Source organism: Cibotium barometz, chromosome 17, assembly GCF_041138505.1.
Source record: "Cibotium barometz isolate CiBa-2024 chromosome 17, ASM4113850v1, whole genome shotgun sequence".
Classification (NCBI taxonomy): Eukaryota; Viridiplantae; Streptophyta; class Polypodiopsida; order Cyatheales; family Cibotiaceae; genus Cibotium; species Cibotium barometz.
The window spans coordinates 42,624,947-42,769,125 of NC_141062.1; the positions used below are offsets into that span (position 1 = coordinate 42,624,947).

Genomic DNA, 144,179 nt, shown 5'->3' on the forward strand with positions numbered 1-144,179 from the left:
TGTCAGTAATTTTTAACCCTCTTATCTATCAAATTAGAATTAGCCATCAATAGTAAAGTTCTAGAGTTGATTGTGGGCTTTAAATTTCACTAAAAAGTTTTGAATTCTAAGTTTGGGATCTCAAGTTATGGGAAAAGCTCAGACCTATAATTTTCTACATAAGAGCTCGACATGGAGGGGCATGCCATAGAACAATTATATGAAGATTTAACCAATGCATGGGTAGGAGATTGGAAATTTGTATTGAATGGAGAGTTTCTTGGAGAAAAGCAGAGAGTGTGGAGAAGCTTAATATTCCATCAAATTGATGTAAATCAAGGGAGTATCTCTCAATTCATTGGTATAAAAATAAGCACTGGGCACTAATTACTAACCCAAACATGCTCTGATATGGTGATCAAAATTTGCAAGCTTGTGGGGGTGGGTCCCTCCCACATGCTTGTTGCAAAGTTTGGTCCCCATCTGAGCATGTTTGGGTACGATGGCATGGGGATTTTAAACAAACAATATGATAGCCAAAGTGTTAAAAAAAATAAAAAAACCATGAACAAACATCAACTAAAATGTAATGATACTCAATAATGGAAAAACTTATAATGATATAAACATCAAATAAGTACATCAGAATGTGAGCTAACCCAGCTACTCTGGGTTTAGCCTCGGTATCGATATCGTGAGAACTAGCGCACCACGTGTTGGATGCTCTCCGTGGTACTCCAAACGTCGATGCCAACCTAGGTGCCAAGAGCCTTGACCGTCGACATAGGCATAAACGCCGGATCTGTAGTAGGAGCTACACGAAGGGCTGGTGGAGGCCGCCTACCCTGGTCCTGGCCAGCACCGCCACCAGGCCGATGGCTTGTGTAATCCACCTCCTACCCTAAGACAAACTTCGCATATATTTGCTTTGCAAAGTATATGGGAATCTAGCGGTTGTTCGGCATCCTCCCATATGCGGCAACATATCAACTGTAGATACGTGCCACCATATGAGGATGCGAACACTGTGAAATAGTAAGGGGCTTGCCCCCCCAGGCCTCATCCCACAGCTATCGAGGAAAAGATATAAGTAGGCTCCATCCCTAATCGGGGACCAAGATCACAGACCTAACGATATGTCAGGCCATGTGACATAGGAGCAGTGCAATGCTAGGCTATCCACTCATCTACATAAACAATATCATGAAGGCTACAAAGGGATGATAGCATTGCGTCCAAGTCTGCCACGATATGTAATGTAGATGGTGTGTCTCTAGCAGTCCTACGGATAGCCGCTAACTTACGGTCTATCTCCGTCGCGACGATGAGGTCCACAATAGACAAGCGGCCCTCCTCGTGTGACTCCATGCTACTAGCCTAGCACAAACGAGCAGGTCAATGTGAAAGGCCAATGTGAAAGGTCCAATGCTTAGTGCTAAGTAGATGAAGCTATAAAACAATGCTAATGAGCCCACTAAAACTAATCCAAATCAAGAGAGCAAGTAGAGTGAAAATGAATTGTGACAATGAGGCGATTTTTTTTCCCCGATTTTATAACCTTGATCGAGGTTCGGTGGCATGCACTTTAGGGTTTGCAAGATGTACGCTCCGGATGTACACGCAATTTTAGGGTCAGTGAGACAAATGGCCAAGATACACATTTGATTTTAGGGTTGGTGAAGGATCGACGACGGCTGCGATTTGAATTAAGTATCTCATTTGAGGTACATGGACGGCTTAGATTTTGGGTCATTATCATGATCGAGCCCTTCTAATGGGGTATCATTTGAGTTAATCCTTAATCCAATCATGCCCAAATTAAGTAACCCTTAACTAGACATAATTTTTAAATCTTAAACATGAAATTAAACATGCATAATCATCCAAAGAAATTACCACAACAATCAGTCCTAAACTAGTCCACATAACCTAGCAATTATTAAAATTCTACTCATACCTAGGACGGGTAAATCCACTTAATTGCCCTAATATTTTACATGATTAATTACCAACAATTGAGGAAAAACCATGGGGTGATTAGCTTCCCATCCCCTTTATACAAATATTTCCAATTGATAGGAATTAAACTCCATGACGACAATAATAGAAAATCCCAAAAAAAACTTATAATCAAGGATTATCACCCTCTATAACCTAGTCAATTTAGGCTTGTTAAATCCTAATTACTATATCTCAATTTCCATCATGCAATTTTAATAATCATTAGAAAATTGTGGAAATAGAACAACTCTAATCAATCACTAAAGACAAAACTAGGAAGAAGCAATAGGGATAGCATTCTCATCTCTTGTGTTATGCAGCACAAGCTCTTTCACCTTCTCCCTAGGTCTTCTCACATTATTGGAAGAGGCCATGGTGGACTGGTAAGAAAAGAGAAGAAAGGAAAAGAAAAGCTTGTTTTACAATAGAGGAGTGGAGAGGAGAGAAAGTTCAGGGTTTTCAATGCAGCAATGGAAAGCTTAAAAGAGGGTTAGAGTTTGAGAATAGGCTTCCTGAACCTAGAGTAGACTAAAGAGGGATAGAGTTTCTGCAGCAATGGAGAGGGAGGGATCTTGAGAGAGAGAGAGAGGGAGATTGAGAGGGAGGGAGCTTGAGAACGAGGGAGAGCTTGAGAGGGATGGAGTTTCTACAGCAATGGAGAGCTTAGAAAAGGAAGAAAGAGGGAGAGGGAGCTTGAGACTGAGGGAGCTTGACAAGGAGGGAGAGCTTAAGAGGTATGGAGTTTCTGCAGCAATGGAGAGCTTAGAAGAGGAAGAAAGAGAGCTTAGAAGAGGAAGAAAGAGGTTCAAAATGAGCTTTCCAAACCTAGAGTATGTTGGGGGGAGGTTTAAGAGGGAAAACACACTTTTGGAAAAAAATTAAAAATTTTCAATTTTTAGGGTTTTTAATCTACGTGATTCTAGGTGGGGGGACCTCTACTAAGTTTGGGCCCAAGAGGTAGGGGGACAAGATTAGTAATTAGGCCCCATTAGCAAACCAAAGCCTAGGCCCCCTAGGGTCAAAGAAGTAAAAAATGTGCACCCAGCCCTCTTCCTATTGGTCCATTCTTAATCAAAAATTAATCTAAGAGGCCCTCTTTGGGTCCAAAAAAAATCTAATGTAAGGGTGCTTTAATTCTACTTCTAGGAATAAAGCGGCTTAGAAGTCTAAAAATTCGGCAAGAATTTCTAAAATTCTGGGGCGAATGATTAAAGAGTTGGACATAATGAACAACTCCTAGCCTTATCAAGATCATGGCTAGTGAGATATTCTACCTGAGTCTTTGAAGCTGATTGGTATTGACGTTAATACATCGCCCTCCAAGAAAACCACATGTGCTAACGTCGCTCTACTAGATCAGGGAAGTATAGATCCTCAAAGCGACGAGCGAGTCTTACTCTGCTTTCTCGGGTTGTAGCAGAGTTGATGAGATGTTCGAGGCAAAGGCGATCATATCCTGACTCTGGGAAAGTCCAGGAATGCTAGACAGATTTGGGGTATCCATCTAAAAATCCAATTCAATTTATGAGTTTTCAATTTATGAATTCGTTTCAAACATAATCTTAACAAGTGAAAACATTTTTTTGTAGATTTACCTTAAAATTTTAGGCAATCTCTGCTGCTGTTTCATATGTTTACAACAGCGCTTCGATGCCAGCTGTGAGATCCCACTGCCCCCTCCGCGCACCAGAGATTCTCGATTGATAGCAACGGAAGTAACTTTACAATATCTTCCATGACATACGCATGGGTGTCCTAGGCACCGCAAGCCCATGCATCGCCTTGTCAGAACCCTCCAAGATCCTCCTTAGGTGTCCTAGCACTTCACTCAGGGACCGCTTCATTGGCCCTCGTCCATCATACCGAAAGTGCACCATTTTAACCGTACCGAGGCTGGTTAAAATCAGTATCCCCAAAACTTCATAATCGTAATACTGAATTTCAAAATAGAATTCCTCGAATTTTGTAACCTTGATCCTCAGATCAATTCAAAGGGTCTTAACTTAGTTTCAGATTTGGTGGGAGATTTGAGTGTATTTTCCTGAACTGGTCACATCTTCTTTCCTTGAAAAAACTGACGAAAGAGTTTGGTCTTGGGCATAGTCTGATTCTGGGTTCGAGCCTTTGATAAGGTTTTTCCTGATTCTGGGTTCGAGCCTTTGATAAGGTTTTTCCTGAACTATCTTTCTCAAAAAGGGGGGGTGATATTTCAGTTACTATTTTACTGAATTTCATTCATTGAATATTTACTTAACTGAATTCTAAATTAATCACGAATTCAGATGAGAAATAAATTAATCATTTATCTAAAATTCTGACTTCGATAGATTTTCAAAATTTTCTCTTTACAATCCGAGTGAATATGAAACAATAGAAATTTCTCTAAGAGTATTTACTTATTCATTTATCAAATATTCATGGAAATTAAACATAGAATTAAAGATAATCTAATTTTGATATAAAAATTCTTTATGCATCTGTTTATGCATAAAATCTAACTTCAATGGAATTAACACTTTTATATAAGAGAAAATCCTTTTATGCATCTATTTATGCATAAAATTAATTTAATAAGAATAACACTTTTAAAATAAAAAGAATTTCTTTATGCATCTTTTTATGCATAGAAATTTAAATTCAATAAAAATAACACTTTTATAATTAAAAAAATTCTATTATGCATCTTTCCATACATAGAAATTAAATTCAATGAAAATAACACTTTTATAATAAAACAATTTCTATTATGCATTTTTCCATACATAGAAATTAAATTCAATGAAAATAACACTTTTATAATAAAAAATTTCTATTATGCATCTTTCCATGCATAGAAATTAAATTCAATGAAAATAACACTTTTATACTAAAAAAAATTCTATCATGCATCTTTCCATGCATAAAAATTAAATTGAATGAAAATAACACTTTTATAATTAAAAATTTCTATTATGCATCTTTCCATGTGTAGAAATTGAATTCAATGAAAATAACACTTTTATAATAAAAAATTTCTATTATGCATCTTTCCATGCATAGAAATTAAATTCAATGAAAATAACACTTTTATAATAAAAAAATTTCTATTATGCATCTTTCCATGCGTAGAAATTGAATTCAATGAAAATAACACTTTTATAATAAAAAAAATTCTATTATGCATCTTCCTATGCATAGAAATTGAATTCAATGAAAATAACACTTTTACAATAAAAAAATTTCTATTATGCATCTTTCTATGCATAGAATTTAAATCTAATGAAAATAACATTTTTATAATAAAAAAATTTCTATTATGCATCTTTCCATGCATAGAAATTACATTCAATGAAAATAACACTTTTATAATAAAAAAATTTCTACTATGCATCTTTCCATGCATAGAAATTGAATTCAATGAAAATAACACTTTTATAATAAAAAAATTTCTATTATGCATCTTTCCATGCATAGAAATTGAATTCAATGAAAATAACACTTTTATAATAAAAATTTTTCTATTATGCATCTTTCTATGCATAGAATTTAGATCTAATGAAAATAAAACTTTTATAATAAAAATTTTCAATATGCATCTTTCTATGCATAGAATTTAATTTCAATAATTAATATCAATGATATCCATGCATATTCATAGATGAATCTGTACATATGGAGTATATAAAAATATTTCTTTTAGAATGCACAAATGGTGGGATTACTCTTTTAGAATAACATAATGATAAACTTTATTTTTCACAAAATTCAAGAAAATTTTACCATAACCTCCTTTGTATGGCTGACCATTTCTCAATTTTTACATTCTAGTATCAATTTAAAATTAATCCCAATTTGAAGTAAAGTACTCTAATCTACTCAATTTTTACTTTCTAAAGAGTAAACAATAAGAAAAGCTTAAATCAATTGATTTGTTACTCATTTTAGGATAAAGAAGGCTGAATTCTTAATGAAGAGAAGGGGGTGGCCTTTTCATCAAGGCATAACATCAAGATTCACTTTAATCAACTAAAAAAGCAAAGAAATCAGAAAATCATAGATTAGAAATTAAAAAATAGATTTTTTTTAGCTTACATGGAGTTTTGTGAGCTTTCCTTTGGCTTGAGGGATTGAGGATTCTACTCTTGTTTGGATCAAGAGTGGCCACCAATTCTTTTGGAGAGGATTTAGTCAAAAACAATTGAATTATCAAGTGAATTCAATGTATTTGGCTCTGGGAAGGAGTAGAGTAATAGCGCATAAACACTATTAAGGTTTTACAAAGGGGAGAGGCTTCTATTTATAGGAAAAAGCGAGCCTCAAACCAAGCAAACTGATTCTTGAATTTTCCAGATCAGTTTGGTCAACTTTTGACCATTTTTGGGTCAGTTCAACTTACTTTTTGGAACTAGACTTGAAATAGGAGAGAGGAGAGATGAAATATCTCATTTTATTGATTTAAGAGTAGTGTAGCGCCCACTTGAGAGTACAATTCTCCAAGGATGTATGGTCAAAAATCTCATACGATGGACCACTTGAGGTTAAGAAGGTAGATATTGCCGACCTTGGGGAGGAACCAAAACTAGTGTACACTGCTACTAACCTAACTTCGAAGGAAGAGGAGGAATTGATAGAGCTGTCGTTTTGAAAGGGTATGAAGATTGCTTTGCTTACGAGGAAACGAAAGGTGTGTCATCAAAGGTGGTTCAACACATAATTCCAATCATTGAAGGATCAAGACCCATAAAGCAACGACCTTATCAAATGAACCTAAAATATTTAGCAATTGTAAAGGAGGAAATTGATAAACTCTTTATGGGCAGAGTTTGTTTATGAGATGAGAATACAAATTAGGTGTCACCAATCATCATAGTACCAAAAGATAATGGCAAGCTCTCAATGGTATGTATGGATTTAAAGAAGGTCAATGATGTGACAACATAAAGGGATCATTACCCTTTACCATACACTAAACATGTTTTGGAAAGAGTGGAAGGGGTGAAAGCTTACACCTTTTTGGATGGATTTTTGGGATACAATCTAGTGTCCATAGCCCCTAAGGATTAGCATAATACAACATTCAACATTCATAACTACATGGGGAATGTTTACCTATAAAGTTATGCCATTAGGCTTGACCACCAATGCTCTGACAACATTTCAAAGATTAATGTGTATTGCATTCAAAGATTAATGTGTATTGCATTCAAAGACTACTTTGCAAAAGTGGTTAGAAGTCTTTATACATGATCTCTTTGCATATTCTAGATGGAAGGAGCATTTGGATTGCCTAAGAAAGATATATTTCAAAGGTGCCAACTATATCGCATATCCTTGAACCGTTTGAAGTGTCAATTCTAGGTAAATCATGGTGTTTTTATTGGATTGCATAGTATAAAAAAATGGAATTTCCATGGATGATAATAAAGTGAAGCTAATTCTTAAACTACCACCATCACTAATTAGGAGTGCAATGATTCATGGGTCTCATAGTTTATTATCATATATTCATCATATTTTATGCAAAGATAGCATGTCTAGTATATAGATTAATCTTCAAATGGACTAAGGAGTGTCAACAATAGGCATAACATGAATTGAAAAAGGCATTCGCAAGTGCATCTATTTTTAGACCACCTAATTGGGACTTCATCTTAATGCACGAAAAGGAGGCCATGATCAAAAGTGACTAAGCAATAGGCAAAGCATTTAAATAGACAAATCATATAAATTCCAAGGCCAACATCTCAAGCCTAGAAGACACAGTCAAGTCTCTCACCAAAAATTGGATGGGTTGACAAACACAAACTGGTAACTAAGAGACTCCAAACAAAAGAGAGAGGATCAGATTACCTAGGCTTTGGAAGAAAAGGAAGCTCAGTGAATTCAACTCCGCCAAAGCATTTCAGAAGCAACTCAACCCATGACTTTGCCATAGAAACTAGTGACCTATCCAATAAGTTGAGGGAAATGGCAATAGTAACGGATCTTCTAGTAACTCCTTGGGTCCTCTCCAAACCTTTACTCTATTTTTTACTTCACTAATGCTCTCCCTATGTCACTTTAATCTTAATGTTAGTGAGGAACTAGCCTGGGGGGATTTAGCATGGATCTAAAAAAAATACTACAAGATATGATGACCCCACCATAATAATGGGACTACTATACAAGGATATAGAACTAAAAGATCTAGAGGCTATCTATCACTACTCCCATCCAATGGTGCTAAATTTCAAATCATGTTGTAGAGTCTTATCGCATTTTGCTAGGGGGACGACTTCTAGACTTAGTGAAACCCTCTGTAGTGCTCTTCTTGGGGTTCATTTACTCTTCCTGCATTCCGTGGTGTGAGACTTGTAGTAGACACACTATCTTCTATTCTGACTTTGACTATCAAATTGTTTATTTGAGTTTTGTTTTAAAATGAAAAAAATTCCCCTTCCTCTTGTGTTGGTGTTATAGCCATCCCTTGTCTCAGCACCCTTGTAGCTATGCTGAAGGAGCAATGTCTAAAATGCCTTGAAACTAAGAGGATAAGAGCTCCATCATGTTATCAGTGCGGTTCAACTTCGGTTAGTGGGGCCCGAAAATAGGAAAATTCCATTTACTTTCAATTCTACCCTTTCAATCTTATTTACTGCACTTTAATGCCGTTTTTGAAATTCCCACTGAATTCCACATCAATCTCAAAAACCGTTTTCATTCATTCTCCCAACTTTCCATGCCTGCAATACGATTCTCTCTCTTTCTCCCATTCTTGCAGTATCTGAGCCATCTGTTTGAGTCTCCCTTTCCATGTGAAGATATTTTCTCTCTCTCTCTCTCTCTAGAGCTACCATCTTAGAGTTACTATTTCATCCATACATATTCATAGACCCCCAATTCTTGTTGTAATGGCACTCAGAGAAGTAAAAAACGTCTCAGATAATCCATCATGAGTTAGGAAGATAGACTTGCATGTTCGCATATTGAATGAATATGCACCTATCAAAAAAGAACGTCTTAATGCATAGGACAAGCAAGAAAGAAGACAATAGGGTCGGAGTAATGTGGATCTTTGGATTGATGGATATTTATATCCATCAATCCAAAGATATTTATAGGGTCGAAGTAATGTGGATCTTTGGATTGATGGATATTTATATCCTAATGATCCTTCTTTGAGCTGCTCTCCACCTTTCACAGATTTACCCCATCATTCATTCAATTTGTTGGAGAAAGTGAGAATGGACTGCTTGGGTACTGTACTATTGACTTTCTTTTATTTTCCTACAACACATTCTGTATGCTCATGGTGCATACTTCATGGATGAGTATGGTTCTCTTGACATGTGGAGTACCCAAGGAATGGAGAAATCTCATTATCGAGCTAGAGGCGTAAATTTTAAAAACACCCGTCATGGAGGAGGGAAGACTCGTATAAATTACCTCAAGGAGATGTTTAACTAGTTTTTCAGATACATTTTTGGATGGAAAGTATCCATGGAAAGGGCTCGTGTGTAAGCAATTTAGCAAGGGCAGCAAGAAATCATGCCAAAATGAGGAGATCATCGAAGTGGAAAGCTGGCACAGGACCAGCACGTCATGCGGCATGCAGATCTTCATGAAGTTGAGTAGGAAAAATTTGGAAGGTTTCATAGTACTAAGAACTTGGATTGTAACAGACAACACCAACACAAAACATGGAATTTTGTTTATCTAGCCAAAACATGGTTTTCATTTCATAAAATTAAAAAAAGCTGATTACAAAATCCAATTGTGTACAAAATACAAGATCTACTTGCTTTCCAATCTGTTCTCTTCTTCTTCATCCCCTTTAGGCATTTCTCCTCGAAAACGCAGAAACTTCTTGGCGACTATAACCCTTGAGTGTTTTGACGTCTACTCCGGCACCTAGGGCATACCTAGCATAGCAAAGGAAGTATCCAGTTCTAGAAGGCCAAAATCCAGGACCATATCCAAAAATACGAATGGCAGCACATTTCTCTATGAGCATGACCTTATGTGAATTGTAAGAGACAATACATAACCTGTATATCTAGATAGTGCCTTGAATGCTAGTAAGGGAATTTAGACATCCTTCGAATACTTGCTGTGATAGACAATAAAAATTTCCTTTATCAATAGACGAGGTGTAGTGGGCAAGAGTGAAATCTTGCCCCACTCTTGCACAAGCAGCTCCACCACGTCCAAGGAAGCCGTCTGCATCATCAAGCTCTATCTGCATTGACATAAAAGGCTTGACAACATGAACTCTTGGAAACATAAAAAGATAACATAAAATCTCCTAAGTTATCATTAATCTCAATCTACATTTATATATGGGATTGATTACTTTTTGGTTCTCATCCTCTTCCAACTTGGCCGCATCCCAAAGGTTAATGGATCCTTCTTCATTTTCTTGATCAAGCTAAGGCAAAGGCCCTCAACCAAACTCTATAAGCCCCATCTCCTGAAGACTCTGAATCTCCTCTTAGGAATAGAAGCTTCTCTCTCTTTAGCTTTGTCAAAGCATAAAGACATGGCCTCAGGAGCTTCTATGAAGTTCTCGGTAACCTCTGTGTCCAAAGCCAACAAATCCTCTTTATATTCATTCTTTACATCAAGTAATCCTCTGGCAGCTTCACAACCATCTGCTATAACTGCCACCACATGCAGTAATCTTCCCTAAAATTACAGAGCTTTTGAATATGGGAAAGAAGCAAATAACTCTTCCCATTTATAAGGAAAGAGGGAAGCCCAGGAATGACAAAATTTGACTTTATGCGCTCTCCCTTCATAGAGCCCTCTCCTTGCATAGAACAACCCTCATCAATGAGACTGTAGATGCCTTCATCAGAGCCGCCATCAAACATTGTGCTTGGAATGCAGTTCATCATCAGATAAAATGTCCATGACCTCTTCGTCAGACTCACTTTTACAAACAAAAGGCTCTTGTGGAGCATTCTCACTCTGCAGTTTGTTCTCTGTCCGAATAAGCTTATCGCACCATGGAAGGGAAACACCATGAAGGAAAATTTTATCTCTACTCCACCCTTTTGAAAGTCACATTCCACGGTGTGATAAGGAAGTTTCTTCTCTGTCCGAACAAGCTTATCGCATCGTGAAGGAAAATTTATGTGATTTGTGATTTTTATCTCTACGGCACGTGCCATTTTGAAAGTCACCTTCCACGGTGCGATAAGGAAGTTTGTTCTCTATTCGAACTCGCTTATCACACTGTGGAAGGGAAAAGGGAAAATTAGTGTGATTTTTATCTCTACTGAAAGTCACCTTCCATGGTGCGATAAGAAAGTTTGTTCTTTGTCTGAACTCGCTTATCAGACTGTCGAAGGGAAAAGGGAAATTTTGTGTGATTTTTATCTCTACTACATGTTTCTAAAAGTCACCTCCCACGGTGCGATAAGGAAGTTTGTTCTCTGTCCAAACATGCTTATCGCACGATGGTGGATGGGAAATTTTTTTATGATTTCTATCTTTACTGCAATGCACCCTTTTGATCAATGTCCACTTATGACAATCCTCTTTTTTAATGATTCAAGTATTGTTGATGATGGATCGTACAAAACAGACAGTCAAAAAAGTTCCTTTAGTTCCCCCAATTGAACCCACAGGAAAGATCATTTGACAGTTGTCAGCAGGGCCAGATATAGGTTTGATAAAATTATTCCCTTGCCATTTAGAGATAGAAAGGTAGCTGAGATCCTAGCTATTCCTCCTTCTTTGAAACGGAAAAAGAAAGATGAGGTTAAAGTTGAAGAAGTCACGTCCGCAAGTCCATTACGGAGGACTCGGAGGTTGGTAAGATAGAAAGACTTGAAGGGTGAGGAAAGAGAACAAAATGTTGATGTAAGAGAATCTGAAGTGGATGAGAGTTTATCCAACCTTCTACAGTTACAGAAAGAGAATGATGAGAGGCTTGCAAAAGTACCTAGGCAACTCATTTGTAATGTATCCTTCACAATGGAAGATGATTACTAATGTGTGTATTTCTTTCATCCATATAAGGCTCTGTATTTTCTAAAGCTTTGTATGTATTATCCTTTTTTCTAAAGCTTTTCTTCAATTTTAGGGCACTTTTGAAATCCCTTTGCCAAACCAGGCAAAGGAGATATTCATTTGTGATCCCCTTGTATCATTAGTCCTTTCGGACCCCAGGAGGACCACCTCAGATATTATTCCATATTTCAAAGGACTGAATCCAAGGGCGTACTGCTTTGCGGTTCTGCCATATGTAGAGAAGTAAGCACCCACTTTATTTATTTTATGTTTTATCATTGTTGTTAATATAATATCATGTATTTATTTTATAGTTTTTAGCATTATTCAAATTTATTTATTTCAAATGGTAGAGGGCATTGGAGTGGCTGCATTATTAATTTGGTGAAGTGCCGAGTTCTATTCATGAATAGCATGGTTGGAATGCACAGAGAATGTAAATTGTAAGTACTACTTTGTATGATTTGTACCATACTACTTAAGTTCTTTTAATTTTGAACCTTGAAATTTTTTTATAGGACATCTAACAGAGCGGTTGCTACCATTGAAGCTCTATATCCTCAGTTAAAAAAGGAGATATAGTATAAGTTTTTAAATCAACCCGTTCCTCTTCAAAAGGATTCACACTCTTGTGAGTGGCATGTTATTACCAATGTATGGAAATTCATTCTTTCCAAGTACATTGAACTTAATAGCAGTGTAAGTTACGTTACTCATTCTCCCATTTTTGTTGCTTTCACCTCTTTTACAATATTCAATTTTGAGCCATTTTTATTTTGAATGCAGTCTCTTAGTACACAGTCTCTTGGTACGCTTGATTTTTAATGCAGTCTCTTGGTACGCTTGATTTTTAATGCAGTCTCTTGGTACGCTTTATTTTTAATGCAGTCTCTTGGTACGCTTTATTTTTAATGCAGTCTCTTGGTACGCTTGATTTTTGGTTGTGGAGCATGCGGGCGAAGGCAATTAATATTATACTTAACAATGCAATTACACCGAAAGATCTTGACTCGCCATGCCTAACACATGAAACAAGTGAAGCCTTTATATCAAAGAAGAAAAGAATGCCTATGCATTCGCCTTTTAAGCATTTTTCTCTTTAAGCAAGGAACCCCTGAGAAGGTTGGCAAAAAGGGTACTTCAAAGAAGAAGCTTCGATTCACAGGCAAGAAGGCTTCTACAAAAGACCCAGGCAAAGGATGTGGATATAGGGTCAGAGACACAGAATCCTGAGGGCATGGAGCCCTAGCCGCACTAGCCTGCAGATCTTTATTAGTACATTTCATTTTGTAAAGATTCTTCTCGATACAAGCTTTTTTCTCATATCTTTATTTTTTTAAATATCCAGAATTCTTATTGAACCCCTCATTATTTTAGTAATTTAAGACATCTTTAAAAATAATTTATGAGAAATTGAGAGAGAGAGAGAGAGAGAGAGAGAGAGAGAGAGAGAGAGAGAGAGAGAGAGAGCAAAGTATAATACGAGTACACAGATAAATTGAAATGTCGCAAGATATTTTCCATTAAAGTAACATTGAGATACAAATTGTTTTGAGCCCAAGTCCTCAATACAAAACATTCCTAAAATTCCTAATCATCTTGCTAAGTAGACTTTTCTGCAGTTGGCTTGTTTTGGGTCTTCTGAAGGATCATTTGATACACGGCTTTGGCTTCAGCTCTATTAGTTTTTCTGCATCTTCAAGGTCTTTCTATCCATTTTCAGAGTACACGACAGATTTATCATCTATATCCCGAATAGAGGAATACACTAAGTCATCTTATGAGACTGGAGGGGGCATAACAACCTTGCTAGGAGCATCCTTATCGCAAGAAGAATTCGCATCCATGGGAGGCTGGCTTTTGTTATGAGCTATGAGTAAGAAATACTGTCACAACTTTCATATGTAGGATGTCTTTATATACTGCTGAAAACCATGTTCTACAATCCTGTGTGCCATAAAACCACCCTAGTTTTGAACAACTGTAATCTCCAATCCTATGTGCCATAAAACCATTTTCCTAGCCTACAATGAATTGACCATTTATGTGTTATAAGATTTTGCATCCATGGGACAGCTTTCTACAATCCAAGAAAATATATTAAAATACACATTGCACTTTTGATTGGTAAATCATAAAAGATTTTACAAAAATGATTTGAAAAGGAAGCTTGGAAGGTATTGTTCTAGAGAAGTTCATTAACTCATCGACATACCCTCAGCCTCCCATTCGGTATCTACCAAGGCCATCGGCTCCATTCGCTTATGAATCTTCCTATTATTCACCTTGAATTGTGCCTTGCTAATATCCTCACCTCCTACGATTTAAGGTGCTCCCTAACATTTAGGAGGCTCCAATGTCTACTTGCACTTACAACTTCCACCACACCACTTGGCAACCGAACACACATGTCAACAGGTAAAACAACTTGTTCATCTACCTGCATTGGAACCCAATAACTGTTCTTTTTCATCCACCGCTCATAATAAAAGCGTATGTATAACGTGGAACGAGCTTTGAGATACCGAAATGAAACACTAGAGTCTACTATATTACACTTGAATGTGTCATTTTTATGCACCCCCTCTACAATACTCTAGTGCTCTCCAAGTAAGGCAACCATGTCATCACCTAGTACTTTCTTGCACACAAACATGGTAGATGTTTGTAAGACGGTAAATTGATTGAACATCTTAGCAAAAAGATGTATTGGGCATACCCAACTAAGACCCATAGATCGAGAGGGCTTTGCAAACTTTAAAGACCCTTGTATATCACAAAGCATCTTTGATTTCATGACCATTACAGTCCAAGCATCTGGGATTGGCCATTCAATAGAAGAGAGGGGGGGAGATGTTATCATCTGTAACTTACCAAAACCACCATCATGCCTTGGAACCACATAGGAGTGCCGCTAAAAGAAAACTTTTTCTTTGAGAAGTTCTGCACTGTTTCTACAAGAAAACATTGCTTCACTGATATCTGCATGTAATGCTTGAAATGTTCCACAACTTTGAGGGGAAAATGTCTATAAACAAGAAATAAGATGACTTAGAAAGAAACTTGTGGCAGTCATCATGAAATCATATGCTTCTTTCAAACTCATGATACTCACAGTTGCATGGAAACTTAGTTTGTTGGCAAAGATGGATATCTCGTGTTGTGTAAACGTGTTGTACCATGGCCACTAGTTCTCCACTGCTCGCCTTTTTGAAACCCTGTAAACAACCTTTCCAATGAAGCTCCATCACATCTCGTTGTCGAACAACTCGATGGGGACCAATTGCAGTAGGCTATAGATAAACCCAAGAACCCTTGCGAAATGCCTCTCCCACCCAAGCACCATCGTCGTCCTTCCTATTGTGCAGTGATATCTCCTCAATCTCATCTTTTGGTCTTCTTGGTGCGGCCATATCAACCTGAAGCTAAAGGTGAAGCTTGTTGTGCGAAAGGTTAGGATTGGGTGAATGTTCTAAAATGAGATCTGTAGATTAGGGTTTTGGAGGAGCCTTGGAGAATGAAGAGATGAAAGAAGGGAGGAGATTAACGAGAGTATAGTTTGGATGTTCAAGAAGCTAAGCAGACTTGAAAATGAGATTTTGGTCTATAATCAAGTTTGAGATGAGTTTTTTGGGGGGGAAAGTGACTGTTTTGGAATAATGAGCCACGAAAATTGTGGGACCACACCTACCTATTCTAACCCCCTACTTTTTGTAGGAGACAAATGTAATTATAAGCGTCGAAAGCCTAGTCCCCCTCCCTACTGCCTAGTCTCTCTCCCTATATACAAAGGAAACCAAATGTGCACACTTCTCTATTCTTATTGGTCCGTCACTAATTACTTTCATTAGTAAAAGACCCAAAATATGTTCAAATGCCCCCTAATGCTAAGGAGCTACTAGAAGAGATGCCAACAAGTATGACTTATCCTCCATAGCAACAAGGAGATCCTAATGAAGAACCAAGAACTGTCTCTAATAGTACAGATGTCATCCTAGATATGCCTACCAGTGAATTGATGATCAAAATCAGTATTCCGTTGGCTACCACCTAGGCTCATGATGAAAGCATTACAATAAATCACACCATTTGACCTGATCACACTAAGGGGAAGGAAACCTATGGGAAAATGTGGCTAGGCACAGTAAATCTAAACTTAGCAGATCTATTGGAAATTAGAGTTGTGGTCTACATGATTAATTACTACTACAAGAGATGGAGGATCAAGTATCCTACAAAACAAAGAGGAGGACATGAAGAGATAAAGCCAAATGCTGAACTTACACTGCACATCGTTACAACATCCATCTAGCATATAGATCACCCTTCTTGGAGGTACCAAAATTGGCAGCTATCTATAGAAGATTGCCACGAGTACTCAAGATGGACTCACTGTATATGCCAATAAGAAGAAGATTAACTGAAGAAGAATCCAAAGCTCATAAAGAAAGGGAATCCCAAGAAGATTAAGTGAAGTAGAATTCAGATCTCATAAAGAAAGGGACTCCCAGTATTGCTTCAATTTTTCTTTCTTGATAACTTTGCTACCTTAGACCAGAAATGCAAGAACATGCTGACCATCATAAAATCTTGGCAAAACATTTTGGATATAGCAGTTGTTGTAGACATAATCAAGTTTTTTAAGTTACTCATTATCTTGATTGACCCAATGTGATGATTATGTGCACACATTCAACAATTAAAGCTTGATCTTAACAAAGGCCTAGAATAAGACATCGTCATGTTCTACTACCACAAACTCCGATGCATACCCTCCTCCGATGCATACCCTCCTACATGCATACAACCTTTTGAGACATGATCAACACAAAATTTTGGTTACCCTTCTATTGTCTAAGGTATACCTTGCTCAAAGGTTTCTAAATGGCCATCTGTCCCATTGAAGTTGTGCATAGCCTTGGATACACTCCAAGGGAGATGTTTACACCATTTTGGGTTAACTAAACATCTCTTCTCTACACATGAGAGATGGATTATAATAAGTGTTATCAACCACACTATAGAATGTTGTATTATGAGATAATCTAGCCAACCACCAAGATCACTATAAGTTTTTGGGTTCCCAAGAGTGAATAAGAACCAAATGTATATAAATAACTTTATCTCATAATCAAAGAAGAATCCGCCTTTGTGCCAATTGAGTCTTGTTTATCTTGGCATAACTTTATCACCTATCATGCCAAATTTTTCAAGACTTTTGTATGATAAGCCCTTCAAAATTTAAATGTAAGATATTAAAATGAATGCATACAAAAAGAGTAAACCAACTTTAGCACAAAAAATATGTATTATATACATATTTTTCCTATACAACGAGTCAAAAAAGAGACCATAAAAACCACAAGCTCCATGAAGCAACCAACCTTAACACATAAAATTTTGCAATTGCCTGATGAAATCATAACACTTGAAGAGATAACATATACATTGAGGAGGATACATCATAGACCCTATAGCCCAAGGGCTAGAAGTAGCAGTCATTGAGGAAGATACATCATAGACCCTATAGACCAAGGGCTAGAAGTAGCAGCCATTGAGGAAGATGCATCATAGACCCTATAGACCAAGGGCTAGAAGTAGTTGCCAATCACTACATCGCAGTAAAATACATACATTGTAGACCATATACATAGTAGTAAAATACATACATTATAGACCCTATAGCCAATCACTACATAGCAGTAAAATACATACATTATAGACCCTATAGCCAATCACTACATAGCAGTAAAATACATACATTATAGCCAATCACTACATACATTATAGACCCTATAGCCAATCACTACATACATTATAGACCCTATAGCCAATCCTTACATAGTAGTAAAATATATACTTCTTAGTTCATTCCCTTACCAAAATTTACAATTAACATGGTGGCTCAAACACAAAAGGGAGCTCCAATCCTTGAAAAATTGGCTGCACCTTCCATCAATATACACCTCCAAGGGTTCTCACATCTCTCACTCTTGCTCACCCTCACACAATCAAGAGGCACATGCACCAAGAATCATGCACACTACTCTCAACTCTCTCTCTCTCTCTCTCTCTCTCTCTCTTATACAAGATTAGAGCACAAGAAAGCAAGTAGTAATACTTATGGTTTTGGCAAGTATGACTTGGCATGTAACAGGGGGTTCTTAAAACAAACCCTTATTAAAGATATACGAAGAACAAAGTTGACAATTAATACTTTAGATGGGCTAATGAAAGTGTTAGGTCTAGATGTAGTTGATGTGGAGTTGGAACGAATCTTTTAACTCTAGAAATATGCCAAGGAGAGAAGGATTTATTGTGTTTCGTGATACATAAATTATTAATTGTTAATGTCTCTTTTTGTTATTTGCATATGGTATTCAATTATTTCAAAATCCTATCTTGTGTTTCATTAATGAGAATAACTTAAATCAAGTTTATTAAGAAAATGTAATTTGACATTTAAGTGCTTTGATTATGTTGAAATGGTTATATTACATGATGTATAGTATACTAGTCAATATCAAAGTTCCATGTAGTTATATCATTTTTTGTCTATGTGAAAGTTTAGAATGATTATCAACACGGATTATATTTATGTTGTGATAGTTTTTGCTCCATGTATATATTGTATTATATGCTTGATAATAAAGCCACCAGTTAAGTTTTGTATATTCAAACAAATTTTGGCCTCAAATACAGGGTTTAGCAGTATGAAGGACAACTATGGGTTTGACCTGCCACATGAAGGATGGAAGGTGCCATCATGAAAAAATCTCTCAACATGCATACTCATAAAAAATCTAGCCTATTTGAAAGTGATACATACACAAAGACACTTATACTATGTGTGCCTTGGAAGTGAGTAGAGTTAAAATTAGAGCATAATGAGCAATATGTCTTAGAAGTGAGGTGATGCTTGCCGAATTTACCTCTTATTTTTTTCATCACCCTAATACACTAAAGAAACGAGACATTTGTATAGAGGATTGAAAGGAATGTTTTCCGAAGGAGAACTCAACAAGTAGAGTTGATACTGGAGCATAGTGCGCAATGAGGCTGGGATTCGTGTGATTCTTACTTTACAACTACTTGGTTGCACTAAAAGTGAGGAATGTGAAGAAACTTGGTAAAATCAACCTCACCTGTGGGCTCTAGGGAGATTTTATCTTTTTGTTTACGAGCTTTATTTTACTTATGACTTGTTTGAAAGTGAGGAATGAATGCTTCTAAGAAAGAAACATACTACATGAAAAGATGCAGGGGAGAAGAGAGCTTGAGCTCTTGCAAGCACACACACACTCACAAAACCCTAAAAGAGAACACACGAGGTGAGAGGTTGAAAATCTTATTCTTCTTCACACAACACTCAACACACCATATACAAAGATAAGAGTACACACAATATGAAAGGTACTCAACCAAATACATAATACTGGGTTCTCTATAGTGTGAACCCAACTAAATGAGCTGGCGCTATAACTATGCCAGTCTCTAGAATGGCTGTCACACAGCCTGTCATCCCACTGGCCGCATATCACCCATGATCTCACCAACCATGCCAGTGGTGTAAGTGTGGGGCCTATCCCCCAGGCGGGTCATCAGTGTCCACTGCCTCACTAGATGAGCTTGATATCTAAACACTCCCCCTCGAGCTCAACTCCATCTCATGTACACCAAGTGAAGCCCTGAATCTGTGGAGCTTCTCTATACCCAATGCTTTGGTGAAGATGTCAGCGACCTGATCCTGTGTGCTAACATAAATAAGGTCAATGTCTCCTGCTGCCAAAACCTTCTCTCTGACAAAATGGTAGTGGACCTCTATATGCTTCGTGCGAGCATGAAAAACTGGGTTCCTGGCCAACTGTATACTGCTAATGTTGTCACAGAAAATGACAACTTGTCTATCCACTGATAGACCCAAATATGCAAGTAGCTTTCTCAACCAAGCTATCTCACATGCTGCCATAGCAGCACCTCTATACTCGGCCTCTATACTGGTGGATAGAGCAACCGTAGGCTGCTTCTTGCTGCTCCAAGTCACAGCAGCACTCTCTAAAGAAAACATGAAGCCACTAGTAGATCTTCTATCTGAGATACTACCAGCCCAATCAGCATCTGTGTACCCATGTACACATATCTCTGTGTCCCAGTTTCATAAAATAGTCCACAATGCAAAGTAGACCTCACATATCTTAGTATGCATCTCAATGCATCCAAATGCGGCTTCCGAGGAACCTGCATAAGCTGTATACTGATAGAGAGCCAATACATAACTGTTCTGGCTCCTTGGTTCCAATCCTTGAACTCTTTCACATCTGCAGCAGTCAGATTGATCTCCGGTATCTCCGGTGCCTCTTCATGCTCACCTTCTATATAGTCCCAATAACCCTTTCCCATCAGGAAATTCGTCAACCTAAACCTCCAAGCATGAAAGTTGTTCTTATCAAGTTTCTCTGCAACAATCTAATTTATGCCATCATTTGACATCTTGCTAGACACACAAATTTACTAGAAACAACACTTTGGTTTGTCCTACACAAACTGCTGTATTTTCTGTAGCGGTACTGTACTACACTCAAATGTCACAACTAGTGACCTCAATGTGCATACATACACCCAATGGCAACTGTTGACCTCCTTGCAGCACACACAATGTCTGCACAACCAATATGTCTTCCTGCAGTTCTTAAAACAGAGTTCTGTAGAGAATCGATGACTTACCCGCTGTGCTCAAAATCGCCTGCTTTCTGAAAAATGGAGGTCGTAATGTGTTTTCAGGCAGAAAAATAAGTCCAATAGGACAGTATAGTTGCCCTATAGCTTTACTCCCGCGAAGAAAGCTCCTCAATCAGAGATCGTTTGCCGGTGCCTCTCGTAGAGCTCCCGACAAAGGTGTAGTCGCCAACACAAATAAAATAGAGTAGTTGAAGCTCTTACCCTCGTACTGCTTCCTGTGCTTCTCTTGCTTACAGCTCAGCCCTTAGCATGAACCAGGCTCTGATACCATGAAAAGATGCACGGGAGAAGAGAGCTTGAGCTCTTGCAAGCACACACACACTCACAAAACCCTAAAAGAGAACACACCAGGTGAGAGGCTGAAAATCTTCTTCTTCTTCACACAACACTCAACACACCATATACAAAGATAAGAGTACACACAATATGAAAGGTACTCAACCAAATACATACTGGGTTCTCTATAGTGTGAACCCAACTAAATGAGCTGGCGCTATAACTATGCCAGTCTCTAGAATGGCTGTCACACAGCCTATCATCCCACTGGCCGCATATCACCCATGATCTCACCAACCATGCCAGTGGTGTAAGTGTGGGGCCTATCCCCCAGGAGGGTCATCAGTGTCCACCGCCTCACTAGATGAGCTCGATATCTTAACACTACCTAAACTACTTTATCTAGTAATTGCCATGAGTTTTGAACTTTGACCTTACAACTATGTGCACATGGCACATAGATTTTAGCTTAGCAGCTAGAGCAACAAGTGTTGGGATGCTTGAGTGTGCCAAGTCTAAGTGGTAAGGTCATGTGAGCAATTAGGCATTACCTGTATTTTAAAAGAACAAAATTGTACATAATCCTCGCGTTTTCTACATTTGAAGTACTAAATCCCACGTACTTTCAAGCATTGTCTTTATTTGATGATTGGAAAAAATATTTTTTTAGAGAAGTGGGTGAGCCTTGAATGCATCAAGGCTAAGTAGTAAGGTCATGAGCAATATGCATAAAATAAAGGAAATTAGATGGCCTCATGAGTTATGACAGCTATTATGCGCATTATTGTCGGTAGGGGTACATCAAGAAATAGTTGGAAATTGGAATCAAATCTAAGTGGACAATGGGGTTTAGGAGTGAGCATTGATGTAATGCTTGCCACTTTTATAAAGGGAGTTGGTTATGGACATATAGGCTTTTATAAAGGGAGTTGGTTATGGACATATAGGCTTACAAGGTAGGATGGTTGGGAATTGAGAACTCGAGAAGGTTTGGAGTTTGGGAGTGAGCATTGATGTAATGTCTGCAGTCGCTTTTATAAAGGGATTTGGTTATAGACATATAGGCTTACAGGGTAGGATGGTTGGGAATTGAGAACTTGAAAACGTTCAAGGAAGGTTTGGAAATTGATGACAAATGTCTAATAGCAAAGAAAGGGAGAAGATCATGGAGGGATGTCCTTCCATACTGCAAAATTTATCCTAAGAGAGCCTTGTTTTTTGTCATCAAAGAGTTGGGTTAACTTTCGTGCACGTTAAACTTGTTTTGAAGGTTGGTTGGGATATCATTGCTGTCATCGTATTATGTTAGTTGGGTGTATTAAAATATAATACCAATAAAAAAGTCCTAGTCCTTGCAGTGTCAAAATAAACTTTTTTTGTAAACAGTGAAAAAAGAGGATAACCTTCAAGCTCAACTGGTTTATATTGAGAACATGCATAGGTTAGTCAGTTTTGCAACCATAATTTCCAAAATTTGAATCTTTACATTCAAGGCTAGGTAAAATTACATCTGATTTTCTCAATTTAAGTCGTGGTAGAACGGTTCCACGATGGGGACCCCAGGTTCGATGCCTAGGGACTACACATGATGGTGGTGAACCGATAGCATTTATCCACCTTCGCAACAAGAAAATAACAATGAAACATGGATTACATCCGATTTTCTCAATTTAAGCCATGAAAATTACAGTGAAAGATGGTTTTTTCTGACACTGCGTCCTTGAATGCCATCATTTAATGCATGTCTGCCTTGCCTGTAGATTTCAATCCTTCTCAATAGTCATTAGATTTTTCTTTATAAAAAATAAATCAATGATCCATCAGACTTCATAACTTTTCTGGCTCCTTGGTTCCAATCTTTGAACTCTTTCACATCTGCAGCAGTCGAATTGATCTCCGGTATCTCCAGTGCCTCTTCATGCTCACCTTCTATATAGTCCCAATAACCCTTTCCCATCAGGAAATTCGTCAACCTGAACCTCCAAGCATGGAAGTTGTTCTTATCAAGTTTCTCTACAACAATCTGATTTATGCCATCATTTGACATCTTGCCAGACACACAAATTTACCAGAAACAGCACTCTGGTTTGTCCAGCACAAACTGCTGTATTCTCTGCAGCGGTACTGTACTACACACTCCAATGTCACAACCAGTGACCTCAATGTGCATACATACACCCAATGGCAACTGTTGACCTCCTTGCAGCACACACAATGTCTGCACAACCAATCTGTCTTCCTGCAGTTCTTAAAACAGAGTTCTGTAGTAGAGAACCGATGACTTATTCGCAGTGCTCAAAATCGCCTGCTTTCTAAAAAATGAAGGTCGTAACGCGCCCGAAACGCGTTTTCGAGCAGAAACATCAGTCCAATAGAACAGTATAGTTGCCCTATAGCTTTACTCCCGCGAAGAAAGCTCCTCAATCAGAGATCATTTGTCGGTGCCTCCCGTAGAGCTCCCGACAAGGGTGTAGTCGCCAACACAAATAGAGAAGAGTAGTTGAAGCTCTTACCCTTGTACCGCTTCATGTACTTCTCTTGCTTGTAGCTCAGCCCTTAGCATGAACCAGGCTCTGATACCATGAAAAGATGTAGGGGAGAAGAGAGCTTGAGCTCTTGCAAGCACACACACACACACTCACAAAACCCTAAAAGAGAACACACCAGGTGAGAGGCTGAAAATCTTCTTCTTCTTCACACAACACTCAACACACCAGTGGTGTAAGTGTGCTATCCCCCAGGCGGGTCATCAGTGTCCACCGCCTCACTAGATGAGCTCGATATCTCAACACTACCTAAACTACTTTATCTAGTAATTGCTATGAGTTTTGAACTTTGACCTTACAACTATGTGCACATGGCACATAGATTTTAGCTAGCAGCTAGAGCAACAAGTGTTGGGATGCTTGAGTGTGCCAAGTCTAAGTGGTAAGGTCATGAGCAATTAGGCATTACCTTTATTTTAAAAGAACAAAATTGTACATAATCCTCGCGTTTTCTACATTTGAAGTACTAAATCCCAGGTACTTTCATGCATTGTCTTTATTTGATTGATTGAAAAAAATATTTTTTTAGAGAAGTGGGTGAGCCTTGAATGCATCAAGGCTAAGTAGTAAGGTCATGAGCAATATGCATAAAATAAAGGGCCTCATGACTTATGACAGCTATTATGTGCATTATTGTCGGTAGGGGTACATCAAGAAATAGTTGGAAATTGGAATCAAATCTAAGTGGACAATGGGGTTTGGGAGTGAGCATTGATGTAATTCTTGCCACTTTTATAAAGGGAGTTGGTTATGGACATATAGGCTTACAAGGTAGGATGGTTGGGAATTGAGAACTCGAGAAGGTTCAGAGTTTGGGAGTGAGCATTGATGTAATGTCTGCAGCAGTCGCTTTTATAAAGGGATTTGGTTATAGACATATAGGCTTATAAGGTAGGATGGTTGGGAATTGAGAACTTGAAAACGTTCAAGGAAGGTTTGGAAATTGATGACAAATGCCTAATAGCAAAGAAAGGGAGAACATCATGGAGGGATGTCCTTCCATATACTACATAATACTACATAATTTATCCTAAGAGAGCCTTGTTTTCTGTCCTCATCAGAGTTGGGTTAACTTTCGTGCACGTTAAACTTGTTTTGAAGGTTGGTTGGGATATCGTTGCTGTCATCGTATTATGTTAGTAGGGTGTTAAAATATAATACCAATAAAAAAGTCCTAGTCCTTGCAGTGTCAAAATAAACTTTTTTTGTAAACAGTGAAAAAAGAGGATAACCTTCAAGCTCAACTGGTTTATATTGGAAACATGCATAGGTTAGTCAGTTTTGCAACCATAATTTCCAAAATTTGAATCTTTACATTCAAGGCTAGGTAAAATTACATCCGTTTTTCTCAATTTAAGTCGTGGTTGGTAGAACGGTTCCACGATGGGGACCCCAGGTTCGATGCCGAGGGACTACACATGATGGTGGCAAACCGATGGCATATATCCACCTTCGCAACAAGAAAATAACAATGAAAGATGGATTACATCCGGTTTTCTCAATTTAAGCCATGAAAATTACAGTGAAAGACGGTTTTTTTTGACACTGCGTCCTTGAATGCCATCATTTAATGCATGTCTGCCTTGCCTTTAGATTTCAATCCTTCTCAATAGTCATTAGATTTTTCTTTATAAAAAATAAATCAATGATCCATCATACTTCAACTTTAGAGGCTTCCTTTAAACCCTAGTAGGGAGAGGCTCCTTAAAAAATTAAATTCTAGAGGGAGACTTGGCAATGGTTATAACTTATGGTCCATGTGGCGCACGTGACATGAGTGAAAACTTCATCTGTAAATCTCACTTTTCAATTTATTTATTTTTTTTCAAATTCAAGGAAATTTTTAGCTCAAAAAATCTACAAATTCTCTAGAAAAACCACCAAAATTTTGTGGTAGGACTTTCAAAAAATTCAGGCCTTTTTTTTGGGGGGTGAGAACAATGAATATGCGTGAATTATTTAATTCCTAAATTTTTGTTTGCTTTAAAAAAAATCAATTCTCGTCAGGGATCTTAAATTCCCCAGGATTAAAAAAAGAAAAAACTTACGTGGATAATAAAATCATGTATTTTTTAAAAGATCATGGTGTGTCGTAGCCTTGCAGAGCAGCAAAAACGGTAGATTTCTACATTAAAGATCATGGTGTGTCCTAGCCTTGCAGAGCAGCAAAAATGGTCGATTTCTACATTAAAGTCCGGCCCTGTAGGTATTCAAGTGTTCTGTAATTTTGTGTCGGCGAACCTTACCCTTCAAACGTTCCGACAGCTCCCTCCAGGATTCCGTCGTCGTCGTCTGGCTTCCTCCCGGCAATGAGAGGCGCCGCACCCCCTTAGACCAACGCTTCTACCTGTCCATTTGACCCGAGCTTCATCATTACTCCCCTAGAATGGGTTCTTGCCTGTCAATACATGAAAACCCTCAGGAGCAACATGGCTATGGCGGCCGTTTTCTGCTCAAGCGCCGGACGCAGAGGAAACGGCAGGAGACGGAGATTTTCTCTGCAGAGGCCAAGAGTAACGAGATGTTTTACTGCTTGCCGGACCGGATGTGTGCGAATGGATCCAATAGCCACGCCTGTATTTTCACGCAGCAGGGAAGGAAAGGAACAAATCAGGACGCCATGGTGGTCTGGGAGGTGAGTTGAGTTTCCGTCCAATATATCCGACAGTGCATTGATTTCCGGCATGCAATCTTAGATGATCGTCTGTGTTTCCGACAATTCTGGCATGAAATTTTAGAGATTTGGTTCGTTGGGTGTAGAATTTCGCGTCTCGAACGGATACAACCTTCTGCGGCGTTTTTGACGGACACGGTCCGTTTGGGCACCTTGTAGCAAGAAAAGTTAGAGACTCGCTGCCGTCGATGCTGCTGGAGCTTTGGCAATCACAGGGACCCGGCGAGAAGACGTCCGCCGAAGAAGCAAGAAATGCAAGATCAGCAAGAAGTGCCAAGTCGGAGCAGCATAAAATCTTGGTAGCAGCTTGGAAGGAATGCATCTCGAAGGCCTACAACGCCATGGACAAAGAGCTCAAAACGCATCCCACCATCGATTGCTTCAGCAGCGGCACCACTGCTGTGACGATGCTGCTGCAGGTATTGCCGGATTTGTCTGCCGCATTAGAAACCGTGGCCATTCTCCGTCGCTTTTAGTTTTACGGCAATTGTTGTGCTGTTAACATCAGGGTAACGAATTAGTGATTGGTAATGTCGGAGATTCGCGCGCCGTCTTGGGAACTGTGTCGGAGAAAACTACGGTAATCGAGGCCGTCCAACTGACCGTCGACTTGAAGCCAAATCTACCAGGTAAGTCGAGCTTTTAACCGTGTGCTTGACGGAACAAATTTTTGGTTTTCCGTCGGCTACTGCACGAGGCTCTCTGCCGAAGGTTTTCGTGAGCTCAAAGAGAGTTTTTCCTTGCAGTGGAAGCGGAGAGGATTAAGCGTTGCAAAGGGCGCATCTTCGCTCTAGACGATGAGCCGGAGGTGGCGCGGGTCTGGCTGCCGCACGACAATTCGCCGGGGCTCGCCATGGCCAGGGCCTTTGGCGACTTCTGCCTTAAAGACTTCGGCCTGATAGCGGTGCCAGAGATAACCTGCCGGCACCTGACGGACAAAGACCAGTTCGTTGTTCTAGCCAGCGACGGGGTTAAAACCAAAACCTAAAACTCAAATCCCAGTGTCGATCTCATCTATGTTGGACACTGTCCGAATCTTTCATTCTAGGAGCTTTCTGATCGTCTGAATCATGCAAACACAGCTAGGAACCCTAAGAGTTTTGGTTTCTGCCGTAGGTCTGGGACGTGCTGAGCAACCAAGAAGTTGTGGAGGCGATTTGGGCGGCGCCCACCAGAACTACGGCGGCCAGGTCGCTCGTGGAGACAGCCGTAAGAGCTTGGCGGCGCAAATATCCCACATCCAAGGTAGACGATTGTGCCGTGGTTTGCCTCTATCTCCACTCCCAACCTCGCCCAACAGCAGCTCCATTCAGCAACTTAGCGCCGGAAGAAACCTCTGGCAGTAGCAACAATACGACAACTATAGAGGAGCATTCCGGCAGCCTTTCTTCCAGCGACGTCGATTCGTCATATTCGTTTATTTCAAGCGATGATGTGCAGGCTCAAGTTCCGGCAAATGTAGTTGCGACGGTCATCGAAGAGGCGGCGCCGTCAGAGATTACTGTCGTCACTGCAACAATCGAAGAAGAGGCTGTGGCCAAATTCGCGGCCGTCCAGCAGACGGCTTCCTGCCGTAGCCTTGCTGAATGCCTGTCCACGGCGGACGACGATGAGTGGTCCGCCTTAGAGGGGGTTGCCCGTGTGAACTCTCTCCTCAAGCTGCCCCGCTTCCTCCTGGGCGGCGACGCAAGGCGCGCCTTCGCCTTTGCGCCACCAGCCTTGAAAGCGCCGCCGACAAGGCGCTGCCGTTGAAACCCGGGTTAGAACCCTATACGTAATATATAATTATAATTAAACTCAAAAAATAATTAGTGCGTTTGAAAATATAAGGAAAATTCTAAAATGCCTTTATATGTGAGAACGCAGTTGAGTTAAAATTTGGGTGGATTATTTATAAAACTCAAAATAAAAATTTAAAAATTTAAAATGCTTTCTAAATCAAAATACATTTTTTTGCAAAAGTTGAGTTTTTTCTTTTCCAAGTTAGTAGACGTTTGTCGTTTTAAACTAGTTATAAATTAGATTAGAGATCTTAATAATTAATTTAAGCTCGAGGAGGGGGTCACTCAAAAATATGTAAGATAGCACGTGATTTCAACAGAAGAGTTTTTTTAATCTTGTGGAGTTGTAGAAAATTTACATATATAAGGGGCTTTACAATTGAAATAGTGAAAATTTTGGTATAGAAGGGGTACTTTTATTGTAAAAAGTGTTACCCACTCTGTTGCCTTTTGCAACCAACCCGCACTTGTCTTTAAAGTCTTCAACATAACAACCATCAGGGTTAAACCGAACCTGCAAACCCTGCTCAGTCATCTGGCCAACTGAAACCAGATTCTTTGTTATGTTCGCGGAACGTGAAGTACATCTGCAAGGTACTTCACTTTGCCATCCTACATAGACAATGGCACATCTCCAACATGGGCAATTGGATGAGCAGTGTAATCCCCTATTTTCACAAAACCTGGTCTTTCAAGGTTTTTCATCTCCTTGAACCACTCTCTACCATGACTTGTCATGTGGTTCGAAGCTCCTGAATCCACATACCATACATCATCTTTTTGTGCTGTTTCAACATTTTCAGACATGGCATTCACGACATGCTGCATCACAAACAACCTTTCATTATCCTCATTGTTTCTGCTTGAGGATGCATAGTTGTTCTGCTGCACTTTCCCATTTTGCATGTCAGCCTGCTTCTTATAACATTCTGCCTGTACATGTCCAGGCTTACCACAATAAAAGCATTCACGTGCATCATTATATTGCCTTTGTCAATTTCCACGTCCTCTTTGACTCCCCTTGTCTCTGAATTTGCCTCTTCCACCTGTGTATTGTCATTAGGAACTCAATGGAGTCTTTTTGGGCCCTTTAATTTGCCATGAGATTATGGAAACGTTTAACTTTTTGACAAATAGGAGCCCGCCATGTAAGCAAAAACCATTGGTGATTAAGAGAGGTGTAAGAGTGGTCAAAGGGTGCACTTTTCTCCCCAAAAGGAGGGTAATTTTACAATTTTCGGACCTCCATAACTTCTACATACAAGCTCCGATTTGAGCGGAGATTACAGATCCGTGATCTACGCATCAAGAGCTTTCCATAGATATAATACATGATATGGTTTTATCCGCTAGATTTTAAATTCCATTTTCCCTCCAAAATTCAAATTCGAATAAAGTAGCCGTTTTGAAGCTTCAAATTACAAAACGTTTCTTCTTAAGAGAAAAGGTTTGACTCCCTTAAACCGCCAAATAAAAGGGCCCAAGAAGACTCCATTGAGGTCCTAATGTGATGTTGTTGTTGTGTATTCTGGGACTGTTGTTGTTGCTGCTGCTGGTCATAATGCTGATTACCTGTTCGGCCACCTCCTTGACCACGTCTACGGCCTCCTCTACCTCATCCTCTACCTGAACTTGTGTAGAAGGCCTATTGCTCTGAACTATTTTTGTTTTGTGGAGACTGTTGGTCTTCACCCAAGCTCTTCTCCTCTATAATCAGCATAGACACCAAATCTGTAAAGTTGGGAATGTTTTCTCGAGTCTGAATAGACGTCTTAAACGCCTTGTATTGTGGCCCGAGACCACGTAGACAGACTTTCACCTTATCATCATCATCTACTGACACACTAATAGATGCAAGGGATTCCACAATACCCTTTATCTTCAATGCATAGTCATTCACAGACATGCTCTTTTTCTCCACAGTATGAAGTTCATTCTTCACTGTATCTTACGTGCCTTGGTATTTGTTTCATAGAGTTTTACCAAGGTGTCCCACGCCTCCTTGGGGGACTTGGCATCCTGAATGTGTCCAATCATGGTGTCCTGTATACTAATGGAGAGCCAATACATAACTTTCCTGGCTCCTTGGTTCTAGTCTTTAAACTCTTTCACATCTGCAGCAGTCAGATTTATGTTCGGTATCTCCGGTGCCTCTTCATGCTCACCTTCTATGTAGTCCCAATAGCCCTTTCCCATCAGGAAATTCGTCAACCTGAACCTCCAAGCATGGAAGTTATTCTTATCAAGCTTCTCTGCCACAATCTGGGTTATGCCATCATTTGACATCTTGCCAGACACACAAATTTACCAGAAACAGCACTTTGGTTTTTCCTGCACAAACTGTTGTATTTCCTACAGCGGTACTGTAGTACTCTCAAATGTCACAACCAGTGACTTCAATATGCATACATACACCCAATGGCAACTGTTGACCTTTTTGCAGCACCCACAGTGTCTGCACAGCCAATCTGTCTTCCTGTAGTTCTTAAAACAGAGTTCTGTAGAGAATCGATGACTTGCCCGCAGTGCTCGAAATCGCCTGCTTTCTGAAAAACGGAGGTCCAGACGCGCCCGAAACGAGTATTCAGCCCGAAAAGCACTGTCCGATAGGATAGTATAGTTGCCCTATAGCTTTACTCCCGCGAAGAAAGCTCCTCAATCAGAGATCGTTTGTCAGTGCCTCCCATAGAGCTCCCGACAAGGGTGTAGTCACCAACACAAATAGGGAAGAGTAGTTGAAGCTCTTATCCTCGTACCGATTCCTGTGGTTCTCTTGCTTACAGCTCAGCCCTTAGCACGAGAACTAGGCTCTGATACCATGAAAAGATGCAGGGGAGAAGAGAGCTTGAGCTCTTGCAAGCACACACACACTCACAAAACCCTAATAGAGAGCTTGAGCTCTTGCAAGCACACACACACTCACAAAACCCTAATAGAGAACACACAAGGTGAGAGGCTGAAAATCTTCTCCTACTTCACTCAACACTCAACACACCATATACAAGATAAGAGTACACACAATATGAAAGGTACTCAACCAATACATACAAGGATTCTCTATAGTGTGAACCCGACTAAATGAGCTGGCGCTATAACTATGCCAGTCTCTAGAATGGCTGTCACACAGCCTGTCATCCCACTGGCCGCATATCACCTAAGATCTCACCAACCATGCCAGTGGTGCAAGTGTGGGGCCTATCCCCTCAGTGTCCACCGCCTCACTAGACGAGCTCGATATCTCAACACACAAACCCAAGGCTTGGACTATGATGAAACAATTAGTCCAGTTGCAAAGATGGGAACAGTGAGAGCAGTCATTGCTATGGCTGCAGAGCAGCAAATGGTTGGGAAATGCATCAAATGGATGTGAAAAATGCATTTCTAATTGGTGATCTACAAGAGGAAGTTTATATGGCACAGCTAGAAGGATATGTACACCCAAGGTATCCCACTCATGTATGCAGATTAAAAAAAGCATTATATGGTTTGAAGCAAGCACCTCGTGCTGCTTGGAGTGATAAGATGAGCCGATATCTTATCTCCCTTGGTTTTCAAGTTTCTACAACAGATTCTTCACTCTATGTGAAGAAAACAGATCATGGGATTGTCTTACTTGTCATCTATGTGGATGACTTGATTGTCACAGGAGATCATGCTACAGATGTTATGCATGTCAAGAAGGCATTGAGTGGGTAGTTTGACATGAAAGACTTGGGTGAATTGAGATATTTTCTTGTGGGATTGAAGTGATCAAAGACCATGTAGGTACATGGTTAGTGCAACGCCAATATGCATTGGATATGTTGGCAAAATATGGGATGACAGGGTGTAAGCCAATGAGTACACCTTTGGAGCAGAATGTAAAGCTGCAGGCTGATTTTGGTGAAGAGTTGGATGATCCATCTATGTATAGAAAGATGGTTGGAAGCCTTATTTACATGACTATCACACGCCCGGATCTCAGTTGATGATGTGGGGCTAGTAAGCCAATTTATGCAGAGCCCCAAAAAACCTCATTTGGATGCAGTGAGACGCATTATGCGATATGTAAAGACCACTGTACATTATGGACTTCTTTATGAGCATGGTAAAGGCTTGGATATACATGGCTACACAGATGCAGATTAGGCAGGTAGCTCGTATGACAGGAGGTCTACTAGTAGTTATGCCTTTACATTTGGAAGTGCAGTGGTGAGTTGGAGTAGCAAGAAGCAACCTACTATTGCTTTATCTAGTACAGAGGCTGAATACAGGGGTGCACCCATTGCTACATGTGAAGGAGTATGGTTAAAGAATCTCTTAGCTAATTTGGGTGAGCCTATTGATGGCAATGTTGTCATTCATTGTGACAACATGAGTAGCATACAGTTGGCCAAGAATCGAGTATTTCATGCGCGGACCAAACACATAGAGGTCCACTATGACTTTGTCAGAGTGAAAGTGTTGGATGGTAAAGTGGATCTGCAGTATGTGAAGACTGAAGAGCAGGTGGCCGACATCTTTACAAAGCCACTTAGCAGGGAGAAGTTTGAGTACTTCTGTACTATGTTGGGAGTACGTGGGATGAGCTTGAGGGGAAGTGTTGAGAGCTTTGATAGCCCAAGCTCATCTACGTCTTCATCTATGGTAGTACATCATGAGCTTGAGAGGGGCTGTTGAGATTCAAGCTCGATGTCAGCGTGTGCCAGCTGTGCTATGTGCTGGCATGTTAGGTAGGAGCATGTGTGAGACATAAATGACCACGTCCAGCTGGTCATAGTGTGTGGACATTAGCTAGGGTTAGTAGTGTGTGGACACAACACATAGTGTGTGTTGTGTATTATGGATTATGGCTTTATGCATTGTGTGAGGATGGAGATGGCTTCCCTCTATGGTTACGGTTTGCATTATACATTAGGGTTTCTCCTGTGTGTGTGTCTCCTCTCCCTCTACCTGTTTTTCATCACACTGCAGTGCTTGGTTACCTTAAACAAGACAAGCTTGGTTGATCACTCTTTGAACATAGGACATGCTGTAAGTAATGGTGGCCTAACCAAGATAGAGAGAGAGAGAGAGAAGAATCAAGCTTTGAGCCCTCATTAGTGTGAAGACTAAACAAGGTTCATCAAGTCTTTTAGCTCTCAGCCTTGTGGCTAAGCTACCACCACTGATGAGATGGCAGCAACGTGAAGTACAAGAAAAAGGAAACTATGGCATCAGTAAGTTTCTTAAGCTATGGCCACCACAAGTAATGGTAGTGTGAAGAGGAAGAAGAAACACATGACAGCTCGCCTGGTGAGAGAAGGACAAAAAAAAATATATGAGAAGAAAGGGAACTTATTGTCATTAAGCTTTTGTTTTTTTTTCCCTTTCATACTTCTCTGCCTTTGTCCATTCACACTGACCCATCCATACCTTTTCACCTTTACCCACACATACTTCCTTATACAAGATATTGCTCATATAGAGAGGTGTTTTTTGTGTATTGTGGGCATGTTGTGAGTTGTTCACATGCAATTATTTTCTGGGTAGATTTGTTGGTGTTGGGTTTGATCATGTTGGGTAGTATTGGTGCTCAGAAGTAGCCATGTATTGTGGGCATGTAGTGAGTCGTTCACATGTATTGTGGGCATGTTGTGAGTTGTGTTGGAGTTGTTCACATGCAATTATTTTCTGGGTAGATTTGTTGGTGTTGGGTTTGAGCATGTTGGGTAGTATTGGTGTTCACAAGTAGCCATGAAGTACTACTACCACCCTTTATTTCATGGCCATGGTGCAAGATCTTTTCATCTCATTAACATTACTCGATTACCATCCCTGATCCTTAGTGCAGGAGATCCACTCATGCACTATCATTGTGGCTACATGCTCGCTACATGGACTCACCATTTCAGGTCTTGGACCACATTTCATTTGTTGAGTTCACACATACCTTTAGCACCTCGAGGCTTAGACCTTTAGATCCTCATTCACCGACTTCTTGCTATGATAAGGTGGCATACTCATGCCTTTGTTGGATGTTTAAACTTGTGGGGTTGTTGCCTAGTCACGTGAGGTGTTCTTTCGATAAGGTGAATATATGTGGTGCCAGATGGTGACTTCATTGATACAGTGCTTGGTTACCTCGACACACAGATGGTTTAGCATTGTTCGCATGAAACAAGTCTTCTTTTGGTGACTTGTATATGAGTGTCCTACATTCTTGAGCCACGATGATTATGTTTCTAATGGTGTAGACTACATCAACACGGATCTAAATGATGATGATGATGTATTGCATACTCATACACATGATGATATTGCATACTCATACACATGATGATATTGATGTATCACACACGTGCACATGATGATAGTGATACATGTACACATGATGCCATGGACACATCTGCACATAATGATAATGTATGTGATAGTGATGTGTGTGAGTCAGATCATGTGGGCATGATCTTGAGGGCAGTGATAGCATCGAGCATTACAAGTGTCATTAATGAGTATCGTACACCTAGTGTTGAAACACCTAGGCCTAGCTAACTTCTTAGAGATCGTAGTGATGCATTTGATGATCATGTGGACTAGCATTTGATATCACCCATTAGTACTCACGAGGTTAGTGATAATTTGCATGTGGAGTCACAAGATACCTATGAGCATAGGCCTGAGTTTCTTGTGCTAGATATGTTAGACTATTATTCCAGGACTTTCACATGTGAGGACTTTCGTGATATCACTACTACTAGTTCTCATAACTTACTTGGCATTGTTTGTGTGGGTATAGTGCGTATATTTGATCATGCAATGAACATGAGGGTAGTGATGACTTTACCAAGGTGAGAACTCTAGGGGAGGCAGGATTATACATATGGATCTAGAGAGTTTTGCATTTGACTTAGACATTTTCTTAGATCTAGTGTTGATGGAGATAGACCGTACCTCTCCTACATGCTCATGGTTTTAGTGCACAACTTTGTACAAGAAGCTAGTTGCTTCTTTCCTCTATTATCTTCTACGAGAGTGAGATACAACTCCTAAATTTGAATGTAGCCACACAATACACCCATTTTAATGTGTGGGTAGCGATAAAGAAGAGTCTACATCTCAACTTCTTCTCATCATCACCACACCGTGGCTATTACCCTTGTACTCTGCTCACCAATGTTTTCCCTTAGTGTGCATACACATCCTTATAATAATTACCATTGTAGTCTTCTCACCACTTTTCCCCTTGGTGTGCATACACCTCATTACTACTAAAACCTAAGGATGCCTTTGGCTTGAATAAAGTTGTTGAACTTGATTTTGGTGATTGCTTACAATTCTAAGATAATACCTTCACTAGGCTTTAATTGGTGAATTGCTTATAATATAAGATATTTTCTTATAGTAACTAGCATTGGGGCTTTAAATGATATTATTGAGACCAAAATTGAAGCTAGTGATTGCTTATAATTCCAACACTAGGGCCTTAATTGATATGATTGAGATAAACTTCCCTTAGAGGTAATTCCTAGTTAGCTACCTTGGCTTGCTTTCGGTTAACTTCCATACCTATTTTAACATCTTATGGTCCTTTTAGATCCCAACATTTAATCCTTTTGAAGATTTGTATTATAGTTTCATAGTTTTTTACTATTTAGTTTCCTTTGGCATAGATTTGCATAGTCATTTGAAATTTGTTAGTTTTTTTAGTTTTCTTTACTCGGTTCTTTTAAATCCATCTTTTTCCCCATCCTAATTCAAACTGCATAGTAGCCTTGTTAATAATAGGGGATGAATAATTTTTGAGCAAAAATGTTTGAACAGTTCTATCAATTAAGAAATCAATGAATATAAAATTTAAATCGTCATATATATATATATATATATTTGGGGGGATTTATTTTTGTGATCTTTCTCATGCGAGTGCAAGTTTTGTGAGTTTTTTTTAAATATGAGCTTTTTTCAAGACCTATAATATTAATACTACTAGAAAACTAGATCATTGATAATATTAAAACTAGACCAAAAAATAATATTTCTTATCAAACCCTAGCTCCAATTATGTAAAGTAAAAAAAAAACTTATCTTCTAAAACCCTTGTGTTAACCACTCCACACATAAAAAATCACCTATTTATAGCAAAGGGGGATCACAACAACTGGAGGTTAAATGCAATTGACATGTGACACAAACTAATTAGTCTTGAGATGTCGTGATCATCACGACAACAGTTGGCGTGATCACATCATTCATGATAGTGATCATCACTGGATAATCATGTTAGGTGAAAGTGTAAAAAGGCATTTCATTTTCAGGCATATAACACTCCCGGGGCTCAGAAGAGATGAGTTTCAAAACAATTTTTGGGGTGTAATTCTGTTGAAGAATCACAATCATGATTCCACCAGAATCATGAATGCAAAGACAGTGAGGGTCTTTCCATTAGAGGGTTTAGACTGGGTCATGAGACACTTTGGGATTGACTGTAGCCTTCGAGGATGATTATGGGAATAAGTGATGTGACGTGATTCTACAGTCACATGGCCATAATTCTGTAAAATCATGGTGGTGAATTCGAGTGTGTTAGAGAGGGTGTTAGTATTAGTCTTCTAGGGCATGTTGTGCAAGATCATTTTGTTTTGCTAGTCTGATGCTCCACACGAGGTAGGCCTAACCATATTAAGTGTGTTAGAGAGGGTGTTAGTAGTTAATTAGTCTTCTAGGGCATGTTGTGCAAGATCATTTTGTTTTGCTGGTCTGATGCTCCACATGGGGTAGGCCTAACCATATTTGGATGAAGATCTTAATGTTGAGGGAGTGTGGTGGTGTAACTTTTGTAGCTCCTCTATGGAACACAATAACTCTTGTTTCATCCATCGATTAGCCATTCTGTAGAATCTATAGGCAAGTTCTTATGTGAACTTGTCTTTCTTGGACATGTGGTCTTGTGTGAGTATGCTACAAACAGCTTTGCCTTTGGGGCAAGGAATTGGGTAATTCACATGTTTTACCCTAGTTTGTTGGGCATCTTTTTGACGTCAAGTTGGGAAGGTTCTTGTAGCTTTGCTTAGGTTCTTGTGGCTTCCCAGTCACATTTTTAGTGGTTTACTAACTTCTATCTCCATTCCCACCTAGTCTCCCACCTAGTCTCGACCTTTTGGTTTAACTTAGTGAGCTCAGGTCTTAGACTTGGTTTTGTGACATCAAGTTGGGAAGGTTCTTGTGGCCTCCCAGTCACATTTTAGTGGTTTACTGACTTCTATCTCCAATTCCCACCCAGTCTCAATCTTTCGGTTTAACTTAGTGAGCTCAGGTCTTAGACTTGGTTTTGTTTTGGGCACCCATACCTGCTTTGTTACTTGACGTGGTAGAGCGATGTGCTTAGTTAGGACCCATTTCTACCTCCAATATCTCTTTCCACTTTTCTTGGCTAGATTGGCCGTGGTGTTTGGGGTAATTGGTGGCCTAGCTACAGTGCTTTGTGAGGCTTTTTTAGTTTCACCCATGAGAGTAGGTTGTGACTTTCCCCCTAGTAGTTGTCACTCCCACAGAGAGTCCTAGTTTGAGCCGCAGCACAGGCTCTATCTCAAGGTCCCTTCCTTAATCATGGTTAGAGTAGTCATGTCTATTTGGAGTGCTAGTCCAAGTTGGTTTGCCTTGGCTTTGGTTGCCCTCGCTTTAGCCTCTTCTTGTGCTTCTTTCGTGAGTCTTTCTTGTCTCAGCTTTTCTTTTTTCTTCTTGTGTGCCTGTTCCAACATGTTTGACCCACATTATTTCTTAAGTTTTCTACCATTTATGTAGCCTAGCATCAATGGTCTTGATGTGAATTGCACCCTAGGGGGGTGAGCTTTACAACTTTGAATGGTCCTAACCCTTAATATTTCAATTTTTTCCCCTTGGAAGAGCCAACCCCATGCATAAGTACTAGGTTTCCTTCCTATAACTTTTTAGATTTTAGATTATGGTCAAATCACCATTTTCTTTTAGCTTTTCTACTATCATGCTATGTAGGGCAATTACTCTAGTCTCATCATGCTTTTCTAATTCGATTAACTTCTTAATTAGAGCATTCTCCCATAGACGTTCTTTTATAACTATTCTCAAGCTGGGTGCACCAAATAATCCATAGGCATCATTGCCTCAATTTTGTAGGCAAGCCGAAAGGGAGTTTGGCATGTGGTGTGGCTACCTTACAGTAGGAGGTCCTATAGGCCCACATTGCGGCTATTAGCTTATGCTACCAATCATTTTGGCTAGCTTCCCCAGTCTTGGTCAGGATACCACAAAAAAAATTTATTAGTACTTTCTACTTGTCCATTAGCTTGAGGGTAGGAAGGTGATGATTTGTGGTGTACCACCATAAATCCTTATCAAGAGGTGTTCAATGACCTCATTGATAAAATGGGAACCCTTATCATCGCTGACCAGCTCTAGGAGATATGATATAATATGATAAAATGGGAGGTCATTAGTAGTCACGCGAAATCCGATATTTCATGCGTGGACACAACACATTGAGGTGCATCATTATGTCAACGAAAGGCTTCATGTAGGAGAGATTTCCTTGACTTATGTTCCTATATATGCCAATGTGGCAGATGTGTCTACCTAGTCACTGTGCAACACCCTATATGTGTTCACACCATTCACTTCAAAGGGCTTGTTAGCCCTAGAAGCTCTAGTGTGAATAGCCCTACACACGAGCACTTTTTAACCTGTGTTGGCAGCAGGGGTTTTTCCTCTGTGTGAACACACTCTTGTGTATTAGCCACATTATCCCTAAGGCTAGGGCTTCTAGTATTTTTTACTCCACACATTCACAATAATTATCATTGAGTACTTCCAGCTATCACAGCTTTGTCTCTCTTGCTCTTTGAGCTCGTGTGTGACTGTGTGTGCGTGTGTGTTTGTGTGAGTGTGCAGAGCATCTACTCTCTCATCCACCAACACCTATTTCCATACTTATAGATCTTGTTCTTTTTCCCTTCTCCTTGTGACTTCCTCTCGTTAACTTTATGGATCTCGTCTTCACATGGTGCTAACCTTTGTTTGGGTAGTGGTTTTATTACATGTGAGGATGTAAAGCTAGGTAAAGATCATGTGTTAAGATGGTGTGTCAGGGAGAAAGAATTCCTTATCATTTTGGAGAAATCTCATTGTGGTATCATCGGTGTGGAACTGACGTGGACATTTCACCACCAGCACAAAGTAATGGCGGGCGGAGAAAGGAAAATCTTGCAAGCCGGTCATGGTGGCTAACTATGTTTGCTGATGCCATGCAATTCATCAAACAATATGATGAATGTCAACACTTTAACCTCCCGGACAAGACAGAATGCCTTTGGTTTTGATCGTTGGGCAGCAAGCTATTGAGAAATGGGGAATAGACTTTGTTGGATGCATCAGTCCAACTACACGACAAACGCAAGCCTGGTATATAATTATGGCTATACTGACTATTTTACAAAATGGGCAGAAGAGAAATCCACTCGAAAGACAGATATGCTTATACCACTGCTAAATAGATGGTTGTCTAGCACCAAGATCTACCAATAGATGCAGCCCTACACACTCTACAATAGCTGTGAATACTACCCTATACTCAGATTCACAACTCGAAGTGGCCACTGTCAGTTTTCTTGTGAGCCATGGATACATGAACTACCAAGAAGAAAACAGTTACCACTTTCACTTTTCTTATGAGAGCCATGGAATACATGAACTGCCAATAAGAAAATAGTTACCACCACTGATTAACACCCTAGTGTCATAACATGCTACCCAATGACTATCATTGTAGGCAGTCAAGCATAAAGAAAACACATTGCTACTTCACTGCTTGCCAATAATGCTAGGTGCTGGGGCAATGTCAAATCTACTCAACTATGACACTGCGTACTGAAATAAAGACGGTAGTGCATAGATAATAAGGCATCCGATAGTTTACTGAGGGGGAGCATCAAAAACTTCTCTAAGATAGGATGCCCCCCTCAATTGGTATAAACTGGATACCCAGACAATAATGCAAAAGTCCAATGTTTGTAACATCAGATGCATGCTGCACATCACGAGCAAATCATCAAGGCCAACTTCTGTTGAATCTGTTGATTGTAAGTAGTAGCGGCGGAAGGCTGAATGCATGGATGTAACCCGATTATATTTCTTCAAAGAAGCAGCAAAAGGAGAAAGTGGCTCCTCATGTAATGTGGAAGAAACAAGAGCTATATCAACAAAATGAGATGCATGTCCAAAGAGGCAGCACATGTCCCACTACTCTGTGAACTCTCTATGAGTTACGAATGGTTGCATCCTCTTCAATGAATGCATAACCCGTGACATTAGAGCAATATAAGAAACTTGGGCTACTAAATTGACTAATTTTCACAAGAGTAGAAGGTAGATTCAAAGCCAAAACAAGCTGAGTTGAGTCAGCAAATAAGCAAAAGATGTAAGCATTGTGGACAATAGCAATGCAAAAGCTATCAAGGTCTACTAAATGCCAATACATTATCAAAGGAACCTTATGTTGAGAGACATGTTGCACTTGGCAGTGCTACATTGGTGTTATGGGTGATGGGTGAGTTGTGGAACATCTCAATTAAGAGGGGGTGTTGAGAGATGTAAACGCAGTGTTGTGAGTATATGTGGGAAAGCACTCTAGAGGTGCAATATATTGTGGTAAGATAAAAATGCCACATGCGATATTGTATGGTGTGTGAGTGTTGACCAAAAGAGTGGAAAAGGGAGTGCCACATGGATGATGATGTGTAAAGTGGGATAAGGCTAGAAGGCCTATATCATTTTATGGTTCATTGGTGATATGTGATAGAGAACTTGTATTGAGTGTGCAATCTCTCTTTCTCTCTCTCTCTTTAATCATGGAGTTTTTAGTGTAGTATAACCCACCTTAATATTATGCTTAATCTTGTGTCTATCACCATGATCAATCCCATATTAGGATTGTTAACATGGTATTAGAGCTAGGATGGGCTCTTAATCATGGGGTGAATATTTGATTAAGCATTATTTTTAGCTTGTTATGAAAATTTTTTAGCACATTCATTGTCATTAGTATTGCATTTGGAGAGAGATTATGTTTTGGTGATTGGGGAGAGTCTTGAAGCTACCATGGAAGCTGAAAATGGAAATTTCAGCAAGTATGAAGGCTATGGAGTCTTCGGTGTCAACAAGGAAGTTGCCAAGGAGAGAGTGTCTAACGAAGGTTAATTTTGTGAGTTTTGCCTCATGAAATTTTGGAAAAGGGATGCTATGTTGGGATTTGTGAATCCTATGGTTCTTTGCACTTGGGTAAAGAGCATGTGTGGAGGTGCATGCTTGTCATATGATGGCAAGTGAGATGGTGGACTCAATGGAGTTCACGTGTGTGCACGTCAAGAAGAGGATGCACTTGTGAATGTTGCTCAAGGAGATGAGCAAAATGGTGGATTAAGTTGTGGGAACTTTCATATGTATATGCACCTATGGTTTCTCAATGGGAGAAACTTGACAAAGCACCCTTGAAGTTTGTATACAAGGAAATAGCATGAAAGTAGTGAGGCTTGATTTCAAGATTGCAATGGCCATGTCAGTGGCTATGGTGGAACCTTGGAAGGACATTCATTAACGAGGCAAGTGTAGCAGCAAAAGAAGCTACAAAGGGAGCTCAAGGGAGCTCAATGGGAACTCCCTTGAAGGCTTAGAGAGCAAGATCATTGGCTTGGGCAAAGCCATAACACAAAGATGTGAGGAAGCACTAGCTGCACTAAAAGCGGCTAAGAGAGATCAAGAAATCTTATAGTAGAGGAGGCCAGGAGACACCAAGAAACTTAGAGCGCCCTTGAATCTCTAAGAAGGATGGTAGATGCCTACATAAGGCAAGCAGATTTGGCTAGGCAACAAGCAGCCACATAAAGAAGGAGATCAAAGGAAGCATTCACAAAGCTTGAAGAAGTAACCAAAGAGTTGGAAGAAGAGTCTCAGTTGAGAAAAGAAGGAGAGGTGGCAACTTAGACTACAGCAACAGAGTTGCCCAGTAAAGCAATGGTTAGCCGAATCAGCAACCAAGGCATGGTTGTAGAGTCCCTGTAGTACAAAAGCAGGTGAACAAGGGTGAGTGATGCAGTTCCCACACTGTGCACAAAGAGCAATAGTATCACAACAATACTAGTGGTCCACATGAGCAAAGAAGAGAATGGAGACAAGACGAGAGTTGGCACTGGGCCATGCAGCTACTCATGGAGGTCGAAAGTGAAGAAGAATCGGCATTTAGATATTGATCAAGGTCACCATGAAAGCTCAGGAGCAGGAGCTATGGTGATGATATATAGGAGGTAACAGTTTCAAGACTGTGTAACAACTAGATTATGTGGACAGTGGCTCGGCCATGTAGTAGCTAGAAGGCAGAACAAACAGCCACTAACAGGACAACAGCTTATGAAGGTGCATGAAAGGCTACGTGTAAGGTCGCTATGGAAGTTGTTTGGAGAAGCAGCGAGAGAGAGAGAGAGAGAGAGAGAGAGAGAGAGAGAGAGAGAGGTATTAACGTTGGTAGAAGTAGAGAGCATGATGAAGAAGATGACTAAGTGGGTAGCAATTGGCATTACTATAAAAGATAAAGGCAAAAGTTGGCCCGAATGCACAGTTGGCATGTAGCGTGCCCACAGCAAGGCGTAGAGGGTAGCAGAATGGCACGTAGCATATTCCACGTATGTTCAGATGTGTTGCAGAATCCAGATCTCATTTATGGGTTCAAAATTTTATCAAATTTTATTAAACATGAAGCCCTTGTTCGCATGCCTTTAAAAGGCATTATATGAGAACATGTTCACACACAAAAGAGCTTTGAAATTTTTTATTTTCAGCTACATCTTATGAGGGTGACTGTGCCTGAGCCTGCGTGCTCAAAACGAGATGTGGAATCACCCATTGGTATGAGGGTTGTCCTGCCCGAGCTCATCGAGGAAGCTCAAAACGGTTGTCGTTGTGAGACATTGTGTGCTTGAGCGATGCACGTGCACCCGAACTTCTATGTTCAAATCAAACTCAGTGATTCTACTGTGAGACATTGTGTGCTTGAGCGATGCACGTGCATGGGTTGGTTTCCACCCGAACTTCTATGTTCAAATCAAACTCAGTGATTCTGCTGTGAGCGAGCCAGCTCAAAATGGACTCGGTGTCTAAGATGGTAGACATGCTGTTCGTTGGCTAACACTCCAATTTGGCATTGAGCGGGAGTGTTGAGAGACGCGTTGCATTTGGCAATGCTACATTGGTGTTATGGGTGATGGGTGAGTTGTGGAACACCTCGATTAAGAGGGGGTGTTGAGAGACGTAATCACGGTGTTGTGTGTATGTGGGAAAGCACTCTAGAGGTGCAAGATATTGTGGAAGATAAGAATGCCACATGTGATATTGTATGGTGTGTGTGTTGACCAAAAGAGTGGAAAAGGGAGTGCCACATGGATGATGATGTGTAAAATGGGATAAGGCTAGAAGGCCTATATCATTGTATGGTTCATTGGTGATATGCAGTAGAAGGCCTATATCATTGTATGGTTCATTGGTGATATGCAGTAGAGAACTTGTGTTGAGTGTGCAATCTCTCTCTTTCTCTAGTCATGGAGTTTTTAGTGTGGTATAACCCACCTTAATGTTATGCTTAATCTTGTGTCTATCACCATGAGATTATAAGGCAACCTCTCAGCATGGAAAAATAAAAGAGATGTGTAATCCCACACATATTGATGTAAAGGAACCCTGAATTATGCATAGTGACAAGGCAACCAAGATGAAGATAAGAATGCCACATGTGATATTGTATGGTGTGTGTGTTGACCAAAAGAGTGGAAAAGGGAGTGCCACATGGATGATGTTGTGTAAAGTGGGATAAGGCTAGAAGGCCTATATCATTGTATGGTTCATTGGTGATATGCAGTAGAAGGCCTATATCATTGTATGGTTCATTGGTGATATGCAGTAGAGAACTTGTGTTTGAGTGTGCAATCTCTCTCTTTCTCTAGTCATGGAGTTTTTAGTGTGGTATAACCCACCTTAATGTTATGCTTAATCTTGTGTCTATCACCATGAGATTATAAGGCAACCTCTCAGTATGGAAAAATAAAAGAGATGTGTAATCCCACACATATTGATGTAAAGGAACCTTGAATTATGCATAGTGACAAGGCAACCAAGATGAAGATAATGTAACAGTCTGACTCCATTAGCATCCATATAAATGAGATGCAAAGGTTAAGCAACTCAAACAAGGATTTGGGAAAGAAAATAATACATGTCAGCAACAAGTAAACATCATTGCATACATGTATGTCTCCAAGACATAACACAATTGAGAGGTCAAATGCATTAGTGACCACATACATCACCATTAGCAATACACATGTGTCCCCCCTCAAATGCAATTGCCATAGAGAGACCAACTAACAATCATGATTTAGAGTACCAATCAGCATCTGATAATGACAGATAAGTAGGCAAATCACTACATGTGACTGTTAAAGTATAATGACGAGTTAGGGTTTCTCGTTGGGTTTTATACCAAAACCCTGGCCTGTGTCCACACCTCCTAGCCCGGTCGCCCATCTTACTTAAGAGCCGTGCTAACTTAGATGTGTACACACATCGACCAAACCCTAACGCCCATTAACCCCTGAACCCCGCTAGCACTAATAATACTCTCGAGACTCCGAAAGCTATTAACTTATGCTAGGGCTCGACTTCCGTAGGACCATAGTCCTGACATTATTCCCCCCTTCGAAAAGAGTTTTCGTCCTCGAAAACAAAAGTGGGAAAACGTTTCCGCGTCACACTAATGTTTTCCCAAGTGGAGCCTTCCTCTGGACAGTCCTTCCACTTGATAAGAGCTTGTTTCCGAACTTGGTGGCGATTACGTAACATGTGGTAATCCAATACTCTTTCTGGTTCATGAGGCAGTATTGGAGGTTCCACATATTCTACCAAGAAAGAATCATCCACCGGCCTTTCATGACCCATAAGGCGTTTCCTCAAACGGCTTACGTGAAAGATGGGATGAACCTTGGAATGTGCTGGTAACTCAAGTTTATAGGCCACTGAGCCCACCTTCTTGAGTATCTTAAACGGTCCACAAAATCGGGGTGATAATTTTGGTACGAGACCCGTTTTTAAACTGGTGGAGTTTTCTGGTACCTTCAGAAACACCCAATCACCTTCTTGAAAGTGAAGTGGCCTATGTTTCTGGTCCGCAAACTTCTTGTAACGATCTTGCGCTTGACGAACATTTAATCGTGCGCAACATATCCATATGGTCTTGAAGAAAATCCTTAACCTGACTAATTTTCTCATTTGCCAGTCCCACCGACACTGGTGAACGTGGCTGAAAACCATACATCAACATGAAAGGGCTAAAGCCTGTCGAGACATGCTTTGCACTATTGTAAGCAAACTCAAGAATAGGCAAATAAGACTCCCAATCAGATTGTTTTTTGCTGACATATGCCCTAAGCATATCTTCCAACACTTGATTAACCCGTTCAGTCTAACCATCTGTCTGCGGATGATCAGCTGTACTAAGGTTCAACATAGTACCCAACTTACTGAATATTGCTCGCCAAAAATGGCTGTTAAACTTGCGATCGCGATCACTGACAATATTGGACGGTAAGCCATGAAGTCGGTAAACATTCTCCACGAAAAGGCGTCCCAATTCTGGAGTTGTAACTGTTTTCTTAGTAGGCACAAACCTACAAAGCTTGGTTAATCTCGATCCACGATTACCCAAATGGCATCATGTCCACGATTCGTTGTGGGCAAGCCCGTTATAAAATCCATAGAGATACTTTCCCACTTTCCGTCCTCGGGATTCTCTAATGGATGCAGTAACCCGCCAGCTTTAAGACGTTCTGCTTTGTTGACTTGACACTTCTGACACTGCAGAACATAGTCAGTGACATCCTTGTGAAGTCCAGGCCAATAGAAATGCTTTCTTACGAGAGCATATGTTTTGCGAATGCCCGCATGACCTGCACTTGGACTATCATGACACTCAAAAAGAATTTGGCGCCTAGTGTCTAAGTCCAATGGAACACAAACTCTCCCCTTGTGGAGTAAGTATCCATCATCGATGGAAAAGTTTTTCCATCGCTGTAGTTCATCTTGTGATAAAGAAGAACCATTTTTCCATCGCTGTAGTTCATCTTGTGTGGAAGAACTGGGAACACTACCGTTTGAGTGAGAGGGACCCCTCATTTGAACATGATTCCACACCTTTGAGTATGTTGAATCCTGCTTGCATTTGCCTCGTAAAGATTCTAACAATTCGCTTTTCAACTCTGTGAATAACAACGAATTAATCTCTGGCATACGACTCAAAGCATCAGCTACAATATTGTAACGTCCTTTGCGATAGCGTAGCTTGCAATCATACTCCTGAAGGATCTCAGCCCATCTGGCCTTTCGACCCTGCAAATCTGTTTGGTTCATAAACCACTTTATGCTTTCGTGATCAAAAACAATCTCGAATTGCGCACCATATAAGTAATGTCGCCATTTTCGTAAGGCATATATGATGGCAAAGAGCTCACGCTCATAAGCTGAGTAGTTTTGTTGAGCACGATTGAACTTCTTGCTCTCATAGGCAACAGGATGACCATCTTGAATGAGAACCGCACCCACTGCCTTAGCACTGGCATCCGTTTCAATCACAAATGGTTTTTGAGGATCCACAATTGCCAAGATGGGAGCCGTAGCCAAAGCAACTTTAAGTCTATCAAAGCTACGTTGTTGCTCCTCACACCATTGAAAAGTAATTGCCGCACCTTTCAATTGATCAGTCATGGGAGCAGCAATCTTTGCATAACCGTTCACATATTTGCGATAAAATCCTGCCATTCCCAAGAAGATTTGAAGTTCTTCCTTACTTCGAGGTGTTGGCCATTGCATAATAGCATCAACCTTACTAGCATCCATAGCAATTCCGTCTGCAGAAATTACATGACCTAGGTATTGTATGCTATCCTTGAGAAATTCGCACTTACTTGCTTTCGCGTAAAGTGCATTCTCGCGTAGTAACTGAAAAACTTTTCGTAAGTGTTCCAAATGCTCTTCTAAAGTCGAACTATAGACCAAAATGTCGTCAAGAAAGACAATGACAAATTTGCCTAAGTACGGCCTTAGTACGCTATCCATAAGCGTCATAAACGTTGCCGAGGCATTAGTAAGCCCAAACGGCATAACCAAAAACTCATAGTGTCCAAAGCGAGTCCGGAACGCAGTCTTGGTTATATCATCAGCGTTAATACGCACTTGATGATATCCTGAACGTAAATCAATTTTAGAAAAATACTTCGCACCTTTGAGTTGATCAAACAACTCATCTATCCTAGGTAGCGGGTATTTGTTCTTAATTGTTACCGCATTCAAGCAGCGATAATCCACACACATGCGCATGGATCCATCCTTTTTCTTCACCAAAAGAATGGGCGATGCCCATGGTGAAGCACTATGGCGAATGAAGCCCTTACTAAGGTAGTCAGCAAGCTGACGTTCCACCTCAGCTGCTTCAGTCGCACTAAGCCTGTACGACGGCTTACTAATTGGTTTGGTGCCCGGAACGACATCAATGCGATGAGGCAAAGCTCGTTCGGGTGGCAAACCCTCTGGTAAATCATTAGGAAAAATATCTTTAAATTCTTGTAACAGTTGTTGCAAAGACAAAGCATTAACTGGTTGCTTAAGATTATTTAAAGAGATTTTAGAAGAAGGTAAAGAGAAAGAAGGCATCGCTGAGGAAGATTCATTTGAAGAAGAAACATCATGCACATCAAATCCACTAGTTTGAGACACACAATAACAAAAATAGACTTCTTCTATTTGATTACTATGCTCCAAAAAAGAGAGTTCGGCATTACATATGAGTGGTGTTGGGGGTACATCACGTTCCCCAATAAGTAAAACATGCTTACCATTGGCCTCAAACGTAAACATATTATGTTCATAACTCCTTTTGAGTGATGACCCTAACCCATACAACCACTCCCGTCCGAAGATGACATCCGCACGAGACATATTCATCACTTGGAAGTCAAGAACCATAGTGTGTTCTTGCACAAACACAGGCACTTGCCGTACTAGAGTATCCCACACATCGTGATCATCCCCTTGAATGGTGGACACCACATAACGATGAGAACTTTTTGTCTCCGGCAACTTTAATTTCTTAACTAATGCATAGTTCAAGAAATTGTGCGTGGCACCATCATCAATGAGAATACGTACTCGATGACCATAAATGGAGCCATGCATACGGACCAAATCATGTGGTCCACATAGATGCAGTGAGATTACACTCATGCATCTCGGCAGTGTGCGAAACCTCTACCGCAGAATACTTAGGATCAGCATCCAAGGGAAGCGTTTGCACCATTTGTATAGCCTACTGTCTCTTGCCACATAGATGCAGTGAGATTACACTCATGCATCTCGGCAGTGTGCGAAACCTCTACCGCAGAATACTTAGGATCAGCATCCAAGGGAAGCGTTTGCACCATTTGTACAGCCTTCTCCTTGACCTTATCCTTATTCTTGCGAGGCAACTGTGGACAATTTTTCTTCTCATGATCACTACCTAAGCAATGATAACATAGTTTCTCCTTCTTGGCCCGTTCATAGTCTTGTGGAGACAACGGACCACTGGACCCTTTAGACTTCTTTGTGTTTTCAGTAGAATTGCTGGCAAGTTACGCTTATTAGCATTAAATTGCGAGCCATTGAATTTGGCCGGTCTATCCATGCCCTTCTTATCCATGGTGTCATCAAAGATAAGGGCACTTTGGATAGCCGCTTCCAAAGTTTTAGGATACTGGGTTTTAACCTTTGCCTGATATTCTTTATCAAGGCCTCTAATAAACCCACAAACCTTTTGAAAGTCGTCCAAACCGTCTAGCTTGAGAATGACTTCACGGTATTTGGACACATACTGATTAAGTGTAAGACCTTCCATCTTGCACTTGTCCCAGGCTGTCCAACTCCGATCTTTCTCGTTTTACGGTAAGAACTCCTTTTTAAAAGCTGCCACAAACTCCTCCCAAGTCTTAGGGCGAGTTTCAATAGGTAGACTCATCCACCACTTGTAGGCTTTACCTTCAAGTGTGAGACTCGTCTCAGTGACCATAACAACAGCGGGAGTGCGGCGTAAACGATGCAAGTCCGTCCACTTGTGTAAAAATGTATGGACCGCATCCTTGTTACGATCGCGCTCCTCTCCCTTAAACACAGGCAGCTTCACGTTTTTCAACATAGCCCCTTCCTGCGTTGCAGAGGGTGCAATAGATTCTACTGTAGGATTTGGAACAAGAGGAGGCATAACTATCGGAATAGGCCCTCCACTTGCCGCCAATCCACTTGCAAAACGTGCCATAAATTCAGTAAAAAGCGTGCTCATGTTTGTGAGATTGGTATTGACATTTGTTATAGTGCGCTCAAGTGCAACTACCCTTGAAGTGAGACGCCCAAACTCTACCGTGTCTACCAAACCATAATCGTCTAGTGGACTCGCACCCCCTTCGGCATCGGTCATGTTGGCATCCCGATCAGGCGCAACGGCCTGTCGCGAATCACCCACACCACCACCCAAAGGGTGTGCCTCACTAACATTAGGCATATCATTCTCAAAATCGAAGTGAACATGAGACGGTTCCGCTGAGGCCATGGTATGCATGTGCTTACAAATAGAGAACGGATTACCTTCAAAAGCGAACTCCAATTGAAGCGTCGTAGAAGAATTCCTCTTGCATGCACGAAAATCGAGAAGAAATCACCACTCGAGTCGTCAATCAACACATGCATGCAAAAAAGTGTGTTGCATGTAGCATGTCGTTGAAGATCCGTCCACCAAAAACTTCTAAACTTGGAGCATAGAAAACTCCTCTCACAAATTGAAAGAAGGAAAGTTGAAGGTGAAAAGGTCACTTTCCTTGTAGTTTGTGTCACTTTCCTTGTAGTTTGTGTCCTCCCTTGAAAGAATAAGTAGAGTTCTTTTGAAGAGAAGAACAACACAAGTGAAAAGGTGAAGTGGCTAGCACACTTGCCTTGGAGCTTGAGGTGGTGGGTTCAAAACCCCACTCCTTGGATGGTGAAGCCTCCCCCTTGTGCCACTCAAGTAAGGGAGAATTCTTGCGCGCTCGCCAACGATCACCGATCGCCTTCTAGGACTGCCGGACTGCCTTGGTCGACGCCTTAGGCGTCCGCTGTGGTGGCCGTACGGACGGCGGGTAGGCGGCGACGCTCGCTGTGGGCTGTTCACGCAGGCGTGCGTAGGCGGCGGTTGCAGGCTGCGCACGTGCAGGTCACCGTAAGGGCGGCGGCTGTGCTCGTTTCTTTTGCTGCAGCGTCGAGCTCTTTCTCGTGCAGGTCACGCTTGCCGCCGCTGGCTCTGATACCAGTGTAACGCCTCCGCTCTACGGCTGCGTCTTCCTCAAGTCGCCATAGCCTAGGCATGGAGAAGAAGAGAGGGTGGAGTAATGTCAGGACTATGGTCCTACGGAAGTCGAGCCCTAGCATAAGTTAATAGCTTTCGGAGTCTCGAGAGTATTATTAGTGCTAGCGGGGTTCAGGGGTTAATGGGCGTTAGGGTTTGGTCGATGTGTGTACACATCTAAGTTAGCACGGCTCTTAAGTAAGATGGGCGGTCGGGCTAGGAGGTGTGTACACAGGCCAGGGTTTTGGTATAAAACCCAACGAGAAACCCTAACTCTGCGCGTGCAGGTCACCGTAAGGGCGGCGGCTGTGCTCGTTTCTTTTGCTGCAGCGTCGAGCTCTTTCTCGTGCAGGTCACGCCTGGCGCCGCTGGCTCTGATACCAGTGTAACGCCTCCGCTATACGGCTGCGTCTTCCTCAAGTCGCCATAGCCTAGGCGTGGAGAAGAAGAGAGGGTGGAGTAATGTCAGGACTATGGTCCTACGGAAGTCGAGCCCTAGCATAAGTTAATAGCTTTCGGAGTCTCGAGAGTATTATTAGTGCTAGCGGGGTTCAGGGGTTAATGGGCATTAGGGTTTGGTCGATGTGTGTACACATCTAAGTTAGCACGGCTCTTAAGTAAGATGGGCGGCCGGGCTAGGAGGTGTGTACACAGGCCAGGGTTTTGGTATAAAACCCAATGAGAAACCCTAACTCTGCGCGCGTGCAGGTCACCATAAGGGCGGCGGCTGTGCTCGTTTCTTTTGCTGCAGCGTCGAGCTCTTTCTCGTGCAGGTCACGCCTGGCGCCGCTGGCTCTGATACCAGTGTAACGCCTCCGCTATGGCTCCGTTTTCCTCAAGTTGCCATAGCCTAGGCGTGGAGAAGAAGAGAGGGTGGAGTAATGTCAGGACTATGGTCCTACGGAAGTCGAGCCCTAGCATAAGTTAATAGCTTTCGGAGTCTCGAGAGTATTATTAGTGCTAGCGGGGTTCAGGGGTTAATGGGCGTTAGGGTTTGGTCAATGTGTGTACACATCTAAGTTAGCACGGCTCTTAAGTAAGATGGGCGGCCGGGCTAGGAGGTGTGTACACAGGCCAGGGTTTTGGTATAAAACCCAACGAGAAATCCTAACTCTGCGCGCGTGCAGGTCACCGTAAGGGCGGCGGCTGTGCTCGTTTCTTTTGCTGCAGCGTCGAGCTCTTTCTCGTGCAGGTCACGCCTGGCGCCGCTGGCTCTGATACCAGTGTAACGCCTCCGCCCTACGGCTGCGTCTTCCTCAAGTCGCCATAGCCTAGGCATGGAGAAGAAGAGAGGGTGGAGTAATGTCAGGACTATGGTCCTACGGAAGTCGAGCCCTAGCATAAGTTAATAGCTTTCGGAGTCTCGAGAGTATTATTAGTGCTAGCGGGGTTCAGGGGTTAATGGGCGTTAGGGTTTGGTCGATGTGTGTACACATCTAAGTTAGCACGGCTCTTAAGTAAGATGGGCGGCCGGGCTAGGAGGTGTGTACACAGGCCAGGGTTTTGGTATAAAACCCAACGAGAAACCCTAACTCTGCGCGCGTGCAGGTCACCGTAAGGGTGGTGGCTGTGCTCGTTTCTTTTGCTGCAGCGTCGAGCTCTTTCTCATGCAGGTCACGCCTAGCGCCGCTGGCTCTGATACCAGTGTAACGCCTCCGCTATACGGCTGTGTCTTCCTCAAGTCGCCATAGCCTAGGCGTGGAGAAGAAGAGAGGGTGGAGTAATGTCAGGACTATGGTCCTACGGAAGTCGAGCCCTAGCATAAGTTAATAGCTTTCGGAGTCTCGATAGTATTATTAGTGCTAGCGGGGTTCAGGGGTTAATGGGCATTAGGGTTTGGTCGATGTGTGTACACATCTAAGTTAGCACGGCTCTTAAGTAAGATGGGCGGCCGGGCTAGGAGGTGTGTACACAGGCCAGGGTTTTGGTATAAAACCCAATGAGAAACCCTAACTCTGCACGCGTGCAGGTCACCATAAGGGCGGCGGCTGTGCTCGTTTCTTTTGCTGCAGCGTCGAGCTCTTTCTCGTGCAGGTCACGCCTGGCGCCGCTGGCTCTGATACCAGTGTAACGCCTCCGCTACGGCTGCGTCTTCCTCAAGTCGCCATAGCCTAGGCGTAGAGAAGAAGAGAGGGTGGAGTAATGTCAGGACTATGGTCCTACGGAAGTCGAGCCCTAGCATAAGTTAATAGCTTTCGGAGTCTCGAGAGTATTATTAGTGCTAGCGGGGTTCAGAGGTTAATGGGCATTAGGGTTTGGTCGATGTGTGTACACATCTAAGTTAGCACGGCTCTTAAGTAAGATGGGCGGCCGGGCTAGGAGGTGTGTACACAGGCCAGGGTTTTGGTATAAAACCCAACGAGAAACCCTAGCTCTGTGCGCGTGCAGGTCACCGTAAGGGCGGCGGCTGTGCTCGTTTCTTTTGCTGCAGCGTCGAGCTCTTTCTCGTGCAGGTCACGCCTGGAGCCCGCTGGCTCTGATACCAGTGTAACGCCTCCGCTACGGCTGCGTCTTTCTCAAGTCGCCATAGCCTAGGCGTGGAGAAGAAGAGAGGGTGGAGTAATGTCAAGACTATGGTCCTACGGAAGTCGAGCCCTAGCATAAGTTAATAGCTTTCGGAGTCTCGAGAGTATTATTAGTGCTAGCGGGGTTCAGGGGTTAATGGGCGTTAGGGTTTGGTCGATGTGTGTACACATCTAAGTTAGCACGGCTCTTAAGTAAGATGGGCAGCCGGGCTAGGAGGTGTGTACACAGGCCAGGGTTTTGGTATAAAACCCAACGAGAAACCCTAACTCTGCGTGCGTGCAGGTCACCGTAAGGGCGGCGGCTGTGCTCGTTTCTTTTACTGCAGCATCAAGCTCTTTCTCGTGCAGGTCACGCCTGGCGCCGCTGGCTCTGATACCAGTGTAACGCCTCCGCCTACGGCTGCGTCTTCCTCAAGTCGCCATAGCCTAGGCGTGGAGAAGAAGAGAGGGTGGAGTAATGTCAGGACTATGGTCCTACGGAAGTCGAGCCCTAGCATAAGTTAATAGCTTTCGGAGTCTCGAGAGTATTATTAGTGCTAGCGGGGTTCAGGGGTTAATGGGCGTTAGGGTTTCGTCGATGTGTGTACACATCTAAGTTAGCACGACTCTTAAGTAAGATGGGCGGCCGGGCTAGGAGGTGTGTACACAGGCCAGGGTTTTGGTATAAAACCCAACGAGAAACCCTAACTCTGTGCGCGTGCAGGTCACCGTAAGGGCGGCGGCTGTGCTCATTTCTTTTGCTGCAGCGTCGAGCTCTTTCTCGTGCAGGTCACGCCTGGCGCCGCTGGCTCTGATACCAGTGTAACGCCTCTGCTATACGGCTGCGTCTTCAGTCGCCATAGCCTAGGCGTGGAGAAGAAGAGAGGGTGGAGTAATGTCAGGACTATGGTCCTACGGAAGTCGAGCCCTAGCATAAGTTAATAGCTTTCGGAGTCTCGAGAGTATTATTAGTGCTAGCGGGGTTCAGGGGTTAATGGGCGTTAGGGTTTGGTCGATGTGTGTACACAATTAAGTTAGCACGGCTCTTAAGTAAGATGGGCGGCCGGGCTAGGAGGTGTGTACACAGGCCAGGGTTTTGGTATAAAACCCAACGAGAAACCCTAACTCTGCGTGCGTGCAGGTCACCGTAAGGGCGACGGCCGTGCTCGTTTCTCTTGCTGCAGCGTCGAGCTCTTTCTCGTGCAGGTCACGTGTTGAAATTTGAGCAAAATGATGAGCTATGGTGGATCAAACACTAGAATCAGCATAATTGACAAAGTGATTAGCAAGTGATTAAGACGTAATTAGTGAATAATTAGCACATAGATTAATGTAGGCATGGATACTCAAAAACCAGCAAATTCTCATTAGGGCTATGCCTCAATTTATAGTGTTTACATCAAGCATCAAATCCCATTGATTTCTCCATGATTCACTCCCTGAATATCTCCACCTCTTCTCTTTTCCCTGAATATCTCCCAGAATATCTCCACACTCCTAAATTCCCTCATGCTACCCATTATTCTCTCCCAGTAGATTCTCCTAACCTTTTCACAGGTTCTTTCACAATTACATCTCCTCTTTTACAGCCTCTATCCAAGAGCTTGTTCCCACACACACCCTATTCACTTGTATATTTCAACACCTCCCCTCAAGTGAATAATCCTAACACACCTGGACCCTGTATCAAGTTTCCCTCTTACTTGATAGCCCGCGACCAGTGCCTCAAGTCCCTAAACTCCATAGTCCTTGACACTCTCTCTCTCTATGTGTCCAAGGCTACTATAAGTGCCCGTGACCTTGACTAAAGTGCTCACACATACAACTACCACTTGGCCTACATCATCGGTGGCTCAGAGGTGGTTTTACTTTGTTGGGGCAGGTTACATTGGGTTGTGGGTTCTCTCTCTCTCTCTCTCTCAGAAAAGATGATCCGACTCCACTTCTCTTGGAGCCTCCATGAAGTTTGCCGATGTCGTTCCTTCTTCACTGGGTTTGCTGTAGCAGTCTCTCGCCATGTGTCCTGGCTTTCCACATTTGTGGCAAGTGAAGGTCCTCCCTCCTACTCTGCCTCTTCCTCGTCCTCGTCCTCGAGAGAATCCTCCTCGGGTGAAGAATGCTTTTTCCTCTCCTGCTGTTGAGTCGAGCTCTTTCTTCTCTTTGCCTCTGCTCTCTTGCTCCAGTAGAGCTGCTTCTATCTCGTGTATCTTCAGTTCAGGCACATTCTTTAGTGTTGCTACAATGTTTTCATAATCTCCTTTATCCACACTCTTCAAAAGTACAGCTAATGCTTCATCATCTTCTACCTTTTTGCCAATAGCTGCCAGCTGTTGCTTAATACTTTTATATTTGTTCAAGTGTGTGATTAAGGGTTCACTTTCCTTCATGTCCAGTTTGTAGAATTGCATTAATAGATTTATCTTGGAATTTTTTGCTTGTGTACCAAATAATTTATTGAGTTCATCCCATGCATCTTTTGCCCACTGTATCCCTGTGATATGATGAATGATCTCATCATTTAAACTGAGTGCAATAAGCCCCAATGCTTTTTCATTCCTACTCTTCCACTCATTTTCCCCTCTCTCTGGGCATTCATCTCTCCCTTCAACTAATCCCCACAGATTTTTCCTCATCAGCAAATACATGGTTTTTGTTTGCCATGTATAAAACTGTTCTCCATTAAATTTGGCTATTTCCTGTGCTGAATTCATGGTGATGTGAAGGGGGTCTTACCTCTTGATCCAAATTAAAGATTCAAGGGCAGTGTCTACCCTTTTACAACTCAATCTGGTGTTTAATAGATGATTACAACAATTTTATCAGCATAAAATCACCAGAAATTACATTAAATTGAGAGTAACCAATTTGTACGGGATGGTTGGAGTATCAAACCAACTCCGATTTGCAATCTGAAGCTTTAGGGATCTGTATCAGATACCTAATGGTTAATTTGAACCCTCAATTGCACCAAAGTACAGTGATTAGCACTGATTAATCACTGATTAGCAAATTAATGCTCTGGTTTGTGTGCAGAAAACAGAGTATGCGGGGAGCTCAGATCTGGTGCCTTCCACTTCAAATGAGCTCAAATGCTTTCAAAGGCATCAATAGCAATGAGTCTAGTAGAGGATTAAGCCAAGAAACACAAGATTTGAGCAAATAATGAAAGCTTAATCTCTGTTTTACCAAAGTCACCTGCAGATTTGATGAAGAGCTTTGATCTCTCTGTAGACTTGATGAAATTGATTTCTGTCTTCACCAGCTTGTAGAGCATGCTTGATTACCCCTTGGGCTAGGAGGAATTAGCTCAATTTGATTGGAGCAAGGAGTAATGTCAAAAACTGCAGAGAAAAAAAGGCGCCTGCAAAAAACGCGAAATCTCCTAAACGCCTGCGCGTTTTGCTGCGCCGTTTGATGTGCTTGTAGCTAGGAGTGTTGGCTAGCTTAACCTAGAAGGGCATAGCCTAATAGTGAGTGTGCATGGAGAATAGAGTCCTCCACTGGCTGGGGGTGAAGGGGAAGAGTTTAAACTCACTAAAAAATTGATTTTTTGCTAATTATCTTACTAATCCTGATTAATTCACTAATGGGCTCATAAATCTGGTTGATTCTAGGCATGGCTCTGATACCATGTTGAAATTTGAGCAAAATGATGAGCTATGGTGGATCAAACACTAGAATCAGCATAATTGACAAAGTGATTAGCAAGTGATTAAGACGTAATTAGTGAATAATTAGCACATAGATTAATGTAGGCATGGATACTCAAAAACCAGCAAATTCTCATTAGGGCTATGCCTCAATTTATAGTGTTTACATCAAGCATCAAATCCCATTGATTTCTCCATGATTCACTCCCTGAATATCTCCACCTCTTCTCTTTTCCCTGAATATCTCCCAGAATATCTCCACACTCCTAAATTCCCTCATGCTACCCATTATTCTCTCCCAGTAGATTCTCCTAACCTTTTCACAGGTTCTTTCACAATTACATCTCCTCTTTTACAGCCTCTATCCAAGAGCTTGTTCCCACACACACCCTATTCACTTGTATATTTCAACATCACGCCTGGCGCCGCTGGCTCTGATACCAGTGTAACGCCTCCGCTCTACGGCTGCGTCTTCCTCAAGTCGCCATAGCCTAGGCGTGGAGAAGAAGAGAGGGTGGAGTAATGTCAGGACTATGGTCCTACGAAAGTCGAGCCCTAGCATAAGTTAATAGCTTTCGGAGTCTCGAGAGTATTATTAGTGCTAGCGGGGTTCAGGGGTTAATGGGCATTAGGGTTTGGTCGATGTGTGTACCATCTAAGTTAGCACGGCTCTTAAGTAAGATGGGCGGCCGGGCTAGGAGGTGTGTACACAGGCCAGGGTTTTGGTATAAAACCCAACGAGAAACCCTAACTCGTCATTATATGGTTGGGAGGTCAACCGACCTCCCAACCATATAATGACGAGTTAGGGTTTCTCGTTGGGTTTTATACCAAAACCCTGGCCTGTGTACACACCTCCTAGCCCGGCCGCCCATCTTACTTAAGAGCCGTGCTAACTTAGATGGTACACACATCGACCAAACCCTAATGCCCATTAACCCCTGAACCCCGCTAGCACTAATAATACTCTCGAGACTCCGAAAGCTATTAACTTATGCTAGGGCTCGACTTCCGTAGGACCATAGTCCTGACATAAAGCATAGCCATCATGTGCGAAATTGGCTTCCTCTACATTATCAGTTGTGGTGGAAGACGTGCGCTCGTGCAGGAAGGTCATGCAGTGGCCTATGAATCCCGAAAACTCAGAACTACTGCTTCTTCTTCTGCTCACTTTGTTTTTGCTTCCAGCATTCCTCAATGACATGACCAGGTTTCCGATAATAGATGCATCTCTTCTCCTTAGATTTATCCTCTTTGGGCTTAGAAGGATCTAAATTGATGAGTGCTTTAACATTAGGTTTAGCATGAGAAGGAGCCCCAGATTTTCCTTTGCCATAATGGGAGCTAGAAAAGCCTAATCGGAAGCAAGCATCTCTTCTCCTTAGATTTATCCTCTTTGGGCTTAGAAGGATCTAAATTGATGAGTGCTTTAACATTAGGTTTAGCATGAGAAGGAGCCCCAGATTTTCCTTTGCCATAATGGGAGCTAGAAAAGCCTAATCGGAAGCAAGCATGTTATTCCAATTGGAATGAGACTTCTCTTCCTGACATGACAAGAGAGCTACCAACTCATCAAATGTGTACAAATCTGTACTCGTCTTTATCAGGAGAGGCAAAGAGTGGTAGAAAATACTTGATGGGATTATGGCAAGCCATCGAGAACTATAGAGGCAAGCGAACTGTCAGGTATAACCCCATCAATATTGATTAATTGCTCTCTTAGATCTTTGACACGGGTTAGAAATGCATCCATAGATTCACCCTCAGTCATATGCTCCAAGTAAATTTTTTACTGTAGATAGGCAACTTGAGCTTCATTGTGGATTTGATACAGAGAGGCAAGGATATCCCATGCACCTTTAGAGGAAGTACATGAATGGATATGAGGTATGACTTGCCATTTGTAGGAGAGATCAAATCAAGACATGCGCCCGCACATCTTTAGCATCCCATCTGAGTTGTTCATCTATAGAAGGAATAGGTTCAGGTGGTACACTTCCATTGGAACCAAACTCACTAGTTCTGACATTGGATCCACCTAATGTGCTGATAGTGGCATGACGGATTCAGGTCCATCAGGTCATAAGTTAGCACTAGATACATACACCCACAAGTTCTTTACCACTAGTACATGCCTCATCATATATGCCCACATGGGATAGTTGGTGCCATCTAACTTATCATTAATGGACAACATGCCAAACAAATCACTAGTGTTTCCGGAGCTGATGTGGCATCAATAAGTTAGCGAGCTGACATGGCATCAGTAGGTTAGCAAGTTGAAAGTTGACGTGGCATCAGTCTCAGTGGGAAGCTAATGTGGCGTTAGTAAGTCAGCAGGTCAGAAGCTGACATGGAATCAATAGATCAGAAGATAACATGGAATCAACAAGTCTGAAGTTGGGATAGAATCAGTACGTCAGAAGCTGAATGCGAAGTCGTCAGTTCAGATTCAGCTGTGATGGACGGACATGGAACCAAGCATGGAATCAGTTGATGGGAAAAATCTGAATTGGTTGACTAAATTAACTAACGGAATCAACTAACAGAAGATGAAACTCAAACGCTGAATGCCGAAGACCATATGTGGAATGCCGATTGCTATACTGAATGGGTAAACCTGTCCAAGAAAGTAAACCTAGCCGAGGAAGTAAACCCGGCCAAGACTGAAAGTCAAGCTGCTAACGCATAAGCTATCGTAATCAAATGTCAAAAAGTTGAATGCGGATAGCCACGCGCTGAAAGATGACTGTTGGAAAGCTTGAGTGTTGAAGTCGAATGCTTTAATGTGGAATGCCTGAAGCCGAATGGCTAAATACAAAAATCCAAACACTAAATGACTAACTAGGCAAAGTCGATTGATGTAGCTGATGGAAGAAGAAGTTCAATGCCGAAAGCTGAAAGCCAAAGATTGGATTATTGACTGGGCAAAACCGATGGAGGCAGCTGAATGGTTAATCGAGCGCACAACTAAAGTTGAATGATGTTAAATATGTGAATGCTGAATGAGGAAAGCCAAAGGTTGATCTATTGGCCAAACCAAGTTTATGGACGCAGCTAAATGGTTGATTGAGCAGAATCAACTATGTAGAAAGCTAATGTCGAAAGGAATGCTAAATGGTTGATCGAGCAAAAATGACGGGGACGCAGAAGTCTAATGCCGAAAGTTGAAAGTCGGTACTCAGACAACAACAACAATAGTAGAAACAATAGAAATTGGTAGATATGTGATGCTGAAATATTTTGAAATCTGTGTAGTGCAAGTGTGTGGGGTTGCCCAGAATGTATGGTAGCATAAAGGAAAGCTGACCAATGTACAGAAGGAGGCAAAAACCCTATATCTCTGGAAAGTGCAAAGTATGAGAGCTTATAGATAAACCACTCTAACAGGAGGCGACATCAATGAGGAGGGCATCAAGGCCAACAGTAGGTTGCTAAGGTAAGAGTAGACGCGAATGCCGATGGGTGATGCCTACAACCGAATGCAGGCGTAGGCTCTAAAACCAAGACTTTGAAACAAGGCTCTGATACCAATGTTAGATGAGGGAGTAGATGCTCTGCACACTCACACAGACACAAATGCACACACAATCAATCACACATGAGCTTAGAGAGAAAGAGAGAAGAAGCTGTGATAGCTAGAAGTATTCAATGATCATGATTGTGAATGTGTGGAGTACAAACTAGAAGCCCTAGCCTTAAGGTTGATGTGACTAACATACAAGAGTGTGTTCACATAGAAAAAAGCCCTGCCCCATCATAAAGTAAAAAGTGCCCGTGTGTAGGGCTATTCACACCAGAGCTTCGAAGGCTAACATGTGTAGCGGAGGAGATCAATAGTAGCCATCTAGATGTGTGAAGGCTAACCTTGATAAAAGGTTTTAGAGTTTACGTTTCGTGAAGAGGAAACTGAAAGGCTACGGCCCAAGGTTAGTGAGCACATCAAAGAGATTCATGGTCAGGGGAGTACTGTGTAGTGCTCTCTGGTGGCGGCGCACGAAGTGAGAGAAGAAGACTTGGCACAGGCGCCTGCTTGCTGTGGTTGGCACCGATTGTAAGGTAGTTGTTACCTTGGCTATTATCACGCTGCGCTTGTGGTGTAAAAGGGCTATGGCTATGGCTTCCACGATATGCGCAGAGAGAAAATCTAACCGCTTCAATGGTGAGCTTTTTCCAGCCACGTAGTCGTTCAGAGATAAGGGATTATCCTCCACCCAAAAAATAAATAATATAAAAATTATATTACTAAGGTTGATTAACCTTCACCGTTCAAGCGCAGACCCCAATGAATAAGATGAGGCTCTGATGCCAGTGTCACCGTTGTAGTCGCGTACGTATAGGAGGGAAGCCAATTATCTTATGTGTTTTTTATCTTTTTATATATATATACACATTTTGTGCTCTTACTAGCAGATATACAATGAAGTGCATATTAATGTTGATGGTTAATCATATCAGCAATTATTAATGTACACTGAAGTGATCGATAGTCTTGTGTTGTGATTTGGAAGGGTTCTATAAGGCATGAAAAACTAAAGTAGTTTTTCACTGTATGAATATCTTGAGATATTCACATCGAGTATATGTCAACATTGTTAGGCACAATTACATTCATACAATGAAAAACTAAAGTAGCTTTCACTGTATGAATATCTTGAGATATTCACATCAAGCATATGTGTCATGGGAGAGTGAGATTTTTTAAAATATTTTATCATGAGAGTGAATCCGATTAATTATGTGTGATGCATGGTTTATGTGTCTTCGAAGCATGGCAGTAAATGATTTCCATTTGTCCAAAATTAATTTTTAGAGTGATTCTAAAGTAATGGTGATCTAACATTGTGGACTATGTTGCGTATAGGTCATGAGTTGGGAACAACCAAGGTGGACATTGGACAAGATTATCTAGCCGAGCACGTGTGCTAAATATTTGATTTGGCCCATTGTACATATATTGGGCAAGGTTTATTTTTGATGAGGTACTTTTAAAGCATTGGACTAAGGTTCAATTTTGTTTTTAAAAAAGTCCAATTTTGGAAACCTTTGCTACTTATGGCTTCAAGGACTAAATTTATGATAATATGATTTAAATACCGCGTGTGGGAATGGAGCCACACACATCAAGGGAAGATTGTATCCAATCTTGTATTCTTTGATGTTTATGCTATGGTATTTATGGTTTATTTCTTCTATTATTCAATTTGTGGAATATTTTAATCTCCATGTACCATGGTCCTGTTAACAGTGGTATCAAAGCACGGTAAATTTAAGTATTGAATTTGGGTCATGAAGACTTGAAGAAAAATCAAGAAATTGATTTTTACTCAAAGGTTATTGGCTTGGAACAAATTTAAAGGCTTTTCAACAAATTCAAAATACTTGCATGGGAAGAGGAGAATCTTTGGACAAAGACAAGATCCATTCAAAAATCAAAAATCCAAGAGATAAAGAAGAGAAGGTGTGGAAGACCTTTGGACAAAAGAAGACATGGTTATGTGAATTTTGTACATCCTTGGATGTGATTGAAGATCAAGGGCAAGGAAAGAAGGTGGAAAACCATAAGTGGATTTGTAGGAAACCACCCTCTTCGAGCAAAAGTGGTTTTCATGGACTCTCAACCTCTTCTTGATTCGTCCGTATGGATAAAGTCTACAATTGAAGGAGGATTAGGCTTAGCTTTTGGACTGCTAAACCACTAAGCATGGAAGATTTGTATAATGGAGGGCTTATATTAATCTTTCAAATCAACGACTCATGGAAGAAGACTTTGTGCGTTGATTTCAAGAACGGGAGAAATTAATTTTAGAATTTAATCCAACTAATTTAAAATTTAATCCAACTAATTTTAAATTTTAAATTTTAAAATTTAATCCAACTAATTTTAAATTTTATTAAACCATTACTAATCTCCATCTCTCTCTCTCTCTCTCTCTCTTCCCCTGGGGCGACAGTGACTACGGGCTGAACTTTTTTTTCTTTCTCTCCGAATCGTGCTACGCGCGGGTGGTTTTTGCGCAGACTGCATAGGCCGCCTACTTCTTAAAGACAAGAGTTTCTTTTATATATATATATATTTAAAGCTTTAAGCTTTAAACACTGAATCTTCAAGGTTACCTTCTTAAGATTTTAAAAGCTTAAAGTTATTTTAAGCTTTTAAAGCTTATGTCTCTCACAAACTTTAAAAGGATTCAAAAGCTTATGTCTTTTAGCTTCAAAAAAGCTTTCAAAGAGTCACAAGAAAAATAGAGAGAGAACTTTACAAAACTACTCCTTCTATAAAAGGAATTCAGTGATCAACTGGGTTCTCTTCTTCAACATTTTTTTTAACTCTTTTGAAGACTCTTTAACAAAATATTACTTGGGTTTATTATCAACATCAAGGCGTTATTAGATTATTATTATTATTATTTAATTCTTTCTTGAATGCCATCAACTTCAAGCACTTCAACAAACCTTCTTTCGAAATACACGGGAGTCAGATAAGCTTGCTACCTTTTCTATTTTGTTTTTACATTTCCATATTACTTTACTTGCTTCTTCTACAATGGCAATGTATCCACAACCACGTAAACGTACTTCAAGCTCAATTTTGTTGAGTGAGAAGAGGCAAAGAGAAGATCTGGAGCGAAAATTTGCTCGCAAGAAGTGAAGACGTACATATTCTAAATCTGATTCTTTCGATTCTGAGAAGGCCCCTATCCCAAGACTATGCAAACTACTCTCAAAGCTCAAGAGTCTCGAAAGGAACATAAGATCAGTAGAAAGGCTTTTACTTTTTTGGATTATCATGATAAAAAGGATGCACACATCATACTCACATGTGGTTAAGCCAGCTTGATGATTTTTTTTTGGAGAGAAATTTTCTGAGAAGGATAAGGTTAAATGTGCTACTAATCATTTTAGGTAGTGCAGCTCTTTGGTGGAATGTTATTAGACAAGGCAAATGCAAACCAAAGTCATGGAAATAATTCCAAAAGCTTATCAAGAAGGATTTCTTACCTCCGTCATATAAGAGTAAAGCCAAATAGCAATGGGATATTTTAGACAGTTGGAAAAGGAGAACATGTCACCCTATATTGATAGATTTTGGAAAACTTTATTACAACTTATAGAGAAAGTGCACGAAAAAGAGCAAAGGAGAAAGTTTATAGGTGCCACTGGATTGAAATCAGCCATTAGAGCGGAAGTGAACATGTTCTATCCTTATTCTCTTAGCAATGCCATTTCTTTAGCCTTAAATTGTCAGAAGAAAAATGGACATTTTAGGGACACTACAGTAGCGGAATCTCACATTCCTCAATTTCCTCGATTTAACCATCTTTCCAAACCTTTTAAACATAGAAGAAAATACATATTAGATCATTCACTATTAAGACTTCAATGAAATAACAATGATGCACATGTATTTTTCAATTGATCACCGAGAGATATATGTTACTTATTGTCATTTCATATGAACCCATAGACCTTAATATATTTCAACTCTACAATTATTCTCTTTTCAAATTCAAAAGAAAGTTGACGAGTTGTCTGTGACACACACTCGCGTTAGTGTTCGTGAGGAATACTCTTTTGCATGACTGTGATTAATATTTAGTGATATTTATCTATGAGACGGATAATTTATCACAATCTAGTGTTGGGAGGGATTCTATTTGTGAGTGACGGATATTATACCTTGAATCTTTTCACTTACTACTTAAATATGCAGAGGTCAGTTGCATCTCAAGCAAGAGGAAATGTTACGAATAATAATATTTAATATTTATATTGGGTGACCCAAGTGTGATTAAAGAATTATTTGGTTGTGAGTGAATCCAACCAACTGTGATATGTGTGACGCTTGTAAGAAATGTGTGAGTTTGATTGTGAGTGAATCCGATCAACTCTTTTGAATTAATTCTTGATAAGGGTGACCTAGTGTGGTATAAGAATTAAGAGTGAATCTGATTCTTTAGAGGGTGACCCTAGTTGGTTGTGTGAGTGAATCCAACCAGCTGTGACACATGTGAGACATGTGGTATGAGTTTGATCAACTCTATGAATACGTGCGACGCATATGAAGACATTGCGAGTGAATCCAATGTGGGAGTTGGTTGTGAGTGAATCCGATCAACCCTAAGACGACATGTGTGACGTATGTAAAGGTTGTGTGAGTTTGATTGTGAGTGAATCCGATCAACTCTAAGATACGTGAGACACGTGTAAAAGACATTGTGAGTGAATCCAATGTGGGAACGATTAGTGTGTTTAATCTTCTGTGTGTGTGCTGATAGTTACAACCGAGGACGACTGTCTTCTTCAAACAGGTGGACTACCACGAGAGTGAGATTTTTCAAAATATTTTATCATGGGAGTGAATCTGATTAATTATGTGTGATGCATGGTAGTGAATGATTTCCATTTTTTAAAATTATTTTTGAGAGTGATTTCAAAGTAATGGTGATCTAACATTGTGGACTATGTTGAGTATAGATCATGAGTTCAGAACAACCAAGGTGGATATTGGATGAGATTGCCTAGCCAAGCACATATGTGCTAAATATTTGATTTTGTATGGTTTGGCCCATTGTACATATATTGGGCAAGGTTTATTTTTGATGAGGTACTTTTAAAGCATTGGAGTAAGGTTTAATTTTGTTTTTAAAAAAGCCTAATTTTGGAAAGCTATGCTATTTATGGCTCCAAGGGCTAAACTTATGATAAAATGATTTAAGTACTGCGTGTGGGAATGGAACCACACACGTTCGGGGGGGGGGGGGGGGATTGTACCCAATCTTGTGTTCTTTGATTTGTATGGTATGGTGTTTATGGGTAATTTCTTCTATTATTCAACTTGTGGAATATTTTAATCTCCATGTACCATGGTCCTGTAGGAATATGTGCCAGCATTCTTAGGGACAATTATATTAAAATGGTCTGCTTATGTAAAAGAGATGTAATCAATGTGAAAAGTGCCATTCTTTAACCTTTTTTTGACATGAAAAACCAGGCTATTTTTTTTATGACATAAATATCTTTTGATTGGTTAAAAAAAATGTATTGTCCGAGCATTGCGAGCTGTCACCCGGACGCGAAATTGTAAAAGAAGGCCTAATTTTTAGGAAGATGGTAAAGGTGTAAATGTGGGGTGGACCCAATTGCAATGGGGTGCGAAAAGCATGGGGGGGGGGGGGGGGGCTTGAGCTGTGAGGATGGCAAGAGGTATTGAAGTCCCATGCAAGAGGTGCTGGGTATACAAAACTTGCTAGCTCTGCTGTGAGTGACGGCGACATGAACGCGCGCGTACACACACACAAGCACAAAAAGATCCCAAAAAAAAAAGAGTTTCCTTATTTTGCTTGGTTGAAAAATATGTTTTGTTAGAGCACGGTATTTTGATTGGTTTTAAAAAAAATGTATTGTCCGAGCACTGAGAGCGTGAAATTTAGGAAGATGCGTGAAGGTGGGGTGTACCAAATTGCGAAAAGCATGTGGGGTGTAAAAGCAGATAAGGATTATATATGTTATTAAATAGGCATGCGAAAAGCGTGCGTGGGACATAAATATATATATGTGTGTGTATGCGAAAAGCGTGCGTGGGACATAAATATATATATGTGTGTGTATGCATGGTCTAGACAGTCGTCATTTCCTTTTCCTTTTTTTTTTTTTTGGCAAGAGCTGTGAGGATGGCGCCTGTCTTAATCCGGAAGCTTGGCTCATCAAACGGGTTGCAGGCACGCTTCTTATCGGATTTGTTCAGAGGCATTTTAATTATTAATATTTTTCCCCGATCTCCTGATACTTTTCTTTTTTGGTGGGTGGGTGTGTGTGTGTGTTTTTTTTGAATAATAAAAATATATATTAAAGGTTCCAGGCATTGGATTTGGCTGCATGGCTTTTTCGAAAATGTATGGGAATCCGGTCTCAGAAGAAGAAGAAGGGGTGGCGCTGCTGCACGTTGAGCAAGGGGTCACTAACCTTGACACTTCCGATGCTCCGTGTCGAAATCATCGTTGGAAAAGTAAAGCCCCCCCTCCCCCCAAAAACAAAAAAAAAACACACACACACACACACACACAAATTATTAGTTTAAATAGAAAATGCATTTGTGGGATTATATAATAGTTATATATATATATACATATATATATATATTAAAGGCCTGCCTTTCTTAATAGAAAATGCATTTTCCTCTTCCATCCAAAGACTAAAAGTGATTTGTAGAGACCTGTAGGGAAATTCAAGTTTTACCTTGCTGTATTTCAGTATTTTTGGACAACTTTCAAGTTTATATATATAGATCCCAAGAAAAAAAAAAAGCATTTCCTATCCATCTCTCCACTTCTTCTTCTTCTTCTTCTTCTTTTTGCTTCACATAGCCTTTAGAATTAACGCAATTTTGATTTTACATGTTATTACAAATCCCAACTCGAGCATTTTTAAAATCCAAAGTTTAAGCAAAGGGTTTATCCCCCCCCCCATTGGACGATGGTGTAAAAAATATTCAATGAAAATTATATTAGAAGTTTTATTTATTTTTTCATGAGTGGATCCTTAAGTAGTAGAAACATTGGGTGAATTCAGGGTTTTTTCATCAAATTATATGCCAAGATTCATGCAGATTTACCAAGAGGTTTATATTTAAAAAAAATCAGAATAGTTGCTTAATTGTTTTAATTTGGAGCCAGGCTATTAATAAGAAGTTTTTTTAAAAAAAGATGTAAAAGAATTGCGTAATTGTGTTAATTTGGAGGCAGGCTATTAAGAAGTTCCCGCGAGAAAAGATCCAAATTTCTAGCAAATTTGGATACACTCGTGATGAGAATGGGAAAGTGGTGGTGAGGGGTACCCCAGAGCACGTGCGGAAGGCATGTGAGGCGAGCCTAAAAAGGATGGATGTGGACTACATAGACCTCTATTACCAATACCGAGTTGACACAAACATTCCCATTGAAAAAACGGCAAATTAAATATTAGCTATTATCAATAAAAATAAAAATAAAAAAACCCAACTCACATTTCTTTCTACTTCACAAAATAATATAAAGTACATATTTTCTCAAAAAAGTTTTATTTGTACATAGTGTCTCAATTTTCTTAGATTTCCTCATTTACAAATTTGTATGATTGAAATAGTTTATTGATCTACTTTCTTAGAGTGTTGAAATAGTTACTTTCTTAGATTTTGTAAATAATATTGATATATATATATATATATATATATATATATTTCTAGGTCATGATTATTGCAGTTGACTTATATTTAAGTATCATATCCCACTGACCACCCTTTTATTGATTGAATGATTGCTTGTTCTAATCTTAAAGCATGAGCCATTCTTTAAATGAGTGCACTTAAATACAATCCTTGGGGGTGGGGACAACGGCACCCGGTGGAAAAGATGGCGCCCTTTCTCCCACGCCCGGGACGATAGCGGTGGGTGGAAAAGATGGTGCCCTTCTTTCCTCTCGGGCGTGGGTTCGTCGATTCTAGCCCACTCCTCTTCATTCCACTAAGGGGTGAAGTGTGAGGTGTACTCTTTGGAAAAAATAAAACCTTTAATTTTTGACTCTATTTATGATAGGTACTGGTCTAAGACAAACAATCTAAATTAATCATTTATTACATCTACAATTTAAAAGTCTTAAAACTAAACTCATCTAGGAATAATGAGGTCTCATTTAAAGTCATGTTATTCTCAAGAAATACATGTATGTGGGATGCTTGGTATAGGTGGGAGAATTGAAGAAGCTAGTTGAAGAAGGCAGAATCAGACATGTAGGTTTGTGTGAGGCAAGCGTGGATACCATAAGAAGAGCCCATGCAGTCCATCCAATCACTGCTCTCCAAATTGAATGGGCATTGTGGACATGAGACGTGGAAGAAGAAATCATCCCATTGTGCAGGTCATTTTAATAACCAAATTCACATTCTCCTAAAACTTCTTCATTGTATAGAAAGATACACTAATAGCTTATTTAGAATTTTCAACCAGCCATATGCATGTTTAGCTCTAATGACTCATTACTACAAGTTGTTTAAATGCTCACCATAGTGAGCTTGTTTGTTTGTTTTTTGGGTCAACTTGTGGTAGTCATTCCATGAGTAGAATGTTGCTTAAATGCTCAACATATGTTCAAAGCTAAGTTGAATTTTTCTTTGCATGGTGCAAGTTCTCAACTGAAATGAGGGGGGGTTTTGGTGGGGTTCTCGTGGGGTTAATGGAAGCTTCAAGCTATTTTATTAATGGGTTTGCTTAGATTCTTCACCTCTATGAGGTCCTATTATTCTATACATTGTCTTAACTTGGTGGTGAAGGGTTATCCAAGAGATGATATGCAATACAAGGCTTAACAAAGAAGGAAGGGTGTTTGTGCAGAGAATTGGGCATTGGAATAGTGGCATATAGTCCTCTTGGAAGGGGCTTTTTCTCTGGTGTAGATATTATGAAAAGCTTTGGAGAGAGAGATAGTCGATTGGTAAGTTTTGTTTTGCAATGGATCTCATTAGGTATTGCATGAAAAAAGAACTAACCATTGTGGACTTTTTTTTTGTTTTTTTTTTTGGGGGGTTAAAGACTCGACCAAGGACCCAGGGAGAAAACTTTGAGAAGAACAAGGTTTTCTATGAGAGGATTGCAAACCTCGCAAAGAAGCATGGGTGTACAACCTCACAACTCGCATTGGCATGGGCCTTGCAAGTACCAAGGAGACGACGTTGTAACTCTCCCAGGCAAGTCTAATCACACCTTAATCATATCCCATTTCATACAGTGCTGCATGCTAATTGTCCTCTTAATCTACCGTCATCATTCCAATCACTCCCCTAAGATGGCTAATTACACCCTCAAGTGAGCTTGATTATATTCATACATATGGTGATTGATATTAACTAATTAGTTGGTACGTATGACATGTATGTTGTGTTTATACACGGACCACAAAATTTGAGCACTTTGATGAGAATTTAGAATCATTACATGTGAAGCTTTCAAAGGAAGATTTGGAAGAGATTTCTGCAGAGCAGTGCCTCCGAATGAGGTAGCAGGTGAACGCTATGTAGACATGGTGTCAACTTTCAAGTTTGCAGATACACCACCACTACAGGATGATGCATGATAGTTCACCATGTGTGTGACATTGTGTGTGTGTGTGTGTGTGTGTGTGTGTGTGTGTGTGAGAGAGAGAGAGAGAGAGAGAGAGAGAGAGAGAGCGATATACCTGTCCGCATCTTGAACAATCGCCCAATTCTAATAAGAACAAAGGATAATTTTTATAGAACAAAGAAATAGAAAGAAAATTGATTGTTTTTTTTTGACCCATGGCCAAATGATTATGACATCCATGCCACAATGTTGCATGTGCTTGTGTGACATGCTTCTTTGATGTCCAACTTCATTCAAAACCTACCCCACGGGAATTGTGGTGAGTTGGTTAAGGGAGAATTCACCGACCAACAGATCGTGGGGTAATTCAATCCTTGCCCACCATCACACCCGCGAGGTGCAAAGCCTATGCAAAGCCCGTACATCATTTCCTTCTACACTAATCCCTCTTGCAATGCAACACTTGTACATCATTTTTGGACATGTTCTTCTACTCCATTTTTGGACATGTTCTCAATGTCTACCTTCCAATGCTTTTTTAGCATGTATCAACTTTTATTAATTGAACATGTTTTAACTTGTAGAATGAAAGCTTTAAGTACTTTAGCCCAACCCCCTAACCACCCACTTCTTCTTTCCACCTTTCCCAAAGGTGTTGGAACACCATATCAACTAATTCACTCCAACAAAAACAAGAATTTGGCAGTTATCAATCGATACTACATGCAAACCCTACTAAGGGAGAGAGAGAGAGAGAGAGTGAGAGTGAGAGTGAGAGTGAGAGTGAAAGTGTGTGTGTGTGTGCGAGAGAGAGTGACAGAGAGAAATGGAAGTATAAAGAGCTTGTCCTTGTACAAAGAAAGACATGCATTATCATGACTACTACATGCTATAGATAGAGAGGGAGAGAGAGATGGACATTGTTCCCACTATCTACACACACATTTAGAGAGAGAGAGAGAGAGAGAGAGAGAGAGAGAGAGAGAAACCATTTACAACATGTAGATCAAAATGGGATTTTTAAAAGAAATCTTACCTTTCAAAAACATAATCATAAAAATTGAGGTAGAGAGATCTTTTACAACATGTGGATGAAAGTGGGATTCTTAAAAGATTTTTAAAACATAATCATAAAATTCATAATGTTGTAAGGTATGTAAGGTAAAATCCTTTTTAATTAATTTATCTAGCCATGTAAGATGGTTAGATATGTAACCATATTTGACAAAATTCAAAATGTTGTAAGGTTTATGATAGATGGACCTCCTAAATCCATGTTTTTAGCATGTGAGATGGTCAAGTATATACATATACAGAGAACTCTATCTAGGGTATGCTAATGAATGTTGTAATTAGGGTTGCAGGAAAGCACACAAAGCTTGGAGAAGAAGCAACAAGAATGCACACAACACAAAGTGTATTAGATTGTGTCAATGTACAAAAGATAAGTTAGCCCTAGAATGATGGGCGTACATACAAGCCGGGGGGAAAAACCTCCTAAAGAGGGAAAAAGTGCCCCGACGGTCCTAAGTGTGTTCACACACATCACTGCCTATGTATATGGCAACAAATCCCCCCTAGGAGTGATGGTGTAAACGAGAGCTGGCACTCATGTATAGGGGAGTGCCATGCCCGAAGTAGATCAATCCACAAAGGGGAGCAAGCCCAAAGCTTTGCGGAAAGCTTCGAACTTCTCACGAGGAAGCGCCTTTGTGATAAGATCGGCGAGGTTGTCCTGTGTTGGCACATAGGCCAAGCTGATCTCTCCTGCTGAGAGTCTCTCCCTGACATAGTGATAATGCACCTCAATGTGCTTTGTGTGAGCATGAAAAATTGGGTTTCTCGCAACTGCCAATGCACTCTGACTGTCAGTGTAGATAGAGGCGGCGGACTCCTGTCCAACACCCAAATCAGCCATAAGCCGTCTGAGCCACACACACTCAACCGTAGCTGTGAAAGCTGCCCTGTACTCAACTTCACAACTAGAAGTGGCCACAGTAGGTTGCTTCTTGCTCAACCAAGATATGAATGAGCTATCGAGCATGAAACAAAAACCACTTGTGGACACTCTTGTGTCATAGCAACCAGCCCAATTTGAGTCCGAAAAGGCATGTAAATCTAGCGGCAACGATCTCCCCTTGGGATAAAACAACCCAAGATGTATGGTGCCACTCAAGTAGCGAAAGATGCGTTTAACTACCTTCCAATGCTGAGACCCTGGGCTATGCATAAACCTGCTCACCTGTGAGACTGCAAACTGAATGTCCGGCCTCGTAATGCATACATAGATGAGGCAACCAACAGCTGTCTGATAGAGTGTGACATCAAAGTGATCTCCAGCATCATGAAGACTCAACTTCAAACCTGTCTCCATTGGAGTAGCAATAGGCTTGCAGTCTTCAAGGCCAAATCTCCGCAACAATGTCTCAATATACTTTGTCTGACACAAAGCAATACCTCCATCACACTGCTTAAATTGTATCCCTAAATAATGATGCAAATGCCCCAAATCTGACATCTCAAAAGAGGCATTCAAATCAGCCTTAAAATCAGCAATATGACTCTCATTTGGTCCTGTGAGCAGCATGTCATCGACATAGAGAGCAATGATTAGATGTACATCATCCACACGTTTAACATACAAAGTGCTTTCTGTTGGACTATTCTGAAAAACATGTGCAGTCAAATATGCATGTATCTTTTCATACCAAGCTCGTGGAGCTTGCTTTAAACCATATAAAGCCTTTTTCAACCTGCACACTTTGTTTTCCTGCCCTCTTTGAACAAAACCACGAGGCTGCGATACATACACCTCCTCATGCAAATCTCCATTCAAGAACGCAGTCTTTATGTCCAACTGATGTACATTCCAACCATTATGAGCTGCCAATGCACAAATGCTACGAATGGTAGTCATACGACAAGTGGGAGCAAAGGTCTCATCAAAATCAATGCCCTTTTCTTGAGCATAACCCTTTGCAACGAGTCTAGCCTTATAGCGATCAACACTGCCATCTGGCTTTCGTTTCAATTTAAAAACCCACTTACATCCAATGGCCTTTTTACCAATAGGCAAATCACACAAAGACCATGTACCATTCTTCATTATAGCATCATATTCACTTTGCATTGCAGCCAACCAATTTTCTGATTTTTGTGCCTCATCAAATGAAAGAGGTTCTTCCTCTTCACACATACTAGACACAGCCAAAGCATAACAATCTGATGTATAAGAGGCATGCTGAAAACCTGAACGAGTACGACTAGTCATAGGTGCATCAATCTTACTATCACGCAAGGTTTGCACCAGCCATTTTGGCATACCTCTAGCCTGCTCATTTTCAGCCCTATCCTCATGAATTACATCCTGTAAATCTGCATCAGAAATAGGCTGATCTATGATGTCATTTGAAATCTGCATAGGCTGAATATTTGCCTCATTAGGACTTACATTTGAATTCCCACTTGTAAAGAGAGGCAACAACGTATCAAATATATCCCGTGAGCTCACACCTGTCTCTTTGGTACATGATAACAAGGGCTGCACAGCATCTTCCACAAAAATAACATCTCGACTAATCAAGATACGCTTTGACTGCGGATGATACAATCTGTAACCCTTGCTTTTAGCACTGTAACCAACAAAAATACATTTGACAGCCTTATCATTCAATTTTCTGCGTTGTTGCACAGGCACTGAAGCATAGGCCAAGCAACCAAAGACACGCAAGTGACCAATAGAAGGTTTCCTGCCATGCCAAGCTTCATATGGAGTAATAGACTGCAAGGCCTTAGTGGGACACCTATTGAGTACATATGCAGCACACATGACAGCCTCAAGCCAAAACGCATGTGGCAAAGCTTGGCTCTTGACCATACATCGTGCCATCTCCATAAGTGACCTGTTTTTTTCTCTCAGCAACACCATTTTGCCGAGGGGTATACGGCACTGTACATTGGTGTTTTATCCCACAACTAGCCAGAAAATGCATCAAACTCTTTAGACATGTACTCCCCCCCTCGATCAGAATGGAGGTTGCCTACATTACAATTGGATACATTTTCAACCATAAGCAAAAACTGTTTAAAGCACAAAAACACTTCGGACTTTGCCTTTAGTGGATATACCCATGCATGCCTTGAGTAATCATCAATGAAAGTCACGAAGTACAAGTGTTTACCAAATGACGGCGTTTGCATAGGCCCACATACATCACTATGTACAAGTTGCAATTTGCGAGTGGCCCGTACAGAACCATCCTTTGGAAACGTAGAACGCTGCATTTTGCCCAAAATACAGCCTTCACAAACATGTTTCAATGGTGCCTCAAGAGGAGGCAATGAAGCAACCATATCAAATTTCTGCAAACGCAGCAAACTAGCAAAGTTCAGATGACCAAAACGAGCATGCCATAGTTTTGCATCTGAAACTGCCTTTTCATCAGAAACTGCATTTGCTGAATCTTCCACACACTTGTCATAAGAATTGAGCCTATACAGCCCACGAAACAAGGTGCCAGATGCAATAATCATATCACCAGAAGTCAAATCATGAACAGTACATCTGTCATCCACAAATTTAACTACAAATCCAAGTCTAGCAAGCGTAGAGACAGACAATAGATTCTTCTTTATCCCTGGCACATACAAAGCATCTGAAAGTGTGAAAGCGCTGCCATTTGCAGCCGTAAGCATAATTTTACCAACGCCCTTCACTGGGTAAGAAGCATTATTGGCACATGTGACAGTATTCCCATTAGGGACAGCCTCAAGAGAAGTGAACATATCACGATGCGAGGTAATGTGCTTTGTAGCACCACTGTCAAAATACCAAACATGAGAGTCAACAGAAACTACCAAACATGCATCATGTACAGATGGGTCATACTGGCAATACACGCTAAACGCCCATTCTGTATCCTGCACAACATTTGCAGAATCTGCATTTGTAGAAGCATTCGCTATGTGGCTGCATTTGACTCTTTCTTCTTTGCCTCTTTAGCCTTTAGCTTAGGGCAATTCTTAATGACATGATCATTTGCCTTACAATAGTTGCACCTGGTCTTTTTCTTGCCTTTATCAAGAGCCTTCTCAGACTTATTGTTGCTACCTATGGAAGGAGAAGAAGTTGCAGACCTACTAATAGGAGAAGAAACAGTGGAAGGGACTGCCTTACCACTTCTTCTCTGCTGCTGGGTAGCAATAAATGCTTGATCAACTGCACGCTGCCTGGCCCTGTTTTGCCTGGACTGCGCTTCTTGCAAGAGCTTGTTGACTAAAGTATCATACTTGACAGCATCAGGTGTGTCCTCATTAAGAAGTCTCCACGTGGAAGCAAAAGTCTGATATGTCTCAGGTAAAGCATCAAGAACAGTCTGCACAAGAGAATGATCAGGAATAATCTCACCTGCAGAAATCAACTGTTCTTTGAGATCTTTAATCTCAGCAAGAAAAACATTCATGTCATCATCTTCCTGCATAATCTTCAATTCTAGCTCTTTACGCAGGTAAGCGATTTTTGCCTCGTTACGACCTGCATACAAACCAGCTAGAATATCCCAAGCCTGTTTTGCTGTTTTAGCTGAACGAATATGTGGGGTGATGTTATGTTTGACAGAAAGTGCAATCAAGGCATGAGCCTGCGCATCTTTACCATCCCAACGAGCTTATTCAGCAGTGGGTAAAACAGCAGCAACAGTAGAGCTGCTAGAACTTGCAACATCCTCAAACAGATCCCACATCCACAGAACCTGGACGTACATCCATACCTTGCACAATGTTCCACACTCCTTTTGCAACCAAAACATGCTACATCATGTATGCCCAAAGTGGGTAGTTGCTGTCTCCATCTATGTTTGTCTTCAGTAGACAACATGCGAAATACATCATTGCTGTTATCAGCCATGGCCACACTGACTGAAACTGATGCAAAAGCTACCTGTAATGAAGCAAAGACTGAGCAGAAAACAACTCGTGCTATGTAGCACGGTCCACAATACAGTACGTATGCCTGTTTTGCAGAAAATTGCATTGTCAAAATTTCTGTAGAAAATGACGAAAACACCTGTGTAGAACTTGAAATGCAAAAACGGAGCCCAAAACGACCTCAGATGCAAATTCTGAGAACGCAAAACCCTACGGGCATATTTGCAGAGTATAGGGACCTGCAGTGCTGGCCCAGACATAGTAGTAGAACTAGAACTTGCTTGTGGCAAGTTCACAGGCACATCTGCTTCAAGTGACTCAATGACACCCTCATCCTTTGCTTTGTACCAACTAGCAAGCTCATCAAACACCACATCTCGTGAGATGACCACTTGTCTAGTTTGTGGATTGTAACATTTGTATGCCTTACGATCCTGTGCATATCCAACAAATACACATTTTTCTGCCTTAGGATCCAACTTCCTCCTTCTTTCATCAGGCACATGTACATAAGCTATGCATCCAAAAACTTTGAGGTGTCTAATGTCTGGCCTATAACCTGTAAGCCGCATCTCTGGCGTGCTTCCATGAATGGCTACTGCTGTAGGTGTTTTGTTCAGTATATACACTGCAGTAGCACATGCTTCTGCCCAATAATAATCTAGCATGCTCTTTTTATTGAGCATCGCCCTAGCCACTTCACATATGACCTATTCTTTCTCTCAGCCACACCATTCTGCTGAGGTGTATACCTACAAGTCAATTGTCTTCTTATTCCATGCTTCCTCAAGAAATGCTCAAAAGCTTTTGAGGTGTATTCACCACCTCCATCTATCCTCAAACATTTAATCCAACAGCCATATTGCTTTTCTGCAAAAGCTTTGAAATCCATAAATTTTTCCAACACTTCACTCTTCTCTCTGAGAAAGTATATCCATGTCATCCTGCTGAAATCATCTATGAATGTCACATAGTATAAACTGCCTTTGATAGATGGGTTTTGTGCAGGACCCCATACATCACTGTGTACTATCTCAAGTGGCCTGCTACTCATATTTCCTTCTCTAGGAAACCGCAACCTTGCCTGCTTTCCAAACTGATAGGCTTCACAAATATGCATATGCCCATCATACTTGAATCTAGGCAATCCACTGACAATGCCTCTTGTCTGCATGTTCTTTAACCTTTGTATATTGACATGTCCAATCCTCTTATGCCACATATCAATGTCCTGTACCACATTTCTGCTTTTAGAGAACATGGCTGATTTTAGCTCAAAAATCCCAGCATCCGCTTAAACAACCTGCCTTCTTTCTTGCCTTTTAGCAATGACTATACATCCATGTTTAAAATCCTCAACAAAGCAACCATGCTCGTTGAAACGAACCTGTAATCCCTGTTCCACCATTTGACCAACTGAGGCCAAGCTTTTTGTGATAGAAGGCACGTACAATACATCTGACATAGACTTTGTTTGACCATTGTGCATAACCAATGGTACACTTCCAACATGTGTAATGGCATGCTGAGCATCATCTCCAGTTTCCACATAGCCTTTCACATCCATAGGCTTCATATGCTCAAACCATTCACCATGACAAGTCATATGGTTTGATGCTCCAGAATCCATATACCAAGTGTCATCATTCTCAACATTTGTCATCATTGATCCAACAACATGTTTCATGGCGAATTTGCAGTGCCATCATTACTGCTTGATGCATAATTTCCACCATAATGACCACCACGTTGTGCTCTACCCCCTCTCAAATCATTCTGTTTGCGAAAACAATCTCTTGCCATATGACCAAATTTCTCACAATAATGGCATTCCACATCTTGCATAGATGTTTGTTGGCCTTGCCAACGTCCTCTACCACGAGGATTACCTCTGCCTCTCTGAGGTGTATATCCACGACCACCTCTAGCACCATATGTGGGCTGAAAATTCTATTGTGATGACTGTCCTGCCATCCATGACCATTACCACCACGGCCACGTGATGCGAATCTCCCCCTGCCTCTAAAACCTCTTTGCGAATAGAAAGCCTGATTTTTGCCATTATCATCATGGCTAGTAGATGCATCCAGAAATGAATCACTGAGTTTGATTTCTTCAACAAGTAAGAGTGAAACCAACTCATCTGGTAAACCTGTACTCCGAACCGAGATAGATGTATCACAAATGATTTATATTCCTTGCCAAGACCACGCAAGGTAATATCCACCAAATCATCATCAGGCATGGGGGCATTTATTGTTGCCAATGCATCTGCAAACTTCTTTATTTCTTGCACATAATCATGGATGCTCCTTTTATTCCACTTCACATTATGTATCTGCTGTCGCAAAACTGAAACTTGCGAGCACTTGTGTCTGTATCAAACATCTTTACCAATGTATCCCATGCATCTTTGGGATTCTCAGCATCCTGTATGTGTATGAGCATAGCATCCGAAATACATATAGACAGATAATGTAGCACTTTGAATGCTCTTTCTGACCATTGCTTATGAGCAATAACCTACTGCTGTGTAGGTTGTTGGGGTAGCTCTGGCTCAGGCTCAGCACCTGTAATGAGATTCCAAAATCCTTTTCCTTTCAAGAAACTTTTTATCTTGTACTTCCATGCCTGGAAGTTCTTCCTATCCAGCTTTTCACCAACAATCTGTACTGGATTATCCGACATATTTGCTCAATGCATACACCTTCCGCACACTTCAAATCTGTAAATGACCCTTCCTCAGCTCAACCACACTCCAATGAATGTTCCAGATACTCCAAGGTAGCCAACAATCTTCAAATTTGATGTAGAAAATCAACCTGTATGCATCCAAAATGAACTGGCTCATGTAGTCTGAGATACCCGTTTTGATGCGCCTTCCAAGGCTCCAAATCACAATGTAGTGGTGTAATCAAGTATGGGTAACTTGCATTGACACTAAACAACCTCAATGTTGAATATCAACACCATCTGACATGTGTACATATCAATTTTTGAAAACCCCTTTCTCTGTTTTGGAAAAAACCAGAAAAATAAAAAAAAACTAGTAGTAATTTGGCTCTAATTTCTTCAATCCTTGTCCAAATTGAGCAACCAGGCATTCATTAGCTTAGCAATAGTGTCCACTAACTCCATGTAAGAGGAATTTGTCCAATTGTTTAAGGCCAAAGATTAATTGCTCAATTAAAATCACTCTGTTTCTCTGTAACCAGTGGACAGGCTTTTTAATCAGCTCATTCCCAGCTCAATTAGGCATAATTGATCAAACCAATCATGTAGCCCTCTTCTCAACTATGTGTAGCAACCAATTGCTAAAGAAATTTTGAAATATATCAATCACACAAGTAGTAATCAACCTCCTCGCATCAAAATGATAAAAAATGTGCCCTGTTTCTCTGTGCAATCTGCGCCACCTGCTCCTGAGGGTTTTCGGAGTGTTTGTGGTACTAATTGATGATGGGTTTGAGTCCCCAACACACCTAGGTATGTGTGCAACCAGTCAATGGTTTGATTTTAGCCAAAAACATGCTCCAAATGCATCAATTTTTGACTTGCTTTTCTTTGTTTTGTGAGAGCTCAAAAACCAGATTTTTTCACACATTCAAATGCTTCCAACTTGCTCCAAAATCACAGTAGGGCTTGCATATGAGTTGCCAATACATTCCTCCTTATCAGATACATATGTCTTTTGCCAGATTTACATGTATTTCCACCATACATCAATGCTTCCAAGCTTTAATGGAAAGCTTCCAAAAACCAGAATTTTGCTTTGCTTTGAGTTGCTCTAATTTGCTTTGTTTTTGCCTGAATCACCTGCAATCCGCTCAAGGATGTTTAGAATACCTTACCCGATAGGCCAAGCTCTCAGATCTGATAGCTTCAATGGCAAGCTTCACAGCTTCTCTTCACAGCTTCTTCTCCCTCTTCTCTTACTCACTCATAAACCCTAATAGATAGCACAAGGCTCTGATACCATGTTGAAAGAACGGTAGAGGGGGAGGAGACACACACACAGGAGCAAACCCTAATGTATATTGCAAACCCTAACCAAAGAGGGAAGCCATCTCCCTTCTCACACAATGCATAAAGCCATAATCCATAATACACATAACACACTATGAGTTGTGTCCACACACATCTAACCCTAGCTAATGTCCACACACTATGACCAGCTGGACATGCGGTCATTTATGTCTCACACATGTTCCTACCTAACATGCCAGCACATAGCATAGCTGGCTCACACTGACATCGAGCTTGAATCTCAACACTCTCGTCTTTCCACATTATCCCTCATCAGTCCACATTACTTATTCCACATTCCATTCATATGTGTACTCATTATGTCATCACATCTCATCCATTCACTCATATCGACGTCACATCATTCACATCTCATCCATTCACTCATATCGACGTCACATCATTCACATACACATTCGCATTCATTATTCCACATACACATCCACATTCGTACATCCACATCCATACATCCACTTCCACATCTGCATTCATATATACACATCCATATCCACATCCATACATCCACATCCACATTCATACATCCACATCCACATCCATACATCCATTTCCACATCCACATCCACATCCATACATCCATTTTCACATCCACATTCATACATCCATATCCACATCCACATCCCCATTCACATTCATACATCCACATCCACATCTACATTCATACATCCACACATCCATTTTCACATCCATATTCATACATCCACATCCACATCCACATCATCCATTCATCCATCTACATCAACCCACATAATTCACACATCAAACCACATCATCCATACATCAATCTACATTAATCTACATCATTCACACATCAAACCACATCATCCATTCATCCATCCACATCAATCCACATCATTCACACATCAAACCACATCATCCATATATCCATCCACATTAATCTACATCATTCACACATCAAACCACATCATCCATTCACATTCGATTCACATGCCATCATTTATTCACATCCCTTATCATTCTTTCATATCACGATTCACATACCATCACATTCCTTCACATCCTATACCATTCATTCACATCCTAATTCACATGACATCACATCCATTCATCCAATTTTATTTATCTGATTCATATCACTTCCATCCATCCATTCATATCTATCTGGTTCCTATCACATCTCATCACATCTATTTATAGAATGTAAGAGAATTCTAATTTTTGATATAAGATTTCTTTACGCATCTATTTATGCATAAATTCCATTTTAAGGAGAATAACTCTTTCAAAATAAAAATTCCATTTTAAGGAGAATAACTCTTTCAAAATAAAAATCAATCTTTTCTGCATCTTCCTATGCATAAATTTAATTTAAATGAGAATGACACTTTTGAATTAAAAATCAATCTTTTATGCATCTTCCTATGCATAAAATCAAAATTGATGCATATGTTTATGCATACAAATCATTTATGATAAAAATCACTCTTTTAATATAAAAGAATTTCTTTTATGCATAAGAATCATTTATGATGAAAATCACACTTTTAATATATATAAAAAATCTTTTATGCATACAAATCATTTATGATGAAAGTCACTCTTTTAATATAAAAGAATTTCTTTTATGCTTCCATTTATGCATAAAAATCATTTATAATGAAAATCACACTTTCAATATATTAAAAAAATCTTTTATGCATATGTTTATGCATACAAATCATTTATGATGAAAATCACTCTTTTAATATAAAAGAATTTCTTTTATGCATCCATTTATGCATAAAAATTATTTATGATGAAAATCACTCTTTTAATATAAAAAAAATCTTTTATGCATATGTTTATGCATACAAATCATTTATGATGAAAATCACTCTTTTAATATAAAAGAATTTCTTTTATGCATAAAAATCATTTATGATGAAAATCACTCTTTTAATATAAAAGAATTTCTTTTATGCATCCATTTATGCATAAAAATCATTTATGATGAAAATAACACTTTTATAATCAAAATAACAATTTCAATATGCTCTTTTCTATGCATAGAATTCTAAAGAAAGTAACCCTTTCTTAATAAAATATTTTCAGTATGCTTTTTTCTATACCTAGGATGAAAAATAACACTTTAAGAATACATATATGATGGGGATTACTCTTTTTGAATAAAAAAAGATAAAACTTATTTTACATAATTTTTAGAAAACTTTGGCATAACCTCCTTTGTATGGCTGACCATTTTTCAATTTTTAACTTTCTCAATTCAACTAGAATTTCACCAAGAGTATTTAAATCATTCTAATGTAAACATTTTCTACTTATTTAAGAGAAACATTATGAAAAACTTGATTTTATCCAATAATCATTCATCTAGGATAAAGAATGGTTGGATTTACTAAATAAGAGAGGGGAATGCCTTTTCAATGAGGCATAACGTCATTATTCACTTTAAAGAAGACAAAAATCATAAAAAACCATAAAATGAAATAGAAAAGAGAAGAATCTCCAACTTACAAGGAGAATTTGAGAGATTTCCTTTGGCTTGATGGTTTGAGGGATCTACTCTTGTTTGAAACAAGAGTGGCCACCAATCTTTAGAAGAGGGAAAGGTTAAAAACTAATGAATTATGAGTAAATTCACAGTTTTTGGCTCTAGGGAGAAGTAGAGTAACAGTGCAAAAACACTATTAAGCTTCAACAAAGGGGAAGGCTTCTATTTATAGGAAAAAGTGAGCCTCTAACCAAGCAAACTGATTCTAGAATCATTTTTAGGTCAATTTAGCTCACTTTTTGGATCTAGTTGAAACAGAAGAAAGGAGAGATAAAATATCTCATTATTTGGGAGTTTAAAAATCTCCCTCACATGTGAAATAGGCGCCTCCTTCATGAGGGAAATTCCCCCATACTGAGGTGTCAAAAATGCATCATTTCTTCTAAATATCTCTCTTTTTTAACGATTAACCTTGTCCTTAGTTAACTCTTCATCTTATGTGAGTATTTACTCATTTTTGGGGGGATTTCCTTTATTTCTTCCATTTATCTCCTCCACACATTTGGATGAATCTGATTGGCTCCTCAAAACCTTAATTTAAAATTTTTAGAAAATCTGGATCCCAGGATAAGGCCTTTTGAACAAATTATAATTTATTTTGAATGCACCTTCTGAAAATCTTTTTGAACTTCTGTTTCAGGGGAAATTATTTTAATAAGATGAGATATTTTTCCATCCAAAAATATTAAATAACTGAATCACCTCTCTCTATAAGATTTTCTCTCTCTAGGCCAAAATAGGTATAAACAAGATCTTTTATATTTCTGAAGAGGGATTTGACTACAGGGGAAGATAATGGACATCCTGAGGCTGGGGAGGAATCTTACATATCTTTATTTATGATTTGCTATACCTAAATTACTCATCTAGTTTTTTTTGTTTTAGCATCATAGATTTTTTTTTTGTTTAGAAAGCACCCGTAATACCCAACTGCCCACTTTCCACTGTTTGATCCTTTTTCTACTTTGACCAAATCTAGAGGTTTAGACTAACTCTATCCAATCCCATAGGTGTAGCCTTTCGCCCACCCACCATTGGACCCATGGAGCCAATGTGTACTCATGCACACATAATTAAAAATTGCCACTTTAATCACGCACACCATTTAAAAACAATTTCACACATGCACTCCTTTGTAACAACAATCCTTTTCAAAAGAAATCATACTATTCATTCCATAGCATGCATATATCATATGTCTATTCACATATCACATTTCGCATATTAAATATTGAAGTAACACATCAGTGTTATCTAGCCTTATAATGTCTCACATCTACCTCAACGTAAGTGCCAAATAATCCTAAGAGTCACTTTTCAATTGGTTGTCACCTATCCGAGAAGCACGAACACTCTAGGTATCAGTCTCAAGAGATACATATGTCTTGTACCAATATGCACACTTAGCCACTAGGAACTACGTTTCCTGTTTCACTCTTCTTGTCAATCAAACCACCCAAGTTTGGCCAAGAGGGGTTAAGGTCTTTAAGTAATTCACCTCATGGTGGATGACGACCACACATCAATCCATAAACCTGTGTGGTACCTTCACAGGCTTCTATAAATAACACACATGCGGCATCACATGAATATAATATTGTAATAACAAGAGGGGTTAAGGTCTTTAAGTAATTCACCTCGTGGTGGATGACACCATCAATCCATAAACCTCTGTGGTACCTTCACAAGATTCTATAAATAACACACATGCATCACATGAATATAATATTGTAATAACAAGAAATATTGTAATAACAAGAAAGATTCCAAACCACCATTGTGTCCTCTACCTCTACCTATATCTCAGCAGAAGTCCTGATCATGAATTCTCTCTCCCTCATCATGGTTTACAAGATGAATATCGAGAAACATAATCAACATTAAGCTAAAAAAAACTCAACAAGTACATTACGACGTAGTGCCACCATTATTGCTACATCGAAGAAGTTGGCATTATGAAATAGCACCATCACTATTACTACATTCAATACTTAGAAAACACAATCATTAGTCTCTGTGACATGCAACACCATTGATTGGGTCGAATTCCTAATTAGTTGCTCATTCTCTTTGTTGATGATTGTTGAGAGAAACGTGGTTGAACAAGATATGTGAAGGAAGATATGTGGAGGAGAGAGACTCACAAAAAACAAGAAAATATCTTGCTTATTAAGTTGCTCAAAATACAACTAGGCTTCTTGCTCAACACAATGCCTTCTAGCTCCACCTTTAAATAGGTGAGCTAGTGGACCATAAGTCCATTCACACACACACCCTTCTCCTCCCCTTTTACATAATCTTAGTCTCTAAACTTAGTCTCTTAATACCCCCCCTCAATACCAACTATGAAAGAAAATTGGAATAGGTGGTAATGGACATAGGTTGCCTTTATAACAGTAGGCGTACAAGGTTAGGAATATAGGTGTGGTTACATTGAGATTTAAAACAATTTCTCAGTGGAGTTAGAGGCTGGTACAAAGTTAGCCTCTGACTCTTTGTTAGGACATTTAGAAGTGATATGTCTCATTTGTTTACATTTGTTACATTTCATTTTGTTGGGATATTTGATCCAACAATTATTTGCCAAATGACCCACCTTTTTGCAATGGACACATCTTACTTTGATCACTTGATGTGACAAAGCTTGTTTGATATTCGATGAAGTTGTTGCATTTGAAGATTCAACTCCTCCCTTTGGCCTCTTTTCTTCATCAAGACAAGATTGAATGACTCCTTCAAGGGTGGGATTAGGTATGTTCTTCAGGGTGGTGACTAAGGTGGGGTATACCTTCTTGACTGCTTTTAGCAAAACAGCCCCACTGCATCATTTTCATCCATTCTCGCATTTACTGATGCAAGTTGAGCCATAAGGCCCTTCAAGTGAGAGATGAAGACTCCAATGCCATCTCCCTCTTTGAGCTCCAAGCTGAAAAATTCAATTTTAAGTGAGATCTTGGAATTCTTACCACGAGCTCCATAGAGCTTGTCAAGCTCATCCCATTTCTCCTTTGCAGTCGGAAGCTGGTCCACATGGTGAATAAGAGCCTCATCAAAGATGGAGCATGATGATGGCTTGTGCCCTCTCATCGTCTTCAATATCTTCAGCCTTAGTTCAATCAATAACCTTAGTGCCAGAGATGAATGACCAAAAACTTTGGACATCATCTTGTACTTGACAAGGACTTGCCAAGTGTGGAAGCCCTCTCCCGAGAACTTCTTAATTTGGGTGTTTTCCTTTGACATTGGGTATTGAAGGAAGATTACAAGAGAGTAATTGGCTGATTTATGAAGAAGAAAACAAAAAATTTGTGATGTTTTGTCTTAAGTAAAAAGAGAAAGGCTTATGAGAGTGAGCCACTAACCAAGCAAACTAATTCTAGAACTTTCTCCTGACCAGCAACCACACCTAGCATGCACAACACGACGCCTCTTGTACATGTACGTATCTTGTACAGGTACGTAGTAGTAGCACACCCTCTTTTATTTTTTCACCTTACGTGGTGGAGAAGTTGTTATTCTTATTATATTGGTTTCTTATACTTTTATGTTTCTGTATTAGGTGGTGGAGAATGTGTGTGTGATTAGGTAAATATTCCTGAGCACCCTTAGACGCATGGGTGGAGAAGTAGTGTGTGTGATCATGTATATATTCTGGAGCACCATTTTCTGAGATAGAGGAGACATGATTGTACCCCTAAGAGTGGATTGATGAGATTTGGGGCAAGGACACATGAATACTTTGCCCATGGTGGACAGACTATCCAAAGGGGGAGTTTCCTCTAGATAAGGCAAAGCCATTTCAGAGTATGTTGTGTGGTCTCTGGGGGTGATGGCCTCTATTGCACCACCAGCACAAGCATAAAAGAAAGAAAAGTAATGAGATTAGAACTGGGGGATGCTGAAATCCCAGCTCCAAGGGAACCTATCAAAACTGCAATTATCCTCTTACCTCCAACTGACTCCTTTAGATAGCTCAACACCCTTCTAACCTCCCCATCTAATCTAGTTAGCAACTCCAACTATCTTCCCAAGTCAACACAGGCCTCAAAAAGATTTGATCATACATAAATTAGCCTCTCTTGACCACAATTGACCTTTAGCTGACCAAATCCACCCTCAACTGACTCAGAACCCTCTAATTTTGCTTCCTAAGTCCTCCACTACTCCTAGACAAAAAATTGTTCTCTAGGATTCCTCGGTTTTCCTCTAAGGTTAGCTCACCAGGACCTTCCTGGATCCCCTGTCAACCCTCTTCTGACTCCTTTCTAATTGAACCCAACAAAATTCTGCCTCCAAAATCTAATCTAGATTCTATCTTAGAACCCTTTTCAGAAACTAAAAACTTTCTTAGATGTCCTTTGTCATCCTCAGGCCCTCAGACACCTCCAAACTGACCAAGATATCACTCACTTGGCTTTCTAGTGACTACAACTAACACACAGCTACCTTCAAAAACACCTTATGCCCACTAGCATTTTTGTTAGCTGACCGCGCTGATAGTACAGACTGTCAGACCTAGCACACAAACACTTCATGCTCACTCAGACAAGCTTAAGCAAGGCCACTTCATTCTCAGTTCATGGTTCTGATGATCAATTGACTCAAAACTAGCTCTGTGCCTTCTTAAGTGATTCTGACTCAGAATCAGTTTCGTAGTTGTCAGACTAACACACTCAGAAACATCCTCTCCATAGCCTCTATACAAACCACTCAATCATCATAACCAAAACCACCAAACAAAGGATGAAACCCAAAAACTCTCTATACTTTAGATAGACAAGAAAACTTCATTGTCTCAACAGTCTTGAGACTTGGACATAAGCAGACAATAAGAAAATTCCACAAAACTCATAGGTCTTCCACAAGTAGACCGTGGGGCGACAGGTACTTGAAAACACAAGCTTTAATAGTTACAGTCGAGGATGATTCAAAATGGATCATGTCTCTAACGAAGGTGTTGCTAAGAAGTCTCGGGGGACACACCACCTTGGCTAACTCCTCTAGTCTCCAGCTCTTCCTTTACTTTGACCCAAACAACTTCCCCTCACACTGCTCTATCTTCTCCTCTTCTATAAAGTTGAAAATATTGCAAGGCCTCTAGCCTGCTACCCTCAAAGGGAAAAAAAACTGTAAAAGACACACTTCACTCAGTTGCTTCACTAGTGGTCTCTCAAGTCCACCCCCTTGCATCGCCATACTCTTGCTATCTTCTTCATGTGCTATTTTTCCATTGTGGATTCACACCAAACCATCATTAATACACTTTCATCTACATACCATGGATTCACCTCACATATAGCTTGCCCCCCATGGTGAAACACATTCGTGTGTTCTATTATCTCCTTCATGCTCCAAGCTGCCTTCTTATATAAACCATTCATGTCTTTCATTATCTCCTTCATGCTCCAAGCTACCTTCTGTATACAACCACAAAGGGGTGATCCACCCAGTGCCTCATTACCCACCTGGATCAAATGGGAAAAAAATACCCTCCAAAACCATCCAATTAAGTTGATCCGCCCACCCAGATCAAAAACTTGCAAGCATCTTGCAAACACCCCCTTAGCCTTGTCCCTTTCAAACAACATCATCAACCAAGCAAGCTTATCGTCCAACCTCCTCCCTAGATTTCCATTCATGTCAGCTCCAATACCTACATGTAACTCAAAAAATTCTGCAACACTCTGTACTAGCATCAAACCTCACACCCATTTCTTCTCAATACATCCTCACCTAACATAAAAAATCTCCCCAACGGAATCATCAAAAACACTATCCTCCAAACAACCCAAGTCTGCAACTTGTAGCATTCTCTAGACTGCACCCTCAGCCTCCTCATCCCACAACCCGCTTATGACATTCAAAACTTCATCATCCCCAACACACGCCTCAGCATCCATATAGGTACCCACTTGCTTAACATCATTTGGATCTACAAATCCTTCAAACAAACTGAAGACACCCTCCAAAGCATCATCCATCATGGCATCCATAACCACACTTTCACAAGCACATAAGACTATCCAACCATGCTAGCATCTTCATCTCTTGAACCAACATAGAATGGCAACTCTGACAGCCCTTTTCCTTCATACTTCACCACTTCACAAAAAAAATCTGCAGATACCACACCTATAACCTCTAATGAAGCCAACCCCAACTCAGGTACCTGTGGCAAGTCCGGTCTCCTAGAGACCACCTGCCCCTCTACAACAGACTCTTCAACCTCTGGGCATCCTTCAATTACCTTCCCACCATCCACTATCTCTAATTCTGGGTCCATAGCCACACAACCTACGTTTTCTGTAGCTTCATAAATATGCTTCTCAATTGCCCTTGCACTCTGTGTCACGACATTCACACATGCATCTACAACTTGCACAAACACTGTCCCTCGGAGGACACACATCAAACACATCAAATGTATCCACTCCAACTAGACTAATGGGTAGCATACACATACTAGCCCTCTTTCTCATTTCTTTCTTGATATGCAGTCGATCATGGTTGCATATCATCTTTCTTTCCTAACATGCAGCCCTCTTTCTCATCTTTCATTATTATATGCAACCATCTTCATGCCTTCAGCAAAATTGAGAGAGTCTTTCATGGCTTTAGCAAAATTGAGAGGGTCTTTCATCTCCACCTTCTCTCTAATTATTTCATTCAACCCTCCAACAAACCTATCTTTTTTTTTTTTTTTTAGGAGGTTCCTGACCTCCTCCCATGGTCTTCCTCTAGGCAGCTTCAAACCTATCAACATAATCTGAGACTTCATCCTCTCTTTTGTCTCAACCTAGTCAACTTTCTCCACAGGTCCTTCGAAGTCTCTACCTTCCCATATCTTCTCATCAAGGCATCCCCCTCAAAGTGTCCTAGATTGCTCTATCAATATATGTAGCCTCATACTTAAATCAGTCCAAGGTAGAATCCTCCAACAACAAACTTATCGTAAGCATCATCCTCTCTATTACGCCTCAAAGCTACCATCTCAATTCCCCTCAGAAACAGAGACATCCTCTCCCTTCTCACCTCTGAACACTTCATAGCCACATACAGCCATAGGTTTGAGTTGATTAGCAAATGGACTCCAATCTACTGACCAAAGCCCTTCACAAAAGCATTCTGATCCTCAGTGGGGGCACCAAACAACGTGTGGTCTCTGGGGTGATGGCCTCTACTACACCACCAACAACAGGCATACAAGAAAGAAAAGTAATGAGATCAGAACTAGGAGATGCTGAAATGCTAGCTCCAAGGGAACCTATTAGACCTGCACTTATCCTCTTACTTCCAAAAGCCTCCTTTAGATAGCTCAACACCATCACAACCTCCCCATTTGATCCAGTTAACAACTCCAATTGTCTTCCCAAGTCAACACAGGCCTTCAAAATCTCTGATCATACATAAATTAGCCTCTCTTGATCACAACTGACCTCCAACTAACCAAATGCACCCTTAGCTGACTAAGAACCCTTTTATTCTACTTCCTAAGTCCTCCACTACTTCTTAGAAAGAAAACTCTTCCCCAAGATCCCTCTGTTGTCCTCTAAGGTCAGCTCACCACACCATAACCTTTTTGGATCTAGTGTCGACCCTCTCCTGACTCCTTTCTAACTGACCCTAATAGAATTTAACCTCCAAAATTTGATGCAAAATTTTGTCTCAGAACCTTTCTTAAAAACTGAAAACTTCCTTAGGTGTCCTTTGTCATCTTTAGGCCCTCAGACACCTCCCAACAACTGACCAAGATATCACTCACTTGGTTCTCTACTAACTATAACTAACACACAGCTACTATAGAAATAGCTTATGCCCACTAGCCTTTTTGTTAGCTGACTGCTAATAGTACAGACTGTCAGACTTGACACAAACACTTCACGCTCACTCAGACAAGCTAAAGAAAGCTCAGAAAAGATGATCTGACTCCACTTCCTTCCATGAAGTTTGCCGATGTCATTCCTTCTGAAAACGGAATCGTTCTCTAGGATAGCTTGTGGAACACTTGAGAAATTCAACACATAAATTCAACCATGAAAACACATGCTTGCAGGTTTCAACAAAATCAAATAAATTGAACAAAAGCATAACAAACATAATACTTAGCTCCAAGACAAACATGCTGGGTGCAATCTTCCCCCCCTTGTGCGTGGCCTTTCCCACACAAGAGTATTTTTATTAGCTTTCAACCAAAAATAGGCCATGGCCCCCAAAAATATTCAAAGTGTGCTTTTAGAGAGCACGACACTCTTCCACAACAAAAATAGAGTGTCCCAAAAATTGGGGCTAGGGTAAAGTCTTTAGGCTTAAATGTATTTTTCCCAATGTATCAAAATGGAAAAATCAACTACTAAGGTTACAAGCTACGCTTGTAAAAATAAATATGATGTGCATAAGAAACATTCTCCTCAACATTATTCATCAATCCTCGTAATCTTCATCACCTGAAAATATAAGCCCAATTAAATTAATCCCACAAATATTAAACAGGCACAAACCATCACCAACTCATGACTACCAGGCGTAAGTACCCCAGGAATCACCCTGCCATACAAACCTAACTGAAATAATCATAGACGGCCCCATGTATACGTCATATACCGTACGTATTACTATTTATAGTGGTGTCACCCACGATATTAACCTAGCCGGCATGACGCAAGAGTAACCTAGGCATCCCCAAATTACTCACAAGAGGGGAAAATAATATTCTTAAAGAGGACTTAAAATATATTCTCATGACATCCCTCTTGCTTGAGTTTGCAATTGCCCTCAATTGCAGGTTTGCTGGGTTTGAAAAGAACAAAGGATCTTAGGATAAGCTCGAAAAAATTTCTCGGGCATCCATTTTGCATCTTCTTGAGGATGGTTTTTGAATGTCAAAAGATATTTGATGTATTGGTTCCCAGTTCTTGTTGTTGTCATCTCTTGATCAATAATAGCATCAGGAACTAAGACTTCTTCCTCTCCTTCAACAAGAGGTGGTTCCTGATAAATTGGGTGAGAAGGAAGTGTTCCTCGAAAAGTGTTCCTCGAAAGGGTTTCAAGAGATGAATATGGAAAGAGTTGTGGATATTCCAATTAGATGGCAACTCTAGTCTATAGGCCACATCATTAATCTTTTCATTAATTTTAAATGGTCCATAGTATCTAGGTGTAAGTTTAATTACAAGGAATTTTTCCACACTCTTCAATCATCTCTTCTCAATTCTCAAAAGTACATAATCACCTTCTTGGAATGAAAAATCTTTACGCTTTCTATTTGCTTGAAATGTATACTTCTCTTGAGCTCTTGCAATACAATCATGCACTTCAGATAAAATGCAATCAAAGTCTCAAGTATATTGGTCAGTAGCTTCAATCTTATGGGAGAGTCTAGTAGCCGGAATAGGCAAAGGTCTACCATAGATAATCTCAAATGGTGCTCGACCAGTACTAGAATGAGGAGTATTATTATAAGTGAATTGGAGTAGATGTATGTACTTATCCCATGAACTAGGTTGCTGGGAAACATAGGCTCTAAGCATATCCAAGATAGTGCTATTCGTGACTTTGGTCTGTCCATTTGATTCAGGATGAAAAGCCGTAGAAAAATCTAACTTAGTGCCTAAGTTTGAGAAAAGAGCAATCCAAAAGTGACTACAAAATTTGGAATCTCTATCAGAAACTATCACTTTGGATAGACCATGATAAACAAAGATTTGCTTGACAAATATGGTCGCAGCTTGCTGAGAAGTCAGTGTCTTTTTACATGGAATGAAATAGGCTTTCTTACTAAACCTGTCCACTATTGTCCAAATCATGTCATGATCACTGGAAGTAGTAGGAAAGCCTGTAATGAAGTCCATAGACACTTTTTCCCATGGTCGGTCTAGAATGGGTAAAGGCATAAGCAATCCCAAAGCTTTGCCTTTGTAGCTTTTGATTGCTTGACAAATGTTACACTTAGCTACAAATTTTGCTACATCATTTTTCAAATGAGGCCAAAATAATTCTTGAGAAACTACTTGAAGTGTTGCGAAAATGTCTCTATGTCCCATGAATGGTGGTTGGTGCATCTCTTCCAAGACAAGTTGTCTATAGGGTTGAGTAACACAATATATTTTCTCAAAGAAAAGATAGCCATCATTATGAGAATAATTTCCTTGAGGAGTCCAATTGTTTTCACGCAATTTGATCCATATCTCAGAAAAATCTGGATCTACTTCATAAGTTTCTTTCATAAGTACAAATGGTTCACTTTCAATAGCGAAAATGTTGTTGATATGTGGTCTTCTATTTAAAGCATCGGCAATAACATTTTCCTTTCCAGGTTGGTATTGAATCATGGGTTGGAAACTTTGTATGAAAGATGCCCATTTGATGTGCCTATCTGAAATAAGGGGTTGCGAAAGCAAATGCCTAATGCTTTGTTGATCAGTCTTAATCAGTCTTAAGATAAGAAATTCTGAACCCATTAGGTAATGCTTCCAAATCTTCAAGGCATGCACAACTGCTGCTAATTCCATGTCATATGTACTATAATTTGTTTCAACAGGTTTTAGCTTTCGACTTTCATAGGCAATAGGATGGTTGTCTTGCATAAGCACAGCACCAAAACCTTTGCCACTAGCATCAGTTACTACGACAAAGAATGGTCTTTGAAAGTCAGGTAGTGTAAGAACTGGTGCATGAGTTATTGCATCCTTGAGTACCAGAAAAGATTTATCTTGACTTTCGGTCCAATGGAAAAATGTAGTTTTCTTGAGAAGTTTCGTCAAAGGATGTGCAATATAAGCGAAATTATTGACAAACTTCCTATAGTAACTACATAGACCTAGAAAAGATCTAAGGTCATGAATGTCTCGAGGTGTAGGCCAAGAGGCTATACACTCAATCTTCTTAGGATCCTCACGGATTTCTTCAGCTGACACTATATGGCCTAAGTATTCAATCTCTTTTTGAAAGAAAGAACTCTTTTCAAGATTGACATATAATTCATTTTCTCTCAAAAGGTTAAACACTTGCTCCAAGTGTTGCTCATGCTCTTGACGATTCTTGCTGAAAACAAGAATATCATCAAAGAACACCAGAAAAAAGCTTTGAAACTTTAGGAAAATGCGATTCATCATACGACTGAATGTAGCTGGAGCATTGGTTAAACCAAATGGCATAACCAAAAACTCATAATGGCCAGTTTGGGTTCTAAATGCAATCTTGAATATGTCTGACTCAGTCATGCGTACTTGATGATAACCAGACTTTAAGTCAATCTTGCTAAAGACCTTTAAACCTCTAAGCTTATCAAGTAAGTCATCTACCCTAGGGATAGGTTATCTGTTCTTGACAATGATTTTGTTCAATGCTCGGTAGTCAACACACATTCGGAAAGTTCCATTCTTCTTCTTAACAAGAAGGACTGGAGCTCCAAAGGGTGAACTACTAGGTCTAATAAGGTCTCTTTCTAACAAATCCTTGATTTGTTTTTGGATTTCTTTTTGCTCTAAATTGTTGACTCTATAAGGTGGAGAGTTTCTTGGCAATAAGTTAATACTATGGTCTTCAGGCCTAGACTTAAGTAATCCTGGAGGTAAATCTTCCATAAAACAATCCCTGAATTTGGAGATATAAGGATCAAGTTTTGGACTTCTGTTAACCCAAACCATATAAGTCTTCTCCCTTTTCCTAAGAGCTCGTTTTGCTTGAGTATGACTCAATAAAGGGCTCGTCTCTCCTTTGACTAGACATTGGAGGAAAATATTTTCATTGTCCTTCCTTACACAAATGCTATGTGTATCATAGTCTATAATAGGGTTGTACATATGTCTCCAAGGCATACCCAATATTACATCTACGCCTTGTAAAGGTGCAACTAAGAAATCCCTTTTTTTTGTTAAGGAATTAATGCTTAAAGTTAAACCTTTCACCTCTTGCAATTATACTTGGTTCCAGTAAATGCAGCTTTAACTCTATAATGTGTAGGTGAAGGTTGAATGTTTAAAGCTCTAATTGCCTTTTCAGAAATAAAGTCATGAGTGCTACCATCGTCATGCAAAACAATAACTTCATGCTCATTAATTTTTCCTTTTATTTTGAGTAGCGAATGAGCTTGAGGCTTACCTTCTGCTTGTGAATAGTCGGGGTCAGAGTTACCCTCTTGCTTGAACGATTCATCTTCATTGTCATCCCCTTCAAGCATATTGACTCGTGCCGTAGGTGTCGGATTCTTTGCACGTTCTGGGCAACTTGGTGCTATATGTCCTTCTTTATGACATCAAAAACATTTGATTGGAGGACCTTTGGGCTTACCACCGTTGACTTTCTTTGAATTTGATTCGCCTTTGACCATCTCCTTGCCTTTGTCAAACCCTGGCTTATGAAAATTTCTTGAAGCATGAAAAGGTTTAGAAAAAGGTTTAGAGTGGTTACTCTCAAATGACTTGGCCTCTCTAAGAAAACCATTTTTGCGTTCGGAATTTGTTGCCAAAGATATAGTTGTAGAAACTGAATGAGGTCTAAACATATTCACATCGGCCCTAATTGTAGACTTAAGGCTCGAAATAAATTTCCTCTTTTGGTTCTTCTGTAGTAATGTATTCCAAAACTTCTCCACATACTAAGACATTCTTTCTTTTTCAAGTTGATGCAATGTATCCCATTGATGCCTAGCTTTAGATTTAAATTGTGAAGGTAAGAAATGCTTTTTCACTAGCCTTTGAAACCTTTTCCATGAATCCGGTTTATCACGTCCTTGCTTGATGACACTCCACCATAAAGCTGCGCTATCCACCATGTGATTAGCCGCACATTTGATCTTGTCCTCATCCCAACTCATTTGAGCAACAATGGAAGGTACTGGTGGTACATGTGGAGGAACCACATTTGTATCATATTCTACTTCAGATGTACCTGCAACACCTGGTTACACTAGTAGTTATGAAACAGGACAAGTTTCACTACCATTGACCACATTCCAAAGGCCTTTAGCAACCAGTACATGCCTCATCATATCTGTCTACCAAATGCAAAATCTTTCAACACATTGTAAGTACTCAGTATTCACTGAATGCAACCCCAGATGGCTGCCAACTGACTAAATCACTTGCGAAGTGTATGAAAAATAACACAGAGTAGAGAATAGAGTGTTATTAGCAAAAGTATAATGGTCGATGTGGTTGAAGACGCTGTAGATACTGCTGCACACCAAATCTTTGCCCAAAATCGAGCAGAACCAATCCAAAATGACGCCTCTCCAAAATATTTGCACTAACCTTGCGGTGCCAAAAACGCGTCTGAATCGCGCTGTGGATCCCGAAAACTCTATACTACTTCGTATACATCACACTACAGTATATCTCTTATTCTCCTAAGAGGGTATCTCAATTGGAGATAGAAAAAAAGGATCGTGAGAAGGAAGGGAAACTACTAGATCAAGTATCAAGGAAGTTAGCTCTGATACCAATTGTTAGAATTAGGGTTAGGGTTGCAACATGCACACACACAAGATAGAGAAGCTTAACAGCACACAAACTCACTAGATTAGAATAAACAAATGTGTGCCAGATTGTAAGATTCCTCCCCAGCCTCTCAAGATGTCCCGTATCTTCCCCTGTAATCAAATCCCTCTTCAGAAATATAAAAGATCTTGTTTCTACCTATTTTGGCTTAGAGAGAGAAAATATTCTAGAGAGAGATTATTCAGATTTTAGATATTTTTGGATGGAAAAATATATCTTCTTATTAAAATAAATTTTCCTAAAATAGAAGTTCAAAAAGGTTTTCAGAAGGTGTATTAGAAATCAATTATAATCTGTTCAAAAAGATCAGAAGGTGCATTAGAAATCAATTATAATCTATTCACAAAAGGCCTTATCCTAGGGGTCCATATTTTTTAAAAATTTTAAATTAAGGTTCTGAGGGACCAATCAGATTCATCCAAATGTGTGGAGGAGATAAATAGAAGAAATAAAGAAAATCCCCCCAAAAATGAGTAAATACTCACATAAGATGAAGAGTGGACTAAGGACCAAAGGAAATACTAAAAGAATGAATTTTTGACACCTCAGAGTGGGGATTCCCCCTCATGAAGGAGGTGCCTATTTCACGTATGGTGGAGTTTTAAATTCTTAAGTATTGAGATATTTCATCTCTCTTCTCTCCTAATTCAAGTCCAGTTCCAAAAAGTAAGCTAAATTGACCCAAAAATGATCAAAAATTGACCAAGCTGATCTGGAGAATTCTAGAATCAGCTTGCTTGGTTAGAAGCTCTTTTTTTCCTATAAATAGAAGCCTCCCCCTTTGTTGAAGCTTAATAGTGTTTTATGCACTGTTACTCTACTCCTCCCCAGAGCCAAAAATTGTGAATTTCTTAATAATTCATTAGTTTTTGACCATTCCCTCTTCTAAAGAATTGGTGGCCACTCTTGTTGCAAACAAGAGTAGATCCCTCAAACCATCATTCTAAACCACTCTTGTTGCAAACAAGAGTAGATCCCTCAAACCATCATTCTAAACCATTGGGGATAATTTTTAAGTAATTTAAGGTTAGGAAAAAATAAAAAATGGTCAGCCATACAAAGGAGGTTATGGTAAAATTTTCTTAAATTTTGTGAAATAAGTTTTATCTTTTATTATTAAAAAAGAGTAATCCCCGTCGTTTGTGTCTTCTAAAAGTGTTATTTTCATTCTAGGCATAGAAAAATGCATAGTAGAAATATTTTTATTATAAAAGTGTTATTTTCATTAAAATTAAATTCTATGCATATAGAAAGATGCATATTTATTATTATTTTAATTATAAAAGAGTGATTTTTATTAGATTTAAATTCTATGCATAGAAAGATGCATATTTATTATTATTTTTATTATAAAAGAGTGATTTTCATTAGATTTAAATTCTATGCATAGAAAGATGTATATTTATTATTATTTTTATTATAAAAGAGTGATTTTCATTAGATTTCAATTCTATGCATAGAAAGATGCATATTGATTATTATTATTTTTATAAAAGAGTGATTTTCATTAGATTTAAATTCTATACATAGAAAGATGTATATTGGATAATTTTTTAATTATAAAAGTGTTACTTTCATCAATGTTGATTTTTTTTGCATAAAAGATTTTTTTTATTATAAAAGAGTTACTTTCATCAATATTGATTTTTATGCATAAATAGATGCATAAAAGAATTTTTTATTTTAAAAGTATTACTTTCATCAATATTGATTTTTATGCATAAATAGATGCATAAAAGATTTTTTTTAATTATAAAAGTGTTACTTTCATCAATATTGATTTTTATGCATAAAATGATGCATAAAAGATTTTTTTTAATTATAAAAGTGTTACTTTCATCAATATTGATTTTTATGCATAAAAGATTTTTTTTAATTGCAAAAGTGTTGCTTTTACCAATATTGATTTTTATGCATAAAATGATGCATAAAAGAATTTTTTTATTATAAAAGTGTTACTTTCATCAAAATTGATTTTTTAAATGCATAAATAGATGCATAAAAGGATTTTTCTTTTATATAAAAGTGTTATTTCCATAGAAGTTGAATTTTATGCATAAATAGATGCATACAAAATTTTTATATCAAAACAAGAGTTTTTTTTAATCCTATGTTTAAATCCCATGAATATTGGAAAATGAATAAGTAAATACTCAGTGAAGGAAAATTATACCGTTTCATATTCTCTGGGATGGTAATGAGAAAATTCAGAAAAACTATCGAAGTCAAAATTTTAGATAAATGATTAATTTATTCCTCACATAGAAATTCGTGTAACTAGTTTTGAATTCAGTTAAGCAAAATACTGAATGAATGAAATTCAATAAAGTAGTAATTGAAATATTACACTTCAAGAAAGATAATTCAGGGAGAACCTTTCTAGACTTAAACCTTGAATCAGATTATGATCAAGACGTAACTCTTTCGTCAGTTTCAAGAAAAGACGATGTGACCAGTTCAGTAATCTACACTCAAATCACCCACCGAATTTGAAACTAAGTTGAGACCTTTGATTTTGATCTCAGGATCAAGAATTCAGAATTCGAGGAATTTTGCTTGGGAATCCAGACCTGTGATCTAGAAGTCTTGGGATACGAAATTAAGATAAACTCATTGTATTCAAAAGAAAATCAAAACTGAAAACTTGCATAGAAACCCTGTTTTCTTAAAGGACTGTCTTACGCCAGAATGCTGGAGGGAGCATTTGTTGGTATATGTGTTTGCTAAGGGAAGTTTGGTTGCAATAGCTGGCGGGGAGTGTTCAAAGGACGGCTTATGTGGCAAAGACCTTCCTAGGTCTTGACCAGCCTGGGTATGGTGAAAAATGGTGTGCTTCCGGTATTACGATGGGCGAGGGCCGACGAAGCGATCCTTGAGTGAAGTGCTAAGACACCTAAGGAGGATCCTGGAGGGTTCTGACCAGGCGATGCACGGGCTCGCGGTGCTTAGGACACCCGCGTATGTCGTGGAAGATATATATTTGTATGATGACAAGAAAATTATTGTAATCTGTTATATTGGATCTCATTGCTAACCTGCTGGTCTCAACGGAGAGTCTAGAGTGATACTGTTTTGTGAGAAACAAGGATTGAATGGAAATTTTGAGTTATGACATCTGTAACCAATGATTGTTTGTCAATGGATTGTTTTATAAATTAAAGTTTAAAGAGGAGTGTGTGTGTATCTGTATTCTAAAGCAAAAAGTTAAGAAAGGCATTCAATTATGGGTGGGTGAGTACTTGTCTGGTTCTACCAATTCCAATGGTTGGGCGGTGGCTAACCCATGGGCCGGATGGGGTTAGGCTGGAATCAGTAGAGTTTTAATAATAAAATTGATCAATAGGAATACGCTTTGAACTCGAATAGTTAAATAATAACCTAAAGACTTCTCAAATGAATAGATCAACGGCTGTGCCTAATTCAATTAGGAAAAAAGCGTTGATTCTTTCAAGTTAAGTCTGTAATAGTTTCCCTTCTATCTCATTACATATCATTCGTTTAGATCTTATATTATTCATTCACATTCTGATTCACATGACATCTCATCTCATCCATTTGCTCATATCGACTTCATATCCATTCACATTCATATTTGCATTCATTATTCCACACACACATCCACATTCGTACATCTACATTCACATCTACATCCATACATCCATTTTCACATCCACATTCATACATCCACATCCACATCCACATTCATACATCCCCATCCACATCTACATTCATACATCCACATTCACATTCACATCCATACATCCATTTCCACATCCACCTTCATACATTCACATCCCCATTCACATTAATACATTCACATTCACACATCCACATTCACATTCACATACATCCACATCCACATTCCGTATCTATATTCATACATCCATATTCACATTCACATCCATACATCCTTATCCACATTCCACATCCTCATTCACATTCACATACATCCACATCCACATTCCATATCTACATCCATATCTACATTCACACATCCACATTCACATTCACATACATCCACATTCTTACATCCATATCCACATCCATATCCACATTCACACATCCACATTCACATTCACATACATCTACATCCACATTCCATATCTTACATCCATACATTCATTTTCACATACATCCTTCACATACATACATCTACATCATTTCTTTCACATACATATAACTACATCCATTCTTTCACATACATACATCTCCATCTATTCCTCGTCCATTTTTATCTATCTGATTCGTTTCACATCCTCATATCTATTTATAGAATACAAGAGAATTCTTATTTTTGATATAAGATTTCTTTACGCATCTATTTATGCATAAATTCCATTTTAAAGAGAATAACACTTTTGAAATCAATCTTTTATGCATCTTATACATAAATTCATTTAAAATGAGAATGACACTTTTGAATTAAAAATCAATCTTTTATGCATCTTCCTATGCATAAAATCAAAATTGACGAAAATAACTCTTTTGAACTAAAAAAAGATTTCTTTAAGCATCTTCCTATACATAAAATTAAAATTGATGAGAATAACACTTTTGGATTAAAATAAATTCTTTATGTATCTTTCCATACATAAATCCAATTTAGTAGGAATTACACTTTTAGAATAAAAGAATTTCTCTTATGCATCTAATTTATGCATAAAATCATTTATGATGATGAAGATCACACTTCTAATATAAAAAATATCTTTTATGCATATGTTTATGCATACAAATAATTTATGATGAAAATCACTCTTTTAATATAAAAGAATTTCTTTTATGCATCTAATTTATGCATAAAATAAATTATGATAAAAATCACACTTTTAATATAAAAATAATAATCTTTTATGCATACCTCTATGCATGAAAATCAAATATGATAAAAGTAACACTTTTATCATAACAATAATAATCTTTTATGCATACTTCTATGCATGAAAATCAAATATGATAAAAGTAACACTTTTATAATAAAAATTAATCTTTTATGTATACTTCTATGCATGAAAATCAAATATGATAGAAGTAACACTTTTATAATAAAAAATAATCTTTTATGCATACTTCTATGCATGAAAATCAAATATGATAAAAGTAACACTTTTATAATAAAAATTAATCTTTTATGCATACTTCTATGCATGAAAATCAAATATGATAAAAGTAACACTTTTATAATAAAAATTAATCTTTAATGCATACTTCTATGCTTGAAAATCAAATATGATAGAAGTAACACTTTTATAAAAAAAAATAATCTTTTATGCATACTTCTATGCATGAAAATCAAATATGATAAAGGTAACACTTTTATAATAAAAATTAATCTTTTATGCATACTTCTATGCATGAAAATCAAATATGATAGAAGTAACACTTTTATATTAAAAAATAATCTTTTATGCATACTTCTATGCATGAAAATCAAATATGATAAAACTAACAATTTTATAATAAAAATTAATCTTTTATGCATACTTCTATGCATGAAAATCAAATATGATAAAAGTAACACTTTTATAATAAAAATAATCTTTTATACATACTTTTATGCATAAAAATCAAATATAATGAAAGTAATACTTTTATAATAATACGAATTTTCTTTTATACAAATAATCAAAATGCATCTTCTATGCATGAAAATGGTACTTTAGACTATAGAAACCATAAGGATTACTCTTTTAGAATAATAAAAGATGAAATTTATTTCATTTCTAAAAATTTTACCATAACCTCCTTTGTATGGTTGACCATTTTTCAAATTTTAAGTCTCAAAATTTATTTAAAAGTGCACCAAGAGTATTGAAATTATTCTAAAGTAATCATTTTTTTACTTATTTAAGACAAACATTATAAAGACTTGACTTTAATCATTAATCATTGACCTAAGATAGAGAATGGTTGGATTTACTAGAGAAGAGAGGGGGAATGCCTTTTGCAATGAGGCATAACATTATTTGCAATTTTAGAGAAGACATAAAGCATAAAAAAACCATAAAAACCATAAAATAAGTGAAAAAAGAGAAGAATCACCAACTTACTAATGACTTTGAGAGCTTTCCTTTGGCTCGATGGTTTGAGGGTTCAACTCTTGTTTGAGACAAGAGTGGCCACCACCAATCTTTTGGAAGAGGGAAGGTAAAAAACTAGTGAATTATGAGTAAAATTCACAGTCTTTGGCACTTGGGAGAGGTAGGGTAACAGTGCAAAAACACTATTAAGTTTCAACAAAGGGGAGGGCTTCTATGTATAGGAAAAAGTGAGCCTCTAACCAAGCAAACTGATTCTAGAATTTTTCAGATTAGTTTGGTCAATTTTGGACCATTTTTAGGTCAATTTTGCTCACTTTTTGGATCTAGTTGAAACAGGAGAGAGGAGAGATGAAAATATCTCATTATTTGGGAGTTTAAAACTCATTCAAGCATGTGAAATAGGCGCCCTCTTTATGAGGGAAATTCCTCCATGCAAAGGTGTCAAAAATGCATCATTACTTCTAAATTTCTCCCTTTTTTAACTATTAACCTTGTCCTTAGTCAACTCTTCATCTTATGTGAGTATTTACTCATTTTTGGGAGATTTTTCTTTTATTTCTTCATTTATCTCCTCCCTACATTTGGATGAATGTTATTGGTCCATAGGAACCTTAATTTAGAATTTCGAAAAAATCTTCACCCCCAGGATAATGCCTCTTGAATAGATTATACTTAATTTCTAATGCACCTTCTCAAATTCTTTTTAAACTTCTGTTTCAGGGAAACTTATTTTATTAAGATGAGATATTTTTCTATCCAAAAATATTTAAAAACTGAATTTCTACTTTCTAGAAGATTTTCTCTTTCTAGGCCAAAACTGGTAGAAACAAGATCTTTTATATTTCTGAAGAGAGGATTGATTACAGGGGAAGATACTAGACATCATGAGGGCCTGGGGGAGGAATCTTACATTCTACCCCACTTAAAAAACGCGAGATGTCCTCATCTCGTAGGTGGAGTATGATCTTTTTCATCTTCTTCTTCTTCTTCAATCACTTCCAGCGTTGCTGCCTTGGAAGTGGACGATTTGGGAACAACTCTCTTTGACTTCCCTTATTCTGAGGTGGAGGTCTTGCATTACTTTGAATTGAAACTGCAGGTTGGACTTATTCTGAGGTGGAGGTCTTGCATTACTTTGGATTGAAATTGTAGGTTGGATAGAGGGTCTACCTCTGGGATTTCCCTGATTTTCGCGAATAAAATCCTGATTACTCTGGAAAGAAGGGACTGGAGTCTGGAATCTTGACCCCTGATTTCCCTGCCCCCTGAAAACCTTGATCCAAAAGGAGTTGGGCAATTTATACTGCGATGTCCAATTCCTTAACAGTTATAGCATTTCACTCTCTTATTCAAGGGTGGAACTTTGGAAGTTAAAATCCAGGGAATTGAGTCTCGGGAAAAAGACATTTCTTCTATTCTGGAACTTCCCATATTCTAGGTTTGACCCTAATATCTCTTAGGCGAAGGAAGGTTGAAATCATCTTCTGGGAATAAAAACCTTTTGTAAAAAATTAATCTTTTATGCATACTTCTATGCATGAAAATCAAATATGATAGAAGTAACACTTTTATAACAAAAAAAAATCTTTTATGCATACATCTATGCATGAAAATCAAATATGATAAAAGTAACACTTTTATAATAAAAATTAATCTTTTATGCATACTTCTATGCATGAAAATCAAATATGATAAAAGTAACACTTTTATAATAAAAATAATCTTTTATACATACTTTTATGCATAGAAATTAAATATAATGAAAGCAATACTTTTATAATAATACTAATTTTCTTTTATACAAATAATCAAAATGCATCTTCTATGCATGAAAATGGTACTTTAGAATATAGAAACGATAAGGATTACTCTTTTAGAATAATAAAAGATGAAATTTATTTCACTAATTTCCAAAATTTTCACCATAATCTCCTTTGTATGGCTGACCATTTTTCAAATTTTAAGTCTCAAAATTTATTTAAAAGTACACCAAGAGTATTGAAATTATTCTAAAGTAATCATTTTCTACTTATTTAAGACAAACATTATAAAAACTTGACTTTAATCATTAATCATTCACCTAGGATAGAGAATGGTTGGATTTACTAGAGAAGAGAGGGGGAATGCCTTTTGCAATGAGGCATAACATTATTTGCAATTTTAGAGAAGACATAAAGTATAAAAAAACCATAAAAACCATAAAATAAGTGAAAAAAGAGAAGAATCACCAACTTACTAATGACTTTGAGAGCTTTCCTTTGGCTTGATGATTTGAGGGTTCAACTCTTGTTTGAGACAAGAGTGGCCACCAATCTTTTGGAAGAGGGAAGGTAAAAAACCAGTGAATTATGAGTAAAATTCACAGTCTTTGGCACTTGGGAGGGGTAGGGTAACAGTGCAAAAACACTATTAAGTTTCAACAAAGAGGAGGTCTTCTATTTATAGGAAAAATGAGCCTCTAACCAAGCAAACTGATTCTAGAATTTTCGAGATCAGTTTGGTCAGTTTTTGACCATTTTTAGGTCAGTTTTGCTCACTTTTTGGATCTAGTTGAAACAGGAGAGAGGAGAGATGAAAATATCTCATTATTTGGGAGTTTAAAATTCATTCAAGCATGTGAAATAGGCGCCCTCTTCATGAGGGGATTTTCCCCATGGAGAGGTGTCAAAAATGCATCATTACTTCTAAATATCTCCCTTTTTTAACTATTAACCTTGTCCTTAGTCAACTCTTCATCTTATGTGAGTATTTACTCATTTTTGGGGGATTTTTCTTTTATTTCTTCATTTATCTTCTCCCTACATTTGGATGAATCTTATTGGTCCATAGGAACCTTAATTTAAAATTTCAAAAAAGACTTCACTCCTAGGATAATGCCTCTTAATTAGATTATACTTAATTTCTAATGCACCTTCTGAAATTCCTTTTAAACTTCTGTTTCAGGGGAACTTATTTTATTAAGATGAGATCTTTTTCTTTCCATAAATATTTAAAAACTGAATTACCACTTTCTAGAAGATTTTCTCTCTCTAGGCCAAAACTGCTGGTAGAAACAAGATCTTTTATATTTCTGAAGAGAGGATTGATTACAGCCTACAGGGGAAGATACTAGACATCATGAGGGCCTGGGGGAGGAATCTTACATTCTACCCCACTTAAAAAACGCGAGATGTCCTCATTTCGCAGGTGGAGTATGATCTTTTTCTTCTTCTTCTTCTTCTTCAATCACTTCCAGCGTTGCTGCCTTGGAAGTGGACGGCCGATTTGGGAACAACTCTCTTTGACTTCCCTTATTCTCAGGTGGAGATCTTGCATTACTTTGAATTGAAACTGCAGGTTGGATAGAGGGTTGGATAGACGGTCTACCTCTGGGATTTCCTTGATTTTGGCGGATAGAATCCTGATTACCGTGGAAGGAAGGGACTGGAGTCTGGAATCTTGACCCTGATTTCCCTGCCCTGAAAACCTTGATCCAAAAGGAGTTGGGCAATCCATTTTGCGATGTCCAATTCCTTGACAGTTATAGCATTTCACTCTTGTTCAAGGGTGGAACTTTTGAAGTTGAAATCCAGGCAATTGAGTCTCGGGAAAAAAACATTTCTTCTATTCTGGAACTTCCCATATCCTGGGTTTGACCCTGATATCTCTTAGGCGGAGGAAGGTTGGTATCATCTTCTGGGAATAAAAACCTTTTGTAAAAAATTAATCTTTTATGCATACTTCTATGCATGAAAATCAAATATGATAGAAGTAACACTTTTATAACAAAAAATAATCTTTTATGCATACTTCTATGCATGAAAATCAAATATGATAAAAGTAACACTTTTATAATAAAAATTAATCTTTTATGCATACTTCTATGCATGAAAATCAAATATGATAAAAGTAACACTTTTATAATAAAAATTAATCTTTTATGCATACTTCTATGCATGAAAATCAAATATGATAAAAGTAACACTTTTATAATAAAAATAATCTTTTATATATACTTTTATGCATAAAAATCAAATATAATGAAAGCAATACTTTTATAATAATACTAAATTTCTTTTATACAAATAATCAAAATGCATCTTCTATGCATAAAAATGGTACTTTAGAATATAGAAACCATAAGGATTACTCTTTTAGAATAATAAAAGATGAAATTTATTTCACTAATTTTCAAAAATTTTGCCATAACCTCCTTTGTATGGCTGACCATTTTTTAAATTTTAAGTCTCTAAATTTATTTCAAAGTGCACCAAGAGTATTGAAATTATTCTAAAGTAATCATTTTTCTATTTATTTAAGAAAAACATTATAAACACTTGACTTTAATCATTAATCATTCACCTAGGATAGAGAATGGTTGGATTTACTAGAGAAGAGAGGGGGAATGCCTTTTGCAATGAGGCATAACATTATTTGTAATTTTAGAGAAGACATAATGCATAAAAAAACCATAAAATAAGTGCAAAAAGAGAAGAATCACCAACTTACTAATGACTTTGAGAGCTTTCCTTTGGCTTGATGGTTTGAGAGTTCAACTCTTGTTTGAGACAAGAGTGGCCACCAATTTTTTTGGAAGAGAGAAGGTCAAAAACTAGTGAATTATGAGTAAAATTCACGGTCTTTGGCACTTGGGAGAGGTAGGGTAACAGTGCAAAAACACTATTAAGTTTCAACAAAGGGGAGGGCTTCATTTTATAGGAAAAAGTGAGCCTCTAACCAAGCAAACTGATTCTAGAATTTTCAAGATCAGTTTGGTCATTTTTTGACCATTTTTAGGTCAGTTTTGCTCACTTTTTGGATCTAGTTGAAACAGGAGAGAGGAGAGATGAAAATATCTCATTATTTGGGAGTTTAAAACTCATTCAAGCATGTGAAATAGGCACCCTCTTCATGAGGGGAATTCCCCCATGCAGAGGTGTCAAAAATGCATCATTACTTCTAAATATCTCCCTTTTTTAACTATTAACCTTGTCCTTAGTCAACTCTTCATCTTATGTGAGTATTTACTCATTTTTGGGGGATTTTTCTTTTATTTCTTCATGTATCTCCTCCCTACATTTGGATGAATCCAATTGGTCCATAGGAACCTTAATTTAAAATTTCGAAAAAATCTTCACCCCCACGATAATGCCTTTTGAACAGATTATACTTAATTTCTAATGCACCTTCTGAAATTCTTTTTGAACTTCTGTTTCAGGGGAACTTATTTTATTAAGATGAGATATTTTTCTATCCGAAAATATTTGAAAACTGAATTACCACTTTCTAGAAGATATTCTCTCTCTAGGCCAAAACTGGTAGAAACAAGATCTGTTATATTTCTGAAGAGAGGATTGATTACAGGGGAAGATACTAGACATCATGAGGGCCTGGGGGAGGAATCTTACATTCTACCCCACTTAAAAAACGCGAGATATCCTCATCTCGCAGGTGGAGTATGATCTTTTTCATCATCTTCTTCTTCTTCAATCACTTCCAGCGTTGCTACCTTGGAAGTGGACGGCCGATTTGGGAACAACTCTCTTTGACTTCCCTTATTCTGAGGTGGATGTCTTGCATTACTTTGAATTGAAACTGCAGGTTGGACTCTCTTTGACTTCCCTTATTCTGAGGTGGAGGTCTTGCATTACTTTGGATTGAAATTGCAGGTTGGATAGAGGGTCTACCTCTGGGATTTCCCTGATTTTGGCGGATAGAATCTTGATTACTCTGGAACGAAGGGACTGGAGTCTGAAATCTTGACCCTTGATTTCCCTGCCCCCTGAAAACCTTGATCCAAAAGGAGTTGGGCAATCCATACTGCGATGTCCAATTCCTTGACAGTTATAGCATTTCACTCTCTTGTTCAAGGGTGGAACTTTTGAAGTTGAAATCCAGGGAATTGAGTCTCGGGAAAAAGACATTTCTTCTATTCTGGAACTTCCCATATCCTGGGGTTGACCCTGATATCTCTTAGGCGAAGGAAGGTTGGAATCATTTTCTAGGAATAAAAACCTTTTGTAAAAAATTAATCTTTTATGCATACTTCTATGCATGAAAATCAAATATGATAAAAGTAACTCTTTTATAATAAAAATTAATATTTTATGCATACTTCTATGCATGAAAATCAAATATGATAAAAGTAATACTTTTATAGTAAAAATAATCTTTTATACATACTTTTATGCATAAAAATCAAATATAATGAAAGTAATATTTTTATAATAATACTAATTTTCTTTTATACAAATAATCAAAATGCATCTTATATGCATGAAAATGGTACTTTAGAATATAGAAACCATAAGGATTACTCTTTTAGAATAATAAAAGATGAAATTTATTTCACTAATTTTCAAAAATTTTGACATAACCACGTTTGTATGGCTGACCCTTTTTCAAATTTTAAGTCTCAAAATTTATTTAAAAGTGCACCAAGAGTATTGAAATTATTCTAAAGTAATCATTTTTCTACTTATTTAAGATAAACATTATAAAAACTTGACTTTAATCATTAATCATTCACCTAGGATAGAGTGGTTGGATTTACTAGAGAAGAGAGGGGGAATGCCTTTTACAATGAGGCATAACATTATTTGCAATTTTAGAGAAGACATAAAGCATAAAAAACCATAAAAACCATAAAATAAGTAGAAAAAGAGAAGAATCACCAACTTACTAATGACTTTGAGAGCTTTCCTTTGGCTTGATGGTTTGAGGCTTCAACTCTTGTTTGAGACAAGAGTGGCCACCAATCTTTTGGAAGAGAAAAGGTAAAAAACTAGTGAATTATGAGTAAAATTCACAGTCTTTGGCACTTGGGAGAGGTAGGGTAACAGTGCAAAAACACTATTAAGTTTCAACAAAGGGGAGGGCTTCTATTTATAGGAAAAAGTGAGCCTCTAACCAAGCAAACTGATTCTAGAATTTTCCAGATCACTTTGGTCAGTTTTTGACCATTTTTAGGTCAGTTTTGCTCACTTTCTGGATCTAGTTGAAACAGGAGAGAGGAGAGATGAAAATATCTCATTATTTGGGAGTTTAAAACTCATTCAAGCATGTGAAATAGGCGCCCTCTTCATGAGGAGAATTTCCCCATGCAGAGGTGTCAAAAATGCATCATTACTTCTAAATATCTCCCTTTTTTAACTATTAACCTTGTCCTTAGTCAACTCTTCATCTTATGTGAGTATTTACTCATTTTTGGGAGATTTTTCTCTTATTTCTTCATTTATCTCCTCCCTACATTTGGATGAATCTTATTGGTCCATAGGAACCTTAATTTAGAATTTCGAAAAAATCTTCACCCCCAGGATAATGCCTCTTGAACAGATTATACTTAATTTCTAATGCACCTTTTGAAATTCTTTTTAAACTTCTATTTCAGGGGAACTTATTTTATTAAGATGAGATATTTTTCTATCCAAGAATATTTAAAAACTGAATTACCACTTTCTAGAAGATTTTCTCTCTCTAGGCCAAAACTGGTAGAAACAAGATCTTTTATATTTCTGAAGAGAGGATTGAATACAGGGGAAGATACTAGACATCATGAGGGCCTGGGGGAGGAATCTTACATTCTACCCCACTTAAAAAATGCAAGATGTCCTCATCTCGCAGGTGGAGTATGATCTTTTTCATCCTCTTCTTCTTCTTCAATCACTTCCAGCAATGCTGCCTTGGAAGTGGACGGCCGATTTGGGAACAACTCCCTCCATGTCCATTCTTTGATGGGTTTGCTTTCCCTTCTTAAGCAATATTCTATTGTCAAGAAGTGCTATTTGAATGTCCAAAACTTCACTCTTTTAAGGGCCTAAAATGCACCTAAACAACGTTGGGCCTAGCGTGACTGTTCCTGGTGCCTGCCCACTCTTTAAAGTTGGAAGGGAAGGAAGGGACTGGAGTCTGGAATCTTGACCCCTGATTTTCGTGCCCTGAAAACCTTGATCCAAAAGGAGTTGGGCAATCCATACTGTGATGTCCAATTCCTTGACAGTTATAGCATTTCACTCTCTTGTTCAAGGGTGGAACTTTTGAAGTTGAAATCCAGGGAATTGAGTCTCGTGAAAAAGACATTTCTTTTATTCTAGAACTTCCCATATCCTGGGTTTGACCCTGATATCTCTTAGGCGAAGGAAGGTTGGAATCATCTTCTGGGAATAAAAACCTTTTGTAAAAAATTAATCTTTTATGCATACTTCTATGCATGAAAATCAAATATGATAGAAGTAACACTTTTATAACAAAAAATAATCTTTTACGCATACTTCTATGCATGAAAATCAAATATGATAAAAGTAACACTTTTATAATAGAAATTAATCTTTTATGCATACTTCTATGCATGAAAATCAAATATGATAAAAGTAACACTTTTATAATAAAAATAATCTTTTATACATACTTTTATGCATAAAAATCAAATATAATGAAATCAATACTTTTATAATAATACTAATTTTCTTTTAAAATGCATCTTCTATGCATAAAAATGGTACTTTAGAATATAGAAACCATAAGGATTACTCTTTTAGAATAATAAAAGATGAAATTTATTTCACTAATTTCTAAAACTTTCACCATAACCTCCTTTGTATGGCTGACCATTTTTTAAATTTTAAGTCTCAAAATTTATTTAAAAGTGCACCAAGAGTATTGAAATCATTCTAAAGTAATCATTTTTCTACTTATTTAAGACAAACATTATAAAAACTTGACTTTAATCATTAATCATTCGCCTGGGATAGAGAATGGTTTGATTTACTAGAGAAGAGAGGGGGAATGCCTTTTGCAATGAGGCATAACATTATTTGCAATTTTAGAGAAGACATAAAGCATAAAAAAAACCATAAAAACCATAAAATAAGTGAAAAAAGAGAAGAATCACCAACTTGCTAATGACTTTGAGAGCTTTCCTTTGGCTCGATGGTTTGAGGGTTCAACTCTTGTTTGAGACAAGAGTGGCCACCAATCTTTTGGAAGAGGGAAGGTAAAAAACTAGTGAATTATAAGTAAAATTCAGTCTTTGGCACTTGGGAGAGGTAGGGTAACAATGCAAAAACACTATTAAGTTTCAACAAAGGGGAGGGCTTCTATTTAAAGGAAAAAGTGAGCCTCTAACCAAGAAAACTGATTCTAGAATTTTCCAGATTAGTTTGGTCAATTTTGACCATTTTTAGGTCAATTTTGCTCGCTTTTTGGATCTAGTTGAAACAGGAGAGAGGAGAGATGAAAATATCTCATTATTTGGGAGTTTAAAACTCATTCAAGCATGTGAAATAGGCGCCCTCTTCATGAGGGGAATTCTCCCATGCAGAGGTGTCAAAAATGCATCATTACTTCTAAATATCTCCCTTTTTTAACTATTAACCTTGTCCTTAGTCAACTCTTCATCTTATGTGAGTATTTACTCATTCTTGGAGGATTTTTCTTTTATTTCTTCATGTATCTCCTCCCTACATTTGGATGAATCTTATTAGTCCATAGGAACCTTAATTTAAAATTTTGAAAAAATCTTTACCCCCACGATAATGCCTTTTGAACAAATTATACTTAATTTCTAATGCACCTTCTGAAATTCTTTTTGAACTTTTGTTTCAGGGGAACTTATTTTATTAAGATGAGATATTTTTCTATCCAAAAATATTTAAAAACTGAATTACCACTTTCTAGAAGATTTTCTCTCTCTAGGCCAAAACTGGTAGAAACGAGATCTTTTATATTTTTGAAGAGAGGATTGATTACAGGGGAAGATACTAGACATCATGAGGGCCTGGGGGAGGAATCTTACATTCTACCCCACTTAAAAAACGCGAGATATCCTCATCTCGCAGGTGGAGTATGATCTTTTTCATCTTCTTCTTCTTCTTCAATCACTTCCAGCGTTGCTACCTTGGAAGTGGACGGCCGATTTGGGAACAACTCTCTTTGACTTCCCTTATTCTGAGGTGGAGGTCTTGCATTACTTTGAATTGAAACTGCAGGTTGGACTCTCTTTGACTTCCCTTATTCTGAGGCGGAGGTCTTGCATTACTTTGGATTGAAATTGCAGGTTGGATAGAGGGTTGGATAGAGGGTCTACCTCTGGGATTTCCCTGATTTTGGCAAATAGAATCCTGATTACTCTGGAAGGAAGGGACTGGAGTCTGGAATCTTGACCCCTGATTTCCCTGCCCTGAAAACCTTGATCCAAAAGGAGTTGGGCAATCCATTTTGCGATGTTCAATTCCTTGACAGTTATAGCATTTCACTCTCTTGTTCAAGGGTGGAACTTTTGAAGTTGAAATCCAGGGAATTGAGTCTCCGAAAAAAGACATTTCTTCTATTCTGGAACTTCCCATATCTTGGGTTTGACCCTGATATCTCTTAGGCGAAGGAAGGTTGAAATCATCTTCTGAGAATAAAAACCTTTTGTAAAAAATTAATCTTTTATACATACTTCTATGCATGAAAATCAAATATGATAGAAGTAACACTTTTATAACAAAAAATAATCTTTTATGCATACATCTATGCATTAAAATCAAATATGATAAAAGTAACACTTTTATATTAAAAATTAATCTTTTATGCATACTTCTATGCATGAAAATCAAATATGATAAAAGTAACACTTTTATAGTAAAAATAATCTTTTATACATACTTTTATGCATAAAAATCAAATATAATGAAAGCAATACTTTTATAATAATACTAATTTTCTTTTATACAAATAATCAAAATGCATCTTCTATGCATGAAAATGGTACTTTAGAATATAGAAAACATAAGGATTACTCTTTTAGAATAGTAAAAAATGAAATTTATTTCACAAATTTTCAAAAATTTTACCATAATCTCCTTTGTATGACTGACCAATTCTTTAAATTTTAAGTCTAAAAATTTATTTAAAAGTACACCAAGAGTATTGAAATTATTCTAAAGTAATCATTTTTCTACTTATTTAAGACAAACATTATAAAAACTTTAACTTTAATCATTAATCATTCACCTAGGATAGAGAATGGTTGGATTTACTAGAGAAGAGAGGGGGAATGCCTTTTGCAATGAGGCATAACATTATTTGCAATTTTAGAGAAGACATAATGCATAAAAAAATCATAAAAACCATAAAATAAGTGAAAAAACAGAAGAATCACCAACTTACTAATGACTTTGAGAGCTTTCCTTGGCATGATGGTTTGAGGGTTCAACTCTTGTTTGAGACAAGAGTGGCCACCAATTTTTTTGGAAGAGGGAAGGTCAAAAACTAGTGAATTATGAGTAAAATTGACAGTCTTTGGCACTTGGGAGAGGTAGGGTAACAGTGCAAAAATACTATTAAGTTTCAACAAAGGGGAGGGCTTCTATTTATAGGAAAAAGTGAGCCTCTAACCAAGCAAACTGATTCTAGATGTTTCCACATCTGTTTGGTCATTTTTTGACCATTTTTAGGTCAGTTTTGCTCACTTTTTGGATCTAGTTGAAACAGGAGAGAGGAGAGATGAAAATATCTCATTATTTGGGAGTTTAAAACTCATTCAAGCATGTGAAATAGGCACCCTCTTCATGAGGGGAATTCCCCCATGCAGAGGTGTCAAAAATGCATCATTACTTCTAAATATCTCCCTTTTTTAACTATTAACCTTGTCCTTAGTCAACTCTTCATTATGAGTAAAATTCACAGTCTTTGGCACTTGGGAGAGGTAGGGTAACAGTGCAAAAATACTATTAAGTTTCAACAAAGGAGAGGGCTTCTATTTATAGGAAAAAGTGATATTTTTCTATCCAAAAATATTTAAAAACTGAATTACCACTTTCTAGAAGATTTTCTCTCTCTAGGTCAAAATTGGTAGAAACAAGATATTTTATATTTCTGAAGAGAGGATTGATTACAGGGGAAGATACTAAACATCATGAGGGCCTGGGGGAGGAATCTTACATTCTACCCCACTTAAAAAACGCGAGACGTCATCATCTTGCAGGTGGAGTATGATCTTTTTCATCATCTTCTTCTTCTTCAATCACTTCCAGCATTGCTGCCTTGGTGGAAGTGGATGGCTGATTTGGGAACAACTCTCTTTGACTTCCCTTATTCTGAGGTGGTGGTCTTGCATTTCTATGGATTAAAACTGCAGGTTGGATAGAGGGTCTACCTCTGGGATTTCCCTGATTTTGGCGAATAGAATCCTAATTACTCTGGAAGGAAGGGACTGGAGTCTGGAATCTTGACCCCTGATTTCCCTGCCCTGAAAACCTTGATCCAAAAGGAGTTGGGCAATCGATACTGCGATGTCCAATTCCTTGACAGTTATAGCATTTAACTCTCTTGTTTAAGGGTAGAACTTTTGAAGTTGAAATCCAGGGAATTGAGTCTCGGAAAAAAGACATTTCTTCTATTGTAGAACTTCCCATATCATGGGTTTGACCCTGATATCTCTTAGGTGAAGGAAGGTTGGAATCATCTTCTGGGAATAAAAACCTTTTGTAAAAAATTAATCTTTTATGCATACTTCTATGCATGAAAATCAAATATGATAGAAGTAACACTTTTATAACAAAAAATAATCTTTTATGTATACTTCTATGCATGAAAATCAAATATGATAAAAGTAACACTTTTATAATAAAAATTAATCTTTTATGCATACTTCTATGCATGAAAATCAAATATGATAAAAGTAACACTTTTATAATGAAAATAATCTTTTATACATACTTTTATACATAAAAATCAAATATAATGAAAACAATACTTTTATAATAATACTAATTTTCTTTTATACAAATAATCAAAATGCATCTTCTATGCATGAAAATGGTACTTTAGAATATAGAAACCATAAGGATTACTCTTTTAGAATAATAAAAGATGAAAATTATTTCACTAATTTTCAGAAATTTCGCCATAACCTCCTTTGTATGGCTGACCATTTTTCAAATTTTAAGTCTCAAAATTTATTTAAAAGTGCACCAAGAGTATTGAAATTATTCTAAAGTAATCACTTTTCTACTTATTTAAGACAAACATTAAAAAAACTTGACTTTAATCATTAATCATTCACCTAGGATAGAGAATGGTTGGATTTACTAGAGAAGAGAGGGGGAATCCCTTTTGCAATGAGGCATAACATTACTTGCAATTTTAGAGAAGACATAAAGCATAAAAAAACCATAAAAACCATAGTAGAAAAAGAGAAGAATCACCAACTTACTAATGACTTTGAGAGCTTTCCTTTGGCTGGATGGTTTGAGGGTTCAACTCTTGTTTGAGACAAGAGTGGCCACCAATCTTTTGGAAGAGGAAAGGTCAAAAACTAGTGAATTATGAGTAAAATTCACAGTCTTTGGCACTTGGGAGAGGTAGGGTAACAGTGCAAAAACACTATTACGTTTCAACAAAGGGGAGGGCTTCTATTTATAGGGAAAAGTGAGCCTCTGACCAAGCAAACTGATTCTAGAATTTTCCAGATCAGTTTGGTCAATTTTTGACCATTTTTATGTCAGCTTTGCTCAGTTTTTGGATCTAGTTGAAACAGGAGAGATGAAAATATCTCATTATTTGGGAGTTTAAAACTCATTCAAGCATGTGAAATAGGCGCCCTCTTCATGAGGGGAATTCTCCCATGCAGAGGTGTCAAAAATGCATCATTACTTCTAAATATCTCCCTTTTTTAACTATTAACCTTGTCCTTAGTCAACTCTTTATCTTATGTGAGTATTTGCTTATTTTTGGGAGATTTTTCTTTTATTTCTTCATTTATCTCCTCCCTACATTTGGATGAATCTTATTGGTCCATAGGAACCTTAATTTAAAATTTCGAAAAAATCTTCACTCCCCAGGATATATACACACACACACACACACACACACACACACACACACACTATGTGTGTGTGTGTGTGTGTGTGTGTTTCTGTTTCAGGGGAACTTATTTTAATAAGATGAGATATTTTTCTATCCAAAAATATTTAAAAATTAAATTACCACTTTCTAGAAGATTTTCTCTCTCTAGACCAAAACTGGTAGAAACAAGATCTTTTATATTTCTGAAGAGAGGATTGATTACAGGGGAAGATACTAGACATCATGAGGGCCTGAGGGAGGAATCTTACATTCTACCCCACTTAAAAAACGCTAGATGTCCTCATCTCGCAGGTGGAGTATGATATTTTTCATCTTCAGGTCTTGCATTACTTTGGATTGAAACTGCAGGTTGGATAGAGGGTTGGATAAAGGGTCTACCTCTAGGATTTCCCTGATTTTGGCGGTTAGAATCCTGATTACTCTGGAAGGAAGGGACTGGAGTCTAGAATCTTGACCCCTGATTTCCCTGCCCTGAAAACCTTGATCCAAAAGGAGTTGGGCAATCCATACTGCGATGTCCGATTCCTTGACAGTTATAGCATTTCACTCTCTTGTTCAAGGGTGGAACTTTTGAAGTTGACATCCAGGGAATTGAGTCTCGGAAAAAAGACATTTCTTCTATTCTGGAACTTCCCATATCCTGGGTTTGACCCTGATATCTCTTAGGCGAAGGAAGGTTGGAATCATCTTCTAGGAATAAAAACCTTTTGTAAAAAATCAATCTTTTATGCACACTTCTATGCATGAAAATCAAATATGATAGAAGTAACACTTTTATAACAAAAAATAATCTTTTATGCATACTTCTATGCATGAAAATCAAATATGATAAAAGTAACACTTTTATAATAAAAATTAATCTTTTATGCATACTTCTATGCATGAAAATCAAATATGATAAAAGTAACACTTTTATAATAAAAATAATCTTTTATACATACTTTTATACATAAAAATCAAATATAATGAAAGCAATACTTTTATAATAATACTAATTTTCTTTTATACAAATAATCAAAATGCATCTTCTATGCATGAAAATAGTACTTTAGAATATAGAAACCATAAGGATTACTCATTTAGAATAATAAAAGATGAAATTTATTTCACTAATTTTTAAAAATTTCGCCATAACCTCCTTTGTATGGCTGACCATTTTTCAAATTTTAAGTCTCAAAATTTATTTAAAAGTGCACCAAGAGTATTGAAATTATTCTAAAGTAATCATTTTTCTACCTATTTAAGACAAACATTATAAAAACTTGACTTTAATGATTAATCATTCACCTAGGATAGAGAATGGTTGGAATTACTAGAGAAGAGAGAGGGAATGCCTTTTGTAATGAGGCATAACATTATTTGCAATTTTAGAGAAGACATAAAGCTTAAAAAAACCATAAAATAAATGGGAAAAGAGAAGAATCACTAACTCACTAACTTTGAGAGCTTTCCTTTGGCTTGATGGTTTGAACAAGAGTGGCCACAAATCTTTTGGAAGAGGGAAGGTCAAAAACTAGTGAATTATGAGTAAAATTCACAGTCTTTGGGACTTGGGAGAGGTAGGGTAACAGTGCAAAAATACTATTAAGTTTCAACAAAGGGGAGGGCTTCTATTTATAGGAAAAAGTGAGCCTCTAACCAAGCAAACTGATTCTAGAATTTTCCAGATCACTTTGGTCAGTTTTTGACCATTTTTAGGTCAGTTTTGCTCACTTTTTGGATCTAGTTGAAATAGGAGAGAGGAGAGATGAAAATATCTGATTATTTGGGAGTTTAAAACTCATTCAAGCATGTGAAATAGGCACCCTCTTCATGAGGGGAATTCCCCCATGCAGAGGTGTCAAAAATGCATCATTACTTCTAAATATCTCCTTTTTTTTAACTATTAACCTTGTCCTTAGTCAACTCTTCATCTTATGTGAGTATTTACTCATTTTGGGGGATATTTCTTTTATTTCTTCATTTAACTCCTCCCTACATTTGGATGAATGTTATTGGTCCATATAGGAACCTTAATTTAAAATTTTGAAAAAATCTTCACCCCCAGGATAATGCCTCTTGAACAGATTATACTTAATTTCTAATGCACCTTCTGAAGTTCTTTTTAAACTTCTGTTTCAGGGGAACTTCTTTTATTAAGATGAGATATTTTTTTATCTAAAAATATTTAAAAGCTGAATTACCACTTTCTTGAAGATTTTCTCTCTCTAGGACAAAACTGGTAGAAAAAAGATCTTTTATATTTCTGAAGAGAGGATTGATTACAGGGGAAGTTACTAGACATCATGAGGGCTTGGGGGAGGAATCTTACATTCTACCCCACTTAAAAAATGCGAGATGTCCTCATCTCGCAGGTGGAGTATGATCTTTTTCATCATCTTCTTCTTCTTCAATCACTTCCAGCGTTGCTGCCTTGGAAGTGGACGGCCGATTTGGGAACAACTCTCTTTGACTTCCCTTATTCTGAGGTGGAGGTCTTGCATTACTTTGGATTGAAACTGCACGTTGGATAGAGGGTCTACCTCTGGGATTTCCCTGATTTTGGCGGATAGAATCCTGATTACTCTAGAAGGAAGGTACTGGAGTCTAGAATTTTGACCTTTGATTCCCCTACCCTGAAAACCTTGATCCAAAAGGAGTTGGGCAATCCATACTGCGATGTCCAATTCCTTGACAGTTATAGCATTTCACTCTCTTGTTCAATGGTGGAACTTTTGAAGTTGAAATCCAGGGAATTGAGTCTCGGGAAAAAGACATTTCTTCTACTCTAGAACTTCCCATATCCTGGGTTTGATCCTGATATCTCTTAGCCGAAGGAAGGTTGGAATCATCTTCTGGGAATAAAAACCTTTTGTAAAAAATTAATCTTTTATGCATACTTCTATGCATGAAAATCAAATATGTTAGAAGTAACACTTTTATAACAAAAAATAATCTTTTATGCATACTTCTATGCATGAAAATCAAATATGATAAAAGTAACACTTTTAAAATACTAAAAATAAACTTTTATACATACTTTTATGCATAAAAATCAAATATAATGAAATCAATACTTTTATAATAATACTAATTTTTTTTAATACAAATAATCAAAATGCATCTTCTATGCATGAAAATGGTATTTTAGAATATAGAAACCATAAGCATTAGTCTTTTAGAATAATAAAAGATGAAATTTATTTCACTAATTTCCAAAAATTTTACCATAACCTCCTTTGTATGGCTGACCATTTTTCAAATTTTAACTCTCAAAATTTATTTAAAAGTGCACCAAGAGTATTGAAATTATTCTAAAGTAATCATTTTTCTACTTATTTCAGACAAACATTATAAAAACTTGACTTTAATCATTAATCATTCACCTACGATAGAGAATGGTTGGATATACTAGAGAAGAGAGGGGGAACGCCTTTTGTAATGAGGCATAACATTACTTGTCCTTAGTCAACTCTTCATCTTATGTGAGTATTTACTCATTTTTGGGGGATTTTTCTTTGATTTCTTCATTTATCTCCTCCCTACATTTGGATGAATCTTATTGGTCCATAGGAACCTTAATTTAAAATTCTAAAAAAATCTTCACTCCCAGGATAATGCCTCTTGAACAGATTATACTTAATTTCTAATGCACCTTCTGAAATTCTTTATGAACTTCTGTTTTAGGGAAACTTATTTTATTAAGATGAGATATTTTTCTATCCAAAAATATTTAAAAATTGAATTACCACTTTCTAGAAGATTTTCTCTCTCTAGGCCAAAACTGGTAGAAACAAGATCTTTTATATTTTTGAAGAGAGGATTGATTACAGGGGAAGATACTAGACATCATGAGGGCCTGGGGGAGGAATCTTACATTCCACCCCACTTAAAAAACGCGAGATGTCCTCATCTCGCAAGTGGAGTATGATCTTTTTCATCATCTTCTTCTTCTTCAATCACTTCCAGCATTGCTGCCTTGGAAGTGGACGGCCGATTTGGGAACAACTCTCTTTGACTTCCCTTATTCTGAGGTGGAGATCTTGCATTACTTTGGATTGAAACTGCAGGTTGGATAGAGGGTCTACCTCTGGGATTTTCCTGATTTTGGCAGATAGAATCCTGATTACTCTGGAAGCAAGGGACTGGAGTTTGGAATCTTGACCCCTGATTTCCCTGCCCTGAAAATCTTGATCCAAAAGGAGTTGGGCAATCCATACTGCGATGTCCAATTCCTTGACAGTTATAGCATTTCACTCTCTTGTTCAAGGGTGAAACTTTTGAAGTTGAAATCCAGGGAATTGAGTCTCGAGAAAAAGACATTTCTTCTATTCTGGAACTTCCCATATCATGGGTTTGACCCTGATATCTCTTAGGCGAAGGAAGGTTGGAATCATCTTCTGGGAATAAAAACCTTTTGTAAAAAATTAATCTTTTATGCATAGTTCTATGCATGAAAATCAAATATGATAGAAGTAACACTTTTATAACAAAAAATAATCTTTTATGCATACTTCTATGCATGAAAATAAAATATGATAAAAGTAACACTTTTATAATAAAAATTAATCTTTTATGCATACTTCTATGCATGAAAATCAAATATGATAAAAGTAACACTTTTATAATAAAAATAATCTTTTATACATACTTTTATGTATAAAGATCAAATATAATGAAAGCAATACTTTTATAATAATACTAATTTTCTTTTATACAAATAATCAAAATGCATCTTCTATGCATGAAAATGGTACTTTAGAATATAGAAACCATAAGGATTACTATTTTAGAATAATAAAAGATGAAATTTATTTCACTAATTTCTAAGACTTTCACCATAACCTCCTTTGTATGGCTGACTATTTTTCAAATTTTAAGTCTCAAGATTTATTTAAAAGTGCACCAAGAGTATTGAAATTATTCTAAAGTAATCATTTTTCTACTTATTTAAGACAAACATTATAAAAACTTGACTTTAATCATTAATCATTCACCTAGGATAGAGAATGGTTGGATTTACTAGAGAAGAGAGGGGGAATGCCTTTTGCAATGAGGCATAACATTATTTGCAATTTTAGAGAAGACATAAAGCATAAAAAAACCATAAAAACCATAAAATAAGTGAAAAAAGAGAAGAATCACCAACTTACTAATGACTTAAAGAGCTTTCCTTTGGCTTGATGGTTTGAGGGTTCAACTTTTGTTTGAGACAAGAGTGGCCACCAATCTTTTGGAAGAGGGAAGGTCAAAAACTAGTGAATTATGAGTAAAATTCACAGTCTTTGGCACTTGGGAGAGGTAGGGTAACAGTGCAAAAACACTATTAAGCTTCAAAAAAGGAAAGGGCTTCTATTTATAGGAAAAAGTGAGCCTCTAACCAAGCAAACTGATTCTAGAATTTTCCAGATCAGTTTGGTCAATTTTTGACCATTTTAAGGTCAGTTTTGCTCACTTTTTAGATCTAGTTGAAATAGGAGAGAGGTGAGATGAAAATATCTCATTATTTGGGAAATTAAAACCCATTCAAGCATGTGAAATAGGCACCCTCTTCATGAGGGGAATCCCCCCATGCAGAGGTGTCAAAAATGGATCATTACTTCTAAATATCTCCCTTTTTTAACTATTAACCTTGTCCTTAGTCAACTCTTCATCTTATGTGAGTATTTACTCATTTTTGGGGGATTTTTCTTTTATTTCTTCATTTATCTCCTCCCTACATTTGGATGAATCTTATTGGTCCATAGGAATCTTAATTTAAAATTTTGAAAAAAATCTTCACCCCCAGGATAATGCCTCTTGAACAGATTATACTTAATTTTTAATGCACCTTCTGAAATTCTTTTTAAACTTCTGTTTCAGGGGAACTTATTTTATTAAGATGAGATATTTTTCTATCCAAAAATATTTAAAAAGTGAATTATCACTTTCTAGAAGATTTTCTCTCTCTTCGCCAAAATTGGTAGAAACAGGATCTTTTATATTTCTAAAGAGAGGATTGATTACAGGGGAAGATACTAGACATCATGAGGGCCTGGGGGAGGAATCCTACATTCTACCCCATTTAAAAAACGCGAGATGTCCTCATCTCGCAGGTGGAGTATGATCTTTTTCATCTTCTTCTTCTTCTTTAATCACTTCTAGCGTTGCTGCCTTGGAAGTGGACGGCCGATTTGGGAACAACTCTCTTTGACTTTCCTTATTCTGAGGTGGAGGTCTTGCATTACTTTGGATTGAAACTGCAGGTTGGATAGAGGTTCTACCTCTGGGATTTCCCTGATTTTGGCGGATAGAATCCTGATTACTCTGGAAGGAAGGGACTGGAGTCTGGAATCTTGACCCCTGATTTCCCTGCCCTGAAAACCTTGATCCAAAAGGAGTTGGGCAATCCATACTGCGATGTCTAATTCCTTGACAGTTATAGCATTTCACTCTCTTGTTCAAGGGTGGAACTTTTGAACTTGAAATCCAGGGAATTGAGTCTCGAGAGAAAGACATTTCTTCTATTTTGGAACTTCCCATATCCTGGGTTTGACCCTGATATCTCTTAGGCGAAGGAAGGTTGGAATCATCTTCTGGGAATAAAAACCTTTTGTAAAAAATTAATCTTTTATACATACTTCTATGCATGAAAATCAAATATGATAGAAGTAACACTTTTATAACCAAAAATAATCTTTTATGCATACTTCTATGCATGAAAATCAAATATGATAAAAGTAACACTTTTATAATAAAAATTTATATTTTATGCATACTTCTATGCATGAAAATCAAATATGATAAAAGTAACACTTTTATAATAAAAATAATCTTTTATACATACTTTTATGCATAAAAATCAAATATAATGAAAGCAATACTTTTATAATAATACTAATTTTCTTTTATACAAATAATCAAAATGCATCTTCTATGCATGAAAATAGTACTTTAGAATATAGAAACCATAAGGATTACTCTTTTAGAATAATAAAAGATGAAATTTATTTCACTAATTTTTAAAAATTTCGCCATAACCTCCTTTGTATAGCTGACCATTTTTCAAATTTTAAGTCTCAGAATTTATTTAAAAGTGCACCAAGATTATTGAAATTATTCTAAAGTAATCATTTTTCTACCTATTTAAGACAAACATTATAAAAACTTGACTTTAATGATTAATCATTCACTTAGGATAGAGAATGGTTGGATTTACTAGAGAAGAGAGAGGGAATGCCTTTTGTAATGAGGCATAACATTATTTGCAATTTTAGAGAAGACATAAAGCATAAAAAAACCATAAAAACCATAAATTAAATCACTAAGTTACTAATGACTTTGAGAGCTTTCCTTTGGCTTGATGGTTTCAGGGTTCAATTCTTGTTTGAGACAAGAGTGGCCACAAATCTTTTGGAAGAGGGAAGGTAAAAAACTAGTGAATTATGAGTAAAATTCACAGCCTTTGGCACTTGGGAGAGGTAGGGTAACAGTGCAAAAATACTATTAGGTTTCAACAAAGGGGAGGGCTTCTATTTATAGGAAAAAGTGAGCCTCTAACCAAGCAAATTGATTCTAGAATTTTCCAGATCAGTTTGGTCAATTTTTTACCATTTTTAGGTCAATTTTGCTCACTTTTTGGATCTAGTTGAAACAGGAGAGAGGAGAGATAAAAATATCTCATTACTTGGGAGTTTAAAACTCATTCAAGCATGTGAAATAGGTGCCCTCTTCATGAGGGGAATTCCCCCATGCAGAGGTGTCAAAAATGCATCATTACTTCTAAATATCTCCCTTTTTTAACTATTAACCTTGTCCTTAGTCAACTCTTCATCTTATGTGAGTATTTACTCATTTTTGGGGGATATTTCTTTTATTTCTTCATTTAACTCCTCCCTACATTTGGATGAATCTTATTGGTCCATATAGGAACCTTAATTTAAAATTTTAAAAAAATCTTCACCCCCAGGATAATGCCTCTTGAACAGATTATACTTAATTTCTAATGCACCTTCTGAAATTCTTTTTAATCTTCTGTTTCAGGGGAACTTATTTTATTAAGATGAGATATTTTTCTATCCAAAAATATTTAAAAACTGAATTACCACTTTCTAGAAGATTTTCTCTCTCTAGGTCAAAATTGGTAGAAACAAGATCTTTTATATTTCTGAAGAGAGGATTGATTACAGGGGAAGTTACTAGACATCATGAGGGCCTAGGGGAGGAATCTTACATTCTACCTCAGTTAAAAAATGCAAGATGTTCTCATCTCGTAGGTGGAGTATGATCTTTTTCATCATCATCTTCTTCTTCAATCACTTCCAGCGTTGCTGCCTTGGAAGTGGACGGCCGATTTGGGAACAACTCTCTTTGACTTCCCTTATTCTAAGGTGGAGGTCTTGCATTACTTTGGATTGAGACTGCAGGTTGGATAGAGGGTCTACCTCTGAGATTTCCCTGATTTTAGCGGATAGAATCTTGATTACTCTGGAAGGAAGGGACCGGAGTCTGGAATTTTGACCCCTGATTCCCCTGCCCTGAAAATCTTAATCCAAAAGGAGTTGGGCAATCCATACTGCGATGTCCAATTCCTTGACAGTTATAGCATTTCACTCTCTTGTTCAATGGTGGAACTTTTAAAGTTAAAATCTAGGGAATTGAGTCTCGGGAAAAAGACATTTCTTCTATTCTGGAACTTCCCATATCATGGGTTTGGGTGACCCTGATATCGCTTAGGCGAAGGAAGGTTGGAATCATCTTCTGGGAATAAAAACCTTTTGTAAAAAATTAATCTTTCATGCATAGTTCTATGCATGAAAATCAAATATGATAGAAGTAACACTTTTATAACAAAAAATAATCTTTTATGCATACTTCTATGCATGAAAATCAAATATGATAAAAGTAACACTTTTATAATAAAAATTAATCTTTTATGCATACTTCTATGCATGAAAATCAAATATGATAAAAGTAATACTTTTATAATAAAAATAATCTTTTATACATACTTTTATGCATAAAAATCAAATATAATGAAAGTAATACTTTTATAATAATACTAATTTTTTTATACAAATAATCAAAATGCATCTTCTATGCATGAAAATGGTACTTTATATTTCCAAAAATTTTACCATTACCTCCTTTGTATGGCTGACCATTTTTCAAATTTTAAGTCTCAAAATTTATTTAAAAGTGCACCAAGAGTATTGAAATTATTCTAAAGTAATCATTTTTCTACTTATTTAAGACAAACATTATAAAAACTTGAATTTAATCATTAATCATTCACCTAGGATAGAGAATGGTTGGATTTACTAGAGAAGAGAGGGGGAATGCCTTTTGCAATGAGGCATAACATTATTTGCAATTTTAGAGAAGACATAAAGCATAAAAAAACCATAAAAATCATAAAATAAGTGGAAAAAGAGAAGAATCACCAACTTACTAATGACTTTGAGAGCTTTCCTTTGGCTCGACGGTTTGAGGGTTCAACTCTTGTTTGAGACAAGAGTGGCCACCAATCTTTTGGAAGAGGGAAGGTCAAAAACTAGTGAATTATGAGTAAAATTCACAAGCCTTGGCACTTGGGAGAGGTAGGGTAATAGTGCAAAAACACTATTAAGTTTCAACAAAGGGGAGGGCTTCTATTTATAGGAAAAAGTGAGCCTCTAACCAAGCAAATTGATTCTAGAATTTTCCAGATCAGTTTGGTCAATTTTCGACCATTTTTAGGTTAGTTTTGCTCACTTTTTGGATCTAGTTGAAACAAGAGAGAGGAGAGATGAAAATATCTTATTATTTGGGAGTTTAAAACTCATTCAAGCATGTAAAATAGGCTCCCTCTTCATGAGGGAAATTTCCCCATGCAGAGGTGTCAAAAATGCATCATTACTTCTAAATATCCCCCTTTTTTAACTATGAACCTTGTCCTTAGTCAACTCTTCATCTTATGTGAGTATTTACTCATTTTTGGGGGATTTTTCTTTTATTTATTCATTTATCTCCTCCCTACATGTGGATGACTCTTTTTGGTCCATAGGAACCTTAATTTAAAATTTCGAAAAAATCTTCACCCCCAGGATAATGCCTCTTGAACAGATTATACTTAATTTCTAATGCACCTTCTGAAATTCTTTTTAAACTTTTGTTTCAGGGGAACTTATTTTATTAACACTAGTTTGGTACCAAAACAGGACACTTAAGTGTCCTTTTTTGGGGGTTGCGAAAAAAAATCAAACTCCTAATGTAGGCTTTAAAAACCAAAATGCTTCATAGGGCATGTAGAGCATAATCCTATGCTTATGTAAAAAATGCTAAACATATAAAATGCCTTTTTATTTGGAAGTACATAAGCAACAAAGTAGCATATGTCTTGAAAATGAACATTTTTCAGGATTTTTCCAAATATGCAAGCATCATTCTCTCAAAAAAAAAATCCAGTGATATCAATAGCATTTTTTCCAAGATATTTTAATAGCATACATCAGTCCAAGGAGGAAGAAGTTCACCACAAAAATCATTTTCCTTTCCTAGAATTTTTTCCAAAAAAGTTGCATAAAATCAGCAAAAGTAACGCGTATTATCAAAACTCAATCACGCCACTAAAAAATAATGTAGCCCTATCAATGAGAATGTTGATTATTGGTTTTCATGCTTGAGATGAGATAAATAAGCCATAATTTGATGTGTATGACACTAACTTAGCCTCCACTTAAGTAGGTTCTTATCGCCTAGTTCTTAAAAAACTGTAAAAAATAAAAATACAAAATTTGATCATCTTTTATCAAAAACTAATCATAACTATGCTTGCACAAGTAGTCTACACCTATAGTTACAACAATTAATGCACTTACACAGCTTTCCCCTTTGATGAAAATCAAAATTAGGCTCATAATTAGACATTTTATGTATTAAAAATAGGTTGCGCAAAAGGCCATGTATGAGAAGAGGCCCAAAAAGTGGCTCTAAAGTTTTGGAAAATTCAAAACAAAGTAGTATTTACCCTATATAACATGGGTGCACCTCAAGTTTTACATTATTAGCTTGCATATGGAGGAGAAAAATTCATGCTCCACCTGTATAAAAAACGTCGTTTCAATATTAGCGAGTCAAAAATTTATCCAATAGTTGTCGTTTGATGATTCCAGGATTTAGTTTACATCATGGGCTTTCCATCAAGCCAAGTTTCATGATCAAACTATGTCCCTTCTAAAAGTTATGTCCAAATTACTACTATTTTTTTAAAACAGTAAAAATCATGCATTTTATCAGCATGTGTCTAAGAAAATTAAAATATTGCCTTGCAAAAGCTAAGAAAAGTGCAATTTAAAAAATCTCAAGGATTTTTTGGGTCTTGAGGAACATTTGTGGATGTTAAGCATTTCAAAACTCTTAACAGATTGTCCACAAAAATTCAAGAACTTTTCAGGACACTTTAGTGTCTCAGGACACTTAAGTGTCCAATTACAGAACTAGTGTTAAGATGAGATATTTTTCTATCCAAAAATATTTAGAAACTGAATTACCACTTTCTAGAAGATTTTCTCTCTTTAGGCCAAAACTGGTAGAAACAAGATCTTTTATATTTCTGAAGAGAGGATTTATTACAAGGGAAGATACTAGACATCATGAGGGCTGGGGGAGGAATCTTACATTCTACCCCACTTAAAAAACGCGAGGTGTCCTCATCTCTCGCAGGTGGAGTATGATCTTTTTCATCTTCTTCTTCTTCTTCAATCACTTCCAGCATTGTGGCCTTGGAAGTGGACGGCCGATCTAGAAACAACTCTCTTGGACTTCCCTTATTCTGAGGTGGAGGTCTTGCATTACTTTGGATCGAAACTGCAGGTTGGATAGAGGGTCTACCTCTAGGATTTCCCTGATTTTGGCGGATAGAATCCTGATTACTCTGGAAGGAAGGAACAGGAGTCTAGAATCTTGACCCTTGATTTCCCTACCCAAAAACCTTGATCCAAAAGGAGTTGGGCCATCCATACTGCGATGTCCAATTTCTTGACAGTTATAGCATTTCACTCTCTTGTTTAAGGGTGGAACTTTTGAAGTTGAGATCCAAGGAATTGAGTCTCGGGAAAGAGACATTTCTTCTATTCTGGAACTTCCCATATCGTGTGTTTGACCCTGATATCTCTTAGGCGAAGCAAGGTTGGAATCATCTTTTGGGAATAAAAACCTTTTGTAAAAAATTAATCTTTTATGCATACTTCTATGCATGAAAATCAAATATGATAGAAGTAACACTTTTATAACAAAAAATAATCTTTTATGCATACTTCTATGCATGAAAATCAAATATGATAGAAGTAACACTTTTATAATAAAAATTAATCTTTTATGCATACTTCTATGCATGAAAATCAAATATGATAAAAGTAACACTTTTATAATAAAAATAATCTTTTATACATACTTTTATGCATAAAAATCAAATATAATGAAAGCAATACTTTTATAATAATACTAATTTTCTTTTATACAAATAATCAAAATGCATCTTCTATGCATGAAAATGGTACTTTAGAATATAGAAACCATAAGGATTACTCTTTTAGAATAATAAAAGATGAAATTTATTTCACTAATTTCCAAAAATTTTGCCATAACCTCCTTTGTATGGCTGACCATTTTTCAAATTTTAGGTCTCAAAATTTATTTAAAAGTGCACCAAGACTATTGAAATTATTCTAAAGTAATCATTTTTCTACTTATTTAAGATAAACATTATAAAAACTTGACTTTAATCATTAATCATTCACCTAGGATAGAGAATGGTTGGATTTACTAGAGAAGAGAGGGGGAATGCCTTTTGCAAGGAGGCATAACATTATTTGCAATTTTAGAGAAGACATAAAGCATAAAAAACCATAAAATAAGTGGAAAAAGAGAAAAATCACCAACTTACTGACGACTTTGAGAGCTTTCCTTTGGCTTGATGGTTTGAGGGTTCAACTCTTGTTTGAGACAAGAGTGGCCACCAATCTTTTGAAACAGGAAAGGTTAAAAACTAGTGAATTATGAGTAAAATTCACAGTCTTTGGCACTTGGGAGAGGTAGGGTAACAGTGCAAAAACACTATTAAGTTTCAACAAAGGGGAGGGCTTCTATTTATAGGGAAATGTGAGCCTCTAACCAAGCAAACTGATTCTAGAAAATTCCAGATCAGTTTGGTCAATTTTTGACCATTTTTAGATCAGCTTTGCTTACTTTTTGGATCTAGTTGAAACATTAGAGGAGAGATGAAAATATCTCATTATTTGGGAGTCTAAAACTCATTCAAGCATGTGAAATAGGCGCCCTCTTCATGAGGGGAATTCTCCCATGCAGAGGTGTCAAAAATGCATCATTACTTCTAAATATCTCCCTTTTTTAACTATTAACCTTGTCCTTAGTCAAATCTTCATCTTATGTGAGTATTTACTCATTTTTGGGAAATTTTTCTTTTATTTCTTCATTTATCTCCTCCCTACATTTGGATGAATCTTATTGGTCCATAGGAACCTTAATTTAAAATTTCAAAAAAATCTTTACTCCCTAGGATAATGCCTCTTGAACAGATTATACTTAATTTCTAATGCACCTTCTAAAACTCTTTTTAAACTTATGTTTCAGGGGAACTTATTTTAATAAGATGAGATATTTTTCTATCCAAAAATATTAAAAAAACTAAATTATCACTTTCTAGAAGATTTTCTCTCTCTAGGCCAAAACCGGTAGAAACAAGAGCTTTTATATTTCTGAAGAGAGGATTGATTATAGGGGAAGATACTATACATAATGAGGGCCTGCGGGAGGAATCTTACATTCTACCCCACTTAAAAAATACGAAATGTCCTCATCTCGCAGGTGGAGTATGATATTTTTCATCATCATCTTCTTCTTCAATCACTTCCAGCGTTGCTGCCTTGGAAGTGGACGGCCGATTTGGGAACAACTCTCTTTGACTTCCCTTATTCTGAGGTAGAGGTCTTGCATTACTTTGGATTGAAACTGCGGGTTGGATAGAGGGTTGGATAGAGGGTCTACCTCTGGGATTTCCCTGATTTTGGCGGATAGAATCCTGATTACTCTGGAAGGAAGGGACTCGAGTCTGGAATCTTGACCCCTGATTTCCCTACCCTGAAAACCTTGATCCAGAAGGAGTTGGGCAATCCATACTGCGATGTCCAATTCCTTGACAGTTATAGCATTTCACTCTCTTGTTCAAGGGTGGAACTTTTGAAGTTGAAATCCAGGGAATTGAGTCTCGGGAAAAAGACATTCCTTCTATTCTGGAACTTCCCATATCCTGGGTTTGACCCGGATATCTCTTAGGCGAAGGAAGGTTGGAATCATCTTCTGGGAATAGAAACCTTTTGAAAAAAATTAATCTTTTATGCATACTTCTATGCATGAAAATCAAATATGATAGAAGTAGCACTTTTATGACAAAAAATAATCTTTTTTGCATACTTCTATGCATGAAAATCAAATATGATAAAAGTAACACTTTTATAATAAAAATTAATCTTTTATGCATACTTCTATGCATGAAAATCAAATATGATAAAAATAACACTTTTATAATAAAAATAATCTTTTATACATACTTTTATGCATAAAAATCAAATATAATGAAAGTTATACTTTTATTAATAATAATACTAATTTTCTTTTATACAAATAATCAAAATGCATGAAAATGGTACTTAAGAATATAGAAACCATAAGGATTACTCTTTTAGAATAATAAAAGATAAAATTTATTTCACTAGTTTCCAAAAATTTTGCCACAACCTCCTTTGTATGGCTGACCATTTTTCAAATTTTAAGTCTCAAAATTTATTTAAAAGTGCACCAAGAGTATTGAAATTATTCTAAAGTAATCATTTTTCTACTTATTTAAGACAAACATTATAAAAACTTGACTTTAATCATTAATCATTCACCTAGGATAGAGAATGGTTGGATTTACTAGAGAAGAGAGGGGGAATGCCTTTTGCAATTAGGCATAACATTATTTGTAATTTTAGGGAAGACATAAAGCATAAAGAAACCATAAAAACCATAAAATAAGTAGAAAAAGAGAAGAATCACCAACTTACTAATGACTTTGAGAGCTTTCCTTTGGCTTGATGGTTTGAGGGTTCAACTCTTGTTTGAGACAAGAGTGGCCACCAATCTTTTGGAAGAGGGAAGGTCAAAAACTAGTGAATTATGAGTAAAATTCACAGTCTTTGGCACTTGGGAGAGGTAGGGTAACAGTGCAAAAATACTATTAAGTTTCAACAAAGGGGAGGGCTTCTATTTATAGGAAAAAGTGAGCCTTTAACCAAGCAAACTAATTCTAGAATTTTCCAGATCAGTTTGGTCAATTTTTGACCATTTTTAGGTCAGTTTTGCTCACTTTTTGGATCTAGTTGAAATAGGAGAGATGAGAGATGAAAATATCTCATTATTTGGGAGTTTCAAGATCTCATTCAAGCATGTGAAATAGGCGCCCTCTTCATGAGGGGAATTCCCCCATGCAGAGGTGTCAAAAATGCATCATTACTTCTAAATATCTCCCTTTTTTAACTATTAACCTTGTCCTTATTCAACTCTTTATCTTATGTGAGTATTTACTCTATTTTGGGAGATTTTTCTTTTATTTCTTCATTTATCTCCTCCCTTTATTTGGATGAATCCTATGGGTCCATAGGAACCTTAATTTAAAATTTCGAAAAAATCTTCATCCCCAGGATAATGCCTCTTGAACAGATTATAATTAATTTCTAATGCACCTTCTGAAATTCTTTTTAAACTTCTGTTTCAGGGGAACTTATTTTATTAAGATGAGATATTTTTCTATCCAAAAATATTTAAAAACTGAATTACCACTTTCTAGAAGATTTTCTCTCTCTAGGTCAAAATTGGTAGAAACAAGATCTTTTATATTTCTAAAGAGAGGATTGATTACAGGGAAAGATACTAGACATCATGAGGGCCTGGGGGAGGAATCTTACATTCTACCCCACTTAAAAAACGCGAGATGTCCTCATCTTGGAGTATGATCTTTTTCATCTTCTTCTTCTTCTTTAATCACTTCTAGCGTTGCTGCCTTGGAAGTGGACGGCCGATTTGGGAATAACTCTCTGTGACTTCCCTTATTCTGAGGTGGAGGTCTTGCATTTCTTTGGATTGAAACTGTAGATTGGATAGAGGGTTGGATAGAGGATCTACCTCTGGGATTTCCCTGATTTTGGCGGATAGAATCCTGATTACTCTGGAAGGAAGGGACTGGAGTCTGGAATCTTGACCCCTGATTTTCCTACCCTTAAAACCTTGATCCAAAAGGAGTTGGGCAATCCATACTGCGATGTCCAATTCCTTGACAGTTATAGCATTTCACTCTCTTGTTCAATGGTGGAACTTTTAAAGTTGAAATCCAGGGAATTGAGTCTCGGGAAAAAGACATTTCTTCTATTCAGGAACTTCCCATATCCTGGGTTTGACCCTGATATGTCTTAGGCGAAGGAAGGTTGAAATCATCTTCTGGGAATAAAAACCTTTTGTAAAAAATCATTCTTTTATGCATACTTCTATGCATGAAAATCAAATATGATAGAAGTAACACTTTTATAACAAAAAATAATCTTTTATGCATACTTCTATGCATGAAAATCAGATATGATAAAAGTAACACTTTTATAATAAAAATTAATCTTTTATGCATACTTCTATGCATGAAAATCAAATATGATAAAAGTAACAGTTTTATTAAAAAAAATCTTTTATACATACTTTTATGCATAAAAATCAAATATAATGAAAGCAATACTTTTATAATAATACTAATTTTCTTTTATACAAATAATCAAAATGCATCTTCTATGCATGAAAATGGTACTTAAGAATATAGAAACCATAAGGATTACTCTTTTAGAATAATAAAAGATAAAAATTTTTTCACTAATTTCTAAAAAATTTGCCATAACCTCCTTTGTATGGCGGACCATTTTTTAAATTTTAAGTCTCAAAATTTTTTTAAAAGTGCACCAAGACTATTGAAATTATTCTAAAGTAATCATTTTTCTACTTATTTAAGACAAACATTATAAAAACTTGACTTTAATTATTAATGATTCACCTAGGATAGAGAATGGTTGGATTTACTAGAGAAGGGAGGGGGAATGCCTTTTGCAATGAGACATAACATTATTTGCAATTTTAGAGAAGACATAAAGCATAAAAAAGCCTAAAAAACCATAAAATAAGTGGAAAAAGAGAAGAATCACCAACTTACTAATGACTTTGAGAGCTTTCCTTTGGCTCGATGGTTTAAGGGTTCAACTCTTGTTTGAGGCAAGAGTGGCCACCAATCTTTTGGAAGAGGGAAGGTCAAAAACTAGTGAATTGAGTAAAATTCACAGTCTTTGGCACTTGGGAGAGGAAGGGTAACAGTGCAAAAACACTATTAAGTTTCAACAAAGGGGAGGGCTTTTGTTTATAGGAAAAAGTGAGCCTCTAATCAAGCAAACTGATTCTAGAATTTTCCAGATCAGTTTGGTCAATTTTTGACCATTTTTAGGTTAGTTTTGCTCACTTTTTGGATCTAGTTGAAACAAGAGAGAGGAGAGATAAAAATATCTCATTATTTGGGAATTTTAAACTCATTCAAGCATGTGAAATAGGTGCCCTCTTCATGAGGGGAATTCCCCCATGCAGAGGTGTCAAAAATGCATCATTACTTCTAAATATCTCCCTTTTTTAACTATTAACCTTGTCCTTAGTCAACTCTTCATCTTATGTGAGTATTTACTCTATTTTGGGAGATTTTTCTTTTATTTATTCATTTATCTCCTCCCTACATTTGGATGAATCTTATTGGTCCATAGGAACCTTAATTTAAAATTTTGAAAACTTCTTCACCCCCAGGATAATGCCTCTTGAACAGATTATACTTTATTTCTAATGCACCTTCTGAAATTCTTTTTAAACTTCTGTTTCAGGAGAACTTATTTTATTAAGATCAGATATTTTTCTATCCAAAAATATTAAAAAACTGAATTACCACTTTCTAGAAGATTTTCTCTCTCTAGGTCAAAATTGGTAGAAACAAGATCTTTTATATTTCTGAAGAGAGGTTACAGGGGAAGATACTAGACATCATGAGGGCCTGGGGGAGGAATCTTACATTCTACCCCACTTAAAAAACGCGAGATGTCCATATCTCGTAGGTGGAGTATGATCTTTTTCATCTTCTTCTTCTTCTTCAATCACTTCCAGTGTTGCTGCCTTGGAAATGGATGGTCGATTTGGGAACAACTCTCTTTGACTTCCCTTATTCTGAGGTGGAGGTCTTGCATTACTTTGGATTGAAACTGCAGGTTGGATAGAGGGTTGGATAGAGGGTCTACCTCTGGGATTTCCCTGATTTTGGCGGATAGAATCCTGATTACTCTGGAAGGAAGGGACTGGAGTCTGGAATCTTGACCCCTGATTTCCCTGCCCTGAAAACCTTGATCCAAAAGGAGTTGGGCAATCCATTTTGCGATGTCCAATTCCTTGACAGTTATAGCATTTCACTCTCTTGTTCAAGGGGAGAACTTTTGAAGTTGAAATCCAGGGAATTGAGTCTCGGGAAAAAAGACATTTCTTCTATTCTGGAACTTCCCATATCCTGGGTTTGACCCTGATATCTCTTAGGCGAAGGAAGGTTGGAATCATCTTCTGGGAATAAAAACCTTTTGTAAAAAATTAATCTTTTATGCATACTTCTATGCATGAAAATCAAATATGATAGAAGTAACACTTTTATAACAAAAAATAATCTTTTAAGCATACGTTTGTGCATGAAAATCAAATATGATAAAAGTAACACTTTTATAATAGAAATTAATCTTTTATGCATACTTCTATGCATGAAAATCAAATATGATAAAAGTAACACTTTTATAATAAAAATAATCTTTTATACATACTTTTATGCATAAAAATCAAATATAATGAAAGCAATACTTTTATAATAATACTAATTTTCTTTTATACAAATAATCAAAATGCAAAAAAATGGTACTTTAGAATAAAGAAACCATAAGGATTACTCTTTTAGAATAATAAAAGATGAAATTTATTTCACTAATTTTCAAAAATTTTGCCATAACCTCCTTTGTATGGCTGACCATTTTCAAATTTTAAGTCTCAAAATTTATTTAAAAGTGCACCAAGAGTATTGAAATTATTCTAAAGTAATTATTTTTCTACTTGTTTAAGACAAACATTATAAAAACTTGACTTTAATCATTAATCATTCACCTAGGATAGAGAATGGTTGGATTTACCAGAGAAGAGAGGGGGAATGCCTTTTGCAATGAGGCATAACATTATTTGCATTTTTAGAGAAGACATAAAGCATAAAGAAACCATAAAAACCATAAAATAAGTGGAAAAGAGAAGAATCACCAACTTACTAATGACTTTGAAATATTTCCTTTGGCTTGATGGTTTGAGGGTTCAACTCTTGTTTGAGACAAGAGTGGCCACCAATCTTTTGGAAGAGGGAAGGTCAAAAACTAGTGAATTATGAGTAAAATTCACAGTCTTTGGCACCTGGGAGAGGTAGGGTAACAGTGCAAAAATACTATTAAGTTTCAACAAAGGGGAGGGCTTCTATTTATAGGAAAAAGTGAGCCTCTAACCAAGCAAACTGATTCTAGAATTTTCTAGATCAGTTTGGTCAATTTTTGACCATTTTTAGGTCAGTTTTGCTCACTTTTTGGATCTAGTTGAAATAGAAGAGAGGAGAGATGAAAATATCTGATTATTTGGGAGTTTAAAACTCATTCAAGCATGTGAAATAGGCGCCCTCTTCATGAGGTGAATTCTCCCATGCAGAGGTGTCAAAAATGCATCATTACTTCTAAATATCTCCCTTTTTTAACTATTAACCTTGTCCTTAGTCAACTCTTCATCTTATGTGAGTATTTACTCTATTTTGGGAGATTTTTCTTTTATTTCTTCATTTATCTCCTCCCTACATTGGGATGAATCTTATTGGTCCATAGGAACCCTAATTTAAAATTTCAAAAAAATCTTCACGTCAAAGATAATGCCTCTTGAACAGATTATACTTAATTTCTAATGCACCTTCTGAAATTCTTTTTAAATTTCTGTTTCAAGGGAACTTATTTTATTAAGATGAGATATTTTTCTATCTAAAAATATTAAAAAACTAAATTACCACTTTCTAGAAGATTTTCTCTCTCTAGGCCAAAATTGGTAGAAACAAGATCTTTTATATTTCTGAAGAGAGGATTGATTACAGCGGAAGATACTAGACATCATGAGGGCCTGCGGGAGGAATCTTACATTCTACCCCACTTAAAAAATGCGAGATGTCCTCATCTCGCTGGTGGAGTATGATCTTTTTCATCTTCTTCTTCTTCTTCAATCACTTCCAGCGTTGCTACCTTGGAAGTGGACGGCCGATTTGGGAACAACTCTCTTTGACTTCCCTTATTCTGAGGTGGAGGTCTTGCATTACTTTGGATTGAAACTGTAGATTGGATAGAGGGTTGGATAGAGGGTCTACCTCTGGGATTTCCCTGATTTTGGCGAATAGAATCCTGATTACTCTGGAAGGAAGGGACTGGAGTCTGGAATCTTGACCCCTGATTTCCCTACCCTGAAAACCTTGATCCAAAAGGAGTTGGGCAATCCATACTGCGATGTCCAATTCCTCGACAGTTATAGCATTTCACTCTCTTGTTCAAGGGTGGAACTTTTGAAGTTGAAATCCAGGGAATTGAGTCTCGGGAAAAAGACATTTCTTCTATTCAGGAACTTGACATATCCTGGGTTTGACCCTGATATCTCTTAGGCGAAGGAAGGGTTGAATCATCTTCTGGGAATAAAAACCTTTTGTAAAAAATTAATATTTTATGCATACTTCTATGCATGAAAATCAAATATGATAGAAGTATTACTTTTATAACAAAAAATAATCTTTCATGCATACTTCTATGCATGAAAATCAAATATGATAAAAGTAACACTTTTATATTAAAAATTAATCTTTAATGCATACTTCTATGCATGAAAATCAAATATGATAAAAGTAACACTTTTATAATAAAAATAATCTTTTATACATACTTTTATGCATACAAATCAAATATAATGAAATCAATACTTTTATAATATTACTAATTTTCTTATATACAAATAATCAAAATGCATCTTCTATGCATGAAAATGGTACTTTAGAATATAGAAATCATAAGGATTACTCTTTTAGAATAATAAAAGATGAAATTTATTTCACTAATTTCCAAAATTTTTTGCCATAACCTCCTTTGTATGGCTGACCATTTTTCAAATTTTAAGTCTCAAAATTTATTTAAAAGTGCACCAAGAGTATTGAAATTATTCTAAAGTGATCATTTTCCTACTTATTTAAGACAAACATTATAAAAACTTGACTTTAATCATTAATCATTCACCTAGGATAGAGAATGGTTGGATTTACTAGAGAAGAGAGGGGGAATGCCTTTTGCAATGAGGCATAACATTATTTGCAATTTTAGAGAAGACATAAAGCATAAAAAAACCATAAAAACCATAAAATAAGTGAAAAAAAAAGAAGAATCACCAACTTACTAATGACTTTGAGAGCTTTCCTTTGGCTCTATGGTTTGAGGGTTCAACTCTTGTTTGAGACGAGTGGCCACCAATCTTTTGGAAGAGGGAAGGTTAAAAACTAGTGAATTATGAGTAAACTTCACAGTCTTTGGCACTTGGGAGAGGTAGGGTAACAGTGCAAAAACACTATTAAGTTTCAAAAAAGGAGAGGGCTTCTATTTCTAGGAAAAAGTGAGCCTCTAACCAAGCAAACTGATTCTAAAATTTTCCAGATCAGTTTGGTCAATTTTTGACCATGTTTAGGTCAGTTTTGCTCACTTTTTGGATCTAGTTGAAACAAGAGAGAAGAGAGATGAAAATATCTCATTATTTGGGAGTCTAAAACTCATTCAAGCATGTGAAATATGTGCCCTCTTCATGAGGGGAATTCCCCCATGCAGAGGTGTCAAAAATGCATCATTACTTCTAAATATCTCCCTTTTTTAACTATGAACCTTGTCCTTAGTCAACTCTTCATCTTATGTGAGTATTTACTCATTTTTGGGGGATTTTTCTTTCATTTATTCATTTATCTCCTCCCTACATTTGGATGAATCTTATTGGTCTATAGGAACCTTAATTTAAAATTTTGAAAAAATCTTTAGGATAATGCCTCTTGAACAGATTATACTTATGCACCTTCTCAAATTCTTTTTAAACTTTTGTTTCAGGGGAACTTATTTTATTAAGATGAGATATTTTTCTATCCAAAAATATGTAAAAATTGAATTACCACTTTCTAGAAGATTTTCTCTCTCTAGGCCAAAACTGGTAGAAACAAGATCTTTTATATTTCTGAAGAGAGGATTGATTACAAGGGAAGATACTAGACATCATGAGGGCATGGGGGAGGAATCTTACATTCTACCCCACTTAAAAAATGCGAGGTGTCCTTATCTCGCAGGTGGAGTATGATCTTTTTCATCATCTTCTTCTTCTTCAATCACTTCCAACATTGTGGCCTTGGAAGTGGACGGCCGATCTGGAAACAACTCTCTTGGACTTCCCTTATTCTGAGGTGGAGGTCTTGCATTACTTCTGATTGAAACTGCAGGTTGGATAGAGGGTCTACCTCTGGGATTTCCCTGATTTTGGCGAATAGAATCCTGATTACTCTTGAAGGAAGGGACTGGAGTCTGGAATCTTGACCCCTGATTTCCTTGCCCTGAAAACCTTGATCCAAAATGTCATGAGAATATATTTTAAGTCCTCTAGAAAAATATTATTCATCCCCTCTTGAGTAATTTGGGGACGCCTAGATTACTCTTGCGTCATGCCGGCTAGGTTAATATCGTGGGTGACACCACTATAAATATTAATACGTGCGGTATATGACGTATGTTTGAGGCCACCTATGATTATTTCAGTTAGGTTTGTATGGCAGGGTGATTCCTGGGGTACTTACGCCTGGTAGTCATGAGTTGGTGATGATTTGTGCCTGTTTAATATTTGTGGGATTAATTTAATAATTAATTGGGCTTATATTTTCAGGTGATGAAGACTATGGGAATTGAAGAGTTTACTTTGGAAGAAATGTCTTGGATCATCACATTTCATTTTTGACAAGCATAGTAGCTTGTAATCTTATTAAATGATTTTTCCATTTTGAACATTAGGAAAGATACATTTATTTTTGTGGAATTTATTAAAGCCTATGGCTTTACCCTAGTCCCAATTTGACACTCTATTTTTGTTAAAGAAGAGTGCCGTGCTCTCTAAAAAGCACATCTTGTATTTTGGGGGCTATGGCCTAATTTTGGTGAAAAGGAAAGCTAATAAAGAAATACTCTTGTGTGGGGAGAGGCCACGCACAAGAGGGGGGAAGATTGCACCCAATATGGTCTTTTTGGAGCTAAGTATTTTTGTTTAAGTGTTTAATTTTTCAATTGCTTTGATTTAGTTGAAGCTAACAAGAAATGGTTTTTATGATTGAATTAATTCTCTATCTTTCCACAATCAATTCCTAGAATAAGATTCCGGTTGCAGTGGTATCAGAGCTTGGGCTAGGAGATTTGTGGAGAAGGTAGGAAAGGGCTTCAACTTCTCAAAAATCAAGAAAGTGCAGGAATTTATCCAGTGGACAGAAGGGTGTTTTGCAGGTCTTTACCCAAAGGTCAAAGATTCAAAACTAGATCTACTCTCAAACCCACTCACCACCCTGCAAAACCATCCCTCTTTATCAAAAAGCGGTTTTCCCAAATACTCTGTGAAATCAGAATCTGACCGTATGGATGGAATCCTCATAGCCAAAAACCTCACGGGTAACTCTCAGAAATCAGAAAGCTTCAAGGTTGAGCAAACCTATAATGGATGGAGCAGATTCAGCATGTAAAGGCCATTAAAAAAAATTCTCCAAAAAGAAAAACAAAGAAGAAGCGCCCGGCGCATCCTGCCGGCGCAAAACGACGGGTGGAGTAGAAAAAAAAAATTCCATGCTTAGCTTCATAAGCTAATTACTCCATAATCTAATTTTCTCTCTAATCAATCTCACTTTTCCCAATCCCTATGCAAGTCACATCACTCTTTTTTCAACCTCTACTTTTCCCAATTTCCAAATTTGAGGAGAAATTCAAAGGTTTTCCAATTCTGAAAATTTCTGGCTACAGAAAAGTGATTTACAGGTTTTAAAAAGCTTGGAAATTGCCTAGAAAAGGCTAGAAAATTCCGAAATTGCTTCTGAAAAATTCTGAAAATTTCAGAAAAATATTACAGAGTTTGGGCAAGGTTTACAGGACTGTTTCAGCAGGTTTCAAAGTGCAAAAAAATTATTTCATCAACAATTCGACTAGCCCAAGACTCTTGAATCACGCGGAATTGTCCGGAGCGTACCAAGAATTCAACCCCAGCAGCAGCAGCTCGAGTCAACATGATTGAAGAAGGCGACAATGAAGAAGAATCATTCGAGCAAGAGGGTAATTCCGATCCAGATTACTCAGAACAAGAAGGTAAACCTCATGTTCATTCTTTGCTTAAAATAAAAGGAACGATAAATGGACATGAAGTTCTTATTTTGCATGATGATGGTAGTACACATGATTTCATTTCTGAAAAGGTACTTAGAGCATTAAATCTTCATTCTTTACCTACGCATTATAAAGTCAAAGCAGCATTTACTAGAACAAAGTACAATTGCATGCAAGTAGTGAAAGATTTGGATTTATGCATCAAACCTTTAACAGAAAAGAGGGATTTCTTAGTTGCACCTTTACAAGGGGTAGATATAATTTTGGGTATGCCTTGGAGACACAAATACAATCCTATGATAGACTATGACACTCATAGTATTTCTCTAAGGAAGGACAATGAAAATATTATCCTCCAGTGTCAAGTCAAAGGAGAAATGAGTCCTTTGTTGAGTCACACTCAAGCAAAGAGAGCTCTAAGAAAAAGAGACAAGACTTATATGGTATGGGTTAACCAGCTTGATGCTAAGTTGGACACATCCAAAAGACCAAAGTTTGATTCTTTTATCTCCAAATTTAGTGACTGTTTCATGGAAGATTTGCCTCCAGGATTACCTAAGTCTAGGCCAGAGGATCATAGCATTGATTTATTGCCTGGAAATTCCCCGCCTTGTAAAGCTCCCTATAGAGTCAACAATTTAGAGCAAAGAGAAATCCAAAGCCAAATAGAAGACTTGCTAGAGAGAGGCCTTATTCGACCTAGTAGTTCACCTTTTGGAGCTCCAGTACTTCTTGTTAAGAAGAAGAACGGAACTTACCGAATGTGTGTAGACTATCGTGCATTGAATAAGATTACTGTCAAGAACAGATATCCTATTCCTAGGGTAGATGATCTTCTTGATAAGCTTAGAGGATCAAAGGTCTTTAGCAAGATTGACCTAAAGTCTGGGTATCATCAAGTCCGTATGACTCAATCTGACATATTCAAGACAGCTTTTAGAACCCAAACTGGTCATTATGAGTTTTTGGTTATGCCATTTGGTTTGACCAATGCTCCAGCTACTTTCAGCCGTATGATGAATCGTATATTTCTTAAGTTTCAAAGTTTTGTTATAGTGTTCTTTGATGACATTCTTGTTTTCAGCAAGGATCGACAAGAACATGAACAACACTTGGAACAAGTGTTCAATCTTTTGAGAGAAAATGAATTGTATGTCAATCCTGAAAAGAGTTATTTCTTTCAAGAGGAGATTGAATACTTAGGACATATAGTCTCGGCCGAAGGGATTCGTGTAGATCCTAAGAAAATTGAGTGTATTGCTTCTTGGCCTACGCCTAGAAACATACATGATCTTAGATCTTTTCTTGGCTTATGTAGTTATTATAGGAAGTTCGTCAAGAATTTTGCTTGTATTGCCAATCCTTTGACTGAACTCCTTAAGAAAGCTACAAATTTCAATTGGACTGAAAAGCAAGATAAATCTTTTGCAACACTCAAGAATGCTTTAACACAAGCACCAGTTCTTACACTACCTGATTTTCAAAGACCATTCTTTATAGTAGTGACTGATGCTAGTGGCAAAGGATTTGGAGCTGTTCTTATGCAAGACAACCATCCTATTGCATATCAAAGTAGAAAGCTTAAGCCTGCAGAGCAAAATTATAGCACTTATGACAAGGAATTAGCAGCAGTAGTGCATGCTTTGAAAATTTGGAAGCATTACCTAATGGGCTCTGAATTTCTTATCAAGACAGACCAACAAAGCATTAGGCATTTGCTTACGCAACCTCTTATTTCAGATAGACATATCAAATGGGCAGCTTTCATTCAAAGTTTCCAACCTATGATTCAATATCAACCTGGAAAAGAAAATGTTGTTGCCGATGCTTTGAGTCGAAGACCAAATATCAACAACATTTCTATAATTGAAAGTGAACCATTCGTTCTCATGAAAGAAACTTACGAAGTTGATCCAGATTTTTCTCAAATATGGATCAAATTGCGTGAAAACAATTGGACACCTCAAGGAAGTTATTCACATAATGATGGTTATCTTTTCTTTGAGAAAAGATTGTGTGTTACTCAACCTTACAGACAGCTTGTTTTGGGAGAGATGCACCAACCACCATTTGTGGGACATAGAGGAGTTTCTGCAACACTTCAAGTAGTTTCTCGAGAATTTTATTGGCCCCATTTGAAGAATGATGTAGCTAAGTTTGTAGCTGAATGTAACATTTGCCAAACAATCAAAAGCTACAAAGGCAAAGCTTTAGGATTGCTTATGCCTCTACCTATTCCTGATAGACCATGGGAACAAGTGTCTATGGATTTCATTACTGGCTTCCCTACTACTTCCAATCACCATGATATGATTTGGACAATAGTGGACAGATTTAGTAAGCAAACCTATTTCATTCCATGCAAAAAGACACTAACTTCTCAGCAAGCCGCGAACATATTTGTTAAGCAAATTTTTGTTCATCATGGTCTACCCAAAGTGATAGTTTCTGATAGAGATTCTAAATTTTGTAGTCACTTTTGGGTTGCTCTTTTCTCAAACTTGGGCACTAAGTTAGATTTTTCCACGGCATTCCATCCGGAATCGAATGGACAAACTGAAGTTACAAATAGCACTATCTTAGATATGCTTAGAGCCTATGTTTCCCAGCAACCTAGTGCATGGGATAAGTACATACACCTACTCCAATTTGCTTATAATAATACTCCTCATACTGCTACTGGTCGAGCACCATTTGAGATCATCTATGGAAGAGCATTGCCTATTCCGGCTACTAGACTCTCTCATAAGATTGAAGCAGCTGACCAATATGTTAGAGACTTTGATCGCATTCTATCTGAAGTGCGTGATTGTATTCAAAGAGCTCAAGAGAAGTATACATCTCAAGCAAATAAGAAGCGCAAAGATTTTTCATTTCAAGAAGGTGATTAGGTACTTTTGAGAATTGAAAAGCGTCGATTAAAGAGTGTGGACAAATTCCCTGCAGTGAAGCTAGCGCCTAGATATTATGGGCCATTTAAAATCCTTCAAAAGATTAATGATGTGGCCTATAGACTAGAGCTTCCATCTAATTGGAATATCCACAATTCTTTTCATATCCATCTCTTGAAACCTTTTCGAGGAACACTTCCTACTCACCCAACATATGAGGAACCACCTCTTATTGAAGGAGAGGAAGAAGTATTAGTTCCTGATGCTATCATTGACCAAGAGATAACAACAACAAGGACAGGTAATCAATATTCCAAGTATCTTTTGACTTTTAAGAATCATCCACAAGAAGATGCTAAATGGATGCCTGAGAAATTTTTCCGAGTTTACCCTGAAATTCTTCATTCTTTTCAAACCCAGCAAATCCGCAATTGAGGACAATTGCAAACTCAAGCAAGAGGGATGTCATGAGAATATATTTTAAGTCCTCTAGAAAAATATTATTCATCCCCTCTTGAGTAATTTGGGGACGCCTAGATTACTCTTGCGTCATGCCGGCTAGGTTAATATCGTGGGTGACACCACTATAAATATTAATACGTGCGGTATATGACGTATGTTTGAGGCCACCTATGATTATTTCAGTTAGGTTTGTATGGCAGGGTGATTCCTGGGGTACTTACGCCTGGTAGTCATGAGTTGGTGATGATTTGTGCCTGCTTAATATTTGTGGGATTAATTTAATAATTAATTGGGCTTATATTTTCAGGTGATGAAGACTATGGGAATTGAAGAGTTTACTTTGAAAGAAATGTCTTGGATCATCACATTTCATTTTTGACAAGCATAGTAGCTTGTAATCTTATTAAATGATTTTTCCATTTTGAACATTAGGAAAGATACATTTATTTTTGTGGAATTTATTAAAGCCTATGGCTTTACCCTAGTCCCAATTTGACACACTATTTTTGTTAAAGAAGAGTGCCGTGCTCTCTAAAAAGCACATCTTGTATTTTGGGGGCTATGGCCTAATTTTGGTGAAAAGGAAAGCTAATAAAGAAATACTCTTGTGTGGGGAGAGGCCACGCACAAGAGGGGGGAAGATTGCACCCAATATGGTCTTTTTGGAGCTAAGTATTTTTGTTTAAGTGTTTAATTTTTCAATTGCTTTGATTTAGTTGAAGCTAACAAGCAATGGTTTTTATGATTGA

At 37.9% G+C, this 144,179-nt stretch overlaps 1 protein-coding gene and 1 pseudogene across 1 annotated transcript; both read left to right on the plus strand.

The window, feature by feature from the left end:
• The first annotated feature begins 25,753 nt into the window (after positions 1-25,753).
• Positions 25,754-28,033, plus strand: LOC147630027 (putative protein phosphatase 2C 64). Its single transcript, XM_086811609.1, has 5 exons — positions 25,754-26,151; positions 26,277-26,609; positions 26,699-26,819; positions 26,937-27,160; positions 27,307-28,033. Exons 1-5 carry the CDS (start codon positions 25,903-25,905, stop codon positions 27,940-27,942), a joined length of 1,563 nt encoding a protein of 520 aa, XP_086667735.1. The 5' UTR covers positions 25,754-25,902; the 3' UTR covers positions 27,943-28,033.
• Positions 28,034-66,452: 38,419 nt separating this feature from the next.
• LOC147630028 (putative aldo-keto reductase 1) lies at positions 66,453-69,661 on the plus strand (annotated as a pseudogene).
• Positions 69,662-144,179: the final 74,518 nt, after the last annotated feature.

Bases quoted from the DNA above. Each gene is read 5' to 3' on its own strand.
- LOC147630027 (XM_086811609.1), top strand. From the start codon at position 25,903: ATGGGTTCTTGCCTGTCAATACATGAAAACCCTCAGGAGCAACATGGC. The intron at 26,610-26,698 runs GTATTGCCGGAT...TGTTAACATCAG, and splicing joins CTGTGACGATGCTGCTGCAG to GGTAACGAATTAGTGATTGG. The intron at 26,820-26,936 runs GTAAGTCGAGCT...TTTTCCTTGCAG, and splicing joins CTTGAAGCCAAATCTACCAG to TGGAAGCGGAGAGGATTAAG.